Consider the following 142,237-nt stretch of genomic DNA (forward strand, 5'->3'; position numbering starts at 1 on the left):
CCTGCACAAGGACTGCAGATTTGATCAGGCTGTGTGACAGTGATGATGACAAAGTGCAGCTTTACCCCAGAGCATCTGCTTGACGTGTGACACAGGGACAGTGGCAGTGGGGACAGGTCCCATAGCACAGGTGGGAGCAGAACTGGCAACATCCCTGCTTTGCTTACCCTCTCCCAAGGGCCTCCAGCAGGGATGTCAAAGTCTGACAGGTCCATTTGGCCCACAGTCCCCTTTTTTGGGATTAAATAAATAGTCCAGCAGCTCCTGCCAGTGACACAGAGCGGCTGCCAGCAGGATGGGAGCTGGGTGTGTCTCCCCATGTGGCCATACCTGCCCTGCTTGAGCTGAGCTTTGCATGCAATGCTGCAATGCTGCCGTGCCTGCATCGGGCCATTGCCACAGCTCCTTGACTCATCTTTTCCGAGCTGGGGGGCGATGCCAAGGACACCGGGCTGCGAGGTGACACCTGACACTCCTCACTCCCAGCCTTCAGCATCAGGGAAAGCTGCCGGGCCGGAGCAGAACGCAGTCAGGGCTGGCTCTGCAGGTTTGGTGCCACCAACCTGGGTGGCCCCATGGGACAATTCCTCCAGGAGCGCCGTGCCCGGCAGCTTCCCTGGCACCAGTGGGTCTGGGCAGGTTTGGATCATCCAGCACCCAAGGGTGTGCTGGCTCATGGCTGTAACTGGGGGGAACAGCCAGGATTTGGGGCACAAGAGCCTTTTTTCAGGTGAAAACCCAGCCAGCCAGGAGGACATGGGCTCACACAGCACAGGTGTGCCAGTCCAGCACAGTGCCCACCCTGGTCCCCTTTCCTCTGGGATGACAAACATTGTATCTGAAATTTGTATCTTAAACAATAGATGCTGCTAATCCAGCCCTGTGCAAGGGTTTGATGTCACCGAAGCTTCAAAGTTACCAGGATTTTTTTTTTTCCCCCCATCAAGTGTCTTGTTTGAATAAAAAGCTGTGTCCTGACCTCACTCATGTCTCCCTGCCCCTGTCCTGGGGACCATGATGTGTCACACAATGGCATGGCCAAGGAAACCTGCAATCTGCCATAAACTAGAATTTCAGGTCCTCATAGGTTTGTGGGGTTTGGCCAGCTTGTTCACAGTCTATTTATGGATGAACCCAGACCAGCCCTATGCTGGGGACACGGGAATTTATGATGGGAAGAGCAGCTGAAGCCATTCCTGTTTTCCCTGGGTCCTATCACCACACAGCCCTGGGCTGCTTTCCCATGACATCACCAGCCCATGACTGCCGGGGTGGTGATGGAATCTGTGCTCCCTGCCAGCCCCAATCCAAAATGGGAAGCCCATGGGTCACAGCACAGTGCAGATGCTCCCACTGGCACAGGCTGTGTGGTCTGGGGGCATCTTTGGGTGCTGCAAAAATCACTCAAGACTGCTGGAAAAAGAAAGGAAAACAGAGCCTGGATGGAAAGGTGTGTGGGAAAGGAAAAGGTGAGCAGGAATAAGCCAGAAGGGGTTTGGGCTACTGCCAAGGAAACATCACTAGACAGGCTTGCTAGAGGCACGGTGGCCAGCCCAGCCAGCACTTCTCCTGGAAAAAGGGACAGGATCTAATCCCAAGATGCAAAACTGGCTGCTGCCTCGATGCAGGATCCTGGAAAAGCCCCAGTGGGCTTCTGGAAAAATTCCCACCAAGGTGGAAACAGGCATCAGCACAACGAGGAGAAATGAACGGGTTAACCAACTGGGAGGCATTTCAGAACCCACAGGTGGGTGACAATGAGGATGCTGCAATCCTGGAGGGTGGAAAACCCCTAAAACCTCCTAAAATGCAGCACTCAGGAAAAGGGTGAAAGGGTTATCACCTGACCCCAGAAATGCCTGCAAACACACCTGAAAAAGAGCAACCCTCAGAGAGCCTCTTTTTTCAACACCTGCCTCAATTCCTAATTATTCCATTTTTTTGTTCCCCTAAAAAATAACTCACGCCTCTGCTGTGTACACTCACCGAATTTGTTTTGCTTTATTGCATATTGCCATCTTAGAAAATGTACAGTCTCATAACATTACACAGCATTTCCCACTAGCTAGAACTACTAACATCCTTGCACCTAACAGACTACCTTAGTCACTACGAAGCTAATAAGGTCCAAGACATAAACTTTTGTTTACAAATTATTATGGATTTTTTTTTGTTTGTTTTGTTTTTGGCATTATTAAAAAAAAAAAATCATCTTTAAAATACACACCCAAGAGAAAAGAGTGGCTACATACACCAGCACCAATCTAAAAGTAGTTTTCAACAATGGCACATGGAATTACCTGCACACAGCCTTTGTATTTATTTATAGAGATATAATATTTTTTCTTTTTTCTATTTTTTTTTTTTGAAAGAAAACAAAGAAATGGCAAAGTCAGCCTGATAATCAGGCTGTTGTAAAACAATTAAAAAAAAAACAACAAAACAACCCAAGAGGTTTGGAAGGGCAAGAGGAAATCTGTCAGGAAAGGTCCTGATGTGGCACTGGGGTTGCAGAGGCAGGAGCCGGGGTGGGTGCTGGCACCCAGACCCCAGGAGGAGATCGCCCTTTCTGACCTCCACCACCTGTCCAATTAATAAACACGTGTGACCAACCATTCCTTAAACCATCAGAAGCCAAACTTTTTTTTTTTTTTTAACCTTTTTTTTTTTCCTTCTTATTTTATATATTTTCAATTCCCCCCATAGTCCATTCCCTCAATTGTATCAGCCCCATTTTTTTCAGCCATAAATAAAAAATATAAATAGAGGCACTTTAGTTAAGGAATAGTATTATCATTACCTTTTGTCTTTATTTCCCCCTCCTTCTTAAAGCAAAGTGCTTAACTCCACCTTTGAACATAATCTGCAGGTTTTGCAGCTGCTTGGATATGAGGTGCTGGACTTTATTTTTGAGCTTACCTGCTATATTTATTACTGCTTTATATGCTACTCAGAAAGTCTTTTTTTTTTTTTCCTTTTCTCATTTTTTTTTCTTCTTTTTTTTTAAAATCTACAGTGCGTTAAATGTTGCAATGAAGAAAAGAACAAAATGGTAAAACCACAGCTCTTGACAACTCTGCTTTGAGAGAGATTTCACAGCTTTCACTCAGCACACAGACCCTGCGGCCTTCAGGTGCTTAGAACCATATTTTTTCTATACAAATTAGTTTAAACAGCACTTTTGCTATACAGTACATATAGTTAACTGACATCCCATACCCCACCAGTAATACCGATTATCTGACAAAAAAAAAAAAAAAAAAAAGAACAACCAACCTTATTTCAAATAGTGTTAATATCTAGTGCAACAGGGACAAACTCATCTCTCCACAGGAAAAAGAACAAACAAACAAAAGAAAAAAAAAAAGGATCACAAAAGTATTGGTGGTATAAAAAGGTTTTGTTTTGCTTTCTTAAAAAACATACCACAAATAAATAAAAGTAAAAAGTAACAGTCCTCTATATACTCAGCATAATTTAAGAATAGAAATGTTAATATGTTAATGGTGGTTATTTTTTATTCTCCAATTCTTAATTTTCTAAACCCTTAAATTATTACTCCCTGAGAGCTCTGAATTACTTTTATTATTGGTTTTTTTTTTGTCTTTTTTTTTTTTTTTTTTTGGACTGACATTTGACAGGTAGTTCTGCTTACAAATTTGCAATGACAATGAACAGCAAACCAGTCAAAAAAAGGACCTGGCTATGAGACGAGTGTTTCTTGGCATCGCTGCTTCTGTGTGTCCGAGAAAGAAAAAGGAAAAGAAGGTGGGTGAAAGCTGGTGGGTTTTACCCCAACCCCTTTGTATTTCAGAGACATTTGGTCCTGACCCACCTTGACAGAGGATACAGTTTGTCCCATTGAACAGAAAGCAAGAACAAAAGTTACAACGCAAAAGTTTGTGCTCTTCGTCTCCTCCGAGAACCGAACCTTTCCCACCGTCTTGGGCCAGAAAACGTTGCAAAAGTATAAATACATCAGTGTGGCGTTACAGCGAGAAGCACTTTGGGGTAAAGTTTGTCCTTTAGCAAGGTGGCAGCAGGAGGAAAAAGAGCATTTCCCAAGGATGACGGGAAGAGCATCTCTGGGAGCGCCCGCGGCACCGAGCTCAGGAGCCAGCGCGAACGCGCAGATCCGCGAGTTTCTCAGAATAATCACAACAATGAGAGAAAACAAACAAACAAACAACGCAATGAAGTTCAGTCAACTTTGCTTTTTTTTTTTTTTTTTCTTCTTTAAACCGCTTGGCTTGTGTGCAAGGCGTCCCCTGCAAATGGCCCCTGGGGGTTCTGAGCAGGAGAGCAGCAGGAGGCAGCTTCTCCCCGTTGGCTTTGGGACCACAGGGACAACCGGCGGCTTGGGGTTGGGTCCTCTCTTGCTCCACGGACGCGGCATTGTGCTTGTGCATGGGGAGAACTACTTTTTGGAGCGGGGAGGAGTCGGTGCTGGCACTCACCAATGTGAGCTGCACACACACCTCCCTCCACACCCCCCCGACCCGACTATATACACAGTATATACACACACCCACACTCGCCCGCGGGGACAAAGAGCGTGCCACTGTTCCGCTTCGAATCGCAAGGCAGTGTCATGGAAACGAAAAAAAATAATAATAAACAAACAAACCAAAAACCACAGCCACTTCAGAAAGACTGACCCCGCTTGTCTTTTGCCGGGTTTTGTTGTCAGTTTGTTTCTCAGAAGTTGAGCTTGGTGACGGGCCTCTCGCGGCCGCTCTCCGCCAGCTGGTTGGTGATGCGCTTGCGGTTGCGCTTCAGCTTGGTGAGGTCCTTGTCGAAGACTTCTCCCGAGCGCAGGGCCGACACCAGGTCATCGAACTCGCCGCTCTCCTCCCCGGTCTCCTTCGCCTTCCTCGCCTTGCGCTCCCGCTCCCGCTGCTCCTTCAGCTGCAGGCCGCGGTGGCGGGGGAAGAGAAAGCGTCTCAGTCTCGCACAGGTGGTTATGGGAGTGTCCAACACGTGTGGTGATCCCCAAAATCAAGGAACAAGGGTGGTTTCCCACCCCACTGCTTCACACATGGGAGCTGGTCAGGGTTATTGATAGGTTGACCACATCCCTGGAAGTGCTCCAGGGCCAGGTTGGACAGGGCCTGGAGCAACCTTGTCTAGTGGAAGGTGTCCAAGCCCACAGTGAGGGGGATGAAACTAGAACTAGGTCACTTCCAGCCAAATCATTCTATGATTCTGAGATTCTATGATACAAGCCATGGGTCACAGCCCCATGGCTGCTGCTCGTGGGTCACAGCAGTCGACAGACAGCACCAGCTCTGCTGCACATTTCAGCTGCACAAGACCTCACCAGCCCAAGGTCATTAGTTAATCAAGTAATCAAAAGCCAGTGGGTCTAAGACCACAGAAGCTCCCTTTCTGGTCTTCAGTGCTCCCCATGCCACCCTGACCACCACGGGGACATCATGACACAGCTGCCACTCCCAGGTGCCCTGGGGGTGCTGCCAGACTTGCTGGTGTGTGCTCACCTGTGCCTCCATGCGTGCCCGGCGCTCCTCCTCCTCCTTCCTCTTCCTCATGTTCTCGTTCTCCTGCTTGGCCTCGGTCACAGCTTGAAGGAACTGGTCAAAGATGCCAAAGAATTCATCAGGCTGCATTTTGTCTGTGTCTTCTCCAAAGTGCTTCACAGCCTTGGAAAACTAGAACAGAGAAGACGGGTGCATCAGTCTTGGATAAATCCACTGGACTGGTGAAACTTTCAAACTGATGGAGCAGAGTGAAACACTTCCAGCAGCCATACCACACAGCAGGGCTTTGCCTCATCAAGCCTTGATTTCAACCTGAAATAAATCACCTGGTGTGTTACCTTGCCCTGCAAGACCTGGATCACTATCAAGCCCCCTCTCCCCATCTTGCCTCTGGCTCTGCTGAGCCTCCCCTGCCCCAGTTCCACTTTATTAACTAAGCAGCAGTAAAAACAAGGAAGCAAAATACTGTGGGACTGAAGACATAAAACTAATAGTAAACACGGCAGGGGAAGGGAAACTTGCACTTTTAAGTTTTTCTTTGAAGTATTTTTGGGGTATTATTTATCATTGCCACATGCTCTGCTATTGAAACCAAATGTGTTGGTGAAACTTCTAAAAGAGATTTCTGCCCAGGCTCAGGCACAGCCCTGGGCAGGGAAATAGGGAGTTTTCCAGCCTCTTGTGCTGTTTGCACACCATTAATGTGAGGGAGTCGAATGAGGCCGTAGCAGAGGTCAGGACAGGACATCCATGATCTGCCAATGCGTCCCGGTCCCTAAGCAGCCCCTGAGTTGTCCTTGGGACTGACACTCTTTGTTCTCACTTCCAGTCTGAAGGAGACTCTTTGTGCAGAGAAAGTTTGTTAAAATTGTGAAGGCACATTCTGGAGATAAGCATGCTTAAAAGAAAAGAAAAACAAAATCAAAGCACCAACAGATTTATTAGTTGCTTTGATATTGCAGGGTAGACCAAGAGGAACATTTTTAAAGCCTGCCTGTATGATTTAGTTTTATTTGCAGGGGTGCCCCAGGCTCTTCAAAAGACATTTAGTGCATTTTTATTTCTTTGTTTACTTAAGAAACTTAACACTTCAAGATGCAGGGAGGAATCTGAGAAGTGCCACTATATAAGTCAATATAATTGAGGTTAATCTTGATGATTTTAATCAAGATCTTAGAATTCTCTGCCATGTTACAAGAGAATCTGGTGGGGGAGGGAAGGCTGAAAATGCTCTCCTCATGTGATATAAAGTTTATAAAACAGGGATGTTTCTGCTTTCCTAAGACAAAACAGGAACACAACTTGAATCTGGACACGTGTTTAAAAAGCAAAGAGCTGGAGCACTCCACACAGCCCATCCCTTCCAACAACCATGGAAAATTGCTTCAGAGGGGACTTCCACAGATGCTGGGGACCACGAGCAAACCTTCTCCTCCAGATCCAGCCAAATCAGCAGAAGATGAGACAGTTTGCAGAGCATTTGTCACCAGTCCTAACTCACTGCAGAGAATATCTCTGCCAGGTTACCATCAACAGGCCAAAAGGGTGGCCTGAGCTAGCCATGGCCTCAGGGAGGTCCATCATAATGCCCAAGCATGGGTCAGAAGGACAATGCCAGCTGGACAGGGGGTACAGCCAGGGAGGAGAGGCTGAAAAGCTGCTCAGATCTCAAGGACACTGGTGGCCTTACCAGCTCTTTTGTTTCCATCAGGAGATCTTCCACATCCGAGAAGCTGAAGCTGGCCAGTGTGATGAACTGGCTGACGACAGACACAAACTTGTCACCTGCTTGCTGAACCTGAGACTTCTGGAAGTCCAGCTCCTTTGGGGAGGAAAAAAAAAAAAAGGTAAATCTGGTCAGGCCCTGGCTGATGAGAGACACAAATACCATTGGCCTCTGGAAGTGTCATTGGGAGTGTGACTGAATCAGTGCCAGGGGTTCTGCTGGCACCACCACTGCTGCTCCCCCTGCCATGCTGACACCCTGGATTACACTGCCTGAAGCTTTTAAGCCAAATCCTGCAGGAAAGCTTCTGTAAGCAGGATAATTCAGCAAGACAGAGAGTCCTTTGGGATACCTCCACCATTTCATCACCACTCCAGCTGTGCTGCAGAAGTGCTCCCCAACCCTCAGTGGTTTTACAGCCAAGGGGAGACTCCTCTGCACATCACAGGTCCTCCTTGGGCATCATCACTGGGCTTACTCAGCCCTCCTGGATGTATCAGACTTAAACCATGCATGTGCCTGAACACACATGGGAACTTCAGTGCCAAAACAGCCAGGCACACATGCAGGGCAGGAAGGAAAGGCATGCAGATCTCCAGGATGTGAGATAAAAGCTGGGAGCTCCCTGGCCTGCCTCCCCAAGGAGGGATGCAGTGCTGCTCAGAGCCAGGCTGCACTATACTTGATTTAAATAATACTTACAGTCTCCACTGCTCTCAGGCCGCTTCTCAGAGTGTTTATTTCTTTCTCCAGCTCAGTCATGCTGTTGGAAATAGCAGGATGTTAATTTTCAGCTTTTCCAGCAAAATCTACAGCTCTCTGACCAACTTGACCGTGGTTTTCCCACTGACAAGACCCCAAAACCCTGCCCACATTGCCTCCTTTTTGCAGACCAGCGTGTCTCAAGCAGCAAATCAGGCTGACAGCCTCTGAGCTGGGACAATCTCAAAGTGGCTGCAGCTGCTTGTTTCAAAGCAAAGCGCTTTTCTGTATTTTTAATCAAGGGGACTGTGCAGGTTTAGCAAGCTCAGCAGCCTCCAGCCCTCTCCAAGCAAAAGGATGGCTCAGGAGAGGGCCTTGCTGGGCACAGATTTCTCTCCAGGTCCACAGTAGATGGGATCGCTGTCCCAGTGCACAGAGGACGGTTTTTCAAGGTACCAAGGCTGGGTGAACACCAGGCAAAGCATCCTTCCGAGGAGCAGCGAGGCTTTCACAAAGGGAGACAGCCCAAATATAGAGAAATGAAAATAAATCACCATGTCTGGCGCTGGCTTTGTTTACACAAGGCTCGAGCCCCTGATGAGCTTCAAATTCAAGTGCTTACGGGTTTCTACCACTTTGTCTGAGGGGAAGCTTTCTCACAAAGCCTCGGTGACCACAGGCTTGATGCCTTTCCAGGGGTGTCTGTGCAAGGCCTGGGGTCCCTGGAAATGCTGATGCTGGGTCATGGGGCAAGCATTCCTGGCAGGTTTAGTCTGGGAAAATGCAGTTTTGAGAGCCCTGTGCTCCAGCAGTTCATTACTAGGGGTGGGATTGACAGAGGCGGCAATTTCTGCTTCACAGCTGCAGGACTGGGGGGAATTCAGGGTTTTCCAGAGCTTTAGAAACTTTTTGGTTTCGCTCTTGATTGGACCAAACCCAAATGTTACATATGGTGTCCACTTTAGAGTGAAATGATGAAGTTTAGGAGGTAAAGAAACCCTCTGTGCAGGCGTTTTCTTTCCCGTATGTGTGCCTGTACAACAGCTGCAGATCAGGAGCATGGGAAAGCCAAGTCTCCACCAGCATGAAGCATGTCCTGCTCAGCCATGCCCTCAGCTGATGCCTACAAACTGAGCACCACACACCCACAGAACCGTGGAATGCAGGGGAATGACCCCTGCATTCCCCCACAGAACCATGGAATATCCCGAGTGGAAAGGACCGACAGGAATCTCCAAGTCCAGCTCCTGGCCCTGCACAGGACAGCCCCAAGTATCCCATCCTGTGCCTGAGAGCATTGTCCAAATGCTTCTGGAGTCCTGTCAGGCTTGGTGCTGTGACTGCTGTCCTGGGGAAGCCTGTTCCAGTGCCCAACCACCCTCTGGCAGAACACTCTTCCCCACAAGCCAAGATTTGTCCTGTCCCTGTGCTCCATCCCAATGGCTGATGATTATTTTACATTTTATACATGAGGATCCTTGTTTTGCCCAGTACACATCTTCCCTGGGAAGCCACCACTGCTACAACAGACCTTGTAAGCTTGGAAAACCCTCGAGCCACTGCAAACTCCATGTACATTTCATAGCATCATAGAATGGTTTGGGTTGGAAGGGACCTCAAAGCCCATCCAGTTCCAACCCCGCTGCCATGGGACACCTTCCACTATCCTAGGCTGCTCTGAGCCCCATCCAACCCAGCCTGGAACACTCCCAGGGAAGGGTCACCAGTTCTAGCTGCACCCTCTCTATAGATGTGCATTTTCAGCCCTTTTCACGTCAACAGCCAACACAAAGCGCTGCAGAAATGTGTGATCTTTGCTGCTCACATCCCTGAAGCATCAAAGCCCATAAAGCTCCTGTTGGAGTTAACCAAAACAGAGCCTCATTGATTTCAGAGGTACCTCTGCACATACTTGAGGGCTTTGCAGGGCAACAGCACATTCCTCCTGAACATAAAGGTTCAGGCTGTGTCTAAGGGCTTTGCTGAACTGGGGCAGCCTGTTCCCAACAGGTCACCGGGCAGGGTTAAAAAGCTGTTTGCAAACCCCAGAAACTCCATGTTGGCAGAACAAGGGGCAGGCAGGACCTGGATGCAGGTGAGTCCCTGACAGAGCTGCCTGGTCCTGCCCATGCTGCAGGCAGAGGCTCCCTGGCACATGAAGATAAACAGCTGCCCTTTATCTGCAGCCACACCGCAACCGCTTCCTCCCGGATTACTTAATGTACCATTAGAAATTAATTAAATGCTTTTGCGGTGAGATAACAACAGGAAGCGGCTGCTCCAAGCAGCTCTCCTCCCCCAAGCTCAGAAGTTTAGAGCCTTTGCTGCAAGGGCTGTGATTTAGAGCTGTCAAGTGATGTTTGATTCTGAGTGTGGCCACAGCATGGGATACAGCCCAGAAGCCAGGATCAGGCCAGGAGGGTGAGCCAGGGTGAGGTGACGTGGAAAAGCAGGCTGAAATGAGGGGAGAGGTGCTACCAGTGCTGCCATAATGCCACCAAAACCCCTGCTTACTTGACTTTGGCTGCCTGTGGGATGTCTCGCAGCTCCTCATGCAGGCGGAGGACTTTGGGATATTTCTTTTCCACGACAGTGATGAGATAGTGCAGCAGGGTGATGTTCCTAGGAGAGAGGAACACAGAGGTCAGATTGGCAGCTTCTTGGGGAGCTCATTGTTCAGCCAAACCCCGTGGTTAAACCCCAACCCTAGTAATGAACTATTTGAGGATGTCTGCAAGGATGCTGCTTGATGCCTGTGTGGGGCCATGGCATGGGTCTGTCCCATGCACAACTACAGAGCAGAGCAGCCTGGTCCCTGAAAGCAAGGGTTCTCCACAGGAAGAGCCATGGGGAGGTGACTTGAGTGTCCTCCACTATCTTTACTGATGGATGAGACCAGGCAGGTTTGAGACCTGAACCAACTCCTCTTGCTCTGTGAAGAGAGCTCAGCAGGGCAGAGCAAACCAGACAATGGCTGCATCAGCATGGGAGAGTGGCAGAGGGAGTTTTGGCAGAGAAAAGCCCCTGGAAACCCTTTCTCTGGCTCTTGGCAACCCCCTTCAAAGGGGTTAAAAAGCATTTGGAAGATGATCCTCCTAATCAGCCTTGGCTGCAGTTTAGCCAGCCTAGGAAGGAAAGGCCCCATCAATCCCTGTGCTGATCTGCAGCTTGGCTTCCCTTGAAAGCTGTCCTGCTCAAAAAAATGCACACCCACATCACTGGATGTGCCAAATTGGGCAGCAAGAGGAGGGGACTGCTCCCACCTACCCATGTCCCAGAGGTAATGCTAATGACCCCTGCATTCCCCCAACACCCCTGGGGCCCATGGATGCTACCAAGGATAAGGGCAGGGGCTGCTCACTTGTCAATGCTGGACTTGGTGTCTGCGATCTTGTTGAGGCTGGAGATCTTAAACCCGAAGGCGTTGCCCCTCTGGCCCTTGTTCATGTAGTTCCCAAAGGCCAGGACCACCTCCAGGAGCTGCTGGAGGCTGGTGCTCTGCAGCACTGCCTTGGAGCCAGCACGAATGGCTGAAAGCAGAGAGGGGTGGGACATTACCCCCTGCCACAACAGCCCATCAGCAACCCCTTCAGTACCCCCAAAGAGTGACCACCAGCTCCTTCCCTTCCCCTTCCCTTCGTCAGTTCCATGTGGACCAGGTTAATCCTGGCACAGAGGATGCTTTTCCTGGGAGTGATCCCTGTGCTGGCACAGGGTCCCTCAGCAGGTCTGGTCACTTGCCTTCCACCTTGGGTTTGACCTCTGCAACTCTCTCTGCAAACTTCTTCTTGAAGTAGAGGGACTGCAGCCTCTGCTGATAATGGTTTATCCTGGAAAACAAAGAGGAGGTGCAGGTTGAGCTTTGCTTGCTCCAGGCAGAGCTCTGTTGCTCCACTGCTTACAGCTGTGCTTACAAAGCATGCTTGAGCCAGGGTGATTAAAAAATAATGACCCCTTTTCTCCCTGAAACTGCTGGGATGGGAAAAAAATGACAAATGAAGCTACAGCTGTCCTGGGGTGGATCCCCATGGGTTTTAAAGCACACACTTAAGCCTATCCCCTTAACTCAGTAGGCTCAACAAGTGGATTTTTACACCCTGTTGGTATGAACAAACAGTTCTTTCACAGCCACTCCTAAGCAAAGGTGCTGATGAGGTCTGAGATACCCATGGCTTTGTGATGAGCTGCAGCTGGAGAGAAGCTCACCTACAACCAGAACTAATGAAACTGGACCTTCTGATCATCAGAATGATGGGCTGGGCTGGCAAGTCTCTTTCCTGGGCAAGTCAGTGATGGCTCTGCTCCTGTCAGTTGTGTTCATGCTAACCAAGATCTCACTCCTGAGCACGTGGCAGTCTGATTTGAGTCACTTGGATCAAGGACCCATGGGAAACATGCTCACACACAGGGCCATGAGCTACGCTGTTGTACTAATCAGAGGTGACAGAGACATCACACTCGGTTACAGACCACAAGGCAAAATTAAAAAGCCGTGCTGGAAATCAAGGGAAATGTTTGCATCAGCACATTGTGCTTTCCAAAGAATGAAAGCATGGGAGCAACACTTAGGTGAGAGTCTGTGAAGAAGAAAGGTGACCTGTGATAGAAAAGCTAATTCTGAGCATCACAGAGCCCTGAGGGCTCAGGTCTGAACTTCACAGCTCCATCCTGCCTGCCTTTGACACTCAGCAACCACACAGCACATCACTGCAGTGCTCATCGGTGCATTTCTTGGGGAGGACAGAAGCATTTCTATTTTTGATCTCCCAGTGCAATCTCAAATTGTAAAACTCGCTGACCTTGCCAACAAGTGACTGGCTTGAAGTTCAGCTAAGAAATTCAAAGAGCTCAACGCTCAGTTCAATTTAAATAAGGAGCTTCAAGATTTTAACCCAGCACCTCTAGAGGATGTGCATGCAATAGATAAGGTTATTCATCCCTGAAGACTCCTGCGTTTTACATGATTGCTGCCAGGAGCAGGAAGAAATGACATTTCCTTTCAGTCTCATATAGTCTCAGGAGCCCTAGGGATAAGTCACTCCTGAGGTGAGAGCTGGGACTCATCTACACGGCAGGGCAAAATGTACATACATCAGGCTTGAATATTCATTAGGATGAAAGGGAAAGGAGCATTGTGGTATCATTTTAACAGCACTTCCCACCTGGGCCACAATGAATCATAGAATGGTTTGGGCTGGAAGGGACTGATAGATCATTTAGTTCCAACCCCCTGTCCTGTAGGGACACCTTCCACCTGACCAGGTTAGATTACAGAATCTCAGCATTATCAAGGTCCAAAGAGACCCTCAAGATCATCTATCTAGTCCAACCATCAACCCAGAACCACTACAAAATCCATCTCCTCATCCCTCTCCCCTGCTCTGTCCAGCTGCTGCTTGTATAGGAGCACAACCCTGATTTTAGGAGCACAGCATCACAAATTATCCTTACAATCTGGAGCAGCTTTCTTGCCCTCCTGCCTTCTTGGCCCACTCATTTCTTGATGTGAAAAACAGTAAGAAGGGCTTATTTCCCAAGCAGGCTCTGTGAAACAGCCACTTCCCAACCAGCCTGTGCAGCCACTGGCCAAAATGTGTCCCCTGAGGCACCAACCTGCTCATTTCGAAGAGGAACCGGTCAGCCTTGGCCATGCGGTCCAGCTCGTGCTTGTGCTCTTCCAGCAGGTCAATGTCACCCTTTTCAGGAACAAACTTCAGGAGCTGAACAGGAGAAAGACAGCAGTGGACATGAGATCCAGGCACACTTTTTCAGGAGTTAAGAAATGATTTATGTCCTTGAGTCTAACACCTTTTCAGCATGTGCAGACAGTGAGCCCAAGGCACCTGTGAAATAAGTGTTATTGCTGTCCCTGTGACCTTCCTCACATTACTCCATCACGTCAGTGTCTCCTGCCTCTGCCCTGCCATCACTCAGCTTTTACTATGAATTAAGTCTGCTCTAAGGAGGTTTCAACATCAGCTCTGCCAGAGGAGATGTCAGTCAGGGATTCCCATTTGCTGCAACTCTACTTATTAGCGAATGGAAATTTTGTGCAATGAATCCTCCCACATCTCTGCTCAAGGTGCAATTACCAGCTCAGCTTTAAGGACAGGTGAATAATATGCTTCCAAAGGGATTCAGAATGGGTGAAAATGGGATTCCCCTTTTCAGAACTGCACAAACACTGTCTAACCTTTCAAAAATAAACCATCACTGAGCACAGATTTCAAGCTGCAGGCACAGAAAGGGGAAATGGCCCCACCTTGGGGTCCCAGGGCACAGCTGGGTACAGGAATGGCACATGGGGGCCATGCTGTTCCCAGCACTGATGCCACAACCAAGCTGCTTTCCTGCTGCTCCAGCCCACCTGGGTGGGTTTTCAATATGTGACTGGTAAATAATTTGGGGCCCAGCACACTCAAAGCCATGCTTTGGTCCCAAGCACTTGGCACGGCGCTGTCTCAGCATGAGGCAACCACAAAGGAGCACAAGACACGTTGCCCACCTGTTCCAGCATGTCTTTTGGGAGGTCCTCCTGCTCATCCATTGTCAAAATAGCCCGTTTGATCTCCTCATTCGAGAGTTTCAGCCTGGGAGGTGGAGGGAAAGGAGAGTTATTCCCAGCCCAGCAATCGGGGAAGGCTCAGGAGCGTTTCCTTACACATCCCTGCAACACAAACAGCTGAACCCCCAGCCAGCAGCAGCTTCACAAACAGCTTATCCAGCATGTTATGAAGGAGGATGTGTCAGAAACGTGGCAGAGCTGTGCTCTGCCAAGGCTCAGCACAGCACTGAGCAGCCCTGGCCCTGCTGCAAACAGGGGGTCAAACCCCCCCAGCCAATTCCCTCTCCCCACACCGCAGCTGCCACTCCCTATCTCCCTGCTTTATAGTACTTTATGTAAGGATTGTAACAAGCAGTACTTTAAATATCCAGCTTTCAGATGTAACTCTTGCCCATAGCAATGCTGCTCCTGCAGTTCCAGCACCCCAAAAGGCCACAGGGCCAGTGAGGTTACATTCCCACTGGAAACAGAGCCCAGCCCAGGCTCAGGAGTGCAGCTCAGCACTGCCCCTGAACCCGCTGCTACAACACTGAAGGAAAATCTGGCCAATTTTCACTGCTGTTCTTGGATTTAAACATGGTCTCTCCCACTTTTCCCGACCACCTTCGGCTGGAGTCTTCCTCTAGGAAAAAATTAGAAAGAAATCCAAAATTTGGGAAAATGGATGTTCAGCATCCATTCAGGAAACCCCTAAGTTTGGTTTTCTTTGGAAGGGTGGGGATTCAATGCTCTTGGAAGTGTAAGAAGCTGGAAACCAGCCTCTCCTCCACCTTTTTCTTCCTCTACTTCACCCAACAGGAACTGAAGATGCAGCCTCAAATTGGAGCTTTCCAAAACCACAGACCACTGTGTCACAGCGAGCACCACCAGGCTGGGCTTCCCTGGCAGGGATCTTTCTGCCAGCAGCCCACACTGAGCTGAGGCAACAGAGAGATGGAAAGACGCCCTCGGCTCCTCCTGGGCTGGAGCAGCCATTAATTACAGTTTAATTCGACTGCAAGGAACCGCTCCCTGCAAGGACTTTGATTGCAAAACCACACATATTTTCTTATTCTCTGCATTGTGGTCTGTAAAATAATCGTAATTAAATAAAGGGAAAGCCCAGAAACTCCTGCAACTCCATTTACCTATATCCTCTCTGTCGCCCAGTGTGCAGCTGTGGTTAAAGCCATTGCAACAAATCCAGTTTAAAAAATGTAATTCCCTGCACTTGCATGCAGGGAAAAACCACAGAGTTGAAAAGACCTGTTTGAAGAACCCCATGGCCCCTGTATCAGTGATCAGTGCTGCCAAGGGATGCTGAAACACTGGATGTGGCTCAAAGGAATGAGCTGAAACCAGAAACACACCCTGCAGCAGGATGTGAGACCTTGGAAGTCAACCTGATCAGCAGATCAAAAAGAAGATCAGGAGCTGACTTGATCACTCTGAGTAATTAAACAAGGAGGGTGTTTTTCACCCCCACACCTTTTCAGGGAGCAGACTGAGACTGTGGAGTTGGCTTTTGGAAGCTAAAGCTGATACAGGGAGGGTGCTGGTCTCTAAGGCCAGGGTAGCAAGGGCTTGGTTTAGCTTGGAATATTTTGCTCAAGAATGCTCAAGCTTCATTGAAACAGGTGCATCTTACAAACCTGGTAAGGAAATCTTCATTCCTTACGAGCCCATGTTTCTCACCCTGCACTCAGCCCCCTCTCACCAAGGGAGCACCCTAGAGAGGGTCTGTTAATTAAGGAGTGAATTAAAATCTACCTTTGAGGAAGCTCAAAGATTGCACTGAGCAGTGGCCAAGACAATTGCTGGGGTCATCATACAAGGAACAAATCCAGAATCCTTGGAAAATATCCCCTCTGCTGCTTTCAGTGACAAGCAGCCACATCCTGGGGTCACCCTACCTTTCCCTTACAATGGCAGTGGCCAGGGTGGGACATGATCTGAGGCGGGATATGAAACTGCAGAACTTCTTTTATACTCAAGCAGAAACAGGAATGCTCAGACCACCAACACCAGTCTGCACCCTGATGAAAAGCAGACATTGGCTCAATCTGGGCATTTGGGGATCCCTGGGAGGCAAAAACACTCCTGGGAGAACAGGGTGGGCAGGCAGCTACTCCTCATCCACAGCACCTAAAGCACAGAAAAGTACCATGATCATCTCCAGGAGGGCGGGGGAAGATGAGGGTGACGTTTCTAAGCCCTTACTCATTGAAAGCAAAATCAACAATAAAAACACATTTAGAAAGAAAGAGGCTGTAAAAAGAGAAAACCCAAACTTTTCTCAGGAATCATCACAAGGCAGTGCCAAGAACAAGAGCCTGCCCCTGCATCAGCAGAGAGCAAGCGCGGGGCGCCAGAAGAAAACAGCTTCTCAGACAATTTGATGGGAAAGGGGCCAGTGAAAGCTAGAAGCTTATCTATAACCACAATAATTATCATTGTTGGCAGCAGCTGTCGAAGGCGAGCCGTCTGAGAGGAAGGGGGTCACAGGACTCGCTGTCACAGGGATTTAGAGGCAGCAGCCCGGCGATGCGAGGTGACAGCTCGCCAGCCCGGCCAGCGCGGCGCTGCTCGGCGCGGCTTTTGTCGGGCCCCGCGCAGGACGTAATAAGTGTGAAGGGGAAAAACAAATTCTGCCAGGAAAGGGACGCGCCCTCCCTGAAAAGCCACATTCATTTGAGTTAAAAAAAACAGCAGCCTCATGTCGCCTCGCTGGGAGAGAGGAATCAAACGAGGCATTCACCGCCAGCACAGCCGGAAAACGATGCAGCGAGGGGTGGATTTACATCTGGCAGAACTCAGGACTAAAAATACACACCCATACACAGGGAGCAAAGGCAAGGACATGGTGGGTTCACAGAGGGAGACACGGTAAGGCACTGACATCAGCAAAGCCTTCTCCAAAAAACAGAAGGAAAAAGCAAGCGTTAAAAATATTCTTGTGCTGCATTACAAGCTGGAGGAAAATCCAGTGATCTCACTGTGCAGTAATTTCTCCCAAAGCAAGGGAAACAGGCAAAAAAATAAATCTACAGAGAGAGATAAAATATCTCACTGGCCGTAATCTTTCCACGCTGTGAGCCAGACAATGCCTGGTGAGCTCACAAATGTCTGGGCTAAAACAGGGGCCAAGCCTGCAGGTCCTTTCTATGTGAAAGTCTGCTCAGCCCCGTGGTGGCCATGCAAGCGAGGTGGGACAGCAGCAGCCCAGCTGCCAGACCAGTCCCTTTGGAACATTGGGACCAGGAACCCACTGCTCTGCCCAGCTTTGGGATGGGGAGCTGGGGTGGGCAGAGGCAAAAGGGTTTGCCCAGTGATTCATGGGGTCTGCTGGAGATGCAGGAGCTGGACCTGAGAACACTAAAAGGATGCCTGGGCTTCACCCCTACACCACCTCTGTGAGACTTGGCATCAAATCACCCAAAGGGATTTTGGGGAGAGAAGCTCATTGTGGTCCTGGGAGTACCATGGGATGAACTCCAAAGCACTTCCAAAACAACATCTGGGGCAAGTCACTGCAACTTCAAAGCCACTCATCCCTGCATGAGCATGGGCCTGGGAAAAGCCATATAGAGGCCTGAGGACCACCTTGCAGGGCAAGTCTGATCCTGCTTTTCCCCTAGGAATTGGCCCACAGGGAAAGGCAGGCAGGCAGCAACCTCCATCCTGGCCTTTTTGTGGGATTAGTTACTGGCAATTCGTTTCCAGCCATTGCTTTCTTGGAAGAGAAAGGTTTGCTGGTGAGATGAAATTGAGACCTTCACTCAGTAAGAAGTGCAAGACGCCTTTGAAGTTGAGTGCTTGGGTCTCTCCCCTTCCCACTGAAGGAACTATTTGTGTGCTTAACTTCCAAATATACACTTAAACCTCTGGCTGAATCACACCTAAACCCACTCGACACTCAGCCTACGTACGCCGGCAGCAGCTCAGCCAGTGCCCCAAATCCCATCGTTTTACTTGCTAATAGCTGCCTGCCACAGACATACTCATTTGCCTGCTGCTTTAAACTCTGCTTTCATCATCATCCTTTTTTATTTGGACTGCTAGGAAGCATGAAAATCCCCAGAAGCAGCCCAGAGCAGAGCCAGCCAAAAACAGGGCAGTTTTACCCCCAAATGCTGCAGCACTCATCGCTCTCACTGCCCACAGGCTGCCAGCCACCTCTGGGAGAAGCACCAGGGGCTCAATTACCCACCCAGAGGTTTGTTTTTTTTTGCAGACATCAGCCTCTCCAAGCCTCCTAGAGAATGAAATCAGCTGGGCTGCCCCGACAAGGCACCATCTCCACTTGGAAGAACCCGACGGAACCCACAGTCTGGGAAAACACTGAATTCGGCTGCAAACCCAAGCCACCAGCAATGCTGCAACATCCTGGCCAGTCCTGGGTGGCACAGAACCTTCTGTGCCTCCAGACAGCAGATTGAATATTTTTAAATTTTACTGATGTTTTTTTTTGCTGGGTGAGTCAGAAACAAGTGGCATTTTCTGCTGCTCTCTGGGTGTTTTTTCCAAGTAGCTACACTTGGAAGTAGACAAGCTACCTCCTTTAAAAGGATGATGGCTCATTCTTTTAAACCACCACAACCTGGTTTCCCTTTTCTCAGGATTCAGTCTTATTGGTGGAATTTATCTTGCCAAAATAATTTTTATCATTTTGGCAGCCATTTGGAGATCAGATTAAATTGCTGGTAGCAGTGCTGAGCCTGCCTGGTGAGGGGTGTAAGGGAGGCTGTCAGAGCAGCAGGGCAGCTGTAAGAGAGTGACATCCCCTTCCCAAAATTCAGATGTAGGTAGCAAGGTCCTGCCTGAATTCCTGCTGCTCCCTGCACCCTGCTGATACCCAGCACTTCCCCAGCCCAGAGAGACCCTCTTCAACCACCAGCAAAGAGCAAACAAAACCCAGGCTGAGAAAGATAAGAGGTGAAATCAATCCCCTTCCACCTCCTGTGAAATCTCACTGGGTATCCCACCCCCTCAGGGGCTTGCCAGGGTCACCAAATTGCCACGTACCCAGTTAATGGCATTGCCCCCCTCCGGGTCACCCCACCATGAGGATGTAAGGCTATAGCTGGGTTCAGGTGACACTGACTCTCCTGCTGCACTGGCTCCTGTCATCAACCCCCTGCTCCAGGGATGAGGAACACACTCAGGGCAGCCCAGGGCAAGGTATTAAGCATCCCCCCAGTCCCCAGAGGGTAACAAGGCATTCACCATACCTGGAGAGGAGGATGTTGCAATTCTGAGCTCTCCGGCCGTCTATGACAGAAAGCTCCTTGACTTTGTGCCGGGAACTCAAAGTGTCATCGATGGCATCTTCCTTCTACGAGAAAATAGCAAGAAGAAAAGCCTGGAGAAGAGCCTTGGAGCAGCAAGGACATTTAGTACTCTCAGCACACAGCAGCGTGATACACAGCGGGCCCTCATAAATCAGGAGTGTCACCACAGGTTACGGGTAAAACCCCTCGCCTGTAACCAACACAGCAAGGCATTTCATAAACCAGAGCTGCCTTTGAAGCCACTGGTTAGAAATGTAAATATTTTCTCAGACAGGGAAGATGTAAAAATCTGCAAACACACGAGCGCTGCTGAATAAATGAAGGCGGGAAACATTTCACTTTCCTAGCATACATACTTGTGATACTTCATTAAACCCTCACATGGAGTATTTCATTACAGGCTGCTGCACACACTCAGCATCGCTCTTGTTCCTCACCCCTGCTCCAAACATCTGTGATCACCCTTCATGCATCAGTCCTCCTGAGCCAGCTAACCAACACAGGCTATCAGACTTGCAAAAGCAACCAGCAGCTTTTCCAGTGAAATCCTCCCAAAAGAAGGGATTTGAAAGCAGGAATTGGTGTGGCATGAGCATCTGTATCTCCTAAATTGCTTGAACAGGTTACCTTCAGATGAGTAACAATATTGTGGTTGTGGGCAGATCTACATAACAGCAGCTTTGCAGGGCTGCCCGAGGAGTTCATGTTGCCCCAGGTTTTAATTTACCATATTGCATATTTTAGTAAGGTTAATCAATTAAAAGCTGGCTATTTAATCCTTCTGGAAGGAACACAATCTGGAGCTGCAAGGTCATGAATGTCCACGTAAATGTCCACAAGTGCAGGAGACCTGGCACACGGCCACTGCAAAGGCCAAGAGCACTGAAATTACCATTTTTTTACTCGTTTTTTTGTTTCAATGAAGAAAACATGCAGATATGAAATGGGGGGGAGAGAGGCAGATGATGAAAAATGAGCCCCAAGTCATCCAGCACCAGCTGCCCCTCTCACATGCCTTGACTGCTCTGACCAAGCAGAGAGCTTCAGCCCGTGGGTTTATTTCTATATTCTGAAAACAAAAACTGCTCAGGGGTAGGAGCTTCTCTGTGTTCAGCTACATCTAAAAATCCAACTCCTGGACTCAGACATTGGCTTTGACCTCAGGCCAGACAGCAGAGAGGGTGGGTTCTGCCTTACCAGCCTCCCCAGCATCAACCTTCAAGCTGCTCCTTCTGGTAATCTTTGCACCTCTCTGATTCAAGCCCATTTGTCACACATTAACCCCCCTCAGAAGCAGCCACGTGTCCCTGTGTCCCTATCCCCAGCCCCACGTTCACCCTGCCCACATCACACTCCTGCAGGTGCTCACTTACCTGTCTGGAGCTACCATTCACAAAGAAGTCCTACAGCCATAGCAGAAGCATGGAAAAAGGCAGTAAAAACACATGCAGTTCAGTGATCTCGGCAAAACCAGAGGGAATTGAAGCACAGAGAAGGGAAACGTGCACTGTGGGGGGGTTTGGCAGCATGGGGAGGCACGTGGGGGTGCCAGTGCTGAAATGGGGGGGATGCAGGTGAAAATGTGGGTTACAGGATGTGCAGAAGGGGAGAACTGATGGAAAAGGAGGCTCCATGAACGGATCAGGCCAAGACACATCGTGCACAGAGGTGAGGAGGGGACACGAGATGAGGTGGGAGGATGCTGGCCAAGCCCTGCTACTGGCCCAAAGGCACAGCACTGCTCAGCCTGCCGTGCCAGGAGGAAAATTGCTGGTTCTTGCACATCTGAGGGACTGAAATGCCAACGCAACTGCCAGGAAAAACAGGGCTCTTAAGTGGAAATAACGAGAGGCACATCCTGGAGCAAATCTGGCCACAGCAAAACTTTACCATTTGCCACAGCAACACGCTTCCCCTCGAGTTCTCATCCTCCTCCTCCCTCTCCCTGCTTCTCCAGGGCTTGGCAGCCTGGCCAAGTGCCACCCCAATGCCCACCAGCACCATGCCCCTCCCAAATGCTGGCTGTCCTGCTGGGCTCCCCCACCAGACTGGAGGCAGGTGCAGTAAAGCCAGCACCACACACATGTGCACACACACACAGGAGTTTTCCTTCCTCGTTCCCCTGGCTGAGCTGTGCTGATCAAGAGTCTTGTGGCTAAAAGTTTCTTGTTCAGTTAAGGCTAAGGATCAATGTTTCTCTAATCAATCTCTTCCCAGCAGTCTCCTTTGTGGGACAGGCACAAAGCACATCCACAACCTGCAATGGGTATCTTTATCTTCATTTAACTGGTCCCTAATTAGGAGCTCTTCCTTCCATTTCAACCCTCAGATCTGTGCCAAGATGCTCAGACTTGCCCCAGGCTGCTGGAGAGTGAGAAGGACATGGTGGCTTTCTTTGCAGTCCCCTGCTCTAGGAGAGGGAGGGCTCCTCATACATTAAGGTAGAGAAAAGGTTTGCTACAAAAACCTTTCCTCTCTGCCTCAAACCAGCCTCATCCCTGCCCCTTTCCCTCTCAGGAACCATGATCCAGCCTGTGCTGCAGGATGGTGTAAAGAGGAACAGCTTTAATTGTGCTGTCACCATCCCCACAAACAATTCCCAGCTCTGTGTCCCTGGCCCCTGTGCAGGTCACTCTCCCTTGCACAGAGCAGCTGAAGGCTTTACCTCCTTCATCCTTTTTTGGGAGATGAATTCTTTCCCAGCTCACTGTTAAGCCCCTGGTTCAACAACACATATTTTTTCCACTTGGCCCTGACTTTTTTACATCACTCACCGCTGCAGGACCTGCCAGGACTGCCCTGACTGTGCCACTGCTACTTATCAACATCACTCCCAGCCTCTACCCCCATGAAGACTCTCAAGACATCCCTGACAGAGGCACAAATCCCTGTGTAATTTAAGCCCTGATGGTCCTGGACTTGCCCTTCTCTTACATGCACACCCTTAGACAGCTACTGCCAGTTCTCATGCAACAGCCAAAAACTCCTGCTGGCTTTTCAGTAAATGCTGGTATTCTGTGCAGCTGCAGGGCTGAGACCTTCTCTGGGGACAGGGACATCTGCAGAGCCTCAGCTGGGAGGATACAGGCTCTCCTAACAGTTTCATGCATTGTGAGGCAGGGATGCTCCCAGGCTGAGTCCCAGGAAGCCCAGAGGGTTCCTGTCCTCCCCACATGGAAAGGGCCTTTCCCAAAAGCTGCAGAGCTCACTTAATAGCCTGCATTTACATCCCAGCCTGTGATGTGGGAAAAACATTTAAAGAGATGCTTAGAATTAAATACATCGTTAAGCCTCGGGTCTGTGCAGCACTTAGGGATTCCCAGGACTCTGACAACAAAACCAGACAAATCCCAGCAAAGGCAGCTCCACAACAGCCACCCTGGGGGGGTCAGAGAGCTCTGTGCCCTGCACACACCTCTGCCTGCTGTCCCCACGTCCTGCTGGGGCACTGGCCACAGGGATGCACCACCCAACCATGCATTTTCAGATTTTTGTATGGGGGCATGGGCAGACAGGCAGCCCCTGATGCCCCATGTCCTGTGGATATTTTGAGTCAGGACAAGTGAGAGGCTTGATCACTGAGCAAGTGGCTCAAGACAGGGAACAGGGAGGAGAAAACCCTGCTCCTCCATTGCTTCTTCGTGACAGAAACCAAGTTTTGCTGGAGTTTGAAAATGCTGTGAGTTATTAAACCACATTTAGTTCATTGTGCCTCAGGGACAGGCTGTTCACTCCCCCAGCCCCCCACCATGTGCACAGTGCCCCGTAGTTTGCATGTGAATCACAGAATGGCTTGGGCTGAAGGGACTTCAAAGATCCTCTAGTGCAATCCCCTTGCCATGGGCAGGAATCATTCCACCCAACCAGGCTGCTCAGAGCCCCATCCAGCCTGGAACACTTCTCCTGATCTCATGGAGCACATCCAACCCCACACCCTGGTGCCTGCACTGCCACTGGCTGCAGAGCCACGCACCCTCTCTCCATCCTGGGAGCACCCTGGGCACTTCCAGCTAGACAACCACATCCCTCAGGCTCAGGGAGATGTGTCCCATGGCTCCACTCTCAAAATGAACCACCACGTGAACCACAAGGAACTTGTGCATCATGTCCCCAAGGGCAGCTCCAGCCCCAGCAGCATCTCACTGATTTTGCCTTGAGATTTGGTGAGATTTTGCCTTGTCTTTCCCATCTGCCTTTCAGATGCTCTCACAGCATCTTCTGCCAGTCCCACCTCAGCCACTGGCTCCTACTTTCAGCTCCCTTTTGGTCCTCATCCCATCTGGGGTAGAAGCCCATGTCACAGATCTCCTTGCACCATCTCCCTGTTCCTCCTGGCCCCAAACATAACCAGCCACTTCATCCAGCAGGACCTCAGCCAAGCCAAATTATTTTTAAATTCCTGCCTGGCAATAATCTGCATCACACCAGGTGATTCATGGGCTCAGGCAGGCAAGCCTGAGGGCAAACTGTCCTGCTGACACTCAGGTTTCTATTCTTGCTCCTCTTCCATTTCCATTCCTTGTCCTCAGACGTGCCCTCCAGCAGGCATGAGTCAGGCTCAAAAAATGCCGGGGGAAAGAGACATTGCTGTGGTCACCTATTCCCAAAACACTGGGGCAGGCAGCACGTACTTCTGGTGGCTTACTTAATATTTGCCCTGCTCTAATCCACCCTGATCTTTCCCTCAATTAGCCTCTGGAACAGATTAAACTCTCACACTGCCTTAATGAGCTTATGGGTCTGGTCCACTCCTTCCTGACACTGTCCCTCTGAGCCTGGCACGAAGGAGACAAGCTGTCCTCTCCTCCCAGGAACACAGCCAGGTGTTCAGCAGGTGAACATCCTTTTTCAGCCTCCCTTCTTGCTTTTTCTCCTGCCTTCTTGAAACACTCGTTGCTTTTGCCCATTTTCATCCTGCCTGGGGTAAAATATGTGTCTAATTTTCTTCGTGTGCTTTGATGCCTTCCAAACTGGGGCTATAGAGCTTGAGTGGATTAAAAAGTGGAGAGTTTTGCCTGCAATGACATTATTTTGGTTTGGGATATTTGCTCAAAGCTCACATTTTGCTCTTGGCTCACTACAAAAATAAAAGGAGAGACCCACCCATGGTAGATGTGGGCAAAACTTAGTCCTTCTTGGCCAGAGAAGGATAGAAATTTTCCACCCAATACAGACACATGGAGCAGTTGCTGCTAAGAGCAACCCAAAAATATTACCCAACTGTGGCCACATCTGGGGGTTATTTTCATGACATTCCCTGTCTTTTTTTTTTTGTGTGTGTGTGTTTTTTTAGTGATCCATCTTCAGGGTGCATGTGGTCAGGTGTGGCCAGGGGTGGAGCCATGAATGGCCACCTCAATGCAAAGGCTCTGGCACATGGAGGAGAGGATAAAGCAGATGCAGTCGATCTGGCAAACATGGCTTTGGTATGAAATAATGATGGGAGATGTGTTTTGGGACCACAAGTGAAATCACATGATCCTATAATGGTGGCACCTCAGCCAGGTGTGCCCACCCCAGGCCAGCTGTTACCTGCTGTCTTTGGTAGGCAGAGAATGTCCTTTCCAGGTCTTCAAGGTCCAGGATTTTGTACACTTTTGTGTCATCTATGTTGGTCCACACAGTGCCTGCCAGCTTGTTCTGCAAGACAGTGGGAGCATTGCAGGTTGGTCCTGCTCACTGCCCTTACATCACCACCAGCACCTCCAGTCTCACCACCCAAATTACTGCCCAGCTTACCTCTGGAAGCTTGGACCAGTTAAAAGACTTGAGGGCATTCGTTGGCTGAGGGATGCTCTTCTTCTTGAAGGCCATGCCCAGGGGTGCTCCAAGGGGAGGCATCATCCCACCCAGAGGTGGGGGGCCAGGGGGAGGTGGGGGACCACCTGGAGGAGGTGGTGGGGGAGGTGGTGGGGGACATACCCCTGGGAGTGGTGGGGGTGGCGGAGGGGGGAGAAGAGACCCGGGAGTTGGAGAAGGTGAAGGGCCACCAGGTGCTCCTGGTGGCATGGGAGGTCCTCCAGGACTGGCAGCACAGATCGCCCTCTGGGAGAGAAAGAGAAATGGGGACTGGTCATATGGAGTTAGGGGACACCACCTAAGAAATACCCCCATGCTGATTTTTAATTAATTTGGTGAATATTTAGGAAACAAAGGAAGCATTCAAAAACTTCAACACTCCTGACTGAGGCTCAATGAAGGTGAGAGGCAAAATCATCCCATCACAAGAGACCTTGGTGGCTCTTCCAATAAGCCTCTTTCTCAGTCCCTCCATGCAGCTCAGCCTCCTGAAATCACCCCACAGCATTTGCAGGGGGTTAGGGACTGGACCCACAACAGGGAGAGGGTTTGAGCTCTCACCCTGCTCATCTCGTGGAGCTGGGCTGTGAGATCTGCCACCTGCTGCTTGACCTGCTTGTGCTCGCTGGACTCCTTCTCCAGCTTCTCCTTCATCTTATTCAGCGTCTGCATCATCTCTTCCTTCTCCTGGGCCTTGGCATCACACTCCCTCTCCTTCTTCTCCAGCTTCTGCTGAAGCTCTGTGTGCTCTGGAACAGCCCCACAAGACCACTTTTAGGTGACAAACACTCTTTTTAGCCAACAGCAGCTCATGGGGGGCTAAACCCCACACTGCCCTGCAGAGAAGCTTCAGCTGACAAAAGGGAGCCTGTGCTGTGCCTTAGTGGCCCATTTGGAGCCTCTCCATGAAAAAATATTATTTGCTTTGCCCATTTCCCATGTCAGCCCCATGGTGTGATACTATCTCAGCCCTTCAAAAAAGCCTGCAGATACACATCTAAATAAACACATAAATACATGTGTATGTTAACTGTTTAGCCAAGGGTAGAGTTGACACTCTATATTTCTCCATCACTCACCTTTCCTCATTTTCTCTGCTTGCTCTTTCCACTGTTTCACTTCATTTTCATTGACTAACCTAAAAAGAAAAGAAATGCAGCACATGAGGCAATCCTGCTACAGAATAGGAGACTATCACCAGCAAGGAACACAACTGGGGACATGGAATTTCAGGCTCCCAAACTGGCACACCTAAAAGCTCTGCTGTGTCTCCCCTCAGCAGGGTTATGTAAAATTTATCAGGGAACAAGTGAAAACTCCTAAATCTCAAATACTGCTTGCAAGTGCTGTCTAATGAAAAGGATAGGCTTCATTGATAAGGTGGGGTGGGTGAGTCCTGGGAAGTCAACAGCTCCAGGGATGCTGGCTCACATCCAGCTGAGGAGCACGAGCATCACTGTGTGACAGCAACAGGTAAGGAACAGTGACATTCCAGCACTTACATTCGTACAACATTTTTAATGTTGAAGTTTTCCAGGGGAGTGGCGTCGGGGTCCTGCCCTTTGTCACTCTGGATGACAATCTGCTGCACGATCCTGTCGAGCAGCAGCCAGTACTGGACAGTGTTGCCGCTTCTTTTATCTGCAGGGAAGGAAGGAGAGAGGCTGACGTGAGCAAAGGAGAGGTCGTGACGCTGCTGGGCAGGAGAGCTGGGCTGCCAAGCCTCCAGCAAGCCATGGGTTTCCTGGCCTCTGCTGGGACTCACAAGGCATCTGGAGACAGTGGTGCAGGATGGACATAAAGTGCGGGTACGCCTCGCTGTGCGTCAGCCTCTTCCTCGTCAGCTCGAACATCTGAGTTGCGCTTTTGGTGTCGATGTGGACCTGTGGGCAGGAGCCAGGCAAGGTCAGGCCACTGCACCCACAACAGCATCATTCCCTGAGCCTCAGCTCCAGACCCCACGAGTCACCCCCACCCCAAAACTGACAGACAAACCTGCCTCGCTGCCCTGCGAGGGGCAAACAGAGGACAAAGGGGCTAAAGCAGGCTCTAGAACAGATGTTGCAAAAGAGCAGGGGAACAGGAAACATTTCCAACCTCCATGTTTTATCCAGAAGACCACTCTTTGTCCCAGAGCACTCATGTGTTTTTAAAACTGTGGCATTGAGTGCCAGAGCCTACATCAGCGGCATTCGTACTCACCAGCTCAAATCTTTTGGCAAACTCCAGTTCATCTTCGTTTCTAAGCATTTCAAAGAAATCTAAGTGCCTGAGGAAAGAAAGGGAGAAAAAAAAACAACAGAACAACCTGTTAGAAGCAGATATAAATGTGACAATTAATAAATTACAGGTAGTAGGTCCATCAGCGGACCAGACACTGTGAGGGCTTGAAACACCAACTAGACCTTCAGCCTCGACTGCCTAGGCACTACAGGAGGTCCAAGGAGCCTTTTGGGATGAGAAGGGTTGGATGAGGGCTGACAGCATCCCTTGAACCCCTGATGGCACATCCTCCCCAGCTCAACTCTACATCTGAAAGCACCAAAATCATGTTGGAATTTTTTTCTCCCTCTCTGGAGACAGCAAGGAATTTCTATAAGAGGTGTGACTTTAGAGCCATGTGATATCTACAAAGGCCAGCACCTAAAGCAAGGGCACCAGAAAAAAATCACAAGTGTGCTGGGGGCTCACTACTCACCGGTCAAGGGTTGAATTTTCATGTTGCCTTAGTTTATCAATGACTGGCTGGATGCCGAGCATGAGGAATTCATATCTCAGATGGAGTCTGAAATCCAGGCTTTCCTGCAAGGGACAGTTGTGGGCTCAGCACAGCAAGGTGCACATCCTCAGGAAGTTCACTGAAATAAAAGCACCCCAAACACACCCCAAGGCCTCCCTGTCCCAGAGCCCTGGTGCTCACCACGCCCGCCCCCTGGCTCAGGACGGCGTTGATGAAGGACATGATGGCTGTCTTGAGGCTCACTTCATCTCGGTACCGGCCCGTGCTCTTGTCCAAGTCGTTGATCAGCGTCTGCCAAACACACAGTGTCAGCTAAATGCCCCATGACAGCCTCAGTGCTGCCCAAGCAGCCAGGGAGCACAGGCAGGAACAACTCCTCGTGATGCTCCCTCCCATAGCTGGTGATGCACCCTCAGCTGCTGGCCACCCCAGCCCCCATTGGGGCCAACACCAGCCCATGCAGACATGCTGCAGCCTTGCAGAGCTGTGATCCCAGTGACCCTGCACAAGCAAGCCTTTTTTTTTTGGTGGGTGTTGCCTTAAATAACTGTTTCCTCCCTCTTCGCTCAGCTGCAGATCTCATCAGACATGGCTCTGGGCTAATTCTGGATTTTTCAACTTGCAAACAGCCATAACAAAACATTTGCAAGCAGCCACTAAAGACATTCAGGAGGAGAAAGGGACCTGAATGCTGAATTTCAAGGGCTGGGGGCTGAGTGGAGACCCACCTACCTGAAAACGAGTCCTTTCGCTGGCGTATTTCTGGTAGTGCAGCATCGCCTCCAGTACCTTTTTGTGGCCCCCGGGAACCAGGCACACGGCGCCCATGATTTCCAGAACTGCCACTTTTGTCTTAATATTCTCTGTGCTCAGACTCTGAGCGATTACATTAATGCTCTCCAGGTGGGCCAGGACGTGGGCCCGGCCCAGGGAGTTGTTCATTAGTGCTTTTATACATCCAATGAGCGAGGTATGTATTCGAGACTCTGCTGTCTCATAGTCCATGCTTTTCAGAAAGTTGAGGATACACGTTAAGCCATCCAGGTCGATGAATCGGGTCACAAACCTGCCAGAAAAAGGGATTTTCACTTTAAAACAAAATGTTAAAAGTCCGTCTTTACCCTCAAACAGAGCTAACTTGTCTGTTGATGTAAACCTAGAACCTTCCTGTATACCTTTTCAGGCATAGCAGAAATCCTGAAGGACTCCTGTGGCTCACACACCAGGATGGGGTTATAAAAGTCAATTTAATTGGTGCCTGGTTGCCTATGCTATCACCTGCACAAGGTTCTTCAGAGCGAGGATATTTCAAAGAGGACCAGATAAACCAGCCATCAACACAAGGCCCAGAATGGAGGCTAGAAGTTTGCAGTCACACTGCAAAAAATACCGACCTGAGTTTTGAGACCTGTCTTGAACTGGAAGAAGATCCCAAGCCCTGAAGTCACCTCCCCATCAGCAGCAGACACCTCAAGGTGAGCCTTTCTGCCTTCTCCTGCCCCACCATCCACACCTTTCTCCTCCCTCAGGCACAGCTCCCCAGTTTTAAGGGATTTCTGATTTTTATGATGACTTACAATGCCACTGAACAGAAAGCAGACAGCAAACACAGGGCAGTGCCCCAGGCAGATTCACTAGAGCAGGCAGACACAGCACTGCACACTGCTGAGGCATTTTAGGGCCCCCATGCCCAGTGCCATTCAAGCTGAGTGTCCTCTGGTTTGGCAAAAGGCATGGGCTGGGAAAAGAGCTTTGGAAAGCAAACGAGCCAAGAACACCCCAGCACTGGGATGATTTTAATTCGAAACAAGCCATGCTGATGCGCAGCAACAAAAGGGGTAATTGCAGGCTTGGGGAAAATTGCTTTCTCTGCTCCAAAGCCTGCTCTTCTTCCAGCCAAAGTCAATAGGAAAGTTAGTGTTCACCTCCCAGGGTGCAAAAGTAGGGCCAATAGGTAAAATTTTCTATGGAGCCTGCTGCATCCCTCCAAAAACACTCAAACCCCACTTTTAAGGATTTTGTAAAGTTTCATGCTCACTTCATTTCACCAGCCCTGCTCACTGCAGGGACCAGCACCCACAAGGACCAGGTTCTCACAGAAATCAGGTGCTCACCCTGGACCCTGAGAATTTCTTACCATCACCACAGGTGGAAGAAGGAAAGGTATTTGCAAGCAAAAGTAAATTTGTTTCTTCCATAACCAAAACAGGTCAGGTATTTCCTAATGGAATGTATTCCCATCAGAAGATGTTAACCTGAGGCACCTTAAGTGTTGCAAAAGTGTGCATGCAGACTCCAGAGAAAATAACATTAGGAAAAGCTACAGACATTCAGAAAGAGTCCCAGCCATCATTTATCCTCCCCACCAAAAATTGTTTTCCATTTCATAAAAGCCTGAAGATCCATGTGACTTTATTCCCCTATAAAGTGCAAGAGCAGTTGAAGTTGAAACAAAGGGCCTAGCTGACCAATAAAAATTGTTGTTTTCTTGGGGGGGAAAAAAAAAATCAATCTTTAAAGAATTTTTACCTTCTGTTCAGTACAAAGGAAAATCTGGAAAAATAAAAAAGTTGCCTGATTTTTTCTGAACAGACAGGGAGGTCCTGGTGGCTCTTGGTCACTAAAAGGACCAAGAAAAACGAACAAAATGACAAAATGTGACATAAAAAAAGCAGTTGGAGAAACAAAAAAAATACAAAGCAATTAGTGCCTCAGAGTCCTCGCTCCCCTCACCAGTTCCCATTTATATTCCTATTTAATCCCTTGCTCTGCCAGAGAACTCAAATCCAAAGCCACAACCACAGCAATAAAGCCAGAAAAGGGAAGGGAATTGCCTCATTGGTTTTGTCCGCAGTGCAGTCTTCAAACTTTCAATTGTTTTATTTCTCTCCTCCTCATCTTCTTTTTCCAAGGCGATCAGTGACTTTCTCTGTGGAAGGAGGAAGGCAGAAATCAGAGGGGGAATCCCTCCCTGTGTGCCCGAGCAGTGCCCACCACACACTGTGCCATGGGGATCCTAAACCCATCCTGGCAGTCTGGAATCCTTGTGGCAATCACAGAACTCGGGAAAAGGAGCAGAGAGGAAAAGCACTCCACGGTCTGCAAGGAGACAGCCTGGACTGGGGACAGAGGGATGAAGGCACTGTCTTTAAAGCCCCCACACAACTCCTGCTCTGCTCTGCACTCATGCAGCCTCACCTTGAGTCCTGGGGGCAGTTTTGGGCACCACAATACAAAAAAAAAGACATCCAAAAAAGACATCAGGCTATTGGAGATCATCCAGAGGAGGCCACGAGGATGGTGAACAGCCAACCCCCAGTGCAACCCAGCAGTGTGCATCTCAGCTGAGGACAGTGGCTGTGTGCACAGGATGCATCTCCCACACTGGAATTTGCTCTCCAGTTGGGGCTGGGGATGGGATTTGACCCCTGCACCAGGGCTGCCTGCTCCCTGGGCATGCACGAGCCACAGCTACAGCTAAAGCAGCTCCCCAAGTGGTTCCTGCACCACCCAACAGTGCTGGGCCCCAGAAGTGTCAGGGTGAGCCCTGCCAGCCCCAGCTGAGGCTAATCCAAAGCAGAGAGAAAGGGTCCCAGCAGATATGAGGAGCTGTGCTGACCCCTCCATTTAACCCAGCTCCTCTTCAGCAGCACGTCAGGGAGATCAAAGCCACCCCCCAGCATCTGGCAGGCTTTGATCACAAGCTCTGCTCAGGCTCAGGGCTCTGCCTGGCTGGCAGCCCGTGGCCAGCACTGCATGTTTCTGCCATCCAAGAGGGAAGCAGCACACTCCCTCCTGGCTCACAGCCCCTGCTCATCCCTCTGCCCCATCCCTGGAAGTGTTCAAGGCCAGGCTGGATGGGGCTTGGAGCAACCTGGTCAGGTGGAGGGGGCTGGAACTGGATGTTCTTTAAGGTCCCTTTCCCACCCAAACCCCATCCGTGGTTCTGTGACCGTGTGAAACGCCCCAGGTGCCGTAGGGGCATCTCCATTTTGCATCTGTACCTGTTGGTCCAAGAGATGACACTGCCTCTGTAACACCTGCCACCCTTCAGGCACAGTGCTGACACACTGTCCCCACCAAACTCTGCCCCACAACGGGCTCAGAGGCACCAGAGCTCTGGGGGAATACTCACAGCAGCCATTGAATTCAGCTGATCGATGTAGAACTCTGGCCAGCTGGTGGCTCCTTTATTTTCTTCCTGGTCCTGGTAGGGGATAAAAAAAGTGAAACAAAAGCCAGATTAGTAGAAATAGTATTAACATTCCCTGCCCTTCATGACCAACCACTTGTGAAGCACCCCTGAGCCCTTGCATTCCTTTATATTAATATAGTGTGAGTTTCTATATTTTGAGCTTACCCCTGACTCCAGCTATGGGAACAGTACCTGGTTTATGGAACTCCCATACTTGAAATACAATTACAGCACCTGCCTATGACCAAACACTGCCCCACTGATACTGCAGCAGTCCTGTGATTATCAGCTTCTGGGAAAACACACTGGAATTTTACATCCAAATCTCTCTTGTTTCAATCCTACAGTGCCCTTGAAGCTTTGGCTGCACAGCCTTGAATATGCTCAGGGGGGAAAATGTTTACAAGCAATGAAGAGTGTTTAAATGTGACATGATCTAGGCTGCACTCCTGGAGCAGAACCATGACTTATCAACATCCTAAGAGAGACTCCAGGCACAACAGTTCCTCTGGGGACTTCGTAAGTCACTGGGAGGGAACATGCATCTGGCAATGTCACCTCTTAAAGGATGTCACCCCTGGGCCCATGAACTATGACACTGAATGATGCAGAGCCTCATCTGGCCATCCTGGTCCATGATGCCCTGCATCTGTCAGGGTTCATGAGGGGTTTTCAGGTTCTACCTTGTTCTTGTAGGACATGATTGAAGGACCTCTGAGCCCAGCTCAGATAACTAATGCTGGAACAAGTAGGCAGAATTTGAGGGCATACTTCATAATTAACCTTTTCCTCCACTTTCTTTTTCTAGAGACATCTATATCAAAAGAAGAAGAGGATTTCACAGCAGAAATGCCACACAGGTCTAGGCTGGAGTCAACAAATACTACACAAATCCCAAACATTTCCCATGGGTAACCATCTTCTCCTCACAGCCTGACTTGATGCATGGCTCTGCCCCGTCCCTAACTGTAAGAGATGTTTGTAAACCTCATCCTACACCACAAGCACGATGGTGGGAGCTGGACACCTCCTCTCTGCCCCCTCTCTGTGCACGCAGACAACTGTGCCTGCTTTCAGCAAGCCCGAGGAGCAGAGTGCTAAATATTTTACTGTGGCTCAAGGGGAGTATGTGGAAAATATTTGTGCATCCAAACTTCCCAATCTGCAGCGTGCCAAGAAGAGGGCACACGGGGTCAAGGACGGGTAGTTTGGACGAGACTCAGTTTGCCCCTGGGCAGAACAGCCTGTGCCTCCAGACCTGACCCTTCCTTTCGCTGTGCCTGGCTCCAAGGAAGGGACAAAACAAGCCTGAGAGCACCAAGAGGCCTGGAAACCTCTGCCCTTTGCTTTAACTCTTTTTCTTACCCCACAGTCCCTCAGAGGTGCCAGGCAGCTGGGTTGAGGCTCAGGCCACCTGTCTGCTCGGTGTCAATTCTGTCTGACACGGCCATCAGGGCTTCCAGCTCCTCAGCTGAGCCCTGGGCACTCGTGCCAACCCCCTGTACCGAGCTGCCTGTGCCCTGCCAGGGGAAGGCTCTGCACAGAGCTTGTGGGCATCCTGCTCTTCCCAGCTGCCCTGCCCCACTTAGGAGTCCAGCATGCAAATGTGCTTCAGGGGACAGCAGAGCTGGGACATTCACAGGTGCCTTGAACAAGGTCCTGTCACCTCCTGGAGGTGTCAGAGAAGTCCTTCCCATTGTCCCTCTGATAAGGAGCATCTCTGTTCCACCAGAGACAGCAGCTGGGAAGGGTGGCAAGGTCCCCACCACGGCACAGCAGCAAGAGGGGTCCAGATGTGCCCAGCCAGGAGAGCTGGGCAGGGAGTGAGGTCCATGCTGAGGAATGGGGAGGGAAAGCAGCAGGGCTGGGTCATCCCACATCCCAGGACCTTCCCACGTGCTGTGAACACCTGTGAGGCAGGCAGGGATGTGGACCTGCTGCTCATTTAGGGTTGAAAAGAAGCGGTGGAGCAAATAAAGGTCTCCAGGGGGTGGAGGGGAGGCTGAACAACAAAATTGGCTAAACTGCTCATTTATAATTAACTTGCTGCATTATAAATATTTCCCTTTGCTCGGCTCCCTCGGGCTCTTGCATTTCCTCCCTGAAACCCCCAATTTACAGAGCACTCTCAATTAAGTGCAGCAGAACCTCATTAATTCCGATGAGCAGCTGGGCAGGCTCGTCAGAAAGCAGCTTCCCAGGCAAAGGGGGACTGCACAATAAAGCAGGCAAAGATCAGGGCACGGGCTTCCCTCCCCTCAGCTCGCTGCAGGACGTTGCTCAGTGGTAATTACTGGGGCTAATGGTCTACAGCACACTGATAAGTGTCCTTTGGTGTATTCCTGGTGGCAAAGAAATCTCCTGACAAAGCGACAGCCCGGAGGGAAGTGAGTCACAAGGCTCTGCTCAGCACCAGGAGGAGGGAGGAACCTCTCCAGCATCAGGGTTTGAAAGGCTGAGTGTGTAAAATAGTTTTCCTAGCACTCAAGGTGGGTTTTGGGATGTGGGTTTTGCAGACTGCCCTTGGGGAGGGATGCCCAGACACAGCTGAACACCTCCAACATCTCCAGGATGTTCCACTGCATCACTGAACATCTCCCCATTTCTTATTCTCTGGGCTGAGTCTCTGCTGTGTGTGCTCTCAAGCAGCAAAGAAGTGAGGGCTGATCTGAACCCTGCTGGAACCCAGACTGAGCTGCTCTGTTAGAGGCACATTGATGGCTTTAATTGGACATCAGCATCCCTCACTGTCCTCCAGGCCTTGATGTGCTCAGCTGCAAAAATTAAGACATGCCAAAATTGCACAGACAAGGGCAGACCTCGGTCCATCCCCTGCTTTGTTCCACCTGCTCCCCTCACCTACTTCTTTCCAGAAACCTGGCAAAACCACAAATCCCATCAGCTGTGGCCCTGGTGTCACCCTCTCGTGTCACAGGCTCTGCTGTTCCTCTCGTGTCCTCTCTGCTGTTCCAGTGGATGCTGCCACTGGACTGTTCTGTGCCCTGGTGGCAGTGGGTGTTGTGATGTGATGTGAACCCAATAAACGAGCTCCATCCCCTCCTCAGCACTGCAGGGCAAGCAGTGCCCAGACAAGATGCCTCATTAGCAGGAGCTTTCTCAAGTGAAAGTCACCAACCTGCCAGCTCCAGCCATCCCTTTGCTCTTCCCAGGGAGATTTCAGTCCCCTGTCACGTCTTGGTTATGAGCCTGACACTTCCACAGCCTCAGAGCATCAGCAGCTCCCACAGCCAGACTTCCTTCTCTTCCCAATGACCACTGGACAGAGGAAGTGGGGGCTCAGCCAATGGTGGCTCAAAGCAATTTCAAGGCTGGTCTCAACCTACTTGCACCTGGAAGGTGCATCCCCCCAAGCTCCTGCTGCTCTGACCTGCAGGAACGCAGCTGCTGGGAGCAGTGCAGCCTCACAGCATGTCCCCATGCTGGTGGGGAGAACGACACCTGTTATGCTCCTCAGTTCTTTGCCACCTGCTTTGCTTCCTAAACAAACTTCTGGCAACATCTTTTGGATCCTCAGTCTGCAGCTGATGTCACACCTGATCCAGCAGCCTGCTTCCCTACGCTCACAGCCCATGTGGTGATTTGGGATAGCTGGATCTGCTGCTGCTTTGGGATAACTGATGGTGGCTGGCTGAGTTCCCCACCCACCTGATGTCCAACACAGGAAGCTACATCCTACCAGGCTGGAAGGAAAAGGCTGGCTCACAGCAGCCAGCTCCATGCAAGGCACAGAGAGCCCTTCAGTGACAACACCCGTGGCTTTTCTCCAAGGTACCAAGTGATAGGACAAAGGGAAATGGCCTCAGGTTGTGCCAGGGGAGGCTTAGATTGGATGTCTGGAATAATTTCTTCACTGCAAATGTGGCCAGGCACTGGAACTGGCTGCCCAGGGAGTGGTGGAATCACCATCCTTGAGTGTTCAAAAAAGCAGGGATGTGACACTTGGGGCCATGGTTTAAGGGAGAGCATGGCAGCACTGGGTTAATGGCTGGATTCAATGATCTCAGAGGTCTTTCCAACCTTAACAATTCTATGATTTTGGTGGTTCACCTCCCTCTTGGCACCATCTGCAAGGCTGGTCTGCCCCAGGAAAGTCACAGGAAGGGATTAAAAAAACCCTCTTCAACTGGCACCAGCTGCAAAAACAGCAACACCCCCTCCATTTTTACACATGGTCCTGACATAACTTTCATTCTGCCCAGTGTTCCCCACCCCTCCTTGCTGCTCCATAAGAGCAGAGCAAGGGAAAGCTGGCAGCAGCTGGCAGCTCACTGCATTTTGGCAACCCCTCCCTCCCTGACTGCTCTGGATGATCCACCTGGATGCTGTTTGCAAGGTCAGAGAGGAAGCAGGAGGTGACACAGACGAGTTTTAAAGTTTAAAAAAAATGAGGTTTTTTACGTTTCTGCAGCCTGTGTGAGATGTTTAAATGCAGCCCAGCCCCAGCAACATGGCCCAGCCCTTGCCAGGCTTGTGCTGGTGGAGGTTTGGGCCCCCCAGGGCTCCCTCATCCCTCCAGGTATCCCTGGAACAGCACCTGAATGATTCAATCAAGCTGCTTCCCCATGGGGCCATGCTGCAAAGGGCTGGAATTTCATCAGACTCTCCCCAAGCTGGGATCTCAGGGTCTGAACCAGCCCAGCCCAGCCTGCTCTGGTTTTCCATATGCTAACACTTCCCATACCCTCTCCTCCACAAACACACACGTGCCCTCGTACGCTTTTCCCAGGGTTTAAAAATTATGCTCCCCATAAGCAAATATAGCATGACCAGATGCCTTTCGTAGTCAGCTGGTTCATTGTTTGAAAAGCTTCACTTTAAAATCCAAAAAGATTGCTAACAGATGCATTTTTTGGCCGGAGAGCAAGAAAAAAACCTTGCTTAAACAAAAGTGTGTTGTGATTGGAACTAAAAGGGGAATTACCTTGAAAGATAAAAACTATAAACATTTCCAAGTGAAAAACACCCCCAGCCATGCAAACAGCCAGTTTCTCTCGGTCAGCCTGAGCAAATGACACCTGAGATGGTATTTCAACCTGCTGCTGCAATAACAGCAGGTATATCTGAATGCTCAGAGGCCATGAAACCCTTCTCATCCATCCCAGGTGACCCTGGAGCATGGCAAAATGCCGAGCTATTTTATCCTCCCCTCCCCTGCATGCCATCTTTGTCAGTTTTTGCTCTTAGTTCTGCTACTGCAGCAAAAATATGGGGAATTGATGTTTTTTAAATGAAGGAAATGGAACACAAGCCCCACGAAGGAGCTGCAGGACTGAGCAGGACAAGTGGAGGAACAAGCTGGAAAGTGAAGCTCTCTGGAGGGAGTGGGTGGAAGGCACAGTTGGAGGGGAAAGAGGCTGTCTGGCTGGGAAATAGAAGATTATTGGAGAGACATCACTCATTTCCCTATTTATCACATATTTCCCCTGAAAAATCACCACTTCTGCCTCTTCCTAATGTGAAAGGAACCTGGTTTTTATCTGACCCCTGAGGGAAATTTTAGATACAAGCTTTGCTTCACACTGCTTGGAATGATGCATCCAGGGTTAGAGATGCCACCAGGTTTTCAACACAGGCCTACAGAGCTCAGCATCACTTGGCATTCCTGCAGGTCGTTTTTCCTCTAGTCCAGCTTTAGAAAAGCTCAGCTGGACCCACAGGGAGAGGGGCAGAGCCAGACCCTGCACTCACATGAGCTGTTTTTCATTACCCATCCCTCCCACCTGGTTATTTATTCTGAGCTTCTGCCCCAACACCCTGTACTCACCCCTATTTTGAGGCTCATAAAAGCCACCCTTTGAGCTGCTTTAACAGCTTGACATGACATACATGGGCTGTGAGGAGCCAAATCTGCGGTTAAACAGGTCCTGCAGACTAAGCATGAAGGGTTAATCATTAACTCCCTCTGGAAAAAGGCCATCTCTTCCACTGAGGCAAACCCACAGCCAAAGAAACAGCAAATCTGGAAACCCTCCTGCTTCCTCCCTGCACTTCCGAGCAATATCCTCTCCTGGAGAGCGGGGCCAGCAGGGAGCGAAGTATTTTGGGATGAGGTATGAAACGAGTCATCGTCCAGAAATACCACTTCTAAAAGCAGATCTCATCCTGCTGCTGATGCTTCTCTGCCTTTGCATTTCCCTGCTTTATCCCAGCCATAGAGGGGCTGATGACTTCAAAGAAGGTCTCTCCAATAATCTTGAAATCTCTCTCCTGATCCCAGCACTGCACGGCTGCTGGGTTTAGTGCAGATTTCAGTTCCTCCTCGGGTTGCTGCTGACACAATTCACCAGCCCCATCACGAGATGCTTTTCGTCCCTCTGTCCCCTGAGCGACTCAGGGTGATGCAGGAGGGCTGGGACCATGAGGAGTTCATGCAGTGCAATCCCCAAGGATGGGATCAAACCCACTGTCTCCATGGATGGAGAATCAGGGAGGACAAAGCCTCCACCCTGCCAAGCCAGTCCTGTGGGCTGGGATAGGCAGAGAAGCCAGGATACAGAGCTGCAGGCCAGGGGGAAATATTCCAGGGAAAGAAACACACCTGGGGAATAGCTGGATTTCCCCTATTTCCTCGCAACAGGCATTGCCAAGGCCAGGTGCTGTCAGGTCTCTTTCCAGGACAATCCAGCAAAAAATGTCTCATTTTTGGTTTCCTCTTACGCAATCTTGCCCATCACAGGAATATATAAAACAGCAGCATCTGGGACGTGCTCTGGACAGCTGAGTGTGTGGATAACACCAACTGCAAAGCAGAAGTGCCAGCCAAAATTGGCAGCAGAGTAAAGAGCAAAAACTGCTCAGGGGACAATTCTGGATTGTTGGTAAGTCAGGCAGCTGCCTGAGACTGATGTCCACCTCTGCCAGCCCCCAGATGAAACTGGGTGTTACAAGCATCTCCAACAACAGATTGCTGTTGAACACAGGCTTTGGGCACATCCTGCACTTCCCAAATCACTGTCTCTCTGAGAGCAGCCAAGGCAGGCAGGTAGGACCACTGTCCTGTCCCCAGCTCTGCTGCCCTGCTGAAAAAGCAGACACTGCTCTCAGCTGGAGAAGTCCAGCCCCTCTCCTCAATGCCAGGCTACCATGTAGGTGATCTGGCCTCATAAATACACAGGAGCACAAGAAAGATTTCGCATGAGCTGCCAAGATATCCAGCAGTGTTTCTGCTGCTCACCAGTCATCATCACACAGGGCAGGACAGCCTAGAGCCTGCTGTGCACAGACATGTTCTCCAGCCCAAGTAATTCCTGATTCCCTCCACGGCTGGAGCCTTCATTGATATGGTCTCGCTCATTTTTAATTAAAAAGCAGGAGAAGAGCATTTGTCTCCACCAGCACATCTCCATCAGAGCAAGCACATGTGCTCTGCAGCTCACTGTGATGGTATCACAAGTAGGGAAGGAGTGGCTGGGAACAGCCAGAGGAATGAGGACCAGAGGAGAGCAGCAGCCAGGATCTAGCCTCAGATGGATGCCTGCTCCCAGAACCTCTGAGAATGCCCCAGGCACTTCTGTGGCTCCTTCCCCCCACGAGCAAGGAGTTTCACAGCACAGCCTTTAAAAACCCATGAGAGCAAGGAGGTTCTGGGAAGGGAAAGAGCCACCATCAGCTCCATCTAAACCCTTCCTCAGGAGATTAGATAGCACATAATCTCCACTCACAATAATCATTACATGGCTTTGCTTGATTTAACTCTCCCATTATCCACACACACCAGGGCAAGGTTCTGCTTATCCACCAGGGAGTGACGAGTGAGCATCCCCTGCCCATTCTCTGGTTGATCCAGACCAGTGCCTGTAATTTGTTAACATCCCTCCTCCCCTCCGATTTAAATCTCGGGCATGGCAGGCCTCTGTCTAACAATAATACAGGGATTTCAGGGGTATTTATGAGAGGCTTAAAACTTAATCCTACATGAGCAAGGTAAGCCTGCTCTTGGCCTAAAATGTGGATGGAAAATCTGGTGCCATTGCTACAGCAAGAGAAAAGAGGCGTTTACAGCAGTGAGCACCCTTTGAGTGGGGCCAGGGACTGCCAGCCCTGCCCAGCCACCCCCTGCAGCCAGGTGAGGGGCACAGTGGCAAATCAGGGAATGCAATCACAGAACCCTACAACAGTTTGAGTTGGCAGGAACCTTAAAGATCAGCTGGTTCCAATGCCCCAGCTGCCAGCAGGGACACCTGCCACCAGACCAGGTTGCTCCAAACCCCATCTAACCTGGCCTGAAACACTTCCAGGGATGGGGCATCCACAGCTTCTTTGGGCAACCTGTGCCAGTTTCAACAGCTCTACTGTAAAAACCTTCTTCCTGTTATCTAACTTAAATAAACTTCCAGTTTAAAATCATAACCACTTGTCCTACTGCAACAGCCCCTATTATAAAGTCTGTCCTCATCTGTTTTATAAGCCCCCTTTAGGTACTGGGAGGGGCTCTAAGGAGATGGTGAGCAGCCCCTCGCCCCTGCAAGGACAACCTCAGTGCCCACAGAGTTCCACATGGCCCTGATGTGCTGGCAGGGATGAGCATGGGGTTGGGGACACTCGTGGGGGACACTCCCTTCAGCCTGAATGGGCTGGGGACCAAAAACCTTGTTTTCCCAGGGTCACTCCAGGAACACGGACATTTCTGTGACACCCCAAATACCACCTGGCATCCCAAAAGAGCTGTGTCCTTTCCCCCAACTCTTCCCCATCTTGCATGAGAGGGAAGAGGCTCAGCACCCAACAAGTCTCTTACTTTTTTCTTGCTGCAGTATATCTGCCACTTCTTCTCCGCTGGCAGTGCAAACATGGCCTCTCTGTGCTTGTCCGTGAGGTCAAGTTCATCCTGGAAAGGGGAAAAGAAACACAAAACATGCACCATGAGTACACAAACAGGTGATGTACAGACACAACCCCCCCAGACAAGCAGTGTACATCAATGTGGGGCCACATCACAGCACAGCAGCAGCCCCACAGCATCATCCCGTGACTCTCAATTTGTCAGGGCAATGATGCCAATTCCCATCCTGCTTTTGCTGACCTCTCCTGACTCTGGGCTGCAAACTTCCCTGCCTTGTCCCTCCCAGACATCTCTTTCACTGCTTTTAAAGGCTGGAAGAGTTTTGGAAAGGACACCCATGAAGCCATCACAGCTGCCCATGAGACTCACACTGACAGCTTCAGGTGAGCAATCTCATCTGAGACACACAGCGAAGAAAAATTCAAACAGGACCTTTCTTTCTTATCATCATTGCTTCACTGGAGCACCCCACCTCGAGTGGTCCAACCCATTTCCATTGCTGACACCCTCATATCATCAAAAACTGTAGTGCTTTGGTTTTTGCTTTGTTTTCCTACAGCTAAAAATAGAAAGCTCTTTTCCTAATACCTACAGTTCATAAAGAGGTACCTCCTCTCCATCAAAACTGGATCACATACTGCCTGGCAGAGATAAAGCTGTTTACTGACTGAAGCCTTTATTGGTTTATCTGATTCTTTAAAGTACACATCCATTTTCGACTTGGAAGCTCGGTTAGCAGCGTGCCCTCCGCCAGCATGCCCGAGTATTATCAAAGCCTCATCGCTTCCTGGTGCTAGATGTAGGTCAAAGCTTTTATGAGGGAACTAAATAAAACATTCAGGCAGGGCTGGGAGGCTCATTGCTAAAGCCAACATTGATCTTAGAACCACGGGTGTCTCTTAAAATCACCACCACTGATGACAATCCTCGTGCTGGAGGGGTTTGGGGGCAGCAGTGAGATACTGGAGAGGCTGCAGAAGGTCACAGGAAAGCCCCCCAATGGCCTCAAGCCAACTCATCCCACCCAGACAGTCGATTTAAGTAAGAGGATCACCATTAAAAATCACACATTTAATTCCAGCAACCAAAAAAACCCCACATTGAAAACTCTCAAAGCTTTCCTGTCTGAACAATTACACTTATCAACTAAAACTGGCAGCTCCTGTACCCCAATCGAAGCCTCATTTGGGAAAGCCTGAGCAAGAAACCTCTGGCAGAAGATGGCTCCCTGCATCAGCAAGCCCACAGGGCAAGAAATTCATCTGATCTAATTCATGCTCATATTGCACTCAGCAGCCAAGGAAGGGAGCTTTCAGCTATATTGTAACCCAAACCTAGAGGCCCTCCAGCACAACAGTGACAGAGGGCTGCTAACAGTCCCAAACATCTCAGAAAGGCTTATCTATCCACTGCAGGTATTGATTTCTCTTCTTGATGAAATTACTCCTCAAAAGGAAAGGTGTTCGGAGCTTTTTCTGTTACATATTTCATGGAGGAGGCTTTGCCCTACATCTTCAAACCACCACGCTGCACAGAGCTGATGCTGGTGGAGTTCTGGAAGCAGACTTGGACACCTTTACAACAGAAAAAAAAACCATTTTGCTACAACAGAGACCGGGAAAAAAGAGAGGGCTGAGAAAACCTGAGCCCAGTGCAAGACACATCTCATCCTCCTGCACCCAGGGAGGAGAACCTGGGCTAGGGACTACTCCAACAAGTGCCATTCTCAAACATTCCCATGTCCTTAAGAGTTTGGCAAGTCAGAGATTTGTATCAAGCAACCAACCTCCACCCCAGCCTTGGGCAGGTCTCATCACTCTTCCATGCCTCAAAATCACAACTGCACTTCCCCGTTGTCTCCTCAGGCTATGAGCCAGTCAAACATCCAAGCTCTGCTTCAGCCTCAGTTCATAGAAATCACAGAATGGTTTGGGTTGGGAGAGACTTTAAATATCATCTAGTTCCAACATTCTCCACCCTCTAAACCAGGTTGCTCAATGGTCCCATACAACCCAGCCTTGAACACTTTTTTGAAAAGTCTAAAGGTGACCAACAGAATGATACCTACACAGGCTGAAATTCAGCTCATTGGAAAAGTAAATCTGGGAGTGTGGGGGAGGACAAGGGTCTCTTGATGAATATTTACCTCTGTGGGGAGGGTTTGAGAGAGCACAGGAAACTGCTTCCACTGTGACCCCACTTTCCAGCCATGTGAATCTGACAGTCAGGCATGAAAGCACCAGCCACCCACATCTGCACTTAGGTCCTTAGAAAAATATTCACTGAAACTTTCAAAATGCCCATACCCTAAAAAGACAACTTGTGCAAACGTGAAGCTTTATTAACCAAGAAAAAAAATCTAAACCAAGCTGAAGCCTAAGCGGGAGCAAGGAGGGACAAAACAGAAGAACATATTAGGTAGGTGCTGGCACATGACAACGTGCAAACACATCCAAAAAAGGTGCAGAAACGCTTCTAAGTCTCACACAGCACATTTCATTGTGCCCCAGCTCTAACATGTTCAGTCATCACAGCCCTGCATCACTCAACAACACCTACCTAATGATATCTTACAGGATGCTTGAGAGAGGTGTTTAAATAAATGCTATGTGGCACCAGTGAATATGAAAATCCTCATAATCAAAGAGTGACTAACAACTGTTATTCGGAGCCGTAACAGTGACTCAGCTGTGAAGAGTCAGGTCTTTGCTGGTTTTTAAGCGTATGGGGATTCCTGCAGCCAGCTCTCACCCTTTGCTTAGGCTCACTGATGTGCATCTCAGTGCAGGCTGCTCAGAAACTGCCCTTTCCAACTCCAAAAGATCAAGAAAGGACAGGAACAACACCTGTTTTCTGGGGGCTCACAGCCCACTGTAGAAATGCCTTTAACAACCGACCGGAGCCGCACGCGGCAGAGAAGCCGTGCAGAAACTCACACCCATATGGGCCTTCAATTAATAATTACAAGCTTGATAATTAGGTGATTCTAACTGGCAATTCATTTCATGGGCCATTTGCAATCCACACACTCCCACTACAGCGTGTGATGCTGGCAGCTGCTGAAGAGTGAGAAGACAACCAGTGGGTCAGTGTCCATCATCCTCACAGCCCTCACCCCTTGCTTTAGCCTCACCTTTCACAGCTCTGCCCCTTCCACCTGGCTGCCTCTCGTGTCAGGATCTGCCAACTTCACTATTTTTAATACTTTTTTGGAATCAGGTCAGTGGCACATAAAATAACAGCCTCGTTTTACCACTGAAAGGAAGTCTCTGCCCAGAGTGTTTTTACTGGAAAAAGATATGCTACTCTTAAATATTTATCCCGTACAGCTAAACTATTCACCTTTACATAAGGAAACAGGTTTCCACATTAAATCTTCATTTGAATATGGTTTTAGAAAAAACCTCATAGGGAAGCTTTGATTCTCAGTGTGTACGTTGCTATTTCCAGGAGGTAGAACACTTCCATGCTGTGTGCTCTGCTGAAGGCTCTCCATTCCAGCCAAGCAAACCTCACCCCCTCTCTGAGCTCCACTGAAGGTGAGATCTCACACCATTCTCCTAAAGCTATCTAAGAACGTGAGGCTCAGCTCAGCACACAGTGAGCACAATCCTCTGGGCCAAACAAGTGGTCCATAGCTTTCCCTTGGAGGACACACAGCAGCACTCATGGACAGATGCTCCCGTGGCCTGCACCTCCCTGAGCTGGCAACTTGATGGTATGAGGAGACCTCTGGTCAATCAACCCCCTGGTCAAGCAGGGCCATTGCCCAGGGCCATGTACAGATGGCTTTTTGAGTATCTCCAAGGAGGGAGATGCCACCACCTCTCTGGTTGGTAGCCACCACCATCTCCCATCACCTCCTGAAGGCAAAACCAGATCAAGCCAAAAAGCCACTGGAAGAAATGTTCAGTCCTCCCAGCAGGAAAAGCATCAAGCCCAGCCTCAGACTCACAGCACAGTCCTTTGAGACAAACTCCTGTCCCTGACACTTCACTCATGCCATGTTCTAATGAGCATCTTCCACAGACTGAGAGCCACGGGCTTTAATGGGGGCAACAGGAGGGAGACAGGAGGATGCTGCAAATCTCCTGGCTTCAGGAATGATCTCCAGGATGGCTTCCTGGAGCTGGGTGAACCCTAGTGCTGCCCACCCATGTCCAACAAGACCACAGCGAGACCAGCATGGGTTTTTCCCCTACATTCCACAGGTTCCTCATGCCATCAAACATTCTACATGAAGCATCTGGGGAGCAGATACTAAATAAAGAACAACTCCCTGTAAAGGAGTCTGCAACTCCAATATACCCTTACTGTAAGAAGGTACTGTAAGGCTGTAAGAAAAGCAGATGAAAAACCTTTAAATCCAATGCACCTCTCTGGCTGATAAATTGTGTAAGTGTAGCACATGGTGGAGCACTGGGGGTCACCCATTGCCATAACTGAAATAATTACTATATAAAATTTGCTGTTTTGTGCTGGGTTTGTATACACATATATATATATGTTTATAGAATGATAGAAAAGCTTATTTTGGGCAGAACCATAAAGATCAGCTAGTTTCAATCCATTCACTGTTAGCAGGGATGCCACCCACTAGACCAAGCTGCTCCAAGTCCCATCCAACCTGGCTTTAAAACTTCTAGGGATGAGGCATCCACAACTTCTCTCTCTCTCTGGATTTACTTATATGTGTGTACACACATATAAATATATATATGAATATATATACAGAAAGATGTCACTGGATCAATAAATGACCAACATAATAAACAGCAAGTGAATTTACTCCTGGTGGATGGATGCACAGAGTTTAGAAACCTCTGTAAGCAAGGTTATAGCACATAAAGATGAGATCTCTTGCATCATCAAATGAAGCATGAGAGAGATACAAGACTGTTCAAAAAAATTGGGAAAAAAATAGAAGGAAAAAACAAAGCGTGAACTTTTTGGCAACGTTCGGCATTAAGGGGTCCAGTATAGGAATTAAAAAGCCAATAAATAATGGCCTGTTGAAGCCTGCACCGCCTTCCTTTCTCAGGGGTCATATTGCTTTTTCACTCTCTTCCAGGCATTCTTCTCCAAGTTCATCAATTTGATTTATCCCAGAACGCTGTGGTGTCAGGGGAAATGGCAATCAGCATTTTTCCCCCCGTTCCTCATCTCATGTTTTTCCGCTGCCGGCCGGCGCTGCCCGCGCGGCCAGAGCAGCAGCTGCTGCTTCCACTGCCGGCCCTGCTGCCTTCAGCAAAGCCCTGCCTCAGAACACACCCTACTCTGCTTGTTGTTTTCTTTTTAAGCTGTTTTCTTGGAAAAAAAAAAAAGACATATTAGTACTTATTAATCAGCGGCTGTTACAAACAACCCCCGCCTCCACACCCTGTGCCGCAGGAAGAGATCCTCCAGCTGCAGCTTTATTTAGGCAACTACAATTCTCAGTGTATGCAGATTTGTCTCAGGGTTTGTTTTTTTTAAAGTCTTTTGTTTTTATTATCACTAAAAAAAATGCCTCCTCCTCAGCACACTTCTTTTCAGCAGCAGTACCCTGAGAGCTTAAAAACACCTCCTCAGACAAGCCAACCCCTGCTAATGTTATCACTGCGTATTTTTAATTTCTCCATGACAACTTGCAGCTGCAATTACAGAACATGAACAAAAATCGACTATTCATATTTCTTAATGAATAAGCATAACAGATAAAAGATTATTATTCATTTTGCCTTTATCATGTAATGAATTTCCTGGATAAAGGAAATTGCTCGCAGCCAAGCGAATGAGTAGCAGCAACAAGGAATAACAGAAGCCCTTCAAAGTGCTCATGCCTAGTTAACCTCCTCCCACAACGAATTTTTCGTCCTCGTCTCAGAAAGACCCCAACCCACCCTGCTCAGTTATTGACCTGAACACATTGGACAGACATAAATAAAATATATATTCCTTCCTTCTTCTGCAGGAAAGATTATGGCCATCAATAGCTGATTTAGCCCTTCAATAAACTCCAGCTGCACTTGATGCATTTTCCCATCAGTTCAAACACCTAACTGGGGCAGACAGTATTTAATGCTTTAATATTTTACTTCAATTAATTATTTTAATAGGCAAAAGGTTTCAAAGCTGCTCATAATTCAATATTAGTGTATTTTAAGAGAGGTATCCACTTAGTTTCTCCTTTTTTGTTATCATATATATATATATATATATATAACTTCACATACACTTTTTTTTTGAATGTTATTGATTGAACTCAGCCTTCTGTGACCTTTTCACCGACCTCATCTGGAAAACCTTTCTGCCATTTTAATTAACCCAGGGTACTTTTCCAGCCTGAGTTATTGATCTACACAGTTTCACCCTGCAGAGCACTCTCAGATCTAGAAGCCCTGCAGGTGCATCACCAGCACACCTTTTCCACACAATTGTACATACACCCTGAAAAAACAACAAAAATATGTCTCAGCCTATTATCTCTTACTGTGACAGCTCAAATGGATTCAATCCAATCAACCAGAGCTGGGGATGGCTGTCCTTTGGTGGGTGCACCTCCTACCATAATAAAGCACAGCGCTGGAAAATAAGTAAGGTTTCAGATGTGAACATCTCACCTCTTTACAGAAGAACCAAAGCAGCAGCTCTCTTCCCAGTCAGATTTTACACTGCTTCTGCTGCTGGCACCCCAGGGAGCTGCTCAAGCTGGAAATCAAGCCAATGGGTCAAGAGTGGCTCCAGTTGTCCCCTGCCTGACAGGGATGTTTGGGTAGGAACACTGTGGATGGTTGGTCTGGGGCTAAACCGTGCCAAGGTTCCCCCAAATAATGCTCTGGGAAGGGTTTCAAAAGGGGGCTGGATGGAAATAGAGACTACCAAGCCCCACACCAGCTTGATCCTGAAAGTTTCCCAAGAGGTACCACTCTGTTTGTGGGACCTAAAGAGTGCAGCCACGGGAAGCAGAAGCCAGCTATAGCCTGATGCTGATGGAGCAACGGAGGATGGAAATGGACATCTGGGTGGGACAAGTCCTCATCCCCCACAGGTCTGGCTTCAGACACACCTGGCACCCTAATGGCAATTTTAAGAGCTTATTCAGGTGCAAAGGGTCACCCTGAGAGGAGGTTCCTTCTGACCAAGGCTGGATGAGACTTGGGGTAACCTGGTCTGGTGGAAAGTGTCCCTGTCCATGGCAGGATGAGATGTTCATGGCATGGAATGAGATGATCTTTAAGGTCCCTTCCAACCCAAACCACTCTGTGATTTCTATGATTTCAGGTTATGACATGCAGAAAGATGTCAAGCACAAGGATGTAAGCACAGACTGTCTAATAGGTGTTGGGTGTGGTTGGGAAAGGGAAGCTGATCCCTGTAAATAACAGTATTGATCAGAACACTGGAGTTCATGGGAATTAGGATCGCTGGGCACTCAGGCAGGATCCTCCCTGCAGGCCTGTGAAAACCTCAGCTGCCAAAAGCTGACCTTGGTGATGTTCCCACGCTGAGGAACACCCAGACTGCCAACAGCAGATACTACAGCAGCATGGACAGCTTCCACTTGTATCTGCAACTGGAAACAAGGCAGGCACAGGCAATTCCCAGCAGGAATGCTTCCAGCTGAGGATGGTGATAGAGCACAACTCATCTGCTGTCCAATCCTGCTCATAACTCCAGCAACACCACCCCACCAGTGAGCAGTCAGAAGAAGACTGCTGCTGGAGCAGATTCCCTGTCCAAAGAGGCTGGTACCCTCCATGGTGACCTGTGCCAGAAACACTGAGATCATGTGCAAGCCAAAAACCTAAATGCCTCAATTAAGGTCACCCATGCGTTACCAAATGAGCTGGCCAGGCATCTCCCAGGGATGTGGCCTCCTCTTTTACGAAGTGCAAAGTGGAAAGCATTTAGCAGGTAGACTATATTGTTTTTCCACTCCACTTGTACTTCTCCTGGAAACAAAGGGGTTCCTTATGCGCTCTCTGCCTTCAGCTGAGATTCACATTGTGCTGTAACATGGCTCCTTTGTAAAATCAGGGCTTGGGAACAGCACATTTTTTGGGCAAGCCCCCACGCTGGTTTGTAGCAGTAACAGATACTGCAATTACAGGGCTGTTTCTGCTGAAATACAGCGTTCCTTGGTGGATTGGTTCATTTGGGTCCAGGGAACACATGTAGGCAGAAAACCCTTATTTTCTGACTGAGTAGGTGTGTGACTTGTCTATCAGATGCTTGTCTATCAAAAGGTGCATTTAGAGATTATCTGGGAGGGTGTTAACAACACGAGGTGATGAAAACAAGCACCGTGAGCACTGGGCTGGGATGGGAGCCCGGCAGATCCAGACTGTTCACATCTGAGAAACAAAAACTGGGCAGCCTGGTAGAAGTGTCCGTGTGGCACATGGATCCCTGCAGAGTGAATTTAAAAACAGATATCACCAATCATTTGGTTCTTAAAAGTGATTCATAAGCCAAGGGAGCTTGGCTTTGGGAGACAGCAGTGGGATGGGGTCAGGAGCTCCATGCTCAGCATCTGGCTCTGAATTGACTCTGCAGAAAGGGGTGGCTTGCCCAGGACACAAGGGCTACTGCAATTGTCCTTTTTTCCAGACACCAACCACATGCTTTCCTTTGCAGATATAGGGGAAATGGCTTTGGCCACCATTCAGCAGTTCTCAAAATCCTCATGTCCTTAATGCTGGAAGGACCAGGCTGCAAAATACAGCAGCTGACCTGCAAGCATGAAATGCAAAGCTTGGCTTTGCAGCTGATCCCTCAGCTGCTACTTAAAAGCCGTGTTGTTTTGCAAAGTCCAAAACCTCATACTTTCTCCTTATTGGATTAGAAACCGGGGGGGAAAAGCACATTACTGAAGTTCCTGAGTACAACTGGATATCACTAGCAATGAGTTCCCAAGCCAGAGCTGTTACTGACACACTGCAGTGCTCATGCTGGGCACATCACCACTTCTCCTCACGTTTATATGCTCCCTGTTCAAGCAGCATACAGAACAGGCATCACCCCAGCATGCCAAGAGGAAGGGAAGGCACAGCTCCAAGGGACAGTTGTGCATGGAGAATCCTGCCCCAGCACTGCACATCATGAGTCACAGACCCATCGACCACCACAAAGCCTTTCAAAGGCAACAGATTTAATGTCTGTGACAGGGGGTACCATCTCCTGACTACATCCTGATAGCATCCAGAGAGCAGCTCGCATGAAATGCATTAGTTGCCCCAAGTACAGCAACAACAAATGCTGTGATAAATCTTATAAGCTGCCAGAGACCTTTTTATTGTTCCTCAGGCTCACAAGTTTCCACTACTTCATAAAGCAGCAGGGAGGGGATACAGCCGTCTTCCATGTGAGGGGAAGGCATAAAGCCCAGGCAACATCAGTGGGCAGAGGCCTGCACCCACTCTGAGTCTGGGGGCTGGGGACACAGCCATTCACCTCCCCAAATCCCAAAAACTTGTCAGCTGCTGGAATCTGGGCAGAGGGACCCAGGGAAGGTTACCTGCTCTGGTTTCACAGGCTAAAAACAGCCTGCTGCACATCACAGGCAGGATGCAGGGCTGGATGGAGGTTGCTCTAATTTCTTCTGCATCACTAACTCAGAAGTGAAAAGGCTGCAAAGCCCCATTGGGAGCAGTAAATGGAATTTCCTTAAAGCCTGGGGCGGATAAATGTTGAGGAATGTCTGGGGCAGCATCTCCTCTGAACCTATCCCTCCAGCAGCAGGGATGCAGGCTGGGAGCAGGGTGTGGGATCAGGGAGAGGCAGCATCTTGTGCTTCAGGGGCAAGAACACCAGACTCAGCAGCTCCTCTGAGCATCTCAGCTATCTGAGGAGCCACCAGAGCATCACTCTGACTCTGCGGGGATGGAGATGCCACCGTGACCCACCCCACTGTGAAGAGAGGCAGAGAGGAGTCCTGGGTCATGCTGGGGCTCCTCCTTTCCTCTCCAAATCAACCATCCCAGCCCCCCTGCCCTGTGCACACCACCACACACAGAGAGTTTCATTACAAGCCTCGGAGTGACAAGGAGTGTTAAGCAGATATAAAGGACATCAGCCATTCACCCATCTGGTGGAAAGTCTAGTTGCTGGCGGAAAATAGAGAGGATTGTTATGGCAAGATCTACCATATGGCACCATTATGTGGAGCTTTGCAAGTGCTTTCTCTGAGCGTGCAAGCAAGATTTCAGCCTTTGAAGAAATGCTGTATTGTTAGCCTGGATACGCAGGAGCCTCTTGAAAGAAGCTGTGGCAGATGGCACAGCTTTGTTCTCTTGGTTCGCAGGCAGTTCGTGCAAGCCCCGACTTCCTCCTCTCAGGGGCACAGTGATCACTGATCCTCCTGATGTGTCCTATGGGAGGAATGATGGCTCCTGAAACTCCTGAAATCCAAGGGATGCTGCCTGGCAGGTACCACACCTCTGCACGAGCCTCAGGATGCAAACACCACGTACCCAAGCTTGCAGGACATGGCGGTGCTGTGCACAGAAAGCTGCACAAAATCATAAAGCATCGTCCCAGAGCAGAGGAGCTGCAAATCAGTAAATCTTGCTGAAATACTCTGCTTTTGTTTGTGCCTCTCTGCTAGCACCTGCTCCTCCCTGGGTGGCTGAGCCTGGCCGGAGCCCCGGCAGGACAGGGGACAAAGAAAAGCCTTTCAGACAGGGCCGGTGCCTGCTTGAGCGACATCCCAACAATGCTGCAACAAAACCCATTCAGACCAGGCTGGGGGAGAGGCAGAGAAAGGGAAAAGGTTCCTCTGGGAGGAAGTGGTGATCAGTCATTGACCACAACAACAACATCTGCATCTGCCCTGAACCAGGGAAAAGCCCCTGGCTGCTGCATATGCCTGGCTGGGACAGGGAGCATCGTCCCTGCAGTCTGGGATGAATATCAGGCATTTCTTATTGCTGAAATTTGTGCCCAGGCAAAAAAGAAAAATAAAAAAAAATAAATTCCATTTCCCTGTTGTTCCTACTGCAACTAAGTGAAAAACACCTGCACAGACACAGAATAAACCCCTGACTATTTATCTATTCTCTATTTGCCTATCCTAATTAAAATCCAAATTGTCCCTCTAACACAAAACAGGCCAAAAAACAGACACTGGGAGAGCAGCCCAAGCCTTTAGCTGACCTTGGAGTCACAGCTGCTCAACGTCCCTCTGCAACTCAGGCCCTCATCCTGTGCTGCTGGCATGGGACAATCACCAATTTCTCACACTACGGATGTTTCCTGCCTCAGATCAACAAGGCACACTTAAAAACACACAAAGCTCAGAGAATATATTACAGGATGGCTCCAAAAAGAAAGGGACTTCACCCTCTGATGTAAGCAGCAGGCTGGGATCTGCAAAGCAGGGATCCCACTCTTGTTTGTGTCTGTGGGAGGACTGTCCATGCCAAGAGACCAAATCCACTGCTTCAATGTCCCCAAAGATACCCCCTATCCCAGGCTTGAAATCCTCCATCCCTCCCACTCTGATCCACGATGCCAACAAGCGGGGCAGAAAAGTCACAATTAATCTGCAAGAGAAGATTTGGCAAAGGACCAACTCCAGCTGGCAAAGCCTCCAGATCCCCTCCAACCCCTTTAACTTCCCTCAACCCAATGGGCTGAGACAGCCAAGGACTTTGGAGGAAGCCTCAGTCCCACAGGGCAGGCACAACCCATCCCACCCAGGAGGGCTGGGCACGATGGCATCGGGCTCCCGCAGGCGTAAAGATCAGCCCAGCACCTCTGAGTGCTTTCCCTGTCTCCCTTCCAAATGTTACACAGTGGGTTTGTACAGGAACAGTGGGATACTTTCCAAACCATTTAACTAATGCTGAAATTTAATACCCGACACCAACAGGTTACAGAGAGCAAAGGAGCCCTTGTAAGGATGGGGGGTGGAATTTGCAACTTCACTCTCCTGAATGGGACTTTGCCTTCTTGGGCTTGGCTTCTCCCTCCCTCCCAGTGCTGGTCTGGGTAGAGATCTGCCTGCTGGGTTTTTTGGGGAGCCAGGGGGTTGTAGCCACTTGTGTGGGAGCAGGGTGGGCATCCATTGTCCCTCTCCCTGCCTGGCTTCAGTCCCCAGGGAGCCAGCGTGGCTCCTGCTGCCAGCATGCCCTGGAGCAGCAGCTGCCTCCGGGCCTTTTCCTCACCCTTGGCTGGGGAAAAATAACTGAAAATCTCCACAGCATGGAGAAGGACTGGGGAGCAGAGGGGGCACACCAGGGTGTGTCCCAGGCTGGACTGGCTCCTGCCTTGCTGCACACACAGAGGTTCCCTGTGGCACTGCCACTGTACAAAACATCTGGATGAGTTTTTTTCCATCATCTTGGAAGAGATGTTTTGAAAATCCTGGGTTGAGGTGAGGTACACAGGCTTGGTGGGGCTCCAACAAATGCACCTCCAGAGATGCCCTCTTCAGCGCAACAAACCTTTGGCTGGGGCATGAGAAAAGTGATCCATGGGAAAGAATTTTCCCAGGAAAACCTGATTTAGCCAAGTTACCAGTGGAAAATAAGTTGGGACGGAAGCAGCCACTTCAGCTGAACAAACCCAACCTGACCAGAAGAGTCCTGCTGCAGAGACACTTCATCCCCACTGTGCTGCACTGCCATATCCTGCCCTTGGAGGATGTCTTGGCAAAACCAGCTTTTATAGTACAACCTGGAGCTTTCCTCTACCAAGAGGCCCAGCTCAACAGGTCCAAGCTGCCTGGCATCTAACGGGATGTGCTGTACCTTGAGCTGTGACTGACCAGTGACATAATTCCCAGCTCCCTCTATGCATCCAAGCACTGTAGGAAAACCTCATTTCACTGCTGAATGAACTCAAATTAGAACACTATCCAAAGTACCACACCAAAATGTTTTTACTTAAAGGAAATTAAAGCTTTTTTTGGCTGTCAACTTTTTTCTTAATCCGTGTTTTTTCAAGTTTTGGAACCAAGGGATAAAGAAACAATATCTTGACTTTCCAAATCTCAGTGTAGCCCACACCTGACAATTTCTGTGAAGCTGAGTGCCCAGCAAGTAAAGTCACTTTGCACCTATAGGGAACATTCTGCTTTACCAGCTTGGACCCAACCCCCTGCTGTAAGAAATTAAGAGTTTCTAATAAGAGAGACCACCCCAAAGTGGCAGGACTTCAGGGTGGAGCAGAGCTCAGGGTCCAGCAACAGCAGCCTCCCTTCACGACAAAGTTTGCCTGAAAATTCAAAACCAAGGCTGGGGAGACCGCAAAGAGGGGGTTGAGTGGAAAGGGGGAGAAACCCGAAAACTCAAACTGAAATTAAGAAGTATCCTACTCACCACCAGCTCGGTGAACATGGCATCCAGCTCCTCCACCGGTGGCATGGGCAGCGAGGGCTCCATGGTCTGCAGGGCGAAGCTGCTGTCATTGCGCAGCCGGTACGTGATCTCGGGGTGGTCGCTGCTGCGGAAGCAGCAGAAGATGAAGGAGATCCCCCGGCCGCTCCTCTTCCTCGGGGCCATGGCCACAGTCCTCTGTGTCCCTCCCTCCTGGGCACTAGATCCTGCGGGGAAGAGAAGAGCGGAGGCTCGAGCAGCCGCCCCGCAGAGCTGCGCTCCCGTCCCGCGGTGGGAGGAGGAATCGAGCCACCCACGCGCTCGGCACCGAAGGGAAGAGCAGAGACAGTTTTCATGCCAAATATTTCTGCTCAGATTTGACGTTTACAGTCCTGGCAACCTTGACGACCACGCAAATTAAAAAGATGGATTTGCTTTGCCTCGTGCCAGAGCTGGCAGCGGCAGGGGTCACACCACTGTCCCCGTGGGATGAGTCCTGGGCCCCACCACTGTTGCCAATCCCAGCAAATCTGCAACAACCTCCCCGTGCCATGGCAGCCAGGCCAGCCCCCCTCATACCCACACCTCATATCCCCTCATGCCAGAGGTATGGAAAATTCAGGAGACTGCCGTCAGAACAGCTGGATGTGCTTGGGGCCACCAGGTCCCCACCATGGGTGATTCAATCCTTGAAGACCTCATGTGGTTAAGCATGCCCCGAGCTAAAGACAGCAGCAGAGCTGAAAAAATATCCTGCACGCTTCTCCCAACTCTTAAACGTGTCCCTAAACATCCACCAGCAACCCCTGGTACGGCAGCTCTTTTTCATGGAAAGTTTTACTTGGCTTTAATTAGATAAACCTTACTTGCAGCTCCAGTAAATATTTACAAGACGCGATTTCAGCTGATAAAAATCACACGGTGCCGGTAGCTCAGATTTTCCTAAGCAGTGCTGACGTCGAGCATCGCTCGCCCCAGCACTGCTTGGGTTTTGCTGATTTCTGAAACTGGCTGGGGGCAAAGCTCAGGGCAGGAACCATGTGTCCTGCCTGCCTAATGACAGCAAGGACCAGGCAAAAGCTGCCCCAAAATTGGGACTCTCAAGTCAGCGACACAAGAGGAGGGTCACCAATGAGGAATGAGGAGTGTGCAGAAACACTCTAATGAGAAAAATCAACCAGCAAAGTAGGGAATCTTTCAAAGCCTAAACATTTGTCTTACAAAGTTACACACCCACATATTTTATCTCTGCGAAACAAGACACTGAGATGTTAAGAGACTGGACAAACAGCCAAGGTTGAAATATGGATGACTCAGATTTATTAACAAAGCTATGAAGAGACTCGGGGGAAAAAGGTCAGCATTTAGAAAGGAGTGTCTGATCTCCCTGGAGCCTGCCATTCCCTCCAACTATGGATTTATACAGCAGAATAAACAGCTGCTGTACCCTGTGGAGAGCCAGGGCTGGGGTCAGACCTGGGGTGAGACCCTGCACCACCACAGCATGGCAAACACTGCCCTCTGAAAGCAGGGACCTTGCAGAAAACCCAGGCTCTACCCACAGTTCTTTAACAGAGGATTTGACCCTTGAAATGATCTCGATGGCACGTTTTTAGCACATGGTGTAATCATCTGCTGAACCACAGCGATGGGAAACAGCTATTGGATCTTCACGCAGGATAATCCCAGGCTGTGCAATTGCTCTGTGCCTAGCCTGGAGAGTCCCCCCCTTCCTGAAGGGCCCCAAATCTCATTTCACATTTTTTACATCTTGGATGTAGAAATATGCAGCCGCTGGAGGAATTTCAGCTGCCATGAAAGCTCTCTCATCACGGCTCCCCAGCAGCCAGCACCGCAGCAAATCCATTAGCAGCCGCCTGCTGGCATCCCCTCGGTGTCAGCAGGGTTTGGGGACCTGCTGCCGAGTTTCTCGCCTAAAAAAGGGAGGGAAACAAAAAGCCAAAGGCACACGGATTTCTGTCCACTCCAACACGGGAGAAAACACTGCAGATTTGAGTTTTAAAGAGCCACATGGAGCAGGGTGCAAAGGGAGATGCTGGTGGCTGCCCAGAGCTTTGTGCCCTGCGCGGGAGCTCTGTCCCAACCTACACTGGGTCCTCAGATGTGCAGTTTGGTCACTTGGTCATTCCATGGGTACAGCCACACCATTCCCAAAGCAGTGTCTGACCCTGATCCTGCTCCAGGAGCTGGTCTGGAGCAAACAGACCCAACTCTTCCACAGGGCATTCTCCATCCCCTTTTCAACACCATGTCGACCTCGTCCTTGAAACCTGCTGCTACCTCCAAGCTCTGACTTGGGCTTACAAAAACCTGTGGAAAGCTTTTATCAGAACAACATCTGCTCTTCAGAGATATTCACTCCTGACAATGTTTTATGAGGAGTCTGAATGACAGACCAAAAGGTAAGGTTTTATTTTAGGGTTTAGAGCAGACAGCCATATAGCAACCAAGACAAGGCACTTTTGAGCTGCTTCCAGCTCTGGAGCTATTGAGGTTCTTCATTTTCATCTATAAACAATTTAAAAAACCAAACCACCCTATAACGTAGACTGAGTGGGCTGTAGGTTATTAGCAACCAAGGCTAAAAAAAGGTTAGGGAGGGAATATGTTAGCTACCAGGCAAATAGCATTAAACCTTCAGAAGGCTGATGAATATTCATTGACATGATGGATCAAAATCAAAACACAGCTCCCTGGCAGGTCTCTGGGAGCTGCAGACAGCACAGCTTGCATCATCAGAACAAAGTCCAGCTACACAGCCTCCTCCCCTGCAAATCCTGCAGAAATTGGTTATTCAAGAAGAAAAAGCAGCAGCCCCTGGCAATCTGGAGGCTTGTGTTGAGGAGAACAGAAGGGACATGTTCTATGCAGCATCATATGTTAAGTGTCCTGCTCCCACCTCCTGCTTGTACCTTTGACCGCTAATTAGATCAATAAATTTAAGTCAGATTGTGATCTGATGGTGCCTTCTGGCCTCTACTATTGAGTAGGCCTGAATAAATTAAGCTTAATTGCCCCTGTATGAACAGAGCCAGGGAAGATGGGTTGGGATGGGTCACTGAAGGAACTTGTAGCCAAGCCCAAATCTCAAGGCAGGACTGATGGGGCTGAATCATTCCTAAACAACTCTGTTTTCACAGAAACAAGGCTGAAAATGTGTGTGTGATGGGCTCAAAACTGGAAACCCAGACTGAAGAGAAGGAGGAGAAGGAGCTCAGCTCATGTGTGCAACCAGCAGGGATGGAGGCCACCCGGCTCAGTGATACAGAGATAGGAGTTTAGTTCTCCCCAGCCCTAAGAAGAAAAGCATCAAGCCTACATTGCCCTGAGCAGTGTTTAAATGAAATCAGTCATTAGGAGAAAATTGGACCCTGGTGTAGCTTCCGCCTTTGCTTTAAGGAAAGGAGAGCAGCAATTACCACTTGCATATTCAACAGCCTCCTCAGCAAGCTAAATTAAACTTCGTGGAGCAACGAGCTGCCAAAGCCTGTCTGTGACCGATGCCCCAACCAGCTGGTTGGGAGCCAGCACCGGTATTGCAGCATTGCGGTCTGCAGCCTAAAAATACCCAACAAGGGCACAAACATATGCAAAGGAGTGTGCACGCTCCCCTTCACACCCTCCTCCTCCAAACCCACCCAGGAGCCAGGAGCTAAATCCTCAAACATGAATATTAGCTTGTTGTTTTCCTGGCTCCCCTCCCGAAATGAGGATGCAAGATCCTGAGCGAGCTCTTTCTCTGAATGTGGAGCTTTATTCCAGCACCTTGCACAAGGAGGGAGTGGTTTTGCTGCAAGTGTAACAGCGTTCACTGACCATCTCTGCCATGTGCTCACCAATTTCAGCATCTTGGGCCGTGTCAAGCTTTGCCTGCCTTTACTCTGCAAGAGCTTCAGCACAGCCTGGGATACTCCCAAAAAATGGAAATATTCCAACTCTCATCCGTCACTGAGAATTGACCTCCTTGGCTGGTGATGGTTGGGAGGCATTTGGCCTCAGCAAGGACTTTAGGAAGACACCATCAGTGTCACCAAGTGTTAGAGCCAGCTGTCCTGGACCCCTTTTCTCAGCATTTAGAAAGCAGGAATTTGGCATTGCCCTGCTGTTGTCCCACCCCACCACCAAGCAATGCTCATCTTCCCTTAGGGTTTCTCTGCATGAATTCAACACCCAGAACAGGGCACAGCACAAGATAACTTGCATAATTTTTTTTAAATAAACAATTCTAGATAATTTTTCCTACCCTGTAAGTCACATACAGACCTCCACAGCAACAAAAACTGGATGCTCCCACATTTTTCAGATCGGCTGTACATTTGCAGCATTCCCTGAGAAGCACCAAAGCACCTTTTTAATTTTTCACCTTACAGACCTAAGACATGCAACACCTTCCTTGGCTCCACTCAGAAACCCAACCTCTTCTTGGGTCTGATTGTGAGCCTTCCAGAGTGTGTTCATGGTGCTCTGCCCATCCAAGAGGCACCAGCACATCCCTCTTCAGAGAAGTGCTCCTCCATTTCACATTTGCATCAGAGCTGGCACATGGGAACACTTTTTACTGAGGGGGGTAGGGGGTGGGTCAAAGCACTGCTCATTTTCAAAAATAAAAGGTTTGACATTGAGCTCCTGCATGGATGAAATGCCCAGAAATAGAATCGCCTTCCCTCCAACACAGAAGCTTAAAGGATCTGAGCCCACTACCAGCACCTCCACCATGCTGAGCATGGTGCTGCTATCCCCAGCACAGCTGCTCCTGTTTAAAGCAACCAGAATGATTTTTAGGCCATAAACTCTGATTTCCAAAACCCCCTTTCTCCAGAGTAAAGCTGTTGTCGGGCACAGGCTGTACAGGGAGCAATGTTTGTGTTTGGTGGAAATCAGTGCATAACGTCAGGAAGGGGCAAAAAGCCCAACACATTCAGCTAAAAGGCTTTAAACTATTGATTGTTTTTTCTCCATCCATCTACTTTCAAAACAGCAGCCCAGAAGGGATGGGAACAGGACCTTTTTCATGATGCAGCTGCCAGGAGGAGCCTGACTCATCACTACTGCATCACAAGAGCTGTGATTCTCAGCACAAGCAAATCTCAAAGACTTGGATTTCGTGCATTTATAAATAAAACCCGCCAAATCCTGAATTACCCCTCATCCCAGAAATCCTATTATACTCCATGAACACAAGAAAAAGAGTGTTTTGTGTCTCCATACCTTGCTTGGGCTACCTGGTACCTGAAGGCCACCAGCACACTGTCCGTGATGCCATGAGGAGATGGCTGCAGCCACAGGCTCTCTGCTCACTCCAGCAAAGCCCCATCTGCCAGCATCATCAAAAACCCAGTGCTTGCCTAAAATGTGTCACCTCCTCTTTCTATTCTTTCCTTTCATTGTGGCATTTGTCACATCCTGAAGCATACATCTGGGCCTGCTGTCTCGAAAGAAAACATTTTGCTCAGCTCAAGGGCAGATGAGCTTCGGAGGCTTGATGGTCACATGCAGGGTGCAGCAAGAAAAATTACACCGAGTTTATTACAGAGACAGTGACGGAAAGACATGGTTTCACAAATTTGTAAAGCACCAGAAAAGCCCTTCTTTTTCCACTTTAAACTTACACCTATCAAAAGTGCTGGGAGAGACTTTTTTTGTATGTGTCTGCATGGGGCTCCCACTTGGAGGTGTTGATGCTATTCAGGGAAAAGGGCAACAACCTCCAGCGTGCTGTGAGAGTTCCACGGCCTGGTTTGCCTGTCACCTCTCCAGCACACGAGTGAGGGCCCTGCCAAGGGAAGCACACACGCTGCTGACTCTGTAATCCACTTTTCAGGGGGAAGAGCGTGGTGCACAGCAGGGTGAGACGGGATCTGTCTTAACGCTCTCCAGCTGAAATCAATCCTCGGAGCAGCGCTGCTCGCTTTGGCAAGCCTGCAAAAGTCTGGAGCAGGGGATGGTGTGCTGCAGGACGTTCCTGCCAGGGCATGGAGACAAGCTTGGATCCAAGGAGAAGGCTGAGGGCTTGCAGCATCTATCAGGAGCTGGCCCAGGGAACCCCACACAGCCCTGGATCCCCTGTGGTGCACGGCTCAGTGCACGTATCAATCCAACCAGGAAAGATGCTGCTGCAGCAAAAGTTTGTTTAGTTTTTGAGGATTAAAAACCAAACCTTGCTGGAAGTTTCCCAGCCATCTAGACGGTGAGTAGCACAATAACACTGGAGGTCATGAGTTCTCCACTAAAAGGGTAAATTTCATCAGTGACAAGCTGAGCACCGGCGCCAGATGCTCCAAACCACTACAGACCACTTCTTACAGGAGCTCCAGCAGATCAGCTCAGGCAAATACCATTTATTTCAGGAACAAGGACAACAACATGAAGCCACAGACAAGACCCAGTTTGCAAACCTATATAAATATATATATTTCTTGATATTCACTAGGGTGCTGAACGACCCAATTTTACAGACACACACATCCCGTTTTCCCAGAAACCAGGCAGATTTGTGGTCCTCTTTTTGCAGAATCAAACCAAAAAAGTGGGGTGGGTTGGCACTGGTGGGAGGAAGAAACATTTTCAAGTCACATATCACTCCCTTAAATGTACTTAAATGATTTGCATTCTGAAACCAGGCACAACACTTACCCAAGCGACTTTCCAGGAACACAGAGGGAGGCAGAGCTGGTGGGGGGGGGGGCTCTCCAGGAAGGATGCTGGGGCATTCCCCTGAGCTCCCTGTGTCCCAGCCCAGTTTTAAAAGGCAACACAGAAGAAACAGCAGAAAGGCATCACGAGGGGTCAAGGGGGCCCAGTGTTCCCCTCACCCTGCTCTCATTTTTGGGCAGCAGCTGTCAGTGCTGCATTGTGGTGGGGCTCAAAGGGGCAGACACAGCCCTTTCAGGGATTAGCACCCACCTGAGGCTCTCCTGAAAGCCTGAAGCCTTGCAGGAAAGAGCATCCCAGAATCTGTCCTGTGCCATTTGAACTTTGTCTCTGACGCAGCCTTCGGGAGTGTCTGGGCTGGGTGATGCCAAGCCTTGTCCAGGCAGCCCTCAAGGACAAAATCAGTCAAGAGAGAGGGACAGAAGACCCCCTGGGCAGCTCAGGAGGCTCCTACAGCCTCGCTGAGCATCCCGGGGGGAGCATCCTCTTCCACCCTGGCTCCATCCCTATCATCCAGCACAAGCACCAAGCCAGCCCCACTCCTTTCCACTGCTGGTTTTGGGAGAAAACTGCTCATTCAAAGCACACCACACCTCCAGAAGGTGCTAATACCAGCTGTAAAGCCCAGCCCAGATATCACAAGTTCTGACTATCCCCTTTGACGATGCAAATGCTGTTAATACAAACTCAGCAGCACGGCAAGCCAGAGAGGAGTTGTATTTCCCACTGGAGGAGGATATTTGTTTGCCAATTAGCCTTTTCCTGGAGAACAACAGTTCAATCAACAACCTTCCTTTATTTTAATTCCTCCCTTATTTTCATCCCTGTTCCTCCAATGAATATTTGGGCTGTGACTGTGATTTATCATATGCAAACCCTCACTGCTGAGCTTTCCATTTCACTGCTCCCCATTTCAGCAGTAATCCCTGGGGTGAGACCGGCTGAAGGCAGGCAGGTTTTTTCCCTCTTTCAAAGCCTCTGAATTTGGCTTCACAAAGTGGTGTTTCCAAGTAGCTCAGGAGCAGATGCTTCCAGTCCATCAGCACAGCAACATCTGCCATGGGGCCACCATCACGACAAGGCAACAAGGAGCTACTGGCTGAGTCCCAGGGGGCTTTTTTTGGGTGGTGTTTGGAGTTTTTTAGCACTATCCATGATTAAGATGAGGCTACTGGAACCACAGGTGTTCAGGCATTTTGTGGTGTGGAGCAAGCTGGTTTCTTTCTCTCTTAAAATGGAAACTGGATGAAGGCTGCTGTAAACAGGAGTCCTTCCCAGAAGGGACCCTGATGGCTAAATATCATTAAACTTCAAGATATCATTAAACTCGTAGTACAGAAGGTGCCCAGAGCAAACAAAACACACTTGTCAGATCCCTCAGCTGGCCTACCCATCTGCAATGCTGATTTCCTTTTAAAGGTTTTTAAATTCTGATGTTAATCTACAGTGATTTCCCCCCCTAAAGTACAAACTTGGAGTTGAGAATTCCTTGATAAACATGTCTAATGGCAGAAAAGGCCCTCTGGCTCCTTTTCCTTCCAGTATGACACTAATACCTCTCTGTGTTCCAGCAGATGAACACACAAAAAAAATGTATATGAGCTCACATCAAACACAACACAATCCCAAATAGCTCTCACCGAGTCTGGGAAAAAACAGCAACTTTTATCACATTTCACTGAAATACTGTTTGCATTCAAACAAAGGAAAAAACAAAAAACTCAGGGGAGCACAACAATTGAGATTAACTGGAAGGCTTGACCATTCTTATTTTATGTAGCCACAACACAATGTAGCTTATGGCAAAAGCCCTGCTTTGACCAGGATGGATCTGCACAGCCCCAGCCACCAGGACTCGATTTTCCAGGACAGCTGCTCAAATCCACCACCTGCAATTCACAGGACAATTCATTAATGGGGGCACGTGGTTTTAATTGCCTAATTATCCAGCCTCTGACTGAGGGGAGGGAATGGGGATGAACCAAGAAAAGGCTCCTCTTCCCCTGCTGCAGGCTCCAGAGGGGAATGTCAGCCCAGTGGAGGTCCCAAGGGGATACATTTAAAAATCAATAGAGGCTATTTTAATGCTTAATCCAGGAAAGTATCAGCATCAGCAGCGTCAATACAAACCGAATTTAAACACACTGAGTACATGCACAGGATTGTTAGTTTTTCCTCTGTGCATTGATTTAACCAAGTCTGGTTTTCCCCTGAGAGTTTGGAGTCCAAACAGGGCATCCACAGCATCTCTAGTGCTTCAGGCATCCTGCCTGCCTTCATTTCTATATACTGCTCAAAAATTGAGCCTCTCCACCCCACATTTCAGTGAGAAAACCCCCTGGAGGGGCAACATCACAGCAACAGTGGCCACATCCCTGCCACAGCTACATGTGGGAGTGGGTTTCTCCACAGGTTTTTACACTGCACCTGGCACAAACTGCAACACAAGCTCCCCACCCCTGTAGTAGATATTAATACAATATATCCCTTTTCATAAAAAAAAAAAAAAAAAAAGAAAAAAAAAGAAAAAAAAAGAAAAGAAAAAGAGGCACCTAGGAATTGCAAATAACCACTTTGAAAAAGTTACCAAAGGGGGATCCCAAGAGGCTCAGACACCCTGAGAGAACACAACTATGTTTGATTTTTTAAATTCAATCGCCTCTGCAGCAGGAGGGCAGACTGGGTGTTGATACATGTGGGACTCACCACACTTCAGAGGTGCCCAGGAGCACAGATGCACCTTCCCCAAGGACACTGCAGGCACAGCTTGGGCTCAGAGAGCCCCAGGATGGGCTCAGAGAGCCCCAGGATGGGCTCAGAGAGCCCCAGGGTGGGCTCAGACAGCCCCAGGGTGGGCTCAGACAGCCCCAGGGTGGGCTCAGACAGTGTCACTCACTCCTGCTGGACACAGCACCAAACCCTGGCACGCTGCTCTCTGCAGAGATGCTCCCACAGCACCGCTCCACCTCGTTCACCTTCCTCAAACCAGCCCTTGCCCCTTCCCAAGCTGGAAATGGGTCGTTTTCTTTGGGTTTGTGCTGGGAGCAGTGTTTCTGCCTGGTTTTTGAACTGAAAGCACTACAGTTGCTAATTCAGAGATGTTGTAGTTCCTGCTCTGCAGCGCAGAGTCAAGGTCGTTCCTGCTCCTCAGCGAGGAGGCCGTGGCTGCAGGAGTTGGGAGGGGACACAGCCAGGACAGCTGACCCCAGCTGACCAAAGGCTGTTCCAGAGCACTTGGAGTCATGCTCAGCATGGGGGACACGTTTGGAGTGATGGCATTTTTACCTCTCCCCATCAGTTTACCCACAATCCAGACCGATGGAGAACTCCACACAGGTGAGGCCTGCGGGTGGGCTGGGTCCTGCAGAGCTCTTCACACCTGGCCAAGGCTTCAGGTGCTCTGGTGATCAGTGACTTGTGGCATTCCTTCAAAACTCCTCTCCCTTCATGGCTTCAGGGCAATGCATTTGACTGACACCAGGTCTGCCCAGCCCTGCAGTGAGAAAATACACCCCCAACACCCAGAAACACTCTCCCATTCCTTCAGCAGCTTCTGAAACATCTCCACCAGCAAAAGTGGCGGTGGGGTTGGCTGATAGAGGCCACTCAGGGGCGCAGCTTTGCATTCACCAGAACGTCAGCTCTTCCAACACTGCCCAGACAACACCACAGATAATGAAGTGTGGCCCAACAAGCCAAATAGAGATTGAAACCCATGACTCTATCTCAAGCCCTTTCCTAGAACAGACAGCCTGCAGGTTTCACTGCCCAGACACTGCCCTAAACACTGGAAAACATTTTCCTCCCTTGTCTGACCTCTGCATCCCATTGCCCCAAAATAATACTGCAGTCTGGATGGCCTAAACAGAGGGTAATGACATAATGCAAAGAGAGACTGACCCTCAGATCATCCAAAATCTTCTGATTGTCTACAGGGGAAGGAAATTAAATGGCTTTTGGATAACAAATCTTTGCAGCATTTTCCAGCAGAAGACCTGTAACACTGAAGTGAAAGCATGAAGAAGCTGAAAATTGGATTTAGGTACCTGAAAATTCACTCCGCTACTGCCAGAGTTGTCACAGGAAGAGAAAGCACCCTGAAATAATCTCCTCTCCAGGCTAAAATTTTCAAAATGCCCTTAACGCAGATTTTTAGAGCTGGCAAGAGATACCCTTCCCCACGGACTGCAACATGAGCTGTGAGAGCAGGCAGAGAGGAGAAAAAACATCTTCCAGGCAATCACAGGCATTTTTTTCCCAGCTGAGTGCCAGTGAGAAGAGCAACCCATGCATCCACAGGAGCACTTGACGCATGCCAGCGCTTTCTAAATTCACTTTCAGAAGATTTACCAACACGTCCTATGGAAAAGGAATGCGTGCTATGCAAATCCAGCCTCAGACTGCTCCCTGCCTAATCTAGCTTTAGATTCAAATGCTTATTACCATGGCGTCTAATCGGGTCATGTGTAATAGACAGGTTTAGTTTGGGCTCCCAGGACTTCAGCTGTGTTCTTACTAAGGCACTGAATTAAGAAAGAAAAAAGGAGACAAAGAGGGGCAAAAAAAACCCCAACAAAGCAAAGAATTCAGGTTTTAGTGGAAACCAGGCCTGGAAAGAAGCATTGACACCTACCAGTAAAAGCCAGGCTGATATGCAAACATTTGGCAGCTCACCAAGAACACACTGAATGTCAAGTCCTGTTTGCACCCCATCATATCCCTGCAGGGAAGCTGGTGGTGGCTGGTGTTTCATGGTCTCTCCCTTCCCCCTGAGACAAGGTGATGACATGATCTCACACCCACATAGGACCCATCTACCAAGCCCAGCTGGTCACACCATAACCTCCAGACTACCTTACAGATGCTCTGAGCACCCACACCAGCACCTCCAGAGCCTGGGTAAGATGTGCCAACCAGGAGCTGTTGTTGGTTTAGGGAGGAAGGGGGTACATCACTGTATTAGGGTCTGCAGCAGGACACAGGGACCATGGGAATCTCATTCCCAGAGGCAAACCCCTCTCTGTTTGCTGGCACCAGCCACACAGCTCTGGCCAAGGTAACCTCTGTCTTAATCAGCACCAGGAAAAACACTTCATTTAACTTCTGACCTTGTGAAATTTGCTCTGCTCAAACCAACCTGGTACCTCCAGGACACAACCCACAACCTCTTACCTCCACCATGCAGCTGCAGCTCAGCCACTGGGCACCAGAAATAACCCAGAGGCAGGGACACAGGACCCCCCACTCAGGCTTCTCCTCCCCATCTGCTGCTCACCTGCCAGTCTGTGCTTTCCTGTGATACAGCAGGTGAGGTTTCCAGCAGCATTTCCCAGCTCCCACCTTCAGGATGCTGAATCCCAGAGCACAGCCTCCCCTGCCTCCACAGTGCCAAACTGCACATGGACTGGCAACTCCAGCAAAAAATCCAGACATCCAAATGTTGCTACCAGTTTCTGAAGACCCTACAAGACAGTGCTGACCCTGTTATGCTACCAAAACTACATTTGGTGGGTATGCCAACATGAATGGAAAGATTTCCTTCTGTGAATCTCAGCAACATAAGCCACTTTTAGAGTGAGGCTGCAGGATGAACTCACATTTATTAGACATCAGAGAACTGACTGAGGTGAACATCCCCCTGGCAACACCTACATGTCTGCACAGAGACCTGCAGCGTGGGCTCTCTGGTGTCTCATAACGTGGCAAATCCAACTAAAGCACTCTTTATAGCTTGGATGTTCATAACATTTATGTGTGTTCCCTGGTGTCTAGTACAGGCTGAGGTTTCATTGCATCCCTTAATAAAAAAATCTCCACAACGCCCTTCTGACTTGATGGCTGTTTTGACAAAAATTGCAGCAGCTCCACAGATCTGAGATGAAAAACCTGTCTGAAAGAAAGGACAAAACCAGGCAATGGACTTAATGAATTGTCAGTGACGGGAGGGGGAGCAGATGGACAGACCGACTTTAAAGCTTCCCTTCATCAGGAAATTAAACTAAAATCATGGGTTAACTTTCATCAGTGCACACTGTTACTGAGGAGAGTGAGGCAGCTGAAATTGTGCCACTCATGCACATGTTTCCCTATGCTTCATCATTTACTGAATTAATAATCAAATGCTTTGAAAGGAAAAGGAAAAAAACAACACAGAGAAATCAGAGGCTGCAGCTCTCAGTGCTCTCATCAGCCTGTTCAAAGACCAAGCCAGATTTACCAGTGCCTGCATCGCTGCCCAGCTCTGCTGGTGTCTGGCTAGGTTCTCCCTCCAGCACCTCCCTAGCTCACAGCTGCACCTGGAACTGGTCTGGGGGACTTTTTTTCCTTGCTCCTGTAACCAAAACAACCAGCAGGGATGGTTCAACCAGGTGGAAAGACCCCTGTTTCCATTCAGCCCAGCCTGCAGCACAGAAGGAAGCAACTTTGTGAGACTCCCTGCCTGAGGACACGGATGGAGAAGCTTATGGGGGAACCCTTCCCAGCACCAAAGCAGACATGAAAATAGCATTTACCAGGTCACAGGTACTAAATACGCCAAGCAAAGTCACGATCACTTGTGAACTGAAAAAGAAAAGCTCACATGCCTGTATTTACAGCCACTGCCACTTGTACAGCAGTCTCCAGGACAGGGTGATTCCCAGTGGTGACTGTGAGGAAGTCCTAGTGAAGAGATCCATGGCACAGAGGCTCATGGATAGCTCACACACAAGTGATAAGATATTTCCAAGCCTCAGAAGCCACATTGCTGGAGCTGTGGATAACACACAGGCAGAGAGCACGGTTTGCTTATGATAAGCCAGGATGACAACCCAGTGGAAATGTAAAAATAATTTAATGAATAAGTATATTTAGATTTATAATCCCACAGAAGCTTTATTTATAGGGATGCCAATCACTTTTACACAGATATAAAATTGGCTGGCAGAATGCCTTAGACTATATCCAGAAACCCATCTGTAACAAATCTAAGCTGTGATATCCCCGCGTACGTTTGGCCAAACAATAACGCTGATGCCAGTCATCTTCACTTTAAACGTGCAGATGGGCCGAGGGGGGCTCGCCAAGCCTTCCCCACAGCCAAAGATGGATGAATTCCCCTATCACTTACTGTAAACTGGTTGGGAAAAGGAGCAGATGAAGGAAAACCAGTCACCATCTGGGCTGTGTGGATTCCAACACCAGCGCAATGCTGGCTGGAGAACAAGCCTGCATCCAGCTCGCTCCAGGTGAACCTCTTTCAGAACCTTCCATCACTGAAGTGGGGAGCTGTAAGCAAGGTAAAAAAACCCCATGGAGCTCTGCAGCACCTTTAAAAGGTGGGGGCATTAAAGTAGAGCTCTTTGGTATTTTATTTTTTTTTATTCATCGTTCAAGATACAAAGCTGGGACAGAGGAAGATGCAGGAGAAATTAACTGAAAGTCATCACTTGGCTCAATCTCAAAGCAGATGAGGATTTCTAGTGATTCTTGCCCAGGATCTCACAGCTTTATCTAAGGCTGCAGATGTCAAGGGGAGAGGCTGCTGTGGATTTCCACAGGGCTGGTGACCACCTGGAAAACTGAAAAGTCACAACTAATTCACAAGAAACAAGAGAAAAACCTGCTCTTCATCCCAGTGGAACTTCTGGTGACTGGTTGTCTCAGAAATGGGGCAAAACAGGGATGGCTCCATGTCAAATACAGACTGTGGGTAACTGCAATTCATCCATAAGGCTTTTAGTATGTTGGCACATGCCAAGGTGGAAAAGGTTATTCTGGAATATTACTTTGAATAGCTCTGGGAACAAACCCAGCATTAATTTTCAACACTTATTCAGCAAATGATTTGAATAAACTGAAGAAGGCTCATGCACATATACTGACAGTGTTATTTGGTAGATTTTTGCCTCTGCTCCTGAGATAATTTATGACAAAACAACTCCCAGCAAAGACGATCCCTTTCCAGACTGGTAAGTGTATTCAATTACCCTTGGGGACAAGGTAGCCTCTCAAGATCCCTTCCAGAAAAATTTTAGTACCATGTTACACCACAAACTATTTTCACACTGGCACTTGCTCTGATTTATCCCTGGAAATAAGTTTGTCTAAAAGAATAACTGATGGAAAGGAAAAAACAGAAAGCCAACAGTTTTCTTGCTCAAGGACAAAGCAAAGTGAAACAACCAAGCACAGACCTACGGCATCCTCGATCCAAATGTTTTCCAAAACATTTCCAAATGTTTCTCAAAGCTTCCAGATGAAGCTTTCATAACTAGGCTGCAACCCCTCCAAAGCCTCGGGCATTGAGCGTGGCATCATGGTGTGCTGCAGCAGAGACACCAAGGAGATGGCTGCTGGTGGCTTTGCCAGTGACACACCTGCCAAAACCCCCCCACCCAGGGCCCTGCACAGAAAACACAGTGTTTCAAAGGAAAACTGCCTCTGCTTCCCCCACAGGGAATATTCCAATGTGAACGAGGAGCTAGATTGCTACCTGGGCTTTCAGGAAGAGTTAGTCCCTCTGTACTGAGCACTGCCCTCACAAGAAGGACATAAAGTTGTCCAGAGAAGGGAAGGAAGCTGGAGAGGGGTCTGGAGAATAAATCTAATGAGGAGCAGCTGGGGGGGCTCAGCCTGGAGAAAAGGAAGCTCAGCAGGGACCTTCTTACTCTACAACTCCCTGACAGGAGGGTGCAGCCAGCTGGGGCTCAGGTTCTGCTCCCAGGGAACAAGGCACAGGACAAAAGAACATGGCCTCAAGCTATGTCAGGAGAGGATCAGGTCGGACATCAGGAAAAATTTCTTTCACTGAACGGGTTGTTAAGTACTGGGACAGAGTGCCCAGGGTGGTGGTGGAGTCACCATCCCTGGAGGTGTTCAAGAAACAACTGTGTGTGGCACTCAGGGCGATGGTTTGGTTGACAAGATGGTGTTTGATCAAAGATTGGACTCAACGATCTTGGAGGACTTTTCCAACTTTAATGATTCTATAAATACATGTGGCCAGATGTCCTCACATTCTCAGCAGGCTTTTGAGTTTATTCCAGGCAACTTAAGAAGATCCTTCCCTGCCTCTCTTTTGGAATTACAAAAAAAATAATAATAATAAAAGAATTCAGCAAAATTATTTTAAAAAAAAATTAAAACCCACTTACAGAATGGTAAGGAGAGAAAACCATACATTTTCTACACTTTTCTACATTTCAAGCTAAAAATGCTGAAGTCCTGTCCACACGCCATCAAACGTTTATGGTTATTACGCAGAGAAAACTGAGACAGCTGTGGGAGATTCTGTTCTGAGCAGCTGACCACAAGCACAGCAGCCAGAGGATGAGCACTGAGGTCTCAGCAGTGCTCAGCTGCAGGAGCTGACTGCTCTGGGGAGGGGGGACTGGCACACAGCTGGTCCCCATCCCGCTGCTGACACAACTTCCATCGTGCCGACAGCCTCATCGGAAACAAAGCAGGGTCTGAGTCCTTCAAAGTCCAAAGCTCATCTCCACCTCTTTCAACATGCTCCTGGACACAATCAAAGCCCCTCCTATCAACTGTGCATGGGCTTTGGATTAGAACTTTTGTAGAGTAGGGAAAAAGAGCCTTCCTCGAGGATGATAAAGTCTAGACACTACAATATATTTTCCAGCTGATGCAGCAAACCGAAAAAGCCCTCCCTTGATCTTGGACTGTCACGATCAAAGCCATTATCCCGTTTGGAGCCCTTCTGAAACTTTAGCTTCCAAATGTGCAAGTTATTTTTAAAATCTAAACCAGGCCAAGCCTCTTGTTTGGAGTTTTATGAGGAAAACGGGGTGTGCTCCTCCCAAAACTTCCCCCACCACGTCTGGAAGTGGCTGGTGGGCACATGGTGAAGGACCAGAGCAGGGAAGGAGCCCCATATCTGGGGACACCTCAATGGCACCTGGTGGCCACGATCTGCTTGCCCAGGGGGACACAGCTGAACCCCCCCAGGTGGCTATGGTGTGGGGAATATTCCCCATCCTTGACTGAGACAGAGTTTTTTGGAGACCAAACATTGTTCACCATCCCCAGGATTTGTGCCTGCCTTTGGCACCTTCCATCACAGTGTGTTACTCTGGAGACAAAGAAAAGGAAACAGCTTGAGAGGCTTTAATTTTCTAGAGAAATTAAATAAAACTAAGCACGATGAATTTCCTTTACCGGGTAGCAGGATGATCAAGTGCACAAATAACATCCAGCTCTGCACCAAGGGACAAAATCATTCTCCAGTCTCTTGGAGCAGGTTTTCAGCTGGCTGGAAGAAGAAATACACAGCCCTGCAAAAGAACAGGAAAGCCAAAGGGGCATCATCCTCTGCTTTAAGTGGGATGCTCAAGGAGAGGTGGTGGAAGACCAGCCAGCTCATCCCAGACCAGCTGGCGCTGTGATGAACACCAGAGCTCCTGGCATGTTGTGGCCTCTGCAGGAGAGGGAACCTGTGGTCAGCCACAATCACCAAGGCTCACAGTGTCCAGACTGGAAACAAACAAAGGATGGATGGTCTGGAATGATGAGGAGCTTGGAGAGAACTTTGAAGGGCTTTTTGAAAGCAGGTGACCACCAAACCTCCCTTCCCACATCCTAAGGTAGACTTTTAACAGGATATTTTTCAAAGAGATAGGGACAGGAGGTGGCTCACACTGAAGAAAGAAGAGAGCAACACAGAGCATTCACATGCTCCAAAGCTATTTAAAAGCCAAATGAGGCTCCCTAGTGAGCACTTAATTTAACTGAGCAACTTCTAAAGCACCAGGCAAATGAGCCACATCATCTCCTTTTCTTCCCAGCATCCTTCTCCACCACTCTGTCACCTCCCTTCCCCTCCACACTTTCCACTCTCCTCCACTCCCAGCAGCTCTGCTTCTCCTCCCCACCTCTCCCTCAGCCCAAACCAAGTGGATCTGTGAAAGGCTGAGTGAAGCAGGCAGGCACACACCAGCAGGGTGGGGATTAAAGACCTGCCACCCCCTCCTGCACCCCTCACTGTGGCTGGAGGGACCGTGCCAGGCAGGAGCAATGGCTGTGCTGCACATCACACATTCCCAGTGCTTCAGGAGGTGTTGTCTGAACCACCACCAGGCTTTCCAGCTGGGCAAACATCAAGGAAAAAATCAGGTTGACAGGCTTTCTTAAGAGTATTTCCATCAAATAGGACTTTTCCCACCTCCACGCACACCGGAGCAGAACGAGCAAAGGCCACTGGCAACGCGGTGCTGGTTGTGACAGCCACCACATCGGTCCCAGAGGGGACAGAGGATTTACCAGTTTGTTTTGTAACTCCAAATTGTTACTCTGGAGCTGGGACAGCATGTGGGGATCATGCCCAGCTTTAGCTCTGCCACAGCAGAGTCCAACACATACCCCATCACCGTGGCTCATCTCTACTCTCCTCCAACAAACACAGAGGGAAGATGGACTTCAACCTCAACCTTCACACAAGCAATTTTCCCTGATGCCACCAAAGCCCTTGAGATCCCCTTTGGTCTCACCTTATCCTCTTCAGTGTCCCTTCCCTTTCATGAGCTTCTCCCAGGGAAGGAGAACAAAGCCCAGCTGCACATCTGTATCCCCACAAAGGGCTCAGAACCTCAAAAATTTATGCTCCTTCTCACACAGGAAAGCAGAAAAACTGATGGTAAAGGCTGCTTCTGGATTTAAAACCATCTAAACCCATCAGGGAAGCAGCATGCACCTCAAACCCTCATTCCCAGGGTTTGTACATTGGACATGATGAATGAGACAGCAAAGGCAGCTGACAAGCCAGCACCCCAGAACCCAACCCCTACCACACCAGCTCAGGAAGAGAGAGAAACCAAAGGGAAAAAAGCAAATTGTCCAGCCCCACACTGCCACCTGAACAGGGCCACTCATCTGCTCTCGGTGACAAACACTGAAGGGAAAACATCCCACAATTCACTCAGGCATGAACCAGGGCCAGGTTCAGCACCTCACTGCTCTCCCTGCGAGGCTTCCCAGCCTTCCCACCCTCCTCTGCAGTGACTTCCCGTGTCCTTCTCATCTCCTGTGTTAGAGATGGGAAATGTGTGCATTAACAGTCCCCCTTCCCAAACCAAACATGCAAATACAGGCTGAAAAACAGCTGATTCCCAATCCTGACAAGCTTACAGTTGTAACTTATTTCCAGACAGAGCTGTGATTTTTATAAGGGATACCAATGGGCTAAGGAGTCAAAGCCGTAACTGTGCGAGTGAAAGCAAAAGCCTTTCATTCCTGTAAGGCCCTTTTTTCCCCCCTGCTCCTGAAATGACAGGGAGCAACACAGCTCTTGCCAGTTTAGCGGGGTGAAGGCTTGGCTGAGAGCAGCCTCATTAAACTGGCTGGGTTGTTCAGCGCCAATCCAAACACTCAGTCCTCTGATCACCGCATGACGGGCTGGGAACCACAGGCAACTCACAATTAAACCCGTGACAATCAGGAAAAATCTGTACAACCCACCCCCCCTCAAGCTGAATCCACCAACACCATCCCCACCCTCCCTGCTTTCATTTATTTATTTACTTACATAAGCCTCATGACAGATAACTTGGAGGAAATCGGATGCTTTAATGATTAAGCGACACTTAGGAAGCCCTCTGGAAGATAAATACGCCCTTTGGTAACCCTGCAACAGAAAGAGAAGGTACAAACAGACAGTAACTAATTATTCTGATTAAATCTTGGAAGACCTGAAATACCCGACTGCTGCAGAACAAAGCCAGCGTGCGCAGGGAATGCTCGTAAAGAAAAATAAGTCACACCCATTTTTTGAAAGAATTCACCCAAATAAACCCCAAGTGCTTTTCAGTGTTGTTTTTGTTTGTGTGTGTTGTTTCTTAAGGTCTAGGCAGCTGATAGGAAATCTCTGCCATGCCCTGGAGGGATCCCGTCGCCTTCAGCTAAAATTAGACTTCAAGGGAAGCAGCGTCTCCAACCCACCACGCACTCGAGGAGCGGCGCGTGGGGGTTTTTCCTCCCTTCCCATCGAAACCAAACACAGAGGGGTTTTTGGATTGAAAGAATTTAAGGAAAATAAACAAATAAGGTGCACTCCTAAGGAGGAAGGCGGGGACAGCGGGTCTGCCCCACTGTTAGGCTGGGAGGGATGCGAGCCAGGAATGAGATGTGGGCAGGTGGGCATGCAGCCGAGTCACGGAGACTGGGCAGGATGCTATGGGATGCTCAAGGCAGCAGTGAGAGGGACTTGCAAAGTCCACCAGCAGCCCATCCACGATATCATGGATATGGAGTGAGGCACCTGCTTTATTGGTGCCCAAGACACCAGTGCCAGGAGGGTCTTAGAGCCAATGCTGCAGACCAAGACAAGGCGATGTGCTCAGCAGACATTCCCATACTCTCCTTGCCTTGGAGGAAACCCATAATTCCCCTCCACCCCTTCCCTCTGCCCTCCCCCCACCACGCTAAATGCCAGTGAAGCTCACGGGAATATTTAATCTCAAACCTCAGTAATCAATCAGTTCACCCTCATGCATGAGAAAGAGTCACAGCGGTAAGCACCAAATCCCATTTCCATCCAGCAATACGACGGTTTAATTACGTACATAACACTTCCCTTTTAGCATAAATCCTGAAGAGATCCAGGCAGCCCCCAGGTTGTGGGTGTGGAAAGACATGGTGACGGGGAAGAACATGGGGAAGGGGTGGAAGAAAGGGAGCAGAAATCATTATGGCAATGATTTAAAATGACAACTTTATATGGCTGCTCCACTTTGCCATTGGCACAGCCATCGTTTGACCTTGTGTTTGCTGTCCCAGAGGATGGGCAACAAGCCCAACATCCAGCCCTGCCACCAGAAGCTGCATCTGTTCCATTCCAACACACCAGCAAGCATGTGGGAAAGAGGGCATGGAAAATGCAAGATGGGCACACATGGAAGGGCCTGCTTGGGCTGTGATAAAAATACCAGCAATGAAGCCTCTCCACTGGTGCTGCCAGACTTACCCCAAAGCCTGCTCACTTCAAAAGGAGCCTTCCTAGCTGGGTCTGAGCAGGTTTGGGATCACTGCCTGCCAACACCTGTATTTCCAAGTGCAAGGAAGGCTGGACCAGCAGGACCATCACACAGCTGCCAGTGCAACAGGTAGGCAGCTGTGAAATACATCCCTCCTTTGTCCAACCAGACCAGTCCTGAGGGGCACAGTTCACAAATGGCCATGCTGAAACATATATATATATATATTGTTTTTAAATATAACCACATGCACAGACTGTTCCAATATATAGGAACAAAAGAGGGGACACCCTGCTGAAACCCCATGTGCAGCTCCACTGCTCTCACAGCAATGAAGGAAATGAGAAGCAGAGACCAGGCACATACCCGGCTTGCCATGGCGTGTTTTGGCTCCAGGAACGTTTCTGGATTCTCCAGCTTGAGCTCTGACCTCCAAGAGATATAAAATGGTTTTGGAGCAGCTCGGGAGAAGTGGAGGGGTCCTTGGGGGCTCAGCCAGGCAGGTGGAACAGGATGGAGAGGTGCTCATGGGGACAGCTGATCCAGTCTATGCCCCACCAGCTCAGAGGCCTTCAAAACACCCACTGTGCACAGGAAGAGGCCAGGAACAACCCCAAAGCCCCAGTGCAGAGCAGAAAGCAAGGTCTCCTCATCCATCCACGACCACAGCTCCAGCCTCACCAGACCACAGTGCTCAGACAAAGCAAGGGAAACAAGCTCAGGACTGGAGGTTTGGGGTTACCTTTGACTTCTCTCATGTGTAGCAGAGCTGTGTTTCTGAGCCCTCTTTTTCCAGGCAGATCCAGTGGCAGGCTTTGTAAACACATGTGCATTGCTTCCAAGGGGCTCAAAAAAGCAGCTTTTGGAATGGGAGGTGGCACAGAGCAACAGGAATTTTTCAGTTCCTCTAGAAAGGAAGCATCACACAGAGATGTGGAAGGAAAACCTACCTGTAACCCAGATTTCTGCACTGTGGTCTCCTTCAAAAGCCAATGATCCACTCCCTCCTTTTTTCTTTTTTTTTTTTTTTTTTTTTTTGCTTAAATTTCCCCAAGATCTGTAACATCGGGAAATGCTTGGCACAACAGACTAAGCCCCCAAACTCCACACACAGGGAAACTACTGCTCTTACACCCTGCCTGAACACTTTATCCCACCCCAGGAGGTGCTCAGTTAACAGGGACTGGGCACCATCAGATGCTGGCAGCATGTTCCCAGAGGATCCAGCTGTATCCTCATCCTCTCCCAAAGAGCAGAACTTCACAGTGCAATTCAGGACAGAGATACTCCATGCAGTATCTAGAGCAAATTAAACCTCCCAGGCACAGCAGCAAGCATGGATTTATTGATTCATGGAAAATGTCCTTATAAATTACTTCATTCAGATCAACGGGACAAGACAAAACGAGGACTTTCCTCGGCAGTGAGAGGTTGCACTGCAGTCATTTCAGTCCCACGTTCCAGAAGAAATCACTTTTTCAGAGCAGACATTTCTTACAAGGCTTTGGGGGGCTGGCAGAGGGCAACACAGAGGCCAGTGGAGATCTGTGTCACATCTCACCTGGTCCCCACCTCTCTGCCCCACAGCAGGCAGAGCCAACCATGATTTTTGCAAGCAAATAAGAAAAAACACTGCTCAGCATCGGTTTCTCATCTGCACAAGCTCCATCCAACCTGCTTGCTGGCTTACACAGGGCTGCAGCCACCAGGTGGGATGGGACACAGAGGCTGCTGCCCCCAACAGCTTCCCCAGGCACCCCTCCAGGGTCTCCTCCCTGTGGAACAGGGAGGTGGAATTGTCTCCCTGCTGAGATGTGGCACAGATGCATTAGGATCTCTTCTGCATTGTCCTCTCCCAACCCTGTGAAGCTGCATTAGAAGTGTTTGCTCTGAAAGTGATTTCTCCTGGAGTATGGGGCTCCCAATCACTGCAGTTTGTTGATCTTATCTGCTTCTCTTGCTACTGGTGGCTTAATGTGCTTTCATCAGGCTCAAACTCCCTTCAGGGCTACCTGTGGTCTGCATGCAGGATGCTGAGCCAAGGCTAAGGCCACTTTCTGCAAGTGCTTGTTCCAGTGGCTAAATGCAGCTCAAATATAAATAAATATCCAGATGTCCTCGTGTCTCATTCAGGATCCCATGCACCTGGCTTTGGCTTCTAGGCACGGGCTGAAGAGCTGCTGGATGCCATTTTAGAGCTTCTTGATGAAAAGGCAAGAGAAGTATTCCCATTCCCCAGCACAAAACATTTCCCCAGCTTTTATGCACGTGCAGCACTTCCCTGCACACTCATCAGTCAAACCAGGGTCAGGCACTGCCCTTCCACCGTGGGTTCAGCAGCAGCCCCACTCCCAAACTGCCTCTTTTGCTAATCACATCTCAAAATGCTATTCCACAGCTCCAAATCACTGCCTGTGCTCCCTGTCTTCATATTAGCTTTGAAAATCAGCACCAACCCGAGGCCCACTTTAAACCATCCCCAGCCAAGAGGCTGAGTCACGCTGCTGGATGCCTGCAGGATGGTACCCACCGAGGGCTTCTAGGAATGCCTCCGCCTCCTGTGAACTCCCCCGCTGGAAACATTCAAACTGCAATTATCTCAGCAGATTAATAACGAGTACAGCACCTCTGGCAGCAGTCTGAGGCAGCAATGAGCTGAAGTTACCAGGGCACACACAGCTGCGTTTGTGGTCACCTCCGCCCTGCCACGCTGCCTCACCCCTTCCCCAAACACACCCTCGGCACCATCGGTACTTTGATAAATAAACCTGTCACATCTCTTTGCTTATCCCACCGCTGAGGGGTTGCCATTCCCACACTGGCTTTGCAGAATAAAATGCAAATGGCTTTCCCAATCTCCGGTGTGATGTGGTCCCTTGCCTCCTCCCAGCCCCAGGGCACAGCTCCTGGCTCCCCAGCATCCTCCTGCCTTATGGACCGTGCCAGGGCAGGGAGGTGACATCTCACCTTTCTGAGCTGGAAACTGGCCCAAGGTGGAGTGCTGCTCTGCTCCAGAGACACCAGGAAAGGGAGGACAAACTGCCTTGCCCCTGGAGGGCTATTCTCTGCCTCCCTGAATTAACAAACTCAGGCACTGGCACAGAAGACAACGAGGTGTTTCACCTTTCAGGGGTGAAGCTGATTTCCCCTACTTTTATCTAAAATTTGGGGCAGGCACCAATCTCTTCTCTGTGGTGGCCTGTGAGAGAACCTGAGGGAGCAGGATGAAATTGTGTAAGGGGAGGTTTAGGCTGAATATTAAGGAAAGGTTCTTCCCCCAGAGCACTGGAGCAGGCTCCCCAGGGCAGTGGTCACAGCCCCAAGCCTGACAGAGTTCAAGGAACATTTGGACAACACTCTCAGGCACATGGTGTGATTTTTGAGGTGTTCTGTGCAGGGCTGGAGTTGGACTCAGTGGTCCTTAAGGGTCCCTTCCAGCTCAGGACATTCTATGCTTCCATGATAATTTACCTCCTCTCTCCACCTGTAAGCCAAATCAGGGATAAAGCAGGCCAGTGGCTCATTATTTTAGGAACCATGATGAGACACATATATTTTTTGTTTTAATTAAAGGGAAACTCATTTACTAAAACACTTCAATTGGCTTAATTATCCCAATCCAGGAGTTTGCTAGAGCACTTTTTGTTTTGTTTCTTATTAAATAACAGAAGTAATCATCATAGGGAGGGCAAACACCCATTTCCCATGGAAGTCATCCAGGCTTTTTCTGACATCCTGGGACAGAGGAACAGGAAAGTGTGAAGGGCTGGCACAGAGGTGGATAAGAGGGTTAAATCCAGCTGCTCAGAGATAAGCTGGTTACACACTAGGGCAGCAAATGGGGAATATAGGTTTGCCAGCCTCCAGCAAATGCCTGCACAAGGCACTTGTATGGCTGACACAGGGTATTTAACTCAGAAGTTGCCAATATTAGAGACCCTGAAGCCACATTTCCCTAAAGCTCTCCTAAAGAACTGCTTTCCTGGCTCCTCTCAAGCCAGCAACTGTGAGGGCTGAAAAAAACTACTGGGTTTGAGGTCAGCATGGCAGGGAAGATGAAGCAGCACATTTCACCTGTTGTTGTGACAGTCTGGTCTTTCAAGGACCCTTGTGAGGCCAAACACAGAAGAATCTGAGATACTGCCACACAGGACAAACCTCAGGAGATAAGGCAACCAAAGACCCATCCAGCAGCTCTGGCAGAGCACCAGCACAGACAGAAGAGGGTGCAAACAGGCATCCCCCAACACACAGCTTGTGCCTAATCCCAGGCACACACATTCCCAGGTGGCACCTTTGGACTAACACACTAAATTTCACCACTGGCCTTTCATTCTCCTTTTGCCTTCTAGGAGTAAAACTTCTTCCAACTGCTGCTCAAGCTGACCAACAGCTTTTTATTTTCCTTTGCATCCAGAAATACTGAACTGCTGCTACTGGGAATTATGCAAAGATGGAGAGGGACCTTTTCTCTGTCCTGAAGCCACCAGCCATGTCCAGGTAGGTGCAGCTCAGCCACCAAACTTTAAAACCCGTCAGACAATGGAAATCTTATGTCTATGCTGGAATCCCTCATGCTTCCAAAACCTGCATCACACGAAATTCTGGAGCTGGAGCCCTCCACACAGATGCCCATTGAGCATCCCACACTTTGGCCCTGATACAGGTAAGCAGGAGAGAGTCTCAGCCATGGGATGCCCCAATCCCGCTCTTCTCGCAGCTCCATCCAGAGGCAGCCAGCTGCATCCCATGTCCGTGTGTTTTCCATAATCAAAAAGGGAGTTAGCCTCCATAACCACAACCCAAAGGGTATATTTAGCTCCACTGGAAGACAAAGGAGATCGTGTCCACCGCAGATTAAATTAGCTGAGCCTGCTTACGCCAGGAGCGCCCGTCTGCCATCCATCACAGCTCCCATGGATTTATTCCTAGCTCCACACTTTAGTGCTCCCCCATGGAGGAAAAGACCTGCTCCATAAAAGCTCTGAAAAGCAAAGAGGTGGAAAAATGGGTCCAACAGGTTTCCAAAGCCTTAGGCAGGACAGTCTCTTGCAAGGGTTTGTGTCACCTGTCTAGACCCTGGAGCCACGGCATGGGATGAGGTGCAGGAACACATATGGGGCTGCACCTCCTTCAGCCCACAGTGAGGAAGAGGATGACAGGGAACAATGGGGAACCCTCTGGAACCACCCCAGAGCCCAGCCCCACTGTGTCCCCTGCACCCTTGCACAGTACAGGAGGGCAAGGACATTTCCCTCCCTCATGGTCTTCAGGACCTTTCCTTCAGATCTGCCTCCCAGTAAAAGACTCAGTTCTCCTGCCTAATTTCCATGAATATAACTTCATCCCCCACCTCCTTTGCTGCAGTCTCACACAACTCAAAGACGCAAAGACATGGTTATTTTTACATTTTCCTCCCAGGAGATGGTATCTCCACAGGGCACAGCTGCCATGCCTCATCAGATCACTGCACCAAACCGCCTCAGCCCCATGACAGCAGAAGAAGTCAGGGGGACACCCTGCCACCAGGTATTTTTCTGTCTCACTGGCATCAAAACTCAGCAGCTTTCTGTCAAAAGCATCCCAAAAAAGCAAAACAGCACCAGTCCCGGAGGTTGTTCCAGCTCCTCTATCCATAACTCCCACCCAAGCACTGAAACCATCTTCCAGTCATCCCAGTTTTAGATTTTTCTGAGGCTTTTGCAGTTGTCATGGAACCCTGGAAGGCATTTGCTTCATCCAGATCCAGATCTTTGTGGATTCAGGATTCCCAAATTGACCCAAATTTCCCCAGCACAGAAAGTGACTGGGTTTGGCCATGCCATAATATCAAGGTCCACAACATGACCTCCTTGATGTGGCACATGGGCTACAGCACATCATTCCATGTCTTTAGACCCACATCTCTTACTCGGCACTTCTACACTGGGAGAAGAAAAAAAGCAGCACTTCCATGAATAACCCAAGAGCTTTTAGAATTTGGGGAGCGGGGAGATGGAGAGCAAAATTCTAGGCATGCAGGGAAAAGCTGGTTTGTGCACCCCTAGGAGAGCACCAAGCGAGGTGGAAGGGTGGTCTGCTGCATGTTACAGCACATCTGCAGCAGCTGCACCCTGCAAGTTCACCCTGTGTTTTCCTTTCCCCCTTTCCCTGACATCACTCTCGCCATCATTTGTCCGTAACAGTGAGGCCAGGCATGTAGGGAAGAAGGTATCACCTGTGCATGGCTTATCTGTAGCTACTTTACAAATAAAAGTGATCCTAATGAATGTTCGCACCCTAGAAGAAATCCTAATGCCCTTCCCCCTCCTACAACTCCCAAAGCAAAGCACAGACCCAGCTGCTCTGCAACCTTATCTTGATGCAGAAACAGTCTGGGACAGAGATAGAAGGGTTCCCCGAAGGCACAGCTTATTAAAGGCATCTTTCCTTAATCGGTTCTCTTCAAAAACGCCGCACTCAAGCGCCGTTCCCGGACTGGTTTTCATCACAGCAGCAGCAAACACCCCCAGCCTGGCCAGGTCCTGTGTCCCCCTGGAAAGCCACAGGGGTTTTCCAGGCTAAAAAGCAACAACCTAAAACCAGACAGATCCGTCCAGGCCAAGGCACTTCGGGGACCCCACAGCTGAGAGTCGCAAGGAGCTCCCAAACACAAACACACCCAGGGATGTCACAGGAATGGGGGCCAGCACACTGATGAAGTCCACGGGATGTTCCCTCTTTATCCAGCAGCTTTTCCCTCCAATCCCACGCCTGCTACCGCAGGGGATTGCACATTTGCAGTCAAAAGCTCCTAATCCCAGGTTTCAAGAAGCAGAGCTACAAAACAACCACACAAAGAGGCAGCAGCTCGCACGCATCCCCGGAACCTCCCCGCAGCCAACGCCTCTGTGTTTATCCAACACGAGATCTTCTCTCGTTCAGCTATTTTCATCCCACCCTGCTATTAATGGATGCAGAAGGCGGTTGGGTGAGGCGTTCGACAAAAATCTCATTTAGAGATCAAGACAAGCTTAATTGGTTTCTAGCCAGACCTGCACAAAGATGGGTTACTCCACAAATACAGTTGCTAATCTGCCCATTATACTCCCTAAACTCCCACCCACAAAGAAAAAGAAAATAAAGCAAAGATGCACAAAGGAATGCAGGATTTTGAGCGTGTTACTTCCAGCGAGGAACACATCACGAGTGGTGAATTCTGCAAGAACAAGGGCTTTGCTTTTCTTTGAAGGAAAAGGATAACCAAGCGGTAAACAAAATAACAACAAAAAGATTAAATCCGCATTTTCCACAGGCAATCCCCAGCCATTCCGGGTTCTTGAAGAGCATTTCCAACAGCCATTGTTTCTGTGGGCAGGCAGAAGCAGGGGGAAAGCTTACACAGCCAAGGAGACTTCATGTCACAAGTGACAGAGTAGAAAGGATGGGGAACCTCGTGATTAAAAAGCACAGGACTGAAACCCTGGAGAGTTGAAATCACTTCCGAACTTGGCTGTAAAAAAAAAAAAAAAAAATTAAATTCGCGAATTTCCTGTGTGATCACATCCTAGATGATTTATTCAAAACCTGGTGTTGAAAAGCCAAAGGAGGGGGAAGGAAGCAGGAGGAGGAAGGGGAAGACACGGTGCTATGGGCTTTTAATATGCTTGGGGTTAGATCAGCGCTAGCAAGCTGTGAACATCCATCTGTACTGGGCTCTGCATAACCTGGAGCTGGTGTTGGGAATGCACTGAGTGTCCCACAAGCTCAGGTAAAAGCCTGCCCTGCTGCTCTGCCCAGGTGTGTGCCATGGGCTCACAACACCACAGCCCTGCCAGCAGCATCCCACAGGCTTCTGTAACGCTGGACTCCCTACAGGAACACAGCCACGTGCAAAATGGAAAGCTTAGGGATGCTTTCCCCTCCTGGAGCTACACGAGAATTTAGGAAGAACATAAAGCTGTCCCCGAATGCAGTGTGCTGTAAATCAGACACAGCCCAGCTCCAGCACAGGTAGAGGCAGGTGATGAAAAGGTCTCTTGGTTCCAGCCTTCTCCCCTCGTGCAGCAGCCTGGGACTCCCAGCTCCAGCAGAGAAGGCCTGTTTATTTTCCTGAAGGCCGGCCAGCTCTGGGCAGGAAGTGCTGCACCCAAGGGAGAGCTGAGCTGCGGATCCTCCAGCAGGACAGAGCCAAAAACCAGTGCCAGAAAGGACGGCAGTCCTGTGCTTGGGACCTTTACAGCAACGTGCCTTGAGCTGCAGTGCACCTTTGCAGGACCTTTTGGAGCAGGAGAGCTCAGAATAGCACACAGGGAAAGAGAGGTGTTTTTCCAAGACCTTCAGCCATGATGTGAGCTCACAAATCCAAGGCTCAGTGCAAACAGCAGCCCAGTCTCTGGCATTGGACTAGAGCTTCCAGGCATGGGGATATGGGGTTGGTATGTCCCAAAATGCTGCTGTGGGAAACCCAGGGTTTACAGATTCAAACGTTTCCTTTCAGCAGCAAGACAAGCTGTAATTAGCAGCACTGAGTCCAACCCAGGGGCTGGATAAGGACATTCCCGTGACATATCTGACAAGGCGACTGCTGGATATGTTTTCCTTGGCTTTTTTCCCCCCTGGAAAAATGAGCACCCATATTTCACAGGTTTTTTTTTGTTCCCACTCCGTGTTGCCTGGAGTCAGTTTCCCAGAGTAAGGGCATACATTTCAGAAGACACTGTAACAGCCCATTACCGCAGCTGGAGCTTGGGTCTTGCCATCCCCAGGGATGGGTCCCTCCTTAATTATCCCACAGCCCATGGCATACTGGGGATGCCAGACCCCAAAGACACGGTCTCAGTTTGACTTTCACCAAAATGAAAAACACAGCCCAAACCACAAGGCAAAGGTAAAATAAAAACATGAACATGAGGCAACTGAGCTACAGCTGCGAGACACATCATCACCACTGTCTCACACGTCTCTCACCTAGTTCAGCCTCATCCCCAGAGCAAAATCAACAAAGCTTCCTCTGATGCAACTACAAGCAATCCTTTGGAAATCAATTCAGAGAATTCTGAGGCTAAAGTCCCTCTTTGCTCTCTTTTTCTCAGGATGAAAGCTGTCACGCTACAGAATGGCTTTAAAAGCCTGGATGTAAAGTAAGTCCTAGTGTGCCAGCTAAGGGAATGGCACAATTTCATGACTAGGTAACCCAAATCACAGCCTGCCACACATCACTGCAGTTTGAACACAACTATGATCACCACTGCATCAATTAAGAACTGACAAATTTTGCTGAACTCAGTAAGTGGAAGAGCAGCATTTAAAACATAAGTAAATGGGGAAAAAAATGATGAGCATAAAGCCCCAGCCCCAGAAGCAGACTGACTGTAGGGATTACAATATTTAGCATGCTCCAAAAAATTTTCCTCAACATCTTTTTGCTCCATGTGATGGGCAGGGATTTCTCGTGGCTCCAGAACCACTTGCTATTTCACATGCAATTTTCCAGCAGTGCTCTCCATGGAAAAACAGATGGAGCTCATAAATGGATGCAAGTGGTCCCCAAAAAGCTTCCAGTCTCTTTGCAGAGCATCTCCAAAACACTGGGACAAGGAGACGGCATGCTGGGGTCTGAAAACCAATCTCCCCAACCCCGAGAGTTTTGGTGAGCAAATGGCTTGCGTAAAGTTTCTGTCAGAACACCCATTAGAAGTGCTGGCATTGTAAACAAGGTTGCTCCAGAGGCACCTGGGATTAGCACTGCTCAAACAGTCCTTGGCATGACTTACTGGAGCACCCAGGAGCAGATCTGCACATTCAGCTTTTCTCCTGCCTGACGCTCGCCCGGCACCACGGAACAACACCCCAGCTCTGACAGCCTTAACCCTGCTGTCCCCTACCTGGAGTTTGAGACACGGGGCAGGAGCTTGATGGAAGAAGCAAACCCAAGGAGGCAGCACCGTGGGGAGGCTGCTTTTTTCCTGTGTTGCAGGATGAGATCCAACACCAGGCTGTCCATGAGCAAGCTGGGCACACAAGTGTCCCTCTGCAGAGGCACGGCAGCTGAAAGCAACGCATGGGATATGCAAGGAGAGCGGTGCCAAGGCAGACAGGGCAGCTGAAAAACACCAGGCACCCTGAAAGCTTACCCTGGTATCAAGGCACAGAGCAGCCTCTCTTCCCTGTGCTGGGCACACAAGCCAAGACACTCCTCGTGCCTCAGGGGCAGAGGGAAGGAAACCTCCAATGAAGCGTCCTTTGCATGCGATTCCTCTGGAAGCCAGGCACGACAAGGGTATGCACCTTCCCTGACACATCTCCCCCACCCTCAGCTCTGGCAAGAAGGTGCTCTGTGGTTTCCAGGAGCAGCAGCACCATGAAACAATAGGAACATGAAGGATGACTGGGCTCACGGCAGGGAAGCTTTACACAAACAGATTTACGGTCACTTCCATCCACACAAGTGTCCTCGAAGGAAACAGCTGCACCGGAGAACAGCTGACACAGACTCTCCAGGATGGGACATGAGCTCACAGCTCCTCTAAGCACCATTCACTACGTTGATGCTGAGGCCAAGCAAAGAACAAGCACTCAGAAATAAAAGAAGAAAAATAACACACCTCATGGCTAGGTAAAAGTCAGATGGATGTGCTGCTCCGCCTCAGAAAGGTCTGGACAAAATAAACATTCAGGAGCAGCAACAGGACAGATCCACCATGGACTGAACTCTATGTCACACAACCATCAGAGCCAGAAAACATCTCCTGCACTGCCTCCATGGCCATACCACAGCAAGCAATTAATCTTGCCTGTTTGGGGTGGGGGAAATGGTCCCTGGACTGTTCCTCAATCCTCCTCCTCCTCCTCCCTGCTGCAGCCGGGAGAAAAGCCTGCCAACAGAGTTTGCCTGTAACAGGCACCAAGCTGCTAGAAAATCATCTGAGCAACATAAAACATTTTTCCACGTTCCCCTGTAACACATTGCACTCTCCTTCTCACACCTCAGAGCTGAGTAGCTGCAGATCCCACCCCTGAACGATGCCCTTCTGCATCCCCCATTTCCAGACTCCGGGTTGTTTTTTTTTATTTTAATGACAAGTGCTATCCTCCCCTCCCAGCCCAAGTGGTACAAAACTGGCTGCCAGGTGCAGAGCACAGCCCCAGCTCCCCTGCCCTGCAGCCTCAGCACATGGACAGTTGTGTTCCTGCCCAAAAACAGTGTGAGGACTCTCCTGCTTGGTGCAGTCTGCCCTCAAATGCTGGACCCTAGAGCCTCTGAGGATGCCCCACTCGCTAGGAGGGGAGGCAAGCCGGTCCTCACCCCTGCAAACCATCGGAGGAACCAACACCCTGCAGAGCCTTCCCTAAAAGCTGCCAAGCTCAGTTTTGCATATTGGTACAGAGCCCAGCTGCTGGTGTTTCACACACCACCTCCAGAGCCTGTCTCTGAATGGCACAATTTTGAATTGCTTCCTCCTGCCATCCTGCCCCAAGGCAGGATCTGCCAGCAGCCCAGCCCATCGCCACGGGAAACAGGATGAAAGCCCCATGTGAAAGAGGAGCAGCAGGGAGCAAGGAACACCAGGAGATCCCACTGTGTTCTCCTCTGCTCTCCTAGGGATGGGCACAGGCCAGGTGGATTAACTGGGTCCTTCCCCTCTCTTTATCTCACCAATCTCTGGCTGTCACCAAGTTGTTTTGAGCTTTGGCATGGCTGCTTTCCACCCAGAGCCGGCACAAAAGGGGACGAGGAGCCTCAGTGCAGAATTCCTGGCAACAGCCCAAACCCAGAGGTCGGTAACTGGGTCACTGGGTTCAGCTTCCGAAAACCTTCCTTCAGGAGGTGTGGTAAAAGCAGGCACGGTCGCAGACGGAGCTGGACACTCCTGAGGCTCCTCCACCACACCCTCCACACCTCATTTCATCACCCTGTCATAACAGCACTGGTGGCACAGGGACAGAGCAGCCTGGACAGGGAGAGACAGCCCCAGCTTCCACGCAGGCTGCGAGCACGGGGGAGACATGATTCAGGTAAGCAGCACGTAGCTGAAAGCACATCGCTATGCAGTGCTCAGCCCCAGGAATGCAGAAGGGAAACATGAAGCCACTTGTCTGGCACGGCAAATAACCCTTCAATCATCCGCCAGGCCCTGCCGGGGAGCTCTGGATTGGGAAAGAGAGGATGACTCCAGCCAGCACCACATCAGCTCTCACCAACCGCGCCACCACGCGCGGCTGCGCTCCCTCCGTGTCTCTAAGCGAGCTCCAAATATGAAAAAATAAAAATCCAAGCAGCAGCAAAGCAAGTGGCATGTACTGCAGGAAGAGAAGGGGTTTGAAGAGCAAGCAGCATCTGCACCCATCAGCACTGGCATGAAGAGCAGCTAGCTGGTGGGTAAGAACACGCCTGCCCAGCACCGCCCTTCCAGCGGGTCACGGCAATGTTTTGAACACAGTTTCTCAAGGCAACTCAGTCATGAGGAGCAGAACATCGAGAAACTTTCTGAGTCACGGTCACATTGACTCACCAGTGAGTGTCTCTAGGCTGGGCCACCCCATCCAGTTTGGCTGACTCAGGAAGGGACCATGAGCAACCTCCTCACCCAGCTGCTCCAGACAGGACAAACCTCCTCCATTTAATGCATTTATAATAAACTCCCCTCAAAAGGCTGGGGGTGAACACAGGAGGGAGCACCAACAGGACTGGGCAAGCAGAGACTCATGTGAGGGCACAGAGGTTGCTCCAGACCTAGGCACAGGATGGGACAGATACCCTTGGGAATGACCCCACCCAATCCCACCATGAGGAAAACACAGGCCAGATGTTCAGACGACTTCAGGCGATAATTTGGTTAATTTGCTATAATTCAGGTGGCTGGTGTTCAGGCCACACCAATCATGAAACAAAGCACTGTCAGCTCAGATTCTGAAACTCTTCAGTCAACTAACCGCGTCCTCATGGTGTGCCAGGGCCGCTTCTCTCATTTCCATCTCCTTTGGTTTTCCTCTCAGTGGCCACAAAGATCTGAAAGCTTTATGACTCACTGAGCTGAGATTTTCTGTGCTACCCCAGAACTCCTGGCTCCTGTGTATTCCACAATGTTATGACATGCCACAAGGACAGAAGATATCAAGTGCAAACGGTCTCCTGAGAGGGCAGAAGGGTAAGTAGGCACCAGCACAGCTTTCCTCGCAGTCAGGGAAGAAAGGAGAGAAGAATCAAAGGCAAACAGCAAATTACAACATGTATCTGGCAAGGGGTTGTGGAGCCTCTAATTTTTGCATTAAATAGAAAGTTGGAAATCACAGAATCACAGAATGGTTTGGGTTGGAATGGACCTTAAAGACCATCGAGTTCCAAACTCCTTCCTCTAGTTTAGGTTGCGCAAAGAATATGTCATGAAGGGTGAGGGAACTAATGCAATACTCAGAAGAGCTTCTGCTGGAATATTTAATGACTTTCCAACCCTTAACTAGCTGTTTCTCTCATCTCATAGTATGGTAAAGACACAGAGAATGACTAAATCTATGTGACTTAGCATCTAAATTAACTAACACACAAGTCAGGAAGAGGCATTCAGCATTTCTGCCCCAATTTACAGCCCTTTGCTCAGATCAGCTCCTTTTTTTTTCAGCATGGCACTGACATCTGTTGTGTTGCAGGAGTGAAAAGTACATATATGATTATCTTAAAAGAGTGGGGGGGGGGGGGGAAATCAACGTGGACATGATTTGAATTTTATGGCATTCAGCTGCCACGACTTGCAAATAAACAGCTGTCCCAGCAGGTCCATGCAAGCTTAGCAGCACAGCAGTAAAACACAAGGTTTTTCTTCCCCTTTAAAAGGGTGTTAATTATATTTTAAAAAAAATATATTTTTATAAGAAAATAAATTGCAGGTTGAAGATTCATAGTTAGGTCACACTCAATTCCAGCAGAACAAGCACATCCTGCTTCACATGGCCTCACCAGTCGCTCCACAGCAGTGGCAGCTTTCTGAAGCCAAGTTAAGATATTTAATTACCAGCATCAAGTCAGAAACCAAAGCGTCCAACAAAATCCTCATTTATGAGGGAAGCCTGCAGAAATGTCGTTGAGCAGGCTTTGGCAATCTCCAAAGCTGACAGCTGGATGCCCTGGCTTATCGACTGCTAGAGCACACACGGAAAAAAGCTCGGAATAGTTGCAGTGCCGAGCAAGCCTTCAAGGCAGCCCCAACAACTTCTTAAAAAGGCTCACAGAAATAGGCAGGCTTCATTTATTAATACTTCAGAGATAAACGTGGCTGTGTAGGACCAGCTCAGTGGGTGTCTGTGCAGGAGGAGGATGGGCATGAAGACCACCCGCTCTGGGTGGTGCATCTGTCAGGATCCCCATGCAACCAGTTCAGGTTATAAATGCACCAGGTACGTTTGCAACCTGGGCACGTGGTGGGCTGCTCCAAGTGTGTCAGCCAAAGACTTTACGGGATGGACCCAGCAGGGATGGTCAGGTTCTGCTATTCAAAATAGGAATATGTAGCAAAAGGAGCCACGCTCCTGGCTGGCTGACAAACAGAATCTGTGGGAAGCCCAGCTGCCCAACAGCTCCATGTCCCCACTGCCTTGGGTTCCTCAGCTGTGACATGACAGCGCGGGAAAAAGAGGAGGAAGGAACCAAAACAAAGCACAGAAGCAAAGGGAGATAAAGGTGATCCAGTTAGACCGGCTGTCCCCAGGTCTTGCCTGTCCTCACCGGAGGAGCCAGCCCGCCGTGGCTGTCCCTTTCCTGCTCCCTCCTGCACCCCTGCCACAAACAAAGGGTCAGATAAGGAGCCAGCTCAGGTCAAGACCGGTTTGACTCCGTTTCAAGCCCAGGGGAGCGGATTCAGCGCTGATTTTACACCTCACCCATCCTGTTTGCCTCCCCGGGGCAGAGGCCAGTACATGGAGCAGGGTGCACGCCTGGCTGGCTGGACCCAAAAAATCCCAGGGCCATGTTAGGGCACCACCGGCAGAGACACACACCAGCTGAGCGCTGGCCAGAGCCAGGAAGCGCCACTGCTTCCTCCTGTCCCGCTGTCACACAACATTGGGCTGTCAGAGATCGTGGACTTTGGCTTTTGCTTCCTGCTCCTGACAGAGCAGGGGCAGGTCCCGGCATATGGCCATGGAAAGGGCAGGGCGAGTCACTCATTAATCGAGGAACAGCAAGGTGGATGTCTGACCCACGGGGTTCGGGAGGAAATGCACGCCAAAACAAACCCCGGTACTCGTGGAAAAAGAACCAGATGCTGCAGGACCCATCCACTCCTAATGGGACTCAAAGACAGGCAGGCAGGGAATGCCAATAGCTTTGGAATACAATGATTTTGAAAGGGAGGATACCAAGGTTGCACCACAGTTCACCACTGATGCATTAATACACACCAGCACCTGATTTTGTACGCAGTATCAGAATCAACCTCTGGAGAGGGAAAAAAAGGAAAATGCTGGTTTCTCCCTCTCTGTGCCACCGGGAGAAGGTGGCTGGCTGTACAATGCCAGGCATCTGCAGTGCTCAGGCCTGGTCAGAACCACCAGGGCAGCCTATGCCATGGGCTCCCCTCTCCCTAGCACCTGGAAAATGGCACTTGGCTGCACCCCGTGATCTTCCACCTGCCTCTGATTTCCACGGGGAGCCCCTCGCCCCCAGTTTGGCAGCACAGCCCTGTCGGTTCACGTGGCTTTTGTCAGGAGGCACATTATCATCCGTCTTTGCCTTAAATTAACCTTGATCACTTAAAGATGCAGAAAGACTCTTTCACACCAGCACCAACGCGAGCCTGCATGGTGTGAAAGCCATGAGTGTTGCAGACCCCAGGGATGAACCCCACCGTTCACACTGAAGACTTTGTGCCAAGCAAAAGACCAGGATCTGACCACAGGCATCACACACCAATGGCAGTGGGTGCCAACCATCAAGCTCCATGCAGCAAGGGCATTGTCCCTTCTTCAGACAGACCCCTGACCAGAATCCTCCCTCCCAGAATTTTTGGATGGGTGTAGCCAGTGACAGACCCGACCTCCCCACCTCGTGCCTGAGCCACACACCTGCTTGTAGCCAAGCCAAAGCCCAGCCCCAGCTCCCACATCAAAGCAGCGGCTGGACCAGAGCACGCCTGCAGTAAAATGTGTGACACCAGCACCAGCGGCTTGGCACAAACAGACCATGGGGCGGCCCCAAACTGCTGTGCCTGTGGGGAGGCACTCAGGAGGCTGAGACCCCTCCAGAGCCCGCGGGAGCCCCATCAAGGGGGGGTCACATCGGTGGTGTGGGAGTCGCCGCAGGGGTGGGAGCCGCCGTGCCAGCCGGCGCCGGGGCTGCAGCAGCCTCCGGAGGCGTTGCCATGGAGAAGGCAGCGCAGCAGCAGCATCCCGCATCCCACGCCCCCGCGTGGGCGCCCCCGGCCCGGCGCCCCCGGGGCTGGGCACCGCCCGGGACCCGCCGGGGCCGGGGGACCCGCCGGGGAAGGGGGACCCGCCGGGGCCGGAGAACACGCCATGCTGCGGGGCGCCGGCAGCGGGGCCCGGGCGCTCCCCCCGGGGCAACAGCTCCACGCAGCGCCCGGGGCGGGGTGGGACGCGGGCTCGCTTCCCTCCCCACGGCGGGGAAAAGGCAGAAAAGCCCCGGCCCCGGCCCCGCTGCCGGAGCTCCCGAACCCCTCCCCAGCACGGCCGCGGAGTACGGGAGAAGGGCAACACACTTCGCCAAAAGCCCCCCGAACCGAAAGGGGAGGAGCGCCGAGGGGCTCGGAGGACTCACCGCAGCGCGGCCGCCGTTCCTGCCGGGGCGGAGAGCTCGCAGCCCGCGGTCCGCCCGCCGTTCCTGCCGGGGCGGAGGGCTCGCTGTCCGCGGTCCGCCCGCCGTTCCTGCCGGGGCGGAGGGCTCGCTGTCCGCGGTCCGCCCGCCGTTCCTGCCGGGGCGGAGGGCTCGCTGTCCGCCCGCCGTACCTGCCGGCGCGGCGCTGCGCTGCGCGGCGCGGAGCCCGCCCGGCCCCTGCCCACAATGGGCCGCGCCCGCCCCGCCCGGCGCGCTGGCGTCAGCGCCCGCCCGCCGCCGGGACTGGCAGTGACGCGCGGGGCGGGGGCTCCGCCAGCGGGGGTGCCCTGCCGGGGCTACCGTATCGGGGCTACCGTATCGGGGCTACCGCACTGGGGATGCTGCTAAGGGTGTACGCCACCGGGGGCACCGCATCCGGGACCCGCACCCGGGACACCGCACCCGGGACACCGCACCCGGACACCGCACCCGGACACCGCACCCGGGACACGGCACCAAGGACGCTCCGCTCGGAGCGCTGCGGGCCCGGCACTGCCCGTGCTGCGGAGGAGGAGGAGGAGGAGGAGGAGGAGGAGGAGGGCAGGCGGGAGGGTCCCGCTCCCGCCGAGCGGCGAAGATAAAGTTTCAGCCGGCTGGCGACATGGGTGACACGGACATGCGGGATCTGTGTCGCAGCTGCCTGGCAGAGGCCTCTCGGGATGCGGCAGTCTCCGCTTGGATTTAATTTTCCAGGGGTTCCCATTTCACATGAATCAGAGCAGCAATTGGATACACGGTTGGATTCCTACATGCATGGGAATAACCTCGCTGCATGAGATGGCAGAAGGAGCAGTTTGTGTTCTTGGTGCAAATCAAAACTCAGATCAAATTAATAGCGTGGAACATTTTACCTTAAGTAAATTTTTTTTAATTTTTTTTCCTGGATAAGACATCAAGCTATTTACATCTTGTATAATTTTTTTTTTCTTTCTTGGTAACAACTATATAGGAAGGTCTGAAAGGCAGGAAGGAATTTACTGTGATTGTGTTTCATATGGAGTATGCACAAAAATTGATATTGAAATAAAGGAAAAGCTAGTGTTGGGAAAGTAAAGAAAGAGCATCCTTAGAGTTGATACCAAAACGTGGAGTAAAATTACAGAATCACAGAAGGGCCTGGGTTGGAAAGGATCTTCAATATCATCTCATTCCAACCCTCCTGTCATGGGTAGGGACACCCTCCACTAGACCAGGTTCTCATTGGCCTTTTCCATCTGTGCCTTAGCCTTCCTAACCCCATCCCTAAACATCAAAATCATATCCCTGTACTCTTCCTAGGTCACCTGTCTCTGCTTCCATTGGATGTGCATTTCCTTCTCACTCCTCAGCCATGCTGGTCTCCAGCCTGCCTTGCTTGATTTCTTGCCTGTTGGGTGTTGAAACAAATGGGAGACAACAATCACAGAGGCAGTTTGGGGATAAAAAGATATCAAGGGCAGGTTATCTGGAGCAGCAAACCCAAGGATGGTGTTGTGAAACTGGAGGGACAAGAGGATAAACATCTGCACAGGGCACAGGTTTTAGCAAGGGAAATTATAACTCACAAAATCTACCACAGTCCTTGACGGAGCCAAATACGTGGTGGAACAACAGACATCTAATGGATATAAGAGATATCGATTTCCCAAAGGCTCTGACAAAATCCTTCATCAAAACATATTGAGGGGAGTAAGGAGCCATGGAAAAAACCTCAGTGGTTTATAGACAGAAACCACAAAGGCCAAACTGGGGTGGTCAGTCTGCACTGGAGCTGTGAAATGGGGAGTTTCACGGAGATCTGAGCAGGGGCCCGTGCTCAGCATCTTCATCAGTGATGTAGGAGTGGGTGGGGATATGGTGAGGGTTTCTGGTGACACTGAGCTGCTTGCAAAGGCAAATGGTACCTGTCCTGATTTAGGGCAAATTTCAGGGGAAACTTACGAAGTGGACCCTCTAGAAAGCAGATTCAAGCAGCACCTCCCCCAATCGGTTCAGGAAAAGATTTCCTTGGAGAAAAGCAGAAAAAACTTGTTTATTTTACAAGGAAATTATTCACAAACAAAAAAAATTGAATAATGCTAAACAATAAAACCTCTCACTGTTCTGAGGAGATGACAAATTCAGAAAGTCCTTGTCATGGGGTGTAGCTCAGCTCACTCAGTCTCGTATCAGGTCCCTCCTGCACTGGAAAATGCTGTGTCCCAGCCCCAGTGGGCCCCAGGTGTGAGCTCCTGGTGTTTGTCTGGGTTTTCAGTCCAGAGCAGGCCAATCAGTTCCAGGAAAAAGAAAAACCACAGTCCAGGGAACTTCTCTGCCTCAGCTGGCTAAAAACTAACTAAAAGCAAAGGAGAGCTCTCTCCCACTGTGTCTCTGTGCTGCAGACAGCACAGTCTGTGTGAGAGAGTGCAGGGGAGCAAGTGCAGTTTCTGAAAACAAACTGTGCGCTTCTTTTCTCCCCCTTTGCTCTCAGAACCAGTCTTAAAGGTGCAGATTTAATATCCAGCATAAGAAGAACACAGGACTGGGGATACAAGCATCATAAAGTCACCCCAGAACAGCACCAAACCGCAGCAGGACCTCAGGATGCTCAGTGACAAAATGACAGATGAAATTCACTGGAGACAAATGTAAGTGACGAGCCTCAGAGGGAGAACTCCTAACATCACACACAATGGGCTCTGAACTGACTGCAGCCCCTCAGGAAAAGGATCCCGGGTTTTAACAAGGAATTTATGAAAGCATCAACTCATTGCTGAGGAGCAGTCAAGAAAGCAAATAGATGATAGGAGTTAATGAGGTAAGAGAAAAACTGCTGTACAAATTCCTGGTTTGCTCTCCTCCTGAATACTGTGAGCAGCTCTGGCCTCTGTTCTCACCAAAGAATTAGTGATCAAAGATAGGGAGCATTTTTCACTGAGGTAAGTGGTTAGGCCAGGACTATTCAATCCAGTATTTCTATACAAGCCTCAGGCTCAGGAAGTCCTGGAACTGCAGGCAGCCTGCTGTAGGCTTGGAGAGTTTATGGGAAAATATCCCTGAACATTTCTCATACCCCTGGCTTATCATACACCATTGGCTATGAGAGGATGCTGGGCAGGATGGTCCCTGCCTCTGACCCAGCACAGCTTTTCTTTCGCTCTTCCATTCATCTTTTTTTTCCTCCATAAAATTACCCCCCTTCCCACTCTTCTCAAGGACTTTCATTAACCATGTCGTGATGGTTTGATCTGGAAGCTCCCAGCCTGGGTAAGTATCTGCTTAATGGTTGGCATCTGGAATTGCATCTTCCTCATCGAAACTGCTCAGCCATTTTCTTGTAATTGCCTCCTCGGAGCTTGTTTGGACGCTGCTTATCAAGCCCCATTGTGTTGCTTTCCTGCTTGTTTTTCCAACAGCCGCCTATTAAATTAAGCTCCTGTATTCAGACTGGAAAACCCAATAACCAGCTGCCCAGAGCCTCTCTGGGTAAGTAGGACACATGCAATAGTCATCGTGTGAAACTGATGAGCATCTGGCCCCGAGAAAGGGAGAGTATGGGTACCAAGCCTGCTTGGAAAATAATCCCTGTAATGCCTTGTAACAGGAGGGAGTTGGCAGGGTTTGCTCATTGGATGAAAAACTAAAACAGGACTTTCTCAGAGGTGAGGGAAAGAAAATGGGTTTCTTGTTCTAAATCTGGAAGAATATACTTGGTAGTGTTCATCATTAGATGCTCACTAGACCCTAAGAAATGTTCTCTGAGACCAGTCCATGTCAAATCAATACTTCCTTGTCCCTGGGGGAGAGTTTTTATGTGTCTGTTCCAGTGAAACTTAAAAGGACACTCTTGATTCAGCTGACAGTAATGGAATATGGGCCCCATCCCCTTACAAAAATTAAATAAAATTGATTTTGTAGGAAAAAAAGCCCCCTCGAGGTTATAGTCTTTCAGGCTGCACAGATGATATTCTCAGCAGAAAAACAGGCCACAGTTTTTATTTAATTGTTGTTCCAGTCTAAGCCAAAGACTTGCACCAAAAGAACAAAACCATCATCTGAGCCTGTACCACCATCCCAGTCCACTGGAGCTTATGGGAAGATTTCCATCAGAGCAATCAGGGCTGGTTTTGGCTCAAAGGTAGGAAACAGCATTATGCTTTTTGTTCTTTGATATGAGGTTTTTAGAGTACTTAGAGGACCTTTAGCAGTTCTGTATCTGGGCTGGGATGTTCTGGGTGAAAACAAACCACATCCTAAACCAATGTTATCTCCAGGAGTGCTGAGCCCAATCTCACCCCAGGATTTACATCAGCCCCTGCAGCTGGCAGGGGGGAGGCAAAGCTTTGGCGTAACATTTCATAGCCTCCAAAGGGAAAATAAACGCATTCCCAAGGCAGGACTCAGCCAGCTGGGAGCGTTTGCAAAGACTCAGTGGATTTAGGCCCTGATTCTGCAAAGTCCTTAAGCTTGTAAGGAATTTGTAATTTGCTTGTAAGCAAATTCCCATCCGCTTCAGTGGCATTTAATCACATGCACATAAGTGCTTTATGGCGTACCAGGGAGCTGTACCTTGGTGGAGGTGGGGATATCAGGAGCCCAAGCAACCAAATTATTTTCCAGTGTGTTCAGAGAAGGGTAAAATCATGGAATCATATTACAGAATCATAGAATGGTTTGGGTTGGAAGGGATCTTAAAGATAATCTAGTTCCAACCCCGCTGTCATGGGCAAGGACACTTTCCACTAGACCAGGTTGCTCAGGGCCCCACCCAGCTGGTCTTTCTAAGAAATAAAAAATGCAAGAAATACTTGGAGAGCAGATTGTGAGACTTCTTGCAAACAGCTATAACAAGGTCTCACTCCAGCCCTGTCCTGTCTAAACCCACTCTGCTGGGAGATGCTGGGAGAGCACAGCCTCTCCTGGCTGCTTCACCTGGGAGAACACCATGCCCTGTGGGAAACAGATGACTCAGATGAATGGCAGAGAGATATAAAGCACTTGTAAGTGTGCTGGGGGTGTAAGAAGCCCTAAATTATTTCAGTGCTTTGGTCATGGCCCTCCACTCCACCCCTCTCTGTGCTCCTGTCATTGCCTTTCTCCCCTCTCCACTGGTCCCTGCAGCTGCCAGAAGCCCCTTGTGCTTCCTTTGCCATCCATCCTCCCGGCTGTCTCCCGTGAGATGCTGCACGTGTGGCCGTGCCCTGGTTTGCATCATCTCGCTGGTGCCTGGCGTGTCTTTGGCAGACTCCTGACACTCAGCTCCTGATTGCTCACAAAGCCAAGGGCCAGTCTTCCTCCCTGGATTGTCCTGCCAGTGCCAGGCTTCACCCAGAGCTTTGTGCCAGCCTCAGATGCTGGCTCTGGGAGAACATGTATTGTTTAGGGCGGCTGGAGGGCTCTATCTCTTCCCCCCTGGACTCCCCAGCGTGGCTAGAAAACCAGCCATTCCTAATCAGGTCTTTGTAACTTTGCCCAGGTGTTTTTTCTCCTCCCTATTCCTAGAGACGATTTTTTGCAATTGCACTGAACTTCTGTGAAAGGTACCAAACAAACAACAATAACAAAAAAACCCAGAACAAATTAGTGGATGAAAGTTTAGTGCCCGGCTTTCTTTTTCATATCCATGGTTCTTTATCTCCTGAGAGCAGGGAAGGAGGTGAGATGAGAGGTAGCATCCAGGGAAGAGGTGAGGCAGGAGGAAGAGGAGTGAAGGGGTGGGAGAGGGGTGTAAATCAGTGCCTCTCTCTCAAGGCCAGAGACTGCTGCAGATTTCCACCAGCTGTTGCTGGGGCTGTCAGAGAAGGGCTTAGCAGGGATGTGTGCACACATAGCCTACAGGGAGAGCTGCTTTTATTTGTTCACATCTAGCAGGGGTTGAATTTATTGCCTTTGCAGAGGGGCCAGCAAAAAGCAAGAGCATCACTTAAATCCCATTTAAAACCTCAGATTAAGGCTTTGCAGGAAGGGAAAACAGGGAGGTGGAAATGGCCTGGCCAGATCTGGCTCCATTGCTTGGGGGAGTGGGCTACAAATCCACATGGCTACAACAGCCGGGGGGACAAGTGAGGCTGTTGTTTTACCAGTGGAGCATCCTTTGCTCCAGACCTGTAGCAGCGACAGAGTGAGGAAGTGCCAAGTCACCTCTCATTTGTGATGAGCCTCCAGCCTCTTATTGGAGCATAAAACAGTTAACCCTCAGGTCACCAGGTGGGTCCCAACCCAATTCTGCCATCCATTAAGGAGAGAAGCTTATCCAAAGGAACTAGAAGCCCTTATCAAAGGCCTACCTGCATTTGGAATATCTTAATCTTCATGATTTTTGACATGATCCAATATTCTATACCTATCTTACTTCTGCAAGATACCTAAGCCAATTCTTGGCAGAATTTGTCCAAAGTGATTCAGCCAAGCTCACTCTTAAGAGTCTGTGGTTGACCTGGGAATGGCTCACAGATACCCCAAGTCCTGTCTGAGCACAATAAATCACAAAACCCTCTCCATCTTGCTCACTATTTTGGTCCTCCTGATTTGTCCTGCATCATTAAATTTTTACAGCGCCTGACTCCAGATGACTTTAAGTTTGTGCCTCCTGTCTCCAGTAACTGCAGAGCTAAGAGGTTTTGTTCCTCTCAGCACAAGGGCTGGAATGTGAAGACTCAGCGACCAGCACAGGCAGGAAAATTTCTCCCACCCCTGACAGCTGTGTAACTGCATGTACATGTTCCTGGTATCTTTCAGAGCATCAGTGTGGCCTTTACAGGTCCTGGTGCTGCATTTCTTTCTAATCAGCAGAATTCAGGACAGATCTGCTACAGGACTTGAACAATGATGTTGCAGACAGCAGAGCAGCAGAGTCCCGTTGCATCCCTGCCAAGAGATCACATCCTGCATGGATGGAGCCAGCACAGTACTGCTCCAGCCTCCCTGCTCCATCCCTGGGCACTCCTGGGGTGACATCAGTACCATGAGATCATCTCTCTTGAGTGGCTATATTTTCTTACAGGTTTTCCCTGGAGGGCTTCTGGTTACTCTCCGGTTGCAGTTTCTCTGCTGCGAGGACTTCCGCAGGCTCGTGTTCCCTTTCCCATGGTGCCCAGATGTTGCTCCAGCCCAGGGTCTCCAAGCAGCTGTGGCTCCATCAGCTGTCAGAGCCACTGTGCTGGGGAATGTTTGTGATGGGGAGGTGTTGCAGCCACCTCTGGCTGATCCAGGCTGTACCCACAGCAATAGCCCTACTGGAAAGTTTTCCTGGCTTGGCGTGGGGTCGGACTCTGCAGGAAAGATTTTCTCTTTCCTCTGTTCAGCCTTTTCTCTGCCCAAGCACACAAACCTCTCCTCCTCCACCTGCCTTGCGGTAATGTTAGGTCCACACACAAGACTCTGGCTGATACCCTGGCAGGATGTCCTCAGTATCTAAAAGCTGCCCATGGCTGGTGATGCTCAGAGGTCTCAGACTCAGGCTGCAGCCTTGGGAGAGCAGCACCTTCATGGCACAGGGGGAGCCCCTGGGAGTGCAGGGATGAGCAGCTGGGGGCATTAGGAGATGTGGCAGTAACAGCAGCCTCCCTGTAGCACTGTCTGTATGGTGGATGGAACCCTGAAAATGCCTTCACTGCCTCGGATTACTGTGACAAAAGGGTGTTGCTAAACTGACAGAGGGAAATCATGGTCACAACAACAGCAAGAGGCACCTCCCCAGTTGCAACCTCTTTAGTCACAGTTGGATTACCAACCCCATTCTTATATTTTCCATGGAGGTGGCATGAGTAAGAGCTGACTCCTGGGGATGCCTGTTGCCTGCAGAAACCCTTAAGGAGAGAAATGCTGATGGGACTATCAGGCTTGGCTTTTCATCCCTTTATGTGGGATGTTGAGTGGTTGTGCAAGGACTGGGATGGTGACTCAGGTACAGGACAGAGCCAGCCCGGGGGACAGGATGTTGAGAACTGCTCCAAGCATCCCCTAAGGCAGTGTCACTGGGAGGGGATGGGAAAATGCACAGTTCAGCCTTTTCCACAGTATCTGCAACACCGCAGTCCCTCCAGAGATTATATTTGGGACACGGTCTTGCCTTGGAGAAGAGCTCCCAGCCTCTGCAGCAAACCTGCTCTGTTCATGGCTCTCCCTGTTTTGACCAGTGGTGAGTTGGGAGTGAGATCAGCTCTTGGGAATGTCTCAACATCTCGCAGATACTGGTTTATGTATAAGGGACAGTGCAAATGATGGGCAGAGGGCTCAAACACACGCCAAGTCTCACAGGTCTCCTGCAGCTCCCAGCCGTGGGTATCCTGGGAGACTCAAGAGCCTGCCTCAGTCTCCCCACAGCCGCTGGGGTGCTGGACGGAGCTGGCAGCCCCCGGCTCCCTCCAGGGTCAGAGTCTGCACCCAGGCCCCAGGGTGATTCCCCTCACTCTGGAGACCTGGGAAAGGCAGGAATGGGGGAGAAGGAGTTTCCCACTTGGGCAAAACTGATGGGAAGGAAACCTCGCTCCCTTCAGCCCTGACTGCCGAGGCGGTGGGAATCTGAGCTCAGCCCCTAGGCGACTTAATGGGCTTTTAAAAAACCCCTTTGTATTGGATCCATTCTTCTTCCCAAAGCTTGCTGGCCCCGCTCCAAGGGGAAACCTTTGATTCTACAAATACACCACAATTATCATCCCGAGGAGTCTCAGCTATCAGGCTCCCCGCCTCCAAAAGATCAGCAGGATGCCGGAGAGGTGCTTAAATCATTTCATCCTAAGAAAGCCTTGGGCTGTAACAGCTTCCCTGTTGCTCGGAAAAAGCCACCCCTCTCCCAAAAGCCTGGCTCCATTTTTCTGCCGACGATACCGTCGCTAGAGGAGGCAGAGCCGCTGGGCTTCCCGGGGATTTCATCAGCCCTGGGACCCAGCTCGCCGAGATTTATGAGCTCACAAGAATCTCGCCTTGGAGTTATCTCCCCCTCCCCGCTTTTTATGGCTGTGCAGAAAGGGATCCGGCGATAGTGCCCTGCTGGGTACCGTAACAAGCTCGCTCTGTTTGACAATTGCAAATGTTTTTCTCCAACATTGCACAGGCCCATGTGCATGGGCTGCTCTCGACTTGGTGTAAGGGAGACGCAACCCAAAAGCTTGTCAAGCACTGCATCCATTCCCTGACTCCTATCCCTTGCTCACAACTCCCCTGAGCTCTCCTCCAGGTAGTTTTTTTTTTATTTTCAAATTATTGCGAGGTTTAGTTGGGTTTTTTTGGGTTTGGGTTGTGGGTTTTTGGGTTTGTTTTGTTTTTGTTGGTTTTTTGTTTGTTTGGTTGGTTGGTTTTGTTTTTTGCTTTTGTTTTTTGTTTTTTGTTTGTTTGTTTGGTTTTGTTTTTTGTTTTTTGTTTTTTACATAAGTATTTTTATTTTCTTCAGGTAATACAAATCCTGTCCTTCTACAATGCTCTCCAGTCTAATACTGGGGTTTTTGAAGGGGCTAGGTGCTCCACTTCCAGCAGGAGTCCAGCACTTCCCTCCTTGCAGAAATCCCCCTTTAAAGCACGTCATCAGTACTCTTCTGCAGCTGTTTTTCTTAGTAGTCTAAATAAAGCTTTCAAGTTACGACTCCTTGATGTGAAGCCAGATTCAGAGGCTGTCAGTTCCTTTGTGTATCCTCTACTTGTCCGGGGGTGTTTTGTTTTATTTTGGGATGGCTGCTTGCTGCAAAGCTGTGCATTTAGCAGCCCATTCCTGCCCCATTCTGCTCCTTGCCAGTGACAATGTAAGCTCCAAAGCACCTCTGAGTCCGGCCCCTGCAAAGCCTTTGCACTGTGACTGCTTTTCTGCGAGGATAAAAGATTTGCTCTGGCCACGGGCTCACTATCTCAGGAGCCCCGGGGAAAGGTGTTTCACTGTGGCTGAGCATCCAAGGCCAGTGTCCCTCCCGGGCTGCAGCCGTGGGATACAGATGGAGTCCCTTCCTCATGGGAATCAGCTCTATGGGGAAGGCTGATCTCCTTGGGTGACACAGCCACCGCGTGGGTCTAGCAGAGGCTGCTGTGACATGGCATTGTCTGTGGGGATGGCATCCCCATCCTGCTCCAGGGCCGTGGCCAAGCCAGCCAGGTCTCTGGACCAGCCCAGGCTGTGCCAGCTCTGCCACCAGACGGGATGTGGACCCACAGCCAGCTTAGGGACTCGCACAGATCACTCCAGAAATCTACAGGCAAGCAACAGGCTGAGACCAAAAATCCGCTCCTATCCTTTATCAAAACCACTGCCTCTTACTTAGGATGCTCCAGGCATGATTCAGCACTCATTATCTTCATTGAGCTGGAGATTAGGCTGCAATATTCCCAGATAATAGCTTTATTAGCTCGGTATTATTCTTTCTACATTATTTATTTACACTGAGTCAAGAACACTCAAAGCTTTCACTGAAATAGTAACACCAGCTCATCAGACAACATTTTACGCTGAGCAAAGATCCTGTGTAGAAGGAGCTACTCCAGAACAAAAGTACCCTTGCCAGTGAGGTCTTTTGGGCTCAAGGAAAGTGTAGGTGTTATGGGTGCCCCACCAGATGCTAATAGTGTGGAAAGGTCATTTTCTAGAATTTCAGCATAGGCAATAGATTGTTGTGTCCTGTTCCCTGCTGTGCTGGTTCTGCCAGGGCTGCTCCTGGCCCAGGGACAGCTGACATTCATGGCACAGCTCACCAGGGAGTCTTTCTTGAGCTCCCATGACCTGTCTGCCTCCAGCCATCCATTCTGTCCCAGCACAGGCTGGCACCAACCCTCTTTTGGCTGGAACAAGATTGCATTCTCCCTCCCTCTCTCCTGAAAAAGGAATTAGACTGATTTAGTGATAAATGCATGGGCTCTTGGCTTTGGCCTTGCCTTGCCAAGACGCAGATAGGCCACTGTAAAGCTGTGGTGACCCAGAGAACCAGTCCTGAGTAAAAGGAGTTGGCCTCAGGAAGGGCTGCCTAGGAGGTCCTGCACTATGTGCTGGTGATGTAACCAAGTCCAGATTTTCCTCTGACTTGGTGTCACTGCAGAGGATGACTGTGGGGGATGACAGCAGCTGAATATCTATACACCTTTGCCCTATCCTTAATGACCTTGTCATGAAAAACAGGAGCTGACAACCTGACTCTCCAGACAACCAGCTCCTTCCTGGGATGCAAAGGACCTTTTCTGGTACAGGGTACTTGACTTTCTCCATTTCTTTCCAAGTAACTCTCTTTGCAATCAGAGCCACTGACCATCTTATTAGCACACTGCCCAGTCTGGACTAAAGGGACACACAGGATGCTGGAGTTTTTTGGCCCATATTCTCCCTTTGAGCTCTCAGTATCCATTGCTTCCAGAGCTGAGCACAGCCCCACATGACACCTGACACACTCCCCAGGGAGGATGCTCCAGGAATGTCATATCACCCACCTAAGTTCAGCAGGTGCAAAAGCAGAGCTGAACAGGCACAGGGTTGATAGCCACAAATGGCCCTGCTCTCCCCAGTTCACTCCTGGAAGAAGGATTCCCACTTGGGGAGTGACTGCTTGGGATGTACCCACCACACAGATGCTGTGGCTCCTCAGCAAACCTGGCAGATGCTGGGGGCCAGCTTTGATGTGCATTTTTTTTTTTTTCTATTTGAAACAGTCTCTCCTGGAAGGGTTTCAACTGGAGGCTGTATATAAAAGCTGCCGTTGTTTTTATTGGGCTACCATCCATCTGTTTATAACACAGATGCCCTGAGTGATTCTGCTGGTGGGAAGTGAAGGTGAAGGGACTCCTTTTAGAGATGTTTAACATCATCCATCTTTCAAGCTCTCACAGCACTGCCACATTTCTGGGGTTTAGTATAAACACTCGAGTTCAGAGTCAGTGAGACAGAGCGGGGCAGGCGGTGCAGTTACGAGACGTCCTGCGTCAGAAGTGGTGCAATTTGTAGCTGCTCGGAAACGCCCTGGCAGAGAAACAGGGGATCTGGGAGACGCACCTCTCCCTTCCCAGCCCAGCCCAGGGGCAGCCTGCCAGCCCCAGAGCACAGGCACGAAGCCCTAATGGAGCTACAACACAAACTGCTCGTTTGCTTGCTGTTTGTACTCCACATCAACCAGAGCTGGCTGGAAGAAGCTCTGGATAATATTTGCTTGCTGTGTTCCACTTCAAAATCCCAGCTCCAGCTTTCTGGAGCTGCTAGTAATGTACTGCCCTGGCAGTGCCTCTAACTGAAGCTCTAGTCAGCCAAGAAGGGATGAATTTGTCCCTTCTTTTGAACTACAGAAGAGGAGTCTGCATCCCTCTCTCCACCTGTGGTGCCCACCTGCATCCCACCTCGGGCTGTTCTACGGAACAGCCACTGGCACCACCAGCCCAGCTCCATCTGCTCCACCTCTCTCCCATCCCCATCCCTTTCCTTTGGGACATACCTTCCCTGGGTGTAGATGTCCTGGTTCCCTCTATGCCTCCTGCAGCTGCAGCTCCTGGGACTTGGACTGCAACTAGATGTCTTGCCCATGTCCAGAGAGTGGATGAGTGTCAGAGGAGAGATGTGGACATCCCTCCCTGTGCTGTGCCTCCAACCCAGCCCCGCTGTGCGTGAAAAGCGCACAAACCGGACATTCAACTTACCATGTCTTTGCACAAGGCCGGCCACGGCTGGGGCTGCCAGGGAATTATCAGATGCTCTTGTGGCTCTGCAGAGAAGCCAGGATTCTAAGGGAAGGGTTACTGATTGCATTTTGGCCCTGGGGAGCTGTGTTGGACAAACTGCTGTATAATCACTGCACAGTCCAGCCTGCAGAACAGCACTGTAATATTTTTCCCTTATCATCATGCAGCTTTGGAAGCTCTTATTTGATCTCCTTTATCCATGTGAATGTGTTCAAGAATGCAGCAGCCTCTGCCTGCAGAATAGTTGCTATTGTTCCCTTTGTTCATGTGTCTGGGCTGTTCCTCAGCCTCCTCTCTCCCTTCCTGCAAAGAGACACACTCTGCATGGTCAAAAAGTATCTTTACAACTTGATCTTAGGTATGAACTCAGCCATGAGAAAGGCAGAGGGCATATTTTCCTGAATATTACAGCTTTTTGTGATGCAGAGGGAACGTGGTGCAAGGTACCCTGGGTTCATATGGTGAATTAGACGCTTTTAACTTCAACCAGGATCTACTCAGCCATGCCCAATGTGCAAGCTGCTCTGAATTAATGCTGAAAATGGATGGCATTGGATTGGGCACTTTTGGGTTATCTATCTATTCTTCCTGAAGTGCTGACTCTCTTAGTTTGAATAAATCTGCAGTAACACAGCAAATCAGCCTGGAGGAGAAACAAAGAATCTGAAGACCATGAGAAATACAGATCCGCATTTCAATTTTTTATCCTGCTTTTCTTCTGATACAAAAGCTTATACATGCCTTCATGCTGAAAACAGGCTGGAATTGACTTAGATATTCAAAGTATTTCACTTGGAGACTTCTTTTTATGAGTGTGGAACTGAATTCAGTGCTTTTCAAAAGCAGGCCTCCAGCTTTGCAAAAATGTCTCTCCCCTTTCTACTTCTCCTTCTAGATAGGTTTGCAGCAGGTTATCCTAACATGATCTGCACAATCTTTACACCCCATTGAGTGCACAGTTTCAAAACAAGCCTCAAACAAATCTCAGTTCCATCTGAAAACCCATCTCCTCTCCATCCTCCTTGTGTAGAACCCATAGGAAAATGTCAAATTATACAAATGAGAACTTTGGCACAGCTGAGTTAGATCAGGCCAAGTTAGTCATCAAAGTTACAGCTGAAAGTTGTTGATCTGTTGGTGATTTGCAAGCAAATTATTTTTTATATTCTGTTTACAAAATAAGAGAATTGATATTATTGGTTGAGCCTGGAGGCTGATGCATCACCAGCCATGGTAAAGCAAAGATGACAAGGAGCTTGCTCGAACACTGAGGAAGGTGAGCTCCTTAATTAAGCCTGAGTCATCACTTCCATTGGGAGCAGGATGGAAGGATGGCACCAGAGCCACTGGCTGCCACGGGGCAGGGGCCAGAACCTGCTGAGAGCCTGATCCTGCACTGCCTGTGGCACACACAACTGGTGAGACAGGTTGGAAATCACTGGCTCAAGGCTGGATCTGTGCTTTGGCTTTCCTACCTGCCTCACTGGGAATTCCTTTAGAAATCCTCGCTGGGAATTCCACCTTAGACTGAATTTACATGAGTAGGAACCAAATAGTTATTTAATTTTTTTTTAGGTCTTGTTCCTTTTTTTTGGGTGCCGAATGAAGCCAAGGAAATCACTTACTGCTGCTCAAGTCTCATGGATGTGCAGTGCTGTTAATCTCAGACTTCATAAATTGTAAATTAAGGTTCCAAAAATCATGAGACTTGTATTTGTTTCTTTTTAAGTAAGAGAAGTCAACTCTTTTTATTGAGGTTTTGTGCTTTCAGGATATGATGTGGCTTTCCCCACCTCACACATGTAGCAGCAGAAACAGCCCCAAAAATTAAAATTTCTATTGCAATTACCTGACCCCAGAAACAGGAATTTGGAAAAACATCCCCTTCCTAAAGACCCAGCTGAGACCTTTGGACATGGGCAGTGTAGGTAGGGGCAGACTTTTCAGTTCACAGGGACCAGGGTTCTTTTTACCCTGATCTCTAAGCAGTGGCCTCTGAAACTGCCATTGCTGAGCACCCATTATTTGATCTGCAGATTTAGGAGGAAAAAAAACTCAAAGGGCAGCTGACTTTCAATACAGCCTCTCCTCTGCCTTGTAGCAAAATCCCTTGCCAGAGTGCAGAAAGCAGTAAAACCCTCCTGCCCAGCACTTCTATTTTCGAGCAATGTCAAGGTGAAAATCCCCCCAAGTGAACCCTGAGTGTCTCTTTCCTCTGTTCAGCTCACAAAGCAGGAGCAAAGAACAAACCTCTTTTCCTGTCCCTCCTACCTCCCTGAATCCCTTCTCATTAAGGAAAGAAAAGGTCAATATTAGTGGTGTTGAAATGGAGCACAAGGACCGAACCGCCTCCTGCGCCTGGTGCAAGGCGCTGAAAGAGCCAAGCGTGAAACAACATTTTCCAGAGCCTCCATCAGCTCAGGGGGCTGTTTTGGCCTGCCAGTGTGCAAGGAAGGAGCCTGATTTCAGGAAGCAATTTGCAACTAGCCCCTTAGGAGACTAAGGGGGGAAAAAAGCACCCGTGAGTGGGTCGTAGCTTGGTGTCTCCTGACTGAAGTTTGAAAAGTGCCTGGCAATTTGGGAAATTCAAGAGGTGGTGGACAAATCCCACCAGGAGGACACTGAGGAAACCTGAAGCTTACCACACTAGAGAGTTCTTGGCGAGGCTTCCGATCTTGGCCCAAGCCACTGTCTCCCATCCTCTTAGCATCTATTTGCCAACCCATCCATGCAGCAAAGCCGACACCTGAGCCTGTGTCATCCTCATCATGAACACAGATTCTCAAAAGTGGCATGGAGAGATGATGTTTCCCACCCCACCAATTCATCCATGCATCTTAGCTCTCTGCAGCTGTCCTCTGCCTCTTTACAGCTTCCTCTCCCTGGCCTGGTAGATGCTGTCCTGGCAAAGCATGGATTTGGTCAATCATAACCATCTTTCTCCACTTTCAATGCCACCACCTTCATATTTCCTTCTGTGCTGCCTTTTACTCTTCCCATTTATACCTCGTCATCCTCTTTGAGTCCTGCCTGGTCATGGTTGCAGAGATGGAAGCTGGGACTGGCACCCAAGGCTTTGAGGCTGTACCCTCATGGGGAGTGGAGTCTCCTGTAATCTTGTGGTTTTCTCTCTGTTCATCCACTGTTGCCTCTGTTCTTAAATCTTCTGGCACTCTGGGTGCAGAGAGATGCTCTTCTGGTCTGTATTTCTCTACCATCCCTTATGGTGCTGTCCTGGGTTCATTATGAGAGATATTGCCTAAGCCTGGGTGAAAAACAGGGGCCAAAGCCCCTTGGGACCAGCATTGCTGTGATATGTATGCTGCAAAATGAGCAGGGATGGAAGGCTTAAATGGCCCAGAACTGTGCAACAAATACTGTCCTGTGAAAAATAGGAATATTTTCCCTTTTTATTGCCCTGATTTGGTATCAAACCAAGTGATTAAAAGGCCTGACTTTTCTCCAGGGATGGAAAGTTAGATTTTCAACTAACTTACCTCTTGCAATCTTTAATCTGTTTTAGACTGAACCTTTTTTTAACCTCTATTTTTTCTTTTTTCAGTGCAAACAGACAGGATTTCTACACCACCTAAATACTCTTTTCTTGTGCACCAACAACACAGGGCATTTACCTTGGCAGACCAGGTAAAACAGTGCCCTGAGGGAAGCTGAATAGGCCCTGGTGATGAGTTACGGTGTCTAACACTTCCCAAGTACAATCACAATGATTTATGACCGCTGACATGACAAAGATTTTGTCTGGTAGTGAGGAGTGATGGCTGATGTCCCTCGAAATGCTTATCATTTCTGGCAGCTTAATTGAATCCCGTTAACAGATGCAACAAAACTGAGAAACATTTCTCCTCCTAGGAGTCCTCATTGGAGCAAAACAAAGATGATCTGGGCATTATTTCCCTGTTTTCAGGAACTCTTCTTTGAAGTCAGAGGGTATCTTCTGAAGAAAAAGAAGTAGGAAGAAGGAAGGAAAAGGAAGAAAGAAGTTTCCTTCAGAAGGAAACATTTTCCTAAAAAGAAAATGCCACCAAAATAGTATATTACCTTCATATTTGATTTTAGGACACCTTGGCAGGAGAACAACCTCCCATGATGATTGATAAGAAGGGACCCTTGGAGAGTTGCTGCAGTTTTCCCCTGTGGAGTGAAGCATCCCACATTCAGCATGCAGAGGACTTGGGCTTACATCCAACTTGGAGCCTTGCCCTTCTCTTGGGGGTTTTGAAGCTTTTCAGACCAGTTGAGCAAAACCTCAGATAACTGTGACAGCCAGGGCATCCAGCCCTGGCTTGCGAGGTGTTCTGGGAACAGCTCTGCAACACAAGAGCTCGGCAGATGCAAGGGAGGAATCCAGGCATCTCTGCCAGGCCTGCAGGCAGCTGGGAGCGCTACAGGAGATCCCTGGCTGGTTGCAGTGCTGCAAAGGGGCAGCCTTTGCTCAGCACCCGAGAGAAAAGCAAACCCAAGGCCACTGGAGGTGGCTGGAGGGAGAAAGTTCCATAGTTCAAAGCTGCTGTGTGTGCAGGAGGAGGCTAAAATGTGGGAAATGGTTTTCAAAAAGGTTCATCCATAGCAGCAATGGACATCCGTGGCCTGGAAGGACTTTTAGGAAAGATAAAGTTGTGCACACAGCATGTCCTCTTGCAGCAGCTGAGTTGTGCTAGTCTCTCATCTGATTTCATGCACCAGCATGTTATCTTTTTCTCGGGAAAGCCATGGAACTGGGTAGAATTTAAATTATACCCCAGAGAAGCTGGCTTGCTTGCTTCTCTGACAGAGGTCATAATGAGGGAGTTGGGATTCCAGTTATAGCTCAGCACAGCAGATGTAGCTGGTTTTGCAGATGATAAAAATACAGCCTTGTCTCAGGAATGCTGGAGAAGTGAGGCATGCGTGTGGCTGGCTTTTTTTTTTTTTTGTTCAGAGCTGTTGTTTAACTCTGGCTGTACTGTACAACAGTTGTTCCTGTTGGGAAATCAATATTTACACAGTAAACAGCAGTGAGACATGGGCTGGGTGCCATCCAAGCATGCAGCAGGACCTGCTCTGGTGAATGCCCACACCTCAAACTGTGAAAAATGTTAGTCCTCTCTCTTTTGGTGTAGGAGTATTTTTCATTACCAGTGATGAATACTACTTCATTTTTACTCTGCTTTGTATGCTTTCCAAGGCCTTTCCTTGCAAGGAAGGAGGCAGCCACTGAAATATGGAAAGCTACATTATCTACTCTCCTATATCACACACAGCTCACCTCTTCTGATCAGAGCTGAGTGCTTGGTGCACTGAATTAGCCACCCACTCTAAAGGAAAGGAATTTATCTGAGAAAGCAATCACAACTAACACTTCAAATACTGAACTTCCAACTCCAGCTCCTGCTTGCTCTCATCCGTATGTCACAGTATCATAGAATTGTTTGGTTTGGAAGGGACCTTCAAGACCTTTTGGTTGTAACCCCCCCTGCCATAAGCAGGGACACCTTCCATTAGACCAGGAGGCTCAGAGCCCCATCCAGCCTGGCCTGGGACAGTGCCAGGGATAGAAGTGTTACAGGAACCTCCTCAGGGATCCTGCAACTCCACTGCCTACAGAGACCTTTCCCTGGAGGACAAACACCAGTGACCTCCCTTCAAGGAGCTGGTCTCTGAGGCTCAGCTGGGACTGACACAAACCTAGCAATGTGAACTCAGTGCTTTGCTGTTCCCCAGGGCACTGCCAATGGAGGAGTGCACTACAGGCAGAGTGGCACTGCCACTCTCACTTTATCTGGATGCTACGATGAGTCTATGTCCTCTTGGATTCACAACAACACACTTGAAGCTGGCTCTGTAATACTGCCTGGCCCTGTATTCCCTCCTGTTTGCAGAAGCACAGCTGTAAGGAAAATGTTCTGTCTCTAATCTCTATTTACACAGGATGGTGATAAAGAAATTCCTTCACAATCATTTAATCTCATTTTGGGCTGACACCACCATCTTTGCTCAGCCCAGCTCCAGAGTAGCAACACAAGCAAACACGACACAGTGATTTGTGGGCTCGGGAAGGGCAGTCACACAAAAACCATCTCTGTACCAAAGTACCCCTCAAGTCTTGTGCTCAGTTTTGAACCTCTCACTGCAAGAAAGACATCAAGGGAGTGGAATGTGTCCAGAGAAGGGCAATGGAGCTGGGGAAGGGTCTGGAGAACAAGCCTGATGAGGAGCAGCTAAGGGAGCTGGGGAGATTCAGCCTGAAGAAAAGGAGCTCAAGGGGGACCTTCTCACTCTCCACAACTCCCTGATAGGAGGGTGGAGCCAAGTGAGGTGAGTGTGTTCTCCCAGGTAACAAGTAACAGAGGAAATAGCCTCAAGTTGTATAACAGGAGGTATAGATTGGGTATTAGGTGAAATTTCTTCACTGAAAGCATAGTCAGGCATTGAAACACACTGTCCAGGGCAGCGATCGAGTCACTATCCCTGGAAGTGCTCAAAAGGTGTGTGGGTGTGGCATTTCGGGACATGGTTTAGTGGTGGGCTTAACAGTGCTGGGGTAACAGTTGGACTCAATGATCTCAGACGTATTTTCCTTCCTAAACAATAATGTGATTCTAAGTTTTTTGCTGAGCACAGTGAGTGAGACGAGTATCTCACCAGGCAGGACGATACTGAGAGGAAGGACAGCCCCATCTTCTGGAAGCTGAGGTGGTTGAAGCTCTTGCCCAATTTTGGCAAGGGATTCGAAGCAAGAAGCCTGTTCTGAGGTGAGTTTCTGCAGTAAACTCAGCCAGCTGTCTGCAGCAGCGAGGTGCTGCTGGCATACGTGCTGTCCCCACCGTGAGCTGGCCTGCTCGTGTCAGTAAGCTCTGCACGAATTCACTGCCTGGCCCTAAAGGATTGGCAAAACAGGAAACTCTTTCAAAGGTGTCTAAGGACTTGATGTTGATGCTTGAATTTACCTTTCATATTGCTGCAGCATTTTTGTCCAGGCGCTTTATCCCTGCAGCTCAAAGCTGTCATTTATTTGTAGTCAGAGATTTTGTGCTTTTGAAATTAAGGCCAAGGCGGACAGAAAATAAAAGTATTCCAAGACACTTTAATGCATTAGACAAGTGTTAATTAGGGGAAGCTGAGTCTTTCCAGCCCTTGAGGCAAAGCATATCTGGTGTACAAATAATTCAGAAAAAGGCAAAGCTGTTCTGCCTAGTGAGATTTTTGGTCCTATACAGTTTGAGGAAAACACAGAATGTACTCATCAGTGGAAACAGAGTTATAACAGTGAGAATAACTTAGAAGGAGCTGATGGGGTCAGAGGCAAATGCAGAATGTGTGGCCACAGCTGGGAAAGCAGCATCCTTGCTCAGCCAGACACACAAGCAAGAAAATGGGCTGAGAAAACATGGCAGGGTTATTAAGGGAGCTCCTCTGGTCACAGCCCAACCTGTGAAATGGGTTCTGTCTGCTCATAGCCTGTGATCACAGAAGCAAGCAGTGTGTATCTCACCCTTTTCCCAGGAGCTTTTGGGAGACAGCTCCCAAAACAGCAATTGGCAGTGATGGTTATAAAAAAATACACTCTTGAAGCTGCACCTGGAGCTGGCCACATTTTGATGACAAATTTTGGCAAATTGTGTACTTGGAAGAACTATGGAAAAAAAATCTACCAAGAATCTGTGAAAATAACCCCTTGGGTGAAACTTTTTCCCACTTGTTATCCAGCTCAGAAAATGCCCTGCCCCTGAATTCAAATTCCCATCAGAGGCATTTTCCCCAGACAATGGTTTTCTTTGCCCTGGTAAACACAGAAAGTGGGCATTTTCTCTGGGGAAGTATTATCAAACAAAACCTTTTCTCCCAAAGGGAAACACTTTTCCCAAACCATTGAGATGCTAAGGGACAACATGTTACTTTTATATCATCTTAAATGAAAAAAATTAGATGTTCTTGCATTTAATTTTACTAGTACACATACCTGCCATTGAAGTTCTGACTTTATTTTAAAAGAGTGATTTATACATTTAGCTTTTGGTTCATTCTAAACTTATTTTAAGACTCATAAAAAAATCTCACTTTGGAAGTGCAGAATGATTAATTTCTCAACTACATTTTTGCTTTGAAGTGTCTGTTGGCTGTTAATAAAATAAGTCCTTTTACATTTTCTTCAAAGTCACAAAACACAAACACACATGGATGCTTTGGGCCAAAGAAGGGGGCTGAAAACCTGCCTGGCAGTGGGAATTTAGCTGAAAGGAGGAGGGGAGCTGCTGTCTTACCAATCTGGGGAAGAGTGCTGCATTTGTTCAGCCAAAGCCCCTGCATGTGGAGGCAATGGGAAAGTTGGGACTGGGTCTGCAGAGAACCCAATTTAGAGGGTGGAGTCTTGTGCAATGAACATTACATTTTGTTAAAAAAACACTAGTGTTTTCATAGCCCAGATTTCATGAAGCTGATGTCTGTCTGACTGAAAGTAAAGTGCCTTGTAGCCCTGCACTCAGTGTTTGCTTAGTGGTGAATACTGTAGTAGGCTCTGTGTCAAGCTCACAGCTGCTTTTGGAGTGTGTCTAGAAACACTCATGCCTCTGAGACATGGAGAAACATGTAGGCTCAGAGGAGCAAATTTCCAGCTGGCAGAGCTAGGCAGGCACCCTCAGAAGCCACTGGCTCAGGCTGGCTGAGTATTAACCTCAAGTGCTCGGGAGCGAGATTTTTCACAATGGCCACTGCCAGAGCAGGATGCTAAACTCAGGTGCTGATACTCTGGACCACTGCAGTAGTGCAAAGGTCCTTCCACCCTTGGGGAAGCATTTCACCAGAAACACTGAAGCTGCAAAGCAATTTCCATCTGGAGCCAGCAGCTCTGCTGCCATCATGGCGCAGAACAGGGGAGAAGGGAGAAAAAAAATCAAAGCAAGTTGGAATTGAGCAAGGGATATGCCATGAAAGGAGTTCTCTCTGGAAAACATAATTCTCAAAACCAAAAATCTTTCTATTGCTAAAATATTTCACATTTCTCTTAGGGAGAGTCCCACTTAGCTGTTGCACTTTGGTCACTTAGCACTAAACCAGAAAATGCCACTGAACATCACACACACCCTTTTTAAAGGAGCTTAAGATCATTTGATATTATTTCTCGAACCAACCTTCCACAGCCACCTCACAGAGTTCAACCCCTTCCTACGGGCAGGACACATGCACTGAATCATGCCACTCCAGGTATTAAACCCCTCTAAAATCTATATATTTCACCTCACTGGCATACTAAACATTTTACTACTTTGTACTTAATTTTTTATAAATCCTGGTTTACAAAGGGATATTTGAAGGCCTTTCTGTCAATAGCAAATAGGATTGATACTTTTTTGGATAATAGGACAAACAGAGAAATGTCTCTCCATTTCTGGATGCCTACAGCTTACGCTGGAGATGTGTAAGAAATTCTGGCCTCTGAGGCTGGCGAGGGCCCGGCCCACGCTGCCCACAGGAGCTGCGGCTGCCCACAGCAGCTGGCGGTGTTCCAGGCCAGCTTGGCTGGGGCTTGGAGCAGCCTGGCCTAGCGGAAGGTGTCCCTGCCCATGGCAGCGGGGCTGGAAGGAGGCAATTTCTAAGGAGCCTTCCCAGCCAAGCCATTCTGTGATTCTGGGATCAGAGGGGCTGGGGATGGCTGGGCCTCATTTCTCATTGGAACCACTTCAGCACTCCGAGTCTGCTGGAGTTCAAGGAGACAGTTGATGAGCCCACATTGACGGCGCGTGACGTTTACCCGTGCTCTAGGTCTGGCTGAGATCAATAAAGTCTTGCACGATGCAGATTCTGCAATGTTGCATTTTATTGAAAAAAGAGCAAAGCCTTTTCCAGCTTGCCAATCCTAAACATGCTAACTACAGATCATTAATACGGCTCACAACTGAGAGCCACACTAGATATGGATTTGCTTGTATATCAAAATATTATCCTATGTGTTATATCTACCCATTGTATAGCTATCAATAGATCTATTTGATGAAACTCACTTCAGACAAAAATGTGCTAAATGCATGAATATGCATCACAATAGATAGTGACACTCCATGTGTCCTCTATTGTTATTATTTAAATATAATTACATATTCAACTCTTTAGAATAATATTGCTTCATGACACAAGAATTACCTATTTCATAATTTTTTTATTATTTATATTAGTCTGTTGTTTTCTTGTGTTGTATTTAACTATCATATATGATACATTAATCATTATATGACTATTATATATGATTACATGTTTATAAACATTAAAGTATAAAGTATATGAACACTATATATATATATATATGTATATATATATATATATATATATATATATATATATATATATATAGCTATGAAATAAAAGTCTGGACTCAAATATAGAAAAAATTTCAGGTCAGCTCCAACACAGCTGGTCCAGAGCCGACCCAAAGGTGTCCCTTCTGGAGACAAGGAGAGACGCCGTCCATGGACTCATCCCGGGCAAGCAGCGCTGACTTTTCCTCTTGGTCCTTCTTGCCCCTGGTTTCTTTCTTCTTTTCCTGACCCGCATTCCCGCATCTTTCACACTCCGATTTTTGGCCCTTCCCAAAGGCTGGCAACAAGTGCATGTTGCAAGTGGGATTTGGTGACTTTGGTGCTGCACGTGAGGCATGTTCTCTCTTTAGGTGCGCTCTTAGGAGTGGGGAAATTCAGGCGGGGCTTTATGTGGATCTGGGTGTCTTCTTATGGAAAATGAAAAGTTTCTCGGAGGTAGAATAAACTGTCCCTTGGCCCTCCATCTGCTGAGGTGACAGGAGAGGCTGCGGGACTTTCACCAGAGTTTTTGCACGCATCCTCTTCTCTTTAAAGGACCAAACTTTTACTATGATGTGCTTCTCTGCTGCTGGCTGCAAGCAGCACATGCTTTGTGCTGGAGAATCTATTTCAATTGTCAGGATTAAGGATTGTTAGGAGCTGACGTTGCAGATCCAGGTACTCGCCTATGGCCTGGAAATGGGCAGCTGGATCCATTGCCAGGCGTTGGAAGAAGTTGGGAGGCTCAGCCATTAGAACATCTGGGGGCAAGCTGATCTCTTCAGGAAGCCTCCGATTGCCCACAATAAAGTGGTTGAGGCATTTATCTTCCAGGGAGAAGCGCAGACTCTCACTGATATTTATCAGTCGCCTCAGGAAATGTCTCCTGCACCACTGTGACACAGGAATGGTGTTCAGGAGGTGCATTACGATGGTCTTCATGGTGTAGGTGGAAAAGCCTATGCCCAGCTGGAGATGGGAAAAGAGCTGCAGGCATCTGAGGTGCAAACTGTCGGGGGGGGCCTGCCTGGCAAGGTGATTGAAGAACTTCATCTCTGCCACAGCATAAGTCTCAGGCCAGGTTGTGTTTGGGGTATGGGCCTCTCTAGGCTGGCTGCTGACAAAGATGTCTGAGTCGCCTCTCCTTACCCCAAACAACATCTCAATCCTGAAGCTCTCTTCTCCATCGGTCACCTTGAACTGGCAGGAGCGTCTGGAGGGCAGCAGCGTTAAATGCCAACTGTGTGACTGAGGCAAAGCTGGCCAGATTGCTCTCACCAGTTGGCAGAACCAGCGGGCCGTTTTCTGCACGTCCAGGTAGGAGCCGGTGCACAGGGTGTCCAGGAGGCTGGGATCCTGATTCCTCCTCAGCTCCTCCTTGGGGTGGTGCAGGAAGCACAGCATGTTGTCGCCCTGCTGCTCCCTCGTGCAGGTGCACTCCAGCTGCACGCGCACACGGAAGTTCCTCACCTGCGCGTGCCCTGCAGTGTCCAGCTCCAGGTGGAAGCTGTGGCCTCGGGGAGGGGTCATGGGGACGAGCACGCGGTACACAACGTCCTGCTCGCGGGGACTCCAACCTTCAAAGGCACTGCCCACCCCGATGGCTCGTTGCAGGACTGGGTAGAAACTGTTTGACAAGACATGACCAAAGTAAATGGTATAATTGTCCATCAGGTCAGTTGTCCACTCGCAGCCAGCCAGCAGGTTCTGTACAGGCCACTGGATGCGCTCCACCAGTCTCCTTCCTATGTTATCTTGAACGTGATCATCCACTTCATTTCCAACAACTTCTTCCTCATTTGCACTCCCATTTTCATCTTCATTCTCCTCCCTCCTCAGCCTCCTTTTATGCCCCATAAACCACATGACCAAGACAAGGACCAGAAGCAGAGCAACAGATATTAGCAGCAAGTACTGCACCACATCATTCTGCCTCAGGGCGAGCTGCTCTTCCTCCCGATCCAGCTGAATTCTCTTCTGCTCCAAGCGCTTTGCACGCAGCTCCATGCGCAGATGTGTCTCCTCATCCAAAACATCACTTACAGGACGCAGATACTGGATGAGGCTTTGCAGGAGCATGAAAAGGAATGTTATGGCATCCATGGTCTGCAGGAGGATGGAAAGAAGGCCATGAGTGGTGCTGTGAGGGAGGCAACTACTGGTTGCGGGAGGGAGAGCAGCAGGGATCTGCTCAGGGATCTGAGGGCAGGAAGGACAGGGCCCCAGAGAGCTGGCAGGCAGCAAGGCCTGTCCTGCTGACCCAGCAGCAGCAGCAGCAGCTGCAGCAGCACGGCCTGCCCAAGGCTCTCCCACGAGGGGCTGTCCCCGCACGCAGGGGGAGAAGCCAGCCCCGGGTGCAGCCAGGTTTCCACCCTGGCCCTTGTCCCCAGCCCAGCCTCCCCAGCACGTGTGCACTCACCGCTTGCCCAAGCAATGAAGGCCAGCGTTACCTGCTGGGCCTTTTGGAGCTGCCCCCATTGTGACATGTCCCCCTGTGATGTCACAGGTGTCAGAGCCCATTACAGCCCAGCCAGCCCCACCCTTTGTCCCCACCCCCACTCAGCCACTCACAGTGGCCCTGGTGTGCTGTTTAAGGCTGCCTTGGAGGGAATCTTCTTCCAAGAACTCCCACTGTTCTTTCTTTTGGGTTTGTTTTCATCTGCCCTCCACTGACAATCTCCCACATCTCCATGTTGGAAAGCACCCTTGAGGATCACTAACTTTTGACTGCTCACTGCTTGAGCTACACGTCAGTCTCTGAGTCAGTGAGGTTGAAAAGGTCCCTGAAGATCACACAGTCCAACTGCAACCTTAACACTGCCTATTGCACCAATCAGCCACGTCCCCAAATGCCACATCCCCATGACTTTTAAACCTTTCTGAAGGTGCTGGCTCAGCCATTTCCCTAGGCAGCAGCCTGTTCCCAAGCTAGAGAGCCTTTTTGTTGAGGGAAGATTTCCTAGAGGTCCAATCTAAACCTCCCGGGGTGCAACTTGAGGTCATTTTCCTCTGGTTTCCTCCTGTTGTTTGTTCCCTGGGCTAATAGCATGAGCCCCACTGAGCTCCAACCTCCTTTCAGGAACCAGGGGCGTGGTGTCAGGTGCTTGGGCTGAGGTGAAGGCAGCTCCTGGCAGAGGAGAGAAAGCTGGTGCTTTTGCACTGCACTTCCCATCACCCAGTGGGACAAAAGGGGCTGTGGGTGGGGAGAAGAGTTTCAGGTTGCCCGGAAGCATTTCCGTGTGAGGAGAACCTTAGTCCCAAACACATCAACCAAGGGAATCCATCCCCTTCCAAGACGAAGGAAAAATCAGAATTTTCCTTGTAGAAAATGGAAAGGTTTGGAGTGAAAGTCAGTGCTGCAATGTCCCCGGATGTCCGTGTGGATTTTGCTACCCTGCAAGGCCGGACTGTGAGGAGGGGATCCCAAGAAACGCCCTCTTGCTCGGGGGCCTTCCATGGCACGGCAGCACAAGTGAGAGCCCTTGCTTGGCCTTTGCCTTCAGCAAGGCCCCGGGATGGGCCAAGCCTCAATGCCCTGTGAAAGCAGCTCAGATTGGCCGTGCCCAGCATGAAGGACGCCAGAGGACAGAGAGGCAGGCTCAGCAGCGTGCTGGTGCAGTCCAGCTTAGGCTGCAGCTTTCTGCCCTTGTTATCTCTGGAGCCTTGGAGGGGAAGGCTGCGTGGCTTGCGGTGACTTTCACCAGCGCTCCTGCTAACAGCACTGGGCACCCCAAGGCTGTTTGGTCTCAGCACAGGCAAGAGCAGGAAGAAACAAATCCTCACCTGGCTTTGTAGACCCCTGAGACAAGCAAAGACGAGCAGTGTGCGGAGAAGGGACCATCAGCACTGCACAGCAGCTTGTCTCCGCCATAAATCACAGAAAGTTCAAACATTACTGGTTGGCTTTGGCCTTTGTGTTGTGTTTTATTTGGAGCTTTGTCCCTCAAAGGAAAACCTGTTGCATTTGCCACATTCCACAGCTGGATTGGAGTGCTCTGCTCTCTGACTGGGAGCTGCCTAGATGGAACTCACCAATGTGCCTTTGCCCCTCTTTTTCCTCGGTCACGATGTGTCAATTCCAGAGGTTGATGGGTAACATCAGCGTTTCCTTTTTCTCCCCTTGTGCTCAGGAGCTGGGTGAGCTGCTGACATCCTCTCCTGCCCCAGCTTGACCCTCAAAGGTTTCTGCAGTAGGGGAAGGTGGCACGTAGCCAGTGGCTCAGCTGCCAGCACCAGTGCTAGCCAACGGGGAAGGCTCATCTCTATGGCTTGAGTCAGCTCACAGCTGCCAGCATCTGCACTGTGTCCTGCCCCACATTCGTCCTGCCATGCAGTCGGAGGGCACAAAAGTCCCCCTGGAAGCCACGTCCCCAGGTGCCACATCCACTTGACATTTGTCAAGTGCATCGAGCAATGAGAATTGCACGGACTCCACGGGCAGCCTGTGCCAGTGCTCGACAAGCCTTTGAGAGGAGAAATTTTTCCCTAAACGCAATCTCCGCCTCCCCTGGCGGAGTGCTGACTTGTGGCCACTTCCTCTTGTCCTGTCCCTCGTTTCCTGGGAGCAGAGCCTGACCTGCCCTAGCCCCAGCCTCATGTCTGGGAGTTGCAGAGAGTGAGAAGGTTCCTCTCTGATGCTGAGCGGGACTGCAGCCACGTGTCCCCCTGTGGCTGTGCCCGGCCCTGCTGGCCCTGCTGCCCTGCTGGCAGGGCCCTGAGCCCGGGCAGAGCAGTTCCCTGTGCGGGCACAGCCCATGGGGTGCTCCCTGCTGCGGCCTGGCCCGGCCCCAGAGCAGGGTCCCCCTTGCGGGAGGCCCCGGGCTGGCCGCGTGTCTCCAGCCGGCTGTGGCTGGGCAGCTGCCTCGGCCGTCAGGGCTGCAGAGCTGCGGGAGCCCGGGGCTCTCTGCCGGCCGCACTGCGGAGCTGCCCGTTGCAGCCGGCAGGGCCTCAGCGCCCGCCCGCTGCCCTCCCGCCCGCCCGCACGGAGGCGCCAGGCCCCGCTCGCTGCTCTCATGGTGCCACTGGTGGCCCCAGGGCTCTCCAAGGGCTTCTGCAGGGCCACCTTGCTGCGGCCTTTCAGTCCCTGCCCGAGGCCCAGCAGAGCCCTGCACGGGGGCTGTGTCCAAGGGCCTGCAGGGACAGCAGCAGGGCCAGTGGCTTCCCCGTGACGCAGGGCAGCCTTAGGCTGGAGATGGGCAAGAAATTCTGGCCTCTGAGGCTGGCGAGGGCCCGGCCCACGCTGCCCACAGGAGCTGCGGCTGCCCACAGCAGCTGGCGGTGTTCCAGGCCAGCTTGGCTGGGGCTTGGAGCAGCCTGGCCTAGCGGAAGGTGTCCCTGCCCATGGCAGCGGGGCTGGAAGGAGGCAATTTCTAAGGAGCCTTCCCAGCCAAGCCATTCTGTGATTCTGGGATCAGAGGGGCTGGGGATGGCTGGGCCTCATTTCTCATTGGAACCACTTCAGCACTCTGAGTCTGCTGGAGTTCACGGAGACAGTTGATGAGCCCACATTGACGGTGTGTGACGTTTACCCGTGCTCTAGGTCTGGCTGAGATCAATAAAGTCTTGCACGATGCAGATTCTGCAATGTTGCATTTTATTGAAAAAAGAGCAAAGCCGTTTCCAGCTTGCCAATCCTAAACATGCTAACTACAGATCATTAATACTGCTCACAACTGAGAGCCACACTAGATATGGATTTGCTTGTATATCAAAATATTATCCTATGTGTTATAAATTCACTCGAGAGAGTGTTAAAGTTTAATAAAGGGGAATTTTTTTAATTATAGCAAGCAAGCAATAAGCAAAACACGGCGCTGGACAGCCGGAAAGCGATCCCGCTTTTCCGCGGCCGTGCTTCCGTTTTTCGTGTGTCTCCTTTTAATCAGTCCGGCTCTCCAAGCTCCCCCGATGACGTGTCCTTCCTCGGGTCTTTCTGCGCATGTTCCTTCATCGGTCATGGGTCCGATTATTCGTTCTTTTCTTATCTTCCTGTAACCTTTCTTCACTATTCCCTGTAAAGGCTTAGCTCAGTAATTTTTTGGATTCAAGGAATCTTAGCAAGGACATAATAAACGTCAGTAGCTATACAAGCATCAGATACTATGCATACGTAAGTAACTATCGTAAGTAAGTACGGGGTAAGTAACAATCTTGATTTACAGATAATATTACAGAATTATCATATCTACATGTTTAGTCGAACAAAAGGGTCTCTGTTTATCACAATCCCCCCTTTTTTCTATTCCCTACTTTTGTTCGTTAAATCTTTGCAATTCTTTTTTACTTAGTGTTATATCTACCCGTTGTATATGCTATCAATAGATCTATTTGATGAAACTCACTCAGACAAAAATGTGCTAAATGCATGAATAAGCATCACAATAGATAGTGACACTACATGTGTCTTCTGTTGTTATTATTTAAATATAATTACATATTCAATCCTTAGAATAATATTGTTCATGACACAAGAATTACCTATTTCATATTTTTGATATTATTTATATTAGTCTGTTGTTTTCTTGTGTGGTATTTTACTATTATATGTGATACATTAATCATTATTATGACTATTATATATGTTTACGTGTTTAGAAACATTAAAGTATAAAATACATGAACACTATATATCTATATATATCTAGCTATGAAATAAAAATCTAGGTTCTTCTATAGACAAAATTTCAGGTCAGCTCCAACACAGCTGTCCAGAGCCGACCCAAAGGTGTCCCTTCGGAGACAAGGAGAGACGCCGTCCATGGACTCATCCCGGGCAAGCAGCGCTGACTTTCCTCTTGGTCCTTCTTGCCCTGGTTTCTTGCTTCTTTTCCTGACCCGCATTCCCGCTTCTTTCAGCCCTTCTCAAAGGCTGGCAACAAGTGCATGTTGCAAGTGGGATTTGGTGACTTTGGTGCTGCACGTGAGGCATGTTCTCTCTTCAGGTGCGCCCTTAGGAGTGGGGAAACGCAAGCCGGGCTTTATGCAGATCTGGGTGTGTTTTTTTGGAAAAACTAAAGGGTGCAAAGAGGTAGAAGAAGCCCTGCTGTGGCCCTCCACCTGCTGAGGCAGCAGGAGAGGCTGTGGGACTTTGGCCAGAGCCTTTGCGTGCATCCTCTTCTCCTTAAAGGACCAAATTTGTAGGATGAGGTGGCTCTTTGCTGCCAGCTGCCAGCAGCACAAGGCCAAGCACAGACTCTGTGCTCGTAGCCGTGACTCCTCCCCTTCATTCATTCAAAGTTCATTTTGATTGTTTCTTCGAGCCACTTCCGCAGAACCCAGTACTCGAGCATGGCCTGGCTGTACGCGTCCGAGTCCTGCGCCAGGCGATGGAAGAGATTGTGTGTCGTAGCCGTTGGAACATCTGGGGGTACCCTGATGTCACGAGGAAGCCTCTCGTTGCCCACAATGAAGTGGTTGAGGCGTTTTGCTCTGACACATAAAAACAGGCCATCTCTGATCTGCAGCAGTCGCTCCAGGAAATGTCTCCTGCACCACAATGCCACGGGTGTGTCAGCCAGCAGGTGCATGATGAGGGTCTTGATGGCGTAGGTGGAAAAGCAGAAGCCCAGCTGGAGGCGGGTGAAGAACTGCAGGCATCTGAGGTGCAAACTGTCGGGGGGGGCCTGCCTGGCAAGGTGATTGAAGAACTTCATCTCTGCCACATCGTAAGTCTCAGGCCAGGTTGTGTTTGGGGTATGGGCCTCTCTAGGCTGGCTGCTGACAAAGATGTCTGAGTCGCCTCTCCTTACCCCAAACAACATCTCAATCCTGAAGCTCTCTTCTCCATCGGTCACCTTGAACTGGCAGGAGCGTCTGGAGGGCAGCAGCGTTAAATGCCAACTGTGTGACTGAGGCAAAGCTGGCCAGATTGCTCTCACCAGTTGGTAGAACCAGCGGGCCGTTTTCTGCACGTCCAGGTAGGAGCCGGTGCACAGGGTGTCCAGGAGGCTGGGATCCTGATTCTTCCTCAGCTCCTCCTTGGGGTGGTGCAGGAAGCACAGCATGTTGTCGCCCTGCTGCTCCCTCGTGCAGGTGCACTCCAGCTGCACGCGCACACGGAAGTTCCTCACCTGCGTGTGCCCTGCAGTGTCCAGCTCCAGGTGGAAGCTGTGGCCTCGGGGAGGGGTCATGGGGACGAGCACGCGGTACACAACGTCCTGCTCGCGGGGACTCCAACCTTCAAAGGCACTGCCCACCCCGATGGCTCGTTGCAGGACTGGGTAGAAACTGTTTGACAAGACAAGACCAAAGAAAGTGGCATACTTGTCCATCAGGTCAGTTATCCACGCACAGCCTCTCTCCAGGTCCTGGACAGGCCACTGGATGCGCTCTGTCAAAACTACACCGATGATTTCCCCAAAAACCTCCTCTATTTCTCGGACTAAATCTTCATGGTTGTTTCGTGCAGCTGCATCCTCATTGACATCATTTTCTTCTTCATTCCTCTCTCTCCGCAGGCTCCTTTCCCATCCCAGAAACCATAGGAGCAAGACAAGGACCAGGAGCACAGCAACAGTCACGAGCTGCAAGTACTGTTGGGTTTCACTCTTCCGGATGAGCCGCTCCACTTCCTGCTCCAGCAGAAGCCTCTCGTGTTCCAGCTGCTGGGCACGCAGTTCCATGCGCCGCCGAGCTTCCTCATCCCAATCCCCCACAGGCGGTGGGTAAAGGGTGAGGCTCTTCAAGAGCATGAAAAGGAACACGACGGAATTCATGGTCTGCAGGAGGATGGAAAGAAGGCCATGAGTGGTGCTGTGAGGGAGGCAACTACTGGTTGCGGGAGGGAGGGCAGCAGGGATCTGCTCAGATATCTGAGGGCAGGAAGGACAGAGCCCCAGAGAGCTGGCAGGCAGCAAGGCCTGTCCTGCTGACCCAGCAGCAGCAGCAGCAGCGTGGCCTGCCCAAGGCTCTCCCACGAGGGGCTGTCCCCGCACGCAGGGGGAGAAGCCAGCCCCGGGTGCAGCCAGGTTTCCACCCTGGCCCTTGTCCCCAGCCCAGCCTCCCCAGCACGTGTGCACTCACCGCTTGCCCAAGCAATGAAGGCCAGCGTTACCTGCTGGGGCCTTTTGGAGGTGCCCCCATTGTGACATGTCCCCCTGTGATGTCACAGGTGTCACAGCACATCACAGCCCAGCCAGCCCCACCCTTTGTCCCCACCCCCACTCAGCCACTCACAGTGGCCCTGGTGTGCTGTTTAAGGCTGCCTTGGAGGGAATCTTCTTCCAAGAACTCCCACTGTTCTTTCTTTTGGGTTTGTTTTCATCTGCCCTCCACTGACAATCTCCACATCTCCATGTTGGAAAGCACCCTTGAGGATCACTGTAATAAATTAATCTGTAAATAAAAATTCCTAAAGGTATAAATAAGATATATATGTGTTGTAATAATATAAAATCCAAAATGTACAAAAAACCTTTCTCCAAGTCTGGCCGGGAGTTTCCTCCACAAGGCAACGGATTGCAGCCAACACCCAGATAATGAACATCAGCTCGGAAAATAGACAGGACGAGGGCCATCAGGAAAACAAAAGAACTAGCTCGGAGGAGATATCCATCTCCGGACCTGACCAACGTCCCTGCAGATCTCTGTTGGGAAACAATCAGGTCGACAAAAGACAAGCCTCGGAAAAAGTAGTCGTCGCTAGACCTGAACGCCCCACCTGTCAAACCAGTGTTGGAGATGCAATCAACGGAAACAAAAGGAAAGACTCTGCCGAGATACCCATCGGCACCGATCCCGGATCACACCACTTTTGCCTTGATAACCCAAATTGAAATACATACAGAGTCTCTTTACGTATGAGGAGACTCTGTCCGGACACTGGTTAGTTCTATTTTTCCATGCCAGGAAATCCATTCACCGGACAATCAAGGACACTTGGTGAATGGAGCCTGCTTGGAATTTTAGCCTGAGGACTTAAAATCTCTATAAAACCCTGAGAACACTCAGACGTGGATTTGGGAACCCTGCACCTCCGGTGTAGACCCTGTCCACCCAGCGCTGCGCTGACCATTTTTATTGTGGTTTTTCTCGTTGTTTGTTCTTTGTTGTTTATTAATAAATTTCTCTTTTGAATTTTATCCTGAAATTGCCTTTGCATTTATAACAATCACTAACTTTTGACTCCTCACTGTTTGAGCTACATGTCAATCTCTGATTCAGCGAGGTTGAAAATGTCCCTGAAGATCACACAGTCCAACTGCAACCTTAACACTGCCTATTGCACCAATCAGCCACGTCCCCAAATGCCACATCCCCATGACTTTTAAACCTTTCTGAAGGTGCTGGCTCAGCCATTTCCCTAGGCAGCAGCCTGTTCCCAAGCTAGAGAGCCTTTTTGTTGAGGGAAGATTTCCTAGAGGTCCAATCTAAACCTCCTGGGGTGCAACTTGAGGTCATTTTCCTCTGTTTTCCTCCTGTTGTTTGTTCCCTGGGCTAATAGCATGAGCCCCACTGAGCTCCAACCTCCTTTCAGGAACCAGGGGCGTGGTGTCAGGTGCTTGGGCTGAGGTGAAGGCAGCTCCTGGCAGAGGAGAGAAAGCTGGTGCTTTTGCACTGCACTTCCCATCACCCAGTGGGACAAAAGGGGCTGTGGGTGGGGAGAAGAGTTTCAGGTTGCCCGGAAGCATTTCCGTGTGAGGAGAACCTTAGTCCCAAACACATCAACCAAGGGAATCCATCCCCTTCCAAGACGAAGGAAAAATCAGAATTTTCCTTGTAGAAAATGGAAAGGTTTGGAGTGAAAGTCAGTGCTGCAATGTCCCCGGATGTCTGTGTGGATTTTGCTACCCTGCAAGGCCGGACTGTGAGGAGGGGATCCCAAGAAACGCCCTCTTGCTCGGGGGCCTTCCATGGCACGGCAGCACAAGTGAGAGCCCTTGCTTGGCCTTTGCCTTTAGCAAGGCCCCGGGATGGGCCAAGCCTCAATGCCCTGTGAAAGCAGCTCAGATTGGCCGTGCCCAGCATGAAGGACGCCAGAGGACAGAGAGGCAGGCTCAGCAGCGTGCTAGTGCAGTCCAGCTTAGGCTGCAGCTTTCTGCCCTTGTTATCTCTGGAGCCTTGGAGGGGAAGGCTGCGTGGCTTGCGGTGACTTTCACCAGCGCTCCTGCTAACAGCACTGGGCACCCCAAGGCTGTTTGGTCTCAGCACAGGCAAGAGCAGGAAGAAACAAATCCTCACCTGGCTTTGTAGACCCCTGAGACAAGCAAAGACGAGCAGTGTGCGGAGAAGGGACCATCAGCACTGCACAGCAGCTTGTCTCTGCCATAAATCACAGAAAATTCAAACATTACTGGTTGGCTTTGGCCTTTGTGTTGTGTTTTATTTGGAGCTTTGTCCCTCAAAGGAAAACCTGTTGCATTTGCCACATTCCACAGCTGGATTGGAGTGCTCTGCTCTCTGACTGGGAGCTGCCTAGATGGAACTCACCAATGTGCCTTTGCCCCTCTTTTCCCTCGGTTACGATGTGTCAGTTCCAGAGGTTGATGGGTAACATCAGCGTTTCCCTTTTCTCCCCTTGTGCTCAGGAGCTGAGTGTGCTGCTGACATCCTCTCCTGCCCCAGCTTGACCCTCAAAGGTTTCTGCAGTAGGGGAAGGTGGCACGTAGCCAGTGGCTCAGCTGCCAGCACCAGTGCTAGCCAACGGGGAAGGCTCATCTCTATGGCTTGAGTCAGCTCACAGCTGCCAGCATCTGCCCTGTGTCCTGCCCCACATTCGTCCTGCCATGCAGTCGGAGGGCACAAAAGTCCCCCTGGAAGCCACGTCCCCAGGTGCCACATCCACTTGACATTTGTCAAGTGCATCGAGCAATGAGAATTGCAGGGACTCCACAGGCAGCCTGTGCCAGTGCTCGACAAGCCTTTGAGAGGAGAAATTTTTCCCTAAACGCAATCTCCGCCTCCCCTGGCGGAGTGCTGACTTGTGGCCACTTCCTCTTGTCCTGTCCCTCGTTTCCTGGGAGCAGAGCCTGACCTGCCCTAGCCCCAGCCTCATGTCTGGGAGTTGCAGAGAGTGAGAAGGTTCCTCTCTGATGCTGAGCGGGACTGCAGCCACGTGTCCCCCTGTGGCTGTGCCCGGCCCTGCTGGCCCTGCTGCCCTGCTGGCAGGGCCCTGAGCCCGGGCAGAGCAGTTCCCTGTGCGGGCACAGCCCATGGGGTGCTCCCTGCTGCGGCCTGGCCCGGCCCCAGAGCAGGGTCCCCCTTGCGGGAGGCCCCGGGCTGGCCGCGTGTCTCCAGCCGGCTGTGGCTGGGCAGCTGCCTCGGCCGTCAGGGCTGCAGAGCTGCGGGAGCCCGGGGCTCTCTGCCGGCCGCACTGCGGAGCTGCCCGTTGCAGCCGGCAGGGCCTCAGCGCCCGCCCGCTGCCCTCCCGCCCGCCCGCACGGAGGCGCCAGGCCCTGCTCGCTGCTCTCATGGTGCCACTGGTGGCCCCAGGGCTCTCCAAGGGCTTCTGCAGGGCCACCTTGCTGCGGCCTTTCAGTCCCTGCCCGAGGCCCAGCAGAGCCCTGCACGGGGGCTGTGTCCAAGGGCCTGCAGGGACAGCAGCAGGGCCAGTGGCTTCCCCGTGACGCAGGGCAGCCTTAGGCTGGAGATGGGCAAGAAATTCTGGCCTCTGAGGCTGGCGAGGGCCCGGCCCACGCTGCCCACAGGAGCTGCGGCTGCCCACAGCAGCTGGCGGTGTTCCAGGCCAGCTTGGCTGGGGCTTGGAGCAGCCTGGCCTAGCGGAAGGTGTCCCTGCCCATGGCAGCGGGGCTGGAAGGAGGCAATTTCTAAGGAGCCTTCCCAGCCAAGCCATTCTGTGATTCTGGGATCAGAGGGGCTGGGGATGGCTGGGCCTCATTTCTCATTGGAACCACTTCAGCACTCTGAGTCTGCTGGAGTTCACGGAGACAGTTGATGAGCCCACATTGACGGTGTGTGACGTTTACCCGTGCTCTAGGTCTGGCTGAGATCAATAAAGTCTTGCACGATGCAGATTCTGCAATGTTGCATTTTATTGAAAAAAGAGCAAAGCCGTTTCCAGCTTGCCAATCCTAAACATGCTAACTACAGATCATTAATACGGCTCACAACTGAGAGCCACACTAGATATGGATTTGCTTGTATATCAAAATATTATCCTATGTGTTATAAATTCACTCGAGAGAGTGTTAAAGTTTAATAAAGGGGAATTTTTTTAATTATAGCAAGCAAGCAATAAGCAAAACACGGCGCTGGACAGCCGGAAAGCGATCCCGCTTTTCCGCGGCCGTGCTTCCGTTTTTCGTGTGTCTCCTTTTAATCAGTCCGGCTCTCCAAGCTCCCCGATGACGTGTCCTTCCTCGGGTCTTTCTGCGCATGTTCCTTCATCGGTCCATGGGTCCGATTATTCGTTCTTTTCCTTATCTTCCTGTAACCTTTCTTCACTATTCCCTGTAAAGGCTTAGCTCAGTAATTTTTTGGAATTCAAGGAATCTTAGCAAGGACATAATAAACGTCAGTAGCTATACAAGCATCAGATACTATGCATACGTAAGTAACTATCGTAAGTAAGTACGGGGTAAGTAACAATCTTGATTTTACAGAACATAATATTACAGAATATCATATCTACATGTTTAGTCGAACAAAAGGGTCTCTGTTTATCACAATCCCCCCTTTTTTCTATTCCCTACTTTTGTTCGTTAAATCTTTGCAATTCTTTTTTACTTAGTGTTATATCTACCCGTTGTATATGCTATCAATAGATCTATTTGATGAAACTCACTCCAGACAAAAATGTGCTAAATGCATGAATATGCATCACAATAGATAGTGACACTACATGTGTCTTCTGTTGTTATTATTTAAATATAATTACATATTCAAATCCTTAGAATAATATTGTTTCATGACACAAGAATTACCTATTTCATATTTTTGATATTATTTATATTAGTCTGTTGTTTTCTTGTGTGGTATTTTACTATTATATGTGATACATTAATCATTATTATGACTATTATATATGTTTACGTGTTTAGAAACATTAAAGTATAAAATACATGAACACTATATATCTATATATATCTAGCTATGAAATAAAAATCTAGGTTCTTCTATAGACAAAATTTCAGGTCAGCTCCAACACAGCTGGTCCAGAGCCGACCCAAAGGTGTCCCTTCCGGAGACAAGGAGAGACGCCGTCCATGGACTCATCCCGGGCAAGCAGCGCTGACTTTTCCTCTTGGTCCTTCTTGCCCCTGGTTTCTTTCTTCTTTTCCTGACCCGCATTCCCGCTTCTTTCAGCCCTTCTCAAAGGCTGGCAACAAGTGCATGTTGCAAGTGGGATTTGGTGACTTTGGTGCTGCACGTGAGGCATGTTCTCTCTTCAGGTGCGCCCTTAGGAGTGGGGAAACGCAAGCCGGGCTTTATGCAGATCTGGGTGTGTTTTTTTGGAAAAACTAAAGGGTGCAAAGAGGTAGAAGAAGCCCTGCTGTGGCCCTCCACCTGCTGAGGCAGCAGGAGAGGCTGTGGGACTTTGGCCAGAGCCTTTGCGTGCATCCTCTTCTCCTTAAAGGACCAAATTTGTAGGATGAGGTGGCTCTTTGCTGCCAGCTGCCAGCAGCACAAGGCCAAGCACAGACTCTGTGCTCGTAGCCGTGACTCCTCCCCTTCATTCATTCAAAGTTCATTTTGATTGTTTCTTCGAGCCACTTCCGCAGAACCCAGTACTCGAGCATGGCCTGGCTGTACGCGTCCGAGTCCTGCGCCAGGCGATGGAAGAGATTGTGTGTCGTAGCCGTTGGAACATCTGGGGGTACCCTGATGTCGCGAGGAAGCCTCTCGTTGCCCACAATGAAGTGGTTGAGGCGTTTTGCTCTGACACATAAAAACAGGCCATCTCTGATCTGCAGCAGTCGCTCCAGGAAATGTCTCCTGCACCACAATGCCACGGGTGTGTCAGCCAGCAGGTGCATGATGAGGGTCTTGATGGCGTAGGTGGAAAAGCAGAAGCCCAGCTGGAGGCGGGTGAAGAACTGCAGGCATCTGAGGTGCAAACTGTCGGGGGGGGCCTGCCTGGCAAGGTGATTGAAGAACTTCATCTCTGCCACATCGTAAGTCTCAGGCCAGGTTGTGTTTGGGGTATGGGCCTCTCTAGGCTGGCTGCTGACAAAGATGTCTGAGTCGCCTCTCCTTACCCCAAACAACATCTCAATCCTGAAGCTCTCTTCTCCATCGGTCACCTTGAACTGGCAGGAGCGTCTGGAGGGCAGCAGCGTTAAATGCCAACTGTGTGACTGAGGCAAAGCTGGCCAGATTGCTCTCACCAGTTGGTAGAACCAGCGGGCCGTTTTCTGCACGTCCAGGTAGGAGCCGGTGCACAGGGTGTCCAGGAGGCTGGGATCCTGATTCTTCCTCAGCTCCTCCTTGGGGTGGTGCAGGAAGCACAGCATGTTGTCGCCCTGCTGCTCCCTCGTGCAGGTGCACTCCAGCTGCACGCGCACACGGAAGTTCCTCACCTGCGCGTGCCCTGCAGTGTCCAGCTCCAGGTGGAAGCTGTGGCCTCGGGGAGGGGTCATGGGGACGAGCACGCGGTACACAACGTCCTGCTCGCGGGGACTCCAACCTTCAAAGGCACTGCCCACCCCGATGGCTCGTTGCAGGACTGGGTAGAAACTGTTTGACAAGACAAGACCAAAGAAAGTGGCATACTTGTCCATCAGGTCAGTTATCCACGCACAGCCTCTCTCCAGGTCCTGGACAGGCCACTGGATGCGCTCTGTCAAAACTACACCGATGATTTCCCCAAAAACCTCCTCTATTTCTCGGACTAAATCTTCATGGTTGTTTCGTGCAGCTGCATCCTCATTGACATCATTTTCTTCTTCATTCCTCTCTCTCCGCAGGCTCCTTTCCCATCCCAGAAACCATAGGAGCAAGACAAGGACCAGGAGCACAGCAACAGTCACGAGCTGCAAGTACTGTTGGGTTTCACTCTTCCGGATGAGCCGCTCCACTTCCTGCTCCAGCAGAAGCCTCTCGTGTTCCAGCTGCTGGGCACGCAGTTCCATGCGCCGCCGAGCTTCCTCATCCCAATCCCCCACAGGCGGTGGGTAAAGGGTGAGGCTCTTCAAGAGCATGAAAAGGAACACGACGGAATTCATGGTCTGCAGGAGGATGGAAAGAAGGCCATGAGTGGTGCTGTGAGGGAGGCAACTACTGGTTGCGGGAGGGAGGGCAGCAGGGATCTGCTCAGATATCTGAGGGCAGGAAGGACAGAGCCCCAGAGAGCTGGCAGGCAGCAAGGCCTGTCCTGCTGACCCAGCAGCAGCAGCAGCAGCGTGGCCTGCCCAAGGCTCTCCCACGAGGGGCTGTCCCCGCACGCAGGGGGAGAAGCCAGCCCCGGGTGCAGCCAGGTTTCCACCCTGGCCCTTGTCCCCAGCCCAGCCTCCCCAGCACGTGTGCACTCACCGCTTGCCCAAGCAATGAAGGCCAGCGTTACCTGCTGGGGCCTTTTGGAGGTGCCCCCATTGTGACATGTCCCCCTGTGATGTCACAGGTGTCACAGCACATCACAGCCCAGCCAGCCCCACCCTTTGTCCCCACCCCCACTCAGCCACTCACAGTGGCCCTGGTGTGCTGTTTAAGGCTGCCTTGGAGGGAATCTTCTTCCAAGAACTCCCACTGTTCTTTCTTTTGGGTTTGTTTTCATCTGCCCTCCACTGACAATCTCCCACATCTCCATGTTGGAAAGCACCCTTGAGGATCACTGTAATAAATTAATCTGTAAATAAAAATTCCTAAAGGTATAAATAAGATATATATGTGTTGTAATAATATAAAATCCAAAATGTACAAAAAACCTTTCTCCAAGTCTGGCCGGGAGTTTCCTCCAAAAGGCAACGGATTGCAGCCAACACCCAGATAACGAACATCAGCTCGGAAAATAGACAGGACGAGGGCCATCAGGAAAACAAAAGAACTAGCTCGGAGGAGATATCCATCTCCGGACCTGACCAACGTCCCTGCAGATCTCTGTTGGGAAACAATCAGGTCGACAAAAGACAAGCCTCGGAAAAAGTAGTCGTCGCTAGACCTGAACGCCCCACCTGTCAAACCAGTGTTGGAGATGCAATCAACGGAAACAAAAGGAAAGACTCTGCCGAGATACCCATCGGCACCGATCCCGGATCACACCACTTTTGCCTTGATAACCCAAATTGAAATACATACAGAGTCTCTTTACGTATGAGGAGACTCTGTCCGGACACTGGTTAGTTCTATTTTTCCATGCCAGGAAATCCATTCACCGGACAATCAAGGACACTTGGTGAATGGAGCCTGCTTGGAATTTTAGCCTGAGGACTTAAAATCTCTATAAAACCCTGAGAACACTCAGACGTGGATTTGGGAACCCTGCACCTCCGGTGTAGACCCTGTCCACCCAGCGCTGCGCTGACCATTTTTATTGTGGTTTTTCTCGTTGTTTGTTCTTTGTTGTTTATTAATAAATTTCTCTTTTGAATTTTATCCTGAAATTGCCTTTGCATTTATAACAATCACTAACTTTTGACTCCTCACTGTTTGAGCTACATGTCAATCTCTGATTCAGCGAGGTTGAAAATGTCCCTGAAGATCACACAGTCCAACTGCAACCTTAACACTGCCTATTGCACCAATCAGCCACGTCCCCAAATGCCACATCCCCATGACTTTTAAACCTTTCTGAAGGTGCTGGCTCAGCCATTTCCCTAGGCAGCAGCCTGTTCCCAAGCTAGAGAGCCTTTTTGTTGAGGGAAGATTTCCTAGAGGTCCAATCTAAACCTCCTGGGGTGCAACTTGAGGTCATTTTCCTCTGTTTTCCTCCTGTTGTTTGTTCCCTGGGCTAATAGCATGAGCCCCACTGAGCTCCAACCTCCTTTCAGGAACCAGGGGCGTGGTGTCAGGTGCTTGGGCTGAGGTGAAGGCAGCTCCTGGCAGAGGAGAGAAAGCTGGTGCTTTTGCACTGCACTTCCCATCACCCAGTGGGACAAAAGGGGCTGTGGGTGGGGAGAAGAGTTTCAGGTTGCCCGGAAGCATTTCCGTGTGAGGAGAACCTTAGTCCCAAACACATCAACCAAGGGAATCCATCCCCTTCCAAGACGAAGGAAAAATCAGAATTTTCCTTGTAGAAAATGGAAAGGTTTGGAGTGAAAGTCAGTGCTGCAATGTCCCCGGATGTCTGTGTGGATTTTGCTACCCTGCAAGGCCGGACTGTGAGGAGGGGATCCCAAGAAACGCCCTCTTGCTCGGGGGCCTTCCATGGCACGGCAGCACAAGTGAGAGCCCTTGCTTGGCCTTTGCCTTTAGCAAGGCCCCGGGATGGGCCAAGCCTCAATGCCCTGTGAAAGCAGCTCAGATTGGCCGTGCCCAGCATGAAGGACGCCAGAGGACAGAGAGGCAGGCTCAGCAGCGTGCTAGTGCAGTCCAGCTTAGGCTGCAGCTTTCTGCCCTTGTTATCTCTGGAGCCTTGGAGGGGAAGGCTGCGTGGCTTGCGGTGACTTTCACCAGCGCTCCTGCTAACAGCACTGGGCACCCCAAGGCTGTTTGGTCTCAGCACAGGCAAGAGCAGGAAGAAACAAATCCTCACCTGGCTTTGTAGACCCCTGAGACAAGCAAAGACGAGCAGTGTGCGGAGAAGGGACCATCAGCACTGCACAGCAGCTTGTCTCTGCCATAAATCACAGAAAATTCAAACATTACTGGTTGGCTTTGGCCTTTGTGTTGTGTTTTATTTGGAGCTTTGTCCCTCAAAGGAAAACCTGTTGCATTTGCCACATTCCACAGCTGGATTGGAGTGCTCTGCTCTCTGACTGGGAGCTGCCTAGATGGAACTCACCAATGTGCCTTTGCCCCTCTTTTCCCTCGGTTACGATGTGTCAGTTCCAGAGGTTGATGGGTAACATCAGCGTTTCCCTTTTCTCCCCTTGTGCTCAGGAGCTGAGTGTGCTGCTGACATCCTCTCCTGCCCCAGCTTGACCCTCAAAGGTTTCTGCAGTAGGGGAAGGTGGCACGTAGCCAGTGGCTCAGCTGCCAGCACCAGTGCTAGCCAACGGGGAAGGCTCATCTCTATGGCTTGAGTCAGCTCACAGCTGCCAGCATCTGCCCTGTGTCCTGCCCCACATTCGTCCTGCCATGCAGTCGGAGGGCACAAAAGTCCCCCTGGAAGCCACGTCCCCAGGTGCCACATCCACTTGACATTTGTCAAGTGCATCGAGCAATGAGAATTGCAGGGACTCCACAGGCAGCCTGTGCCAGTGCTCGACAAGCCTTTGAGAGGAGAAATTTTTCCCTAAACGCAATCTCCGCCTCCCCTGGCGGAGTGCTGACTTGTGGCCACTTCCTCTTGTCCTGTCCCTCGTTTCCTGGGAGCAGAGCCTGACCTGCCCTAGCCCCAGCCTCATGTCTGGGAGTTGCAGAGAGTGAGAAGGTTCCTCTCTGATGCTGAGCGGGACTGCAGCCACGTGTCCCCCTGTGGCTGTGCCCGGCCCTGCTGGCCCTGCTGCCCTGCTGGCAGGGCCCTGAGCCCGGGCAGAGCAGTTCCCTGTGCGGGCACAGCCCATGGGGTGCTCCCTGCTGCGGCCTGGCCCGGCCCCAGAGCAGGGTCCCCCTTGCGGGAGGCCCCGGGCTGGCCGCGTGTCTCCAGCCGGCTGTGGCTGGGCAGCTGCCTCGGCCGTCAGGGCTGCAGAGCTGCGGGAGCCCGGGGCTCTCTGCCGGCCGCACTGCGGAGCTGCCCGTTGCAGCCGGCAGGGCCTCAGCGCCCGCCCGCTGCCCTCCCGCCCGCCCGCACGGAGGCGCCAGGCCCTGCTCGCTGCTCTCATGGTGCCACTGGTGGCCCCAGGGCTCTCCAAGGGCTTCTGCAGGGCCACCTTGCTGCGGCCTTTCAGTCCCTGCCCGAGGCCCAGCAGAGCCCTGCACGGGGGCTGTGTCCAAGGGCCTGCAGGGACAGCAGCAGGGCCAGTGGCTTCCCCGTGACGCAGGGCAGCCTTAGGCTGGAGATGGGCAAGAAATTCTGGCCTCTGAGGCTGGCGAGGGCCCGGCCCACGCTGCCCACAGGAGCTGCGGCTGCCCACAGCAGCTGGCGGTGTTCCAGGCCAGCTTGGCTGGGGCTTGGAGCAGCCTGGCCTAGCGGAAGGTGTCCCTGCCCATGGCAGCGGGGCTGGAAGGAGGCAATTTCTAAGGAGCCTTCCCAGCCAAGCCATTCTGTGATTCTGGGATCAGAGGGGCTGGGGATGGCTGGGCCTCATTTCTCATTGGAACCACTTCAGCACTCTGAGTCTGCTGGAGTTCACGGAGACAGTTGATGAGCCCACATTGACGGTGTGTGACGTTTACCCGTGCTCTAGGTCTGGCTGAGATCAATAAAGTCTTGCACGATGCAGATTCTGCAATGTTGCATTTTATTGAAAAAAGAGCAAAGCCGTTTCCAGCTTGCCAATCCTAAACATGCTAACTACAGATCATTAATACGGCTCACAACTGAGAGCCACACTAGATATGGATTTGCTTGTATATCAAAATATTATCCTATGTGTTATAAATTCACTCGAGAGAGTGTTAAAGTTTAATAAAGGGGAATTTTTTTAATTATAGCAAGCAAGCAATAAGCAAAACACGGCGCTGGACAGCCGGAAAGCGATCCCGCTTTTCCGCGGCCGTGCTTCCGTTTTTCGTGTGTCTCCTTTTAATCAGTCCGGCTCTCCAAGCTCCCCGATGACGTGTCCTTCCTCGGGTCTTTCTGCGCATGTTCCTTCATCGGTCCATGGGTCCGATTATTCGTTCTTTTCCTTATCTTCCTGTAACCTTTCTTCACTATTCCCTGTAAAGGCTTAGCTCAGTAATTTTTTGGAATTCAAGGAATCTTAGCAAGGACATAATAAACGTCAGTAGCTATACAAGCATCAGATACTATGCATACGTAAGTAACTATCGTAAGTAAGTACGGGGTAAGTAACAATCTTGATTTTACAGAACATAATATTACAGAATATCATATCTACATGTTTAGTCGAACAAAAGGGTCTCTGTTTATCACAATCCCCCCTTTTTTCTATTCCCTACTTTTGTTCGTTAAATCTTTGCAATTCTTTTTTACTTAGTGTTATATCTACCCGTTGTATATGCTATCAATAGATCTATTTGATGAAACTCACTCCAGACAAAAATGTGCTAAATGCATGAATATGCATCACAATAGATAGTGACACTACATGTGTCTTCTGTTGTTATTATTTAAATATAATTACATATTCAAATCCTTAGAATAATATTGTTTCATGACACAAGAATTACCTATTTCATATTTTTGATATTATTTATATTAGTCTGTTGTTTTCTTGTGTGGTATTTTACTATTATATGTGATACATTAATCATTATTATGACTATTATATATGTTTACGTGTTTAGAAACATTAAAGTATAAAATACATGAACACTATATATCTATATATATCTAGCTATGAAATAAAAATCTAGGTTCTTCTATAGACAAAATTTCAGGTCAGCTCCAACACAGCTGGTCCAGAGCCGACCCAAAGGTGTCCCTTCCGGAGACAAGGAGAGACGCCGTCCATGGACTCATCCCGGGCAAGCAGCGCTGACTTTTCCTCTTGGTCCTTCTTGCCCCTGGTTTCTTTCTTCTTTTCCTGACCCGCATTCCCGCTTCTTTCAGCCCTTCTCAAAGGCTGGCAACAAGTGCATGTTGCAAGTGGGATTTGGTGACTTTGGTGCTGCACGTGAGGCATGTTCTCTCTTCAGGTGCGCCCTTAGGAGTGGGGAAACGCAAGCCGGGCTTTATGCAGATCTGGGTGTGTTTTTTTGGAAAAACTAAAGGGTGCAAAGAGGTAGAAGAAGCCCTGCTGTGGCCCTCCACCTGCTGAGGCAGCAGGAGAGGCTGTGGGACTTTGGCCAGAGCCTTTGCGTGCATCCTCTTCTCCTTAAAGGACCAAATTTGTAGGATGAGGTGGCTCTTTGCTGCCAGCTGCCAGCAGCACAAGGCCAAGCACAGACTCTGTGCTCGTAGCCGTGACTCCTCCCCTTCATTCATTCAAAGTTCATTTTGATTGTTTCTTCGAGCCACTTCCGCAGAACCCAGTACTCGAGCATGGCCTGGCTGTACGCGTCCGAGTCCTGCGCCAGGCGATGGAAGAGATTGTGTGTCGTAGCCGTTGGAACATCTGGGGGTACCCTGATGTCGCGAGGAAGCCTCTCGTTGCCCACAATGAAGTGGTTGAGGCGTTTTGCTCTGACACATAAAAACAGGCCATCTCTGATCTGCAGCAGTCGCTCCAGGAAATGTCTCCTGCACCACAATGCCACGGGTGTGTCAGCCAGCAGGTGCATGATGAGGGTCTTGATGGCGTAGGTGGAAAAGCAGAAGCCCAGCTGGAGGCGGGTGAAGAACTGCAGGCATCTGAGGTGCAAACTGTCGGGGGGGGCCTGCCTGGCAAGGTGATTGAAGAACTTCATCTCTGCCACATCGTAAGTCTCAGGCCAGGTTGTGTTTGGGGTATGGGCCTCTCTAGGCTGGCTGCTGACAAAGATGTCTGAGTCGCCTCTCCTTACCCCAAACAACATCTCAATCCTGAAGCTCTCTTCTCCATCGGTCACCTTGAACTGGCAGGAGCGTCTGGAGGGCAGCAGCGTTAAATGCCAACTGTGTGACTGAGGCAAAGCTGGCCAGATTGCTCTCACCAGTTGGTAGAACCAGCGGGCCGTTTTCTGCACGTCCAGGTAGGAGCCGGTGCACAGGGTGTCCAGGAGGCTGGGATCCTGATTCTTCCTCAGCTCCTCCTTGGGGTGGTGCAGGAAGCACAGCATGTTGTCGCCCTGCTGCTCCCTCGTGCAGGTGCACTCCAGCTGCACGCGCACACGGAAGTTCCTCACCTGCGTGTGCCCTGCAGTGTCCAGCTCCAGGTGGAAGCTGTGGCCTCGGGGAGGGGTCATGGGGACGAGCACGCGGTACACAACGTCCTGCTCGCGGGGACTCCAACCTTCAAAGGCACTGCCCACCCCGATGGCTCGTTGCAGGACTGGGTAGAAACTGTTTGACAAGACAAGACCAAAGAAAGTGGCATACTTGTCCATCAGGTCAGTTATCCACGCACAGCCTCTCTCCAGGTCCTGGACAGGCCACTGGATGCGCTCTGTCAAAACTACACCGATGATTTCCCCAAAAACCTCCTCTATTTCTCGGACTAAATCTTCATGGTTGTTTCGTGCAGCTGCATCCTCATTGACATCATTTTCTTCTTCATTCCTCTCTCTCCGCAGGCTCCTTTCCCATCCCAGAAACCATAGGAGCAAGACAAGGACCAGGAGCACAGCAACAGTCACGAGCTGCAAGTACTGTTGGGTTTCACTCTTCCGGATGAGCCGCTCCACTTCCTGCTCCAGCAGAAGCCTCTCGTGTTCCAGCTGCTGGGCACGCAGTTCCATGCGCCGCCGAGCTTCCTCATCCCAATCCCCCACAGGCGGTGGGTAAAGGGTGAGGCTCTTCAAGAGCATGAAAAGGAACACGACGGAATTCATGGTCTGCAGGAGGATGGAAAGAAGGCCATGAGTGGTGCTGTGAGGGAGGCAACTACTGGTTGCGGGAGGGAGGGCAGCAGGGATCTGCTCAGATATCTGAGGGCAGGAAGGACAGAGCCCCAGAGAGCTGGCAGGCAGCAAGGCCTGTCCTGCTGACCCAGCAGCAGCAGCAGCAGCGTGGCCTGCCCAAGGCTCTCCCACGAGGGGCTGTCCCCGCACGCAGGGGGAGAAGCCAGCCCCGGGTGCAGCCAGGTTTCCACCCTGGCCCTTGTCCCCAGCCCAGCCTCCCCAGCACGTGTGCACTCACCGCTTGCCCAAGCAATGAAGGCCAGCGTTACCTGCTGGGGCCTTTTGGAGGTGCCCCCATTGTGACATGTCCCCCTGTGATGTCACAGGTGTCACAGCACATCACAGCCCAGCCAGCCCCACCCTTTGTCCCCACCCCCACTCAGCCACTCACAGTGGCCCTGGTGTGCTGTTTAAGGCTGCCTTGGAGGGAATCTTCTTCCAAGAACTCCCACTGTTCTTTCTTTTGGGTTTGTTTTCATCTGCCCTCCACTGACAATCTCCCACATCTCCATGTTGGAAAGCACCCTTGAGGATCACTGTAATAAATTAATCTGTAAATAAAAATTCCTAAAGGTATAAATAAGATATATATGTGTTGTAATAATATAAAATCCAAAATGTACAAAAAACCTTTCTCCAAGTCTGGCCGGGAGTTTCCTCCACAAGGCAACGGATTGCAGCCAACACCCAGATAATGAACATCAGCTCGGAAAATAGACAGGACGAGGGCCATCAGGAAAACAAAAGAACTAGCTCGGAGGAGATATCCATCTCCGGACCTGACCAACGTCCCTGCAGATCTCTGTTGGGAAACAATCAGGTCGACAAAAGACAAGCCTCGGAAAAAGTAGTCGTCGCTAGACCTGAACGCCCCACCTGTCAAACCAGTGTTGGAGATGCAATCAACGGAAACAAAAGGAAAGACTCTGCCGAGATACCCATCGGCACCGATCCCGGATCACACCACTTTTGCCTTGATAACCCAAATTGAAATACATACAGAGTCTCTTTACGTATGAGGAGACTCTGTCCGGACACTGGTTAGTTCTATTTTTCCATGCCAGGAAATCCATTCACCGGACAATCAAGGACACTTGGTGAATGGAGCCTGCTTGGAATTTTAGCCTGAGGACTTAAAATCTCTATAAAACCCTGAGAACACTCAGACGTGGATTTGGGAACCCTGCACCTCCGGTGTAGACCCTGTCCACCCAGCGCTGCGCTGACCATTTTTATTGTGGTTTTTCTCGTTGTTTGTTCTTTGTTGTTTATTAATAAATTTCTCTTTTGAATTTTATCCTGAAATTGCCTTTGCATTTATAACAATCACTAACTTTTGACTCCTCACTGTTTGAGCTACATGTCAATCTCTGATTCAGCGAGGTTGAAAATGTCCCTGAAGATCACACAGTCCAACTGCAACCTTAACACTGCCTATTGCACCAATCAGCCACGTCCCCAAATGCCACATCCCCATGACTTTTAAACCTTTCTGAAGGTGCTGGCTCAGCCATTTCCCTAGGCAGCAGCCTGTTCCCAAGCTAGAGAGCCTTTTTGTTGAGGGAAGATTTCCTAGAGGTCCAATCTAAACCTCCTGGGGTGCAACTTGAGGTCATTTTCCTCTGTTTTCCTCCTGTTGTTTGTTCCCTGGGCTAATAGCATGAGCCCCACTGAGCTCCAACCTCCTTTCAGGAACCAGGGGCGTGGTGTCAGGTGCTTGGGCTGAGGTGAAGGCAGCTCCTGGCAGAGGAGAGAAAGCTGGTGCTTTTGCACTGCACTTCCCATCACCCAGTGGGACAAAAGGGGCTGTGGGTGGGGAGAAGAGTTTCAGGTTGCCCGGAAGCATTTCCGTGTGAGGAGAACCTTAGTCCCAAACACATCAACCAAGGGAATCCATCCCCTTCCAAGACGAAGGAAAAATCAGAATTTTCCTTGTAGAAAATGGAAAGGTTTGGAGTGAAAGTCAGTGCTGCAATGTCCCCGGATGTCTGTGTGGATTTTGCTACCCTGCAAGGCCGGACTGTGAGGAGGGGATCCCAAGAAACGCCCTCTTGCTCGGGGGCCTTCCATGGCACGGCAGCACAAGTGAGAGCCCTTGCTTGGCCTTTGCCTTTAGCAAGGCCCCGGGATGGGCCAAGCCTCAATGCCCTGTGAAAGCAGCTCAGATTGGCCGTGCCCAGCATGAAGGACGCCAGAGGACAGAGAGGCAGGCTCAGCAGCGTGCTAGTGCAGTCCAGCTTAGGCTGCAGCTTTCTGCCCTTGTTATCTCTGGAGCCTTGGAGGGGAAGGCTGCGTGGCTTGCGGTGACTTTCACCAGCGCTCCTGCTAACAGCACTGGGCACCCCAAGGCTGTTTGGTCTCAGCACAGGCAAGAGCAGGAAGAAACAAATCCTCACCTGGCTTTGTAGACCCCTGAGACAAGCAAAGACGAGCAGTGTGCGGAGAAGGGACCATCAGCACTGCACAGCAGCTTGTCTCTGCCATAAATCACAGAAAATTCAAACATTACTGGTTGGCTTTGGCCTTTGTGTTGTGTTTTATTTGGAGCTTTGTCCCTCAAAGGAAAACCTGTTGCATTTGCCACATTCCACAGCTGGATTGGAGTGCTCTGCTCTCTGACTGGGAGCTGCCTAGATGGAACTCACCAATGTGCCTTTGCCCCTCTTTTCCCTCGGTTACGATGTGTCAGTTCCAGAGGTTGATGGGTAACATCAGCGTTTCCCTTTTCTCCCCTTGTGCTCAGGAGCTGAGTGTGCTGCTGACATCCTCTCCTGCCCCAGCTTGACCCTCAAAGGTTTCTGCAGTAGGGGAAGGTGGCACGTAGCCAGTGGCTCAGCTGCCAGCACCAGTGCTAGCCAACGGGGAAGGCTCATCTCTATGGCTTGAGTCAGCTCACAGCTGCCAGCATCTGCCCTGTGTCCTGCCCCACATTCGTCCTGCCATGCAGTCGGAGGGCACAAAAGTCCCCCTGGAAGCCACGTCCCCAGGTGCCACATCCACTTGACATTTGTCAAGTGCATCGAGCAATGAGAATTGCAGGGACTCCACAGGCAGCCTGTGCCAGTGCTCGACAAGCCTTTGAGAGGAGAAATTTTTCCCTAAACGCAATCTCCGCCTCCCCTGGCGGAGTGCTGACTTGTGGCCACTTCCTCTTGTCCTGTCCCTCGTTTCCTGGGAGCAGAGCCTGACCTGCCCTAGCCCCAGCCTCATGTCTGGGAGTTGCAGAGAGTGAGAAGGTTCCTCTCTGATGCTGAGCGGGACTGCAGCCACGTGTCCCCCTGTGGCTGTGCCCGGCCCTGCTGGCCCTGCTGCCCTGCTGGCAGAGCCCTGAGCCTGTGTGAGGAAAAAGACACAACTTTGGGGTTTTAAATAAACTAAGGTTTTTATTAAGGGAAAAAAACAAAGGGGAGGAAGGGATAATGGGTGGGGGAGAAAAAAAAGAAATTAAAAAATGTCCCGGGTCTGAGGATTGAGGAATCCTCTGGCCGAACCGGCGTTTTGGTCCCAAAGCAAGAACTCAGCGGCACTGCAGTGAATGCAGCTAATCTGCATTCAAATTTATATAAAAGTCTCTAAAAGAGATGTAGACCGAAGTCTGCAGTGTCGGGTCCTCAGCTGCAGCTAATCCACAGTTAAGGGGCAGTTCTTCAAACTTCACAGGTCCTTTTATAACCTCTGTCCCCTCAGCTTGTTGCTGGCAGTCCCACCCCT

The 142,237-nt window shown here is 50.0% G+C and overlaps 5 protein-coding genes across 5 annotated transcripts; all 5 read right to left on the bottom strand.

Annotated features, from left to right (window-relative positions):
* Nucleotides 1–1,977: 1,977 nt before the first annotated feature.
* Nucleotides 1,978–92,243, bottom strand: DAAM1 (dishevelled associated activator of morphogenesis 1). The gene is made up of 26 exons (XM_058853138.1): nt 91,989–92,243; nt 73,792–73,890; nt 54,603–54,826; nt 41,254–41,343; nt 32,436–32,507; nt 31,135–31,229; nt 29,033–29,366; nt 28,481–28,591; nt 28,259–28,362; nt 27,763–27,829; nt 27,326–27,443; nt 27,063–27,201; nt 26,640–26,698; nt 26,122–26,309; nt 25,501–25,806; nt 25,294–25,401; nt 19,702–19,805; nt 14,432–14,516; nt 13,540–13,646; nt 11,668–11,756; nt 11,288–11,456; nt 10,441–10,548; nt 7,927–7,987; nt 7,189–7,320; nt 5,499–5,669; nt 1,978–4,908 (listed from the first exon to the last, which is right to left on the bottom strand). Exons 3-26 carry the CDS (start codon nt 54,783–54,785, stop codon nt 4,699–4,701), a joined length of 3,210 nt encoding a protein of 1,069 aa, XP_058709121.1. The 5' UTR covers nt 54,786–54,826; nt 73,792–73,890; nt 91,989–92,243; the 3' UTR covers nt 1,978–4,698.
* Nucleotides 92,244–115,558: 23,315 nt separating this feature from the next.
* Nucleotides 115,559–117,031, bottom strand: LOC131587315 (inositol 1,4,5-trisphosphate receptor-interacting protein-like 1). Its single transcript, XM_058855082.1, has one exon. The coding sequence runs from the start codon at nt 117,029–117,031 to the stop codon at nt 115,559–115,561; it is 1,473 nt and encodes a 490-aa protein (XP_058711065.1).
* A 5,123-nt stretch (nt 117,032–122,154) lies between these two features.
* LOC131587371 (inositol 1,4,5-trisphosphate receptor-interacting protein-like 1) lies at nt 122,155–123,642 on the bottom strand. Its single transcript, XM_058855221.1, has one exon. The coding sequence runs from the start codon at nt 123,640–123,642 to the stop codon at nt 122,155–122,157; it is 1,488 nt and encodes a 495-aa protein (XP_058711204.1).
* Nucleotides 123,643–129,561: 5,919 nt separating this feature from the next.
* LOC131587427 (inositol 1,4,5-trisphosphate receptor-interacting protein-like 1) lies at nt 129,562–131,049 on the bottom strand. Its single transcript, XM_058855351.1, has one exon. The coding sequence runs from the start codon at nt 131,047–131,049 to the stop codon at nt 129,562–129,564; it is 1,488 nt and encodes a 495-aa protein (XP_058711334.1).
* A 5,920-nt stretch (nt 131,050–136,969) lies between these two features.
* On the bottom strand, nt 136,970–138,457 carry LOC131587497 (inositol 1,4,5-trisphosphate receptor-interacting protein-like 1). Its single transcript, XM_058855466.1, has one exon. The coding sequence runs from the start codon at nt 138,455–138,457 to the stop codon at nt 136,970–136,972; it is 1,488 nt and encodes a 495-aa protein (XP_058711449.1).
* Nucleotides 138,458–142,237: the final 3,780 nt, after the last annotated feature.

Source organism: Poecile atricapillus, chromosome 1, assembly GCF_030490865.1.
Source record: "Poecile atricapillus isolate bPoeAtr1 chromosome 1, bPoeAtr1.hap1, whole genome shotgun sequence".
Lineage (NCBI taxonomy): Eukaryota > Metazoa > Chordata > Aves > Passeriformes > Paridae > Poecile > Poecile atricapillus.

Coding starts and splice junctions, on each gene's coding strand:
- LOC131587315 (XM_058855082.1), bottom strand. CDS start 117,031: ATGGATGCCATAACATTCCTTTTCATGCTCCTGCAAAGCCTCATCCAG.
- DAAM1 (XM_058853138.1), bottom strand. CDS start 54,785: ATGGCCCCGAGGAAGAGGAGCGGCCGGGGGATCTCCTTCATCTTCTGC. Junction 13,647..14,431: donor CAAAAGACATGCTGGAACAG/GTGGGCAACGTG, acceptor TCTCCTGTTCAG/CTCCTGAAGTTTGTTCCTGA. Junction 5,670..7,188: donor TGATGGAAACAAAAGAGCTG/GTAAGGCCACCA, acceptor TCTCTGTTCTAG/TTTTCCAAGGCTGTGAAGCA.
- LOC131587427 (XM_058855351.1), bottom strand. CDS start 131,049: ATGAATTCCGTCGTGTTCCTTTTCATGCTCTTGAAGAGCCTCACCCTT.
- LOC131587497 (XM_058855466.1), bottom strand. CDS start 138,457: ATGAATTCCGTCGTGTTCCTTTTCATGCTCTTGAAGAGCCTCACCCTT.
- LOC131587371 (XM_058855221.1), bottom strand. CDS start 123,642: ATGAATTCCGTCGTGTTCCTTTTCATGCTCTTGAAGAGCCTCACCCTT.